The following is a 143,794-nucleotide window of genomic DNA, read 5'->3' on the forward strand; positions in this document are numbered from 1 at the left end:
ACTAAACAACAACAAATCTTGGGTCAGTCCTACTCTTTCAGTGTAACCCGCCTCACAGGGTTGCAGTGAGGATAAAAGAGGAGCCATGTGTGCTGCCCCAGACCTACCTGAAGGAAGGACAGAGGTGAAATGGTAGAAATAAAGAGGACAGGTATGTGTGTGTATGTGTGTGTGTGTGGGGGGGGGTTATATCTAAGGTCTTTTTTCAAGTGGCGTCACTTGAAAGTGACTGTGAAGATTCCACAGGGGTGGAAAAGAGCATTTCAAGGAGGGCATTTGGGAATTCACTGAAGCAGCTGAAAACTTTGGCTCATGAGCTGGGAAGAGATGAGGAGGCCTTGTGTGAGCCATATATCCAAGGCACTGTGTCTGACACAAGGGAAGCATTTGAACATATATTATTTATATCCAGTACACTTCTGACGCCCTCGCCCCCACTGTTTCCTTGCACAGAGTCGTGTGGAGGCTTCTGCCTGGTTCCCAGGGGATCTTCTGTGGAAGCGGCTTTTACGAGACCTTCATAACATCAGCTGCAGCTGCTGCTGCTGCAAAACGGCATCTCTGTATCTCTCGCTGGGCCTTTCACGTCTTTCCTTCCCAGGAGATGCAAAAGTGCAAAAAGGGCAGAAAAGGGCAAGCGACGTGATCAGGTTTAGAAAAATGGGGAGTAAAGGAGGAGGGGGAACATCACCAGTGGTGCCAGTAGGGGCTGGGTTGCCCAACCAGTAGGGAGAGCCAAAGCCCATGATAGGCAGAGCCAACACATTCTAGTTTTGCCCCCACCCTCAACCTCCTCCTCCTCCTTCCTGCTGAGTTGTACAAGGGGCAACGCTGAGACTAAGGAGGAGGGGCAGCAGCAGCAGCACCCAGGAAGGTTGTAAGAGAGAAGGCAAGCGGATGGGGGCTGGTTGAGGATAGGTTGTGGTCTTGCCAGAAGCATCCTTGCTGGGCTGAGCAACAGCTTCTCTCTGCCTGATATACTGCATGCTGCATTTGTTTAATCTGCAATAGCCCTGTCCTAAGCTGTTTTAAAAAGCAACCAATTGTTTGCTCTTTGGCTAGCAGGGGTCCAGAATATACCTCAGCAGATGCCTTGTGTGAAATGGTAGGCTGCATACCACTTAGTGTTCATGCATACAAATTTACAAGTCCATGCACTGATGCATCAGAATGCATCTGCCACACCCTGCATTGAGGACCAGAGACCTGGAGGAGATGGCCGAGCCCTGAACAGCAAAATCCCCAGCAACTTATACTCTAATTTTCAGAAGATGACCCTCAGGGGCAAAAGAAAAACATGGTGCAAAATAGGACTGTTAGTTGACCAGGTTCAGGGACCAGGAAATAGGAAATGGAGTGTAGGGTCTGCTAGTCTGAAATTCAACTGGTATTGCTCTCCCCAGCTGCTGCCTGCTCACAGTTTCAGAAGTGCCACCTGTCTGCTGCACTGCTTTTGGAAGCACAGGAGCAATTGCCAGAGAGGTGGCATTCCCATGGGGCAGACAAGGGTTCCTGCAGGCCATTTGTGGCTTTGACTAGCAGGGCCAGAGCAGCCACAGCCTATTAACCTGAATGTCAGCCCAAAGAGTGAATGAATAATCCATGGTTCCAAAGTGTCAGAGGGGGTGCATTTCCCTCCCCTTCTCGCTGGGAGATTGCTTTCAAGATGCTCTCCCCAGCACTGCTACCTGAGGGAGCTGGCCCAGCCCCACACTGTGTGAGGAGCCCCCCGGGGAAGGAAAGGCAGCAGGTGCTCAGGCCTTTGGCTTGGCATTAAAGCAGACAGCCCACGCTGGCATCGGGGCCAAGCAGCAGTAAAAGCTAATGGGTGATGCAATATTTAGCACTTGCCCCGATTACCCAGTGAGAGAACAGAGCACACTGAAAATAAAATAAAAGCGAAGGCTGCTTTGTGAGAATGGTGCTTTCCCCAGCTTGGGAAGATAGAAGAACGTCTATAACAGCTGGCTTCATCCTGACAACCCTTAGCAGGTTTTATGACCCCCCAAGGGTTGTTGAAATGGGGCACGCGTAGTGCTCTGTGCATGTCTGGCGAGTAGGGATGCCAGGGAATGCCATGGAAATCAGAAACAGAAGCAGAAATTGCCGACGTTCGCTTATTTGTCTCAGGTCTGTGAAGGGAACCAATCCTGCAGTATTTGCTGTTGTCGTTGCCTTCAAATGATATGAAATTGATTATGGCCTCATTCCCATTTAAATTATGTTTCCTTTGCATTGCTTTTCAACATCTTTATGCGCCCCCTCGCCCAGCTTGTCTGGAGTTTTGGGCTGGGTTGCCATCAATATGCTGATGACACCCAACTCTATCTGCTGATGGATGGCCATCCTGACTCGGCCCCAGACACCCTGACCAGATGTTTGGAAGCTGTGGCTGGATGGTTACGTGGGAGCCGGTTGAAGCTAAATCCTTCGAAGACAGAGGTCCTGTAGCTGGGACGGGACGATATGGGATTGGGGGGGGGCAACTCCCATCTCTTGCGGGGGCGCAATTAGTGCCAGCACCGAGTTTGGGTGTAATCTTCGACACCTCTCTTTCCATGGAGGCGCAGATTGCAGCTATAACAAAGGCAGCATTTTTTCATCTCCGCCAAGCTAAGCAGTTGGCTCCTTACCTCTCTCGCCCTGACCTAGCCACTGTGATCCACGCGACGGTCACCTCCAGACTGGATTATTGTAACTCGCTCTACGTGGGGCTGCCCTTGAGACTGACCCAGAAACTCCAGCGGGTGCAGAATGCTGCAGCGAGACTCCTTACGGGGTCCTTGCTGAGAGATCACATTCACCCGGTGCTATACCAGCTGCACTGGCTCCCGGTGGAGTACAGGATCAGGTTTAAGGTGCTGGTTTTAACCTTTAAAGCCCTATACGGCCTAGGACCCTCGTACCTACGGGGACCGCCTCTCCTGGTATGTCCCACAGAGAAACTTGCGGTCTTCAAATAAAAACATCTTGAAGGCCACAGAGAGGTTAGGCTGGCCTCAACTAGAGCCAGGGCTTTTTCGGCTGTGGCTCCGATCTGGTGGAACACTCTGTCACAAGAGACTAGGGCCCTGCGGGACTTGACATCTTTCCGCAGGGCCTGCAAGACAGAGCTGTTCCACCAGGCCTTTGGCCAGGGCACAGCCTGACTCCTTTCTTTGGCAATCTTCGCGGAGCTCTGGCCCAATGGTTGCCAGTGGTTTGCTTTGAATTAATTTTATAATGAATGATTTTAGAGTGTTGTGTTGTGTTCTACTGTTCTACTGTTGTACTGTTTTATTGTTGTTAGCCGCCCTGAGCCTTCGGCTGGGGAGGGCGGGATATAAATAAAATTTATGATGATGATGATGATGATGATGATGATGATGATGATGAAACGAATGGTGCGGAAATAATTGTGTCATTTGTTTACATGTAAGTAACGTAACTTGTGGAAATAAGTATCTAAATTAGGTAATATGGTGGACAGCTTCCGAATTTGGCGGATGTGGAACTGCAGCAGAACGGAAGCAGCACCGCTTGTGATGAAGACAGGTCGGAATGGAAATCGCTGCCTTCTTGCATCCTTACTAGCAAGCAGCAATTAGGGGTTACTAACTGTGGTGTGTGCATTAGCCAAACAGAAAGCAGAATTTTGCTACTCCCCTGCCTTTGCACCGCAGCATAAATCCAGGCCAGTGGAATGAAACTGGGACAACCCATGTAGTGCACAGACACCCCCCCCCGCCCTATTTCCCTCCCATTTGCAATTGACTGCTGCCAATTGTTCGCTTCCACCTTGCTTCTCGGATGAGTAAGTGGGCCCAGTGGCTCCTGCCAAGTTTGGTTTTAACTAGATGGGGTGGCGGTGGCGGAATACACTGTAGGCGGCTTCTGGAGTTCCTTCCAAATGTCCTGGGTTATTGCAGTCGTAAAGTTCTCCTCTCAGATTGCCTGTCCTTAGTCAAGGCTGCTGAGATGGCACGTGCCTGCTTTCTGGGAAGAAGGGAGGCAGGGAGGAAGTCTGGTTCAACTCAGAGCCTTCTCTTTTAAAGACCTGATTGATTAGATCAAGGAATGGTCCTCCAAAAGATGCTGGACTCCAGCAGGGCCAATGGTCAGGGATGATAGGAGTTGTAGTCCAGCAAGATCTGAACATCTATGTTCAAAAGCTTCAAGGTTGAAGACCTGGCATCTCCAGATAGGGCTGTGAAAGACTCTTGCCGAAACCCTGGAAGAGATCTCAGTAGTGACTCAATCCTGAGCTAGAGATGAACTAATGATCAGTGCAAGGTGGCTGCTTCATATACACATGTGGGAAACTTGTAGCATTTGGATGACAATGTATGTTGTTCCAAGTGATAAGAATTCACACTTCCCCTCGGATTTCTTTCAAACCAGTTACACTTCGAGGGCAGATCCATACTGTGCTCTCAGAGCACACCCAATGCACGTTTTAAACATTTGACTTCCTCCAAAGAATCCTGGCAACAGACATTTGTTAAGGTTACTGGGAATTGTAGGTCTGTTGGGAGGAAACTACAGTTCTCAAGGGTCTTTGTGGGATGCTTGTGCCTTAAATGTGTGTTGGATGTGCTTTAAATGTAGGGTGTGGATCTGTCCTAAAAGTGTAACTTTAAATGTGGTGTGGATAGCATCAAGCTGTTTATAGGCTGCTGAATATTATTCCATCTTTCTGGCAAAAAAACCCAAAACCCCTTTGAAAATAATCATGGTCCCATGAGCACAACAACCCCCCCCCCGCTCACCTCATAGATCCATGGAGTTGTGGGTTTAGGCAGAGCATGGAGAAGCTTGGTTCCCTCCAGATGTTGATGGTTTACAACTTCCACCTTCCCTGACCACTGGCCAACAACATCTGGGGAGCCACAGGTTTCCCATCCCTGAGTGAGGATAAAGGAGACATCACATGGCTTCTTACCTTTCAGGCAGGAGAGACTAAGTCCCATGATTTCATCCTTTTAGCATGTGGGATGGATTAAATACACAAATTTCCACATCTGGTCCTTTGCCTCATTAGTGCTAGAGAGTTGAGAAAGAAAAAAAATATTTTTTTAAAGAAAGATGGGAAAGAAATCTAGCTGCATTCAGAACACAGTTTGATCACACCATCAATGGATGCCATGACATTGTATTAACCTAGCTAGATTCATTCCAATTTATATAGGAACTTTTATCCTGGATGGAACTTTAGCACATGATATACCGTATATATATTTAAAAGCACACACTTGTGACCAATCGCTGCAGGTTTTGTATAAGCAGCTAGTTTATTTCTAGGGATGAGCAGATTTTCCTGTGCTCTATTACTGCCCCGTGAGTTTGCTCTCACCTGCATTCTGCCCCAGTTAGGAAGATTTCTAAATTTAAGTGGCAGGTGTGCAGTTTGCATCATTCCATCCCTTTCATTTATAGCAGGAGGTAGGAGACCTTCTGTAGCCCCTATGCCTAACTGTCTATGGTTATTGATGTACCCTGGCACTTTGAGTGTAAAAAAGTATAAAAAGAACCTTGGTATGATTGCATCCCGGTAGCATTTTTTGCTGTGATTTAATCAGACATGCCTACATTCTTGTGTCCAACCATAATGTGCAAAAAAGGAGATGCTAACTGAAAAACTGTTGCAATGCCTGGAAATGACAAAAGGCAGACTGCTAATGCATTGGTGCAATTCTGGAAACAAGATCAGGAAATCTGGAGCCTACAGAGAAATCTTTGTGAGCTTCCCTCTTTATTTCTTTGATAGGGTTTGGCCTCCTCTTGTTACTTGATCCTAGTTTCTGGCACTACAGCTGTTCCCTGAGCAGCAAACATAAAGACCATAAGCAGAATAATAATACTGTTATTTACATATACACCTTGGTTTTTAGAGTTGCAGATAGTATAAAATTCAGGCCATCTTGGGGAGGCAATGTGGTCAAAGGATACATTTCAGCACATAGCCTGCCCCATCCTGAAGCCTTTGGGCAATTTAATTTTTAAGGCAACTAAAAATGTGTAATTAAAGCTTCTAACCTTTAGCCAGCTTAATTCTCCTCCTCCTAGCACATGGAGGGGTGTGTGGCAGTCATTTAGCATGCTCAGTGGTCAAGCTTGTTCAGGCATCTTAGTGGGGAAGGGCTGTAACAGAGTGGCAGAACATCTTCTTCACATGCAGAAGGTCCTGGTTTCAATCCCTGATATCTCCAGGTAGGACTAGGTAAGACTCCCTGTTTGAAACCCTGGAGTGCCGTGGGCCAGGGGGCAGCTTCACCTGCTGAACAGCAGCCTGAACTGGGAAGCCTTAGATCACAGAGCAGAAGGCACCAATGAGAACCAGCTGCCTCCCAACTTCTTAAGCCAAGCTCTCAACAACAGTAAAATGCTGGAAACAATGCTTGTAGTTCCTGCCCCTTACCTTGCTGCTGCCTGCTCTCCCTCTGGATTCCCTGACCTGTGAACTGGACCCTTGGCTCTGTGATCATGTGAATTTCCTGACCTTGGACTGTCTTGACTTTGTATGCGGATTCTGCTCTCAGGCAAGCGTTCCTCAGAGACCCCTAGCCCCTACTTGTTCGGCAATGGGACTCAAATGGGGCTACAGCATGGAGAGCCACCACCGGTCAGTGCAGAACTCCCCCCACTTTCCCTTTTAAGGGGATGGAGAAGCAGGAGAACCCCACAGTCCTTTGCAAGTCTTGCAAAAGCCCTTAGAAATCTCTTTCCCTCCATCTTTAAGATCACAGCAAGACTGAGCTTAAAAGGGAAGGGGGGACAACCAGGTTTAAAGGGGGGGGCAGGATGTGATGTCTTAATGCCATCATGTTACTGGCATGTGGGCAGTCCTACCCACCTGTCAAACTTGGCCAGTGAGCCAGATCCTGATAATGATCTGACCTGTGGAGCCAAAAAGGTTCCACACTCGCGGTATACTGTGCTGGATGGACCAATTAGCCTAACTTGGTGTAAGGCGTTTCCCAAGTGTTCTGGCAGGCACAGAAATTGCAGTTCATTTCATGCTTTGACAATCTGTTGCATGCCTCTACCGTCGGAGGCAATAAGCTTCTGAATACCAGTTGCTGGAAACTGCAGGAGGGGAGTGTGCTGTTGCGCTCAGGTTCTGCTTGTGAGCTTCCCCCAGACACCTGTGAGGACCCAGTTACAGACTCAATGGGCCACTGGCCAGATCCAGCAGGGCTCTCCTTAGGTACTTATAGGAGAAGAGGCTCCAATCCTTTCCTCTTTCAAGGTCAATGAGCGTGGGTAGCTTGGGCATCATCTGCAGGGGATGCATTGTGTAGCTGTATTGTACTGACACCACTCACAACACAGAATCTAAAAGCCTAGTGCCTCTGAAATGGAAGATTGCCTGCTAGCCATTGTGACTACTAACTCTTGATAGACTTACCCTCTTCCATGAATCTGTTTAATCATCTCAAAAAGCCATCTTATAGCACCAAGCTTTGAAGGGGGTCAGAGGGCTTGATCTTTGTAGAAGACACTTCTTAAAAAATAATAATGCTGGACTTTTCATGAAAAGGAGGAGAGCTTGAATGCATTTGAGAAACCTTCCTTTACATTATTAAGGATTTGATTGCAGAGTGCAAAAAAAAGTGGTGGGAAAACAGCCACTGGATAACTAGGGGCTCCTGACTCACTTCTGCCAACTTAGCATCCCTAACAATAGCTAACAGATCCACAGCATTCACTGATGTTTGAGTTGAGACAGTGCAATTCAACAAAAGGTAGACTAGTCTCTGATGAAATTCAGCCCCATTTGTTTTCATAGCCATTGTCTGATCTAACCCTCCCCGCTGTGACTCTATTGCCAGTTCAAGCCCAGCTGAATGTTGAGCAGGGCTTTGGCCCAGTGAAATCTCTGCAAGGTTCAATCTAGCAGAAGATTTTCCATGTCTGTTATCTTTATTGGATGGTATAGCAAGGAGAACTTGTGTCAATATCGGAAGGTTTAGCTCTATGACTAACAGATGCAGTTTTGCCTTTAATCATTAACTTCTGATTAGCTGCTATCATGCTGGCATTGGGCATCACCTCAACCAATTATAAAAAGTGGCTTTTATTTGATATGCAACTTGATGTTCTTTCCTCATGAAAAGGGGTGGAAACTGACATCATGCTCCTCATACTTTAGAGCCCCCAGGTAGAGCTGGCAAGGGGCACCGGATGTAATTGACCCAGGGTTCATATATCCTGGAATATGAACCCATCTCCACACAAAGGAAAGATTCCAGAGTTTTTCAGGGCAACCTGTTCTGGTAGTTTGATAGACTTACATTGTCGTGGTGGTCTCAAGTCAAATGACATGCTGAACATGTGAAATTGTTTTTGTTTTATTTATTCAAGCTAATCTTACACTCAGATATATTCCCAAGAATTAACATCACATTGTCAGTGAAAAGACCAATCTTCATTTGTTCTGAACCACACTTAGTATCTGTTATCTCTGGCTGCCCTAACCTCTTTTTTGGGAGGAAGGGCAGAATATAAATTTAGTAATAAGTAAATAAACCCTTATATCCCACCTTGACCACTGAGCTCAGGGGTGGGGGACTTCTGTGGGTCTGCAGGTCATTTCCCCCAAACCATGACCACCTGCCCATCAGCTGACATCACTGGTGATAGCAACTGATTGGCAGGAAGAGAGGATTTAATCCTGCATTGCCTGTGTGATCCTGTTCCCAGCAGGATGTAATCCCTTGAGGTCACAAAAGTTAAATCATTCTCTGGGTATGGATTCTTATGTAGCCAACTGGCACCATTCACACATAAAATGAGGTTTCACCAGGTTTGAGGGATGCTAAAAATTTGCAGAAGTAAAATGGTATGAAATGCTGACTGAGGAGGATGGACAGAGTAATTCAGGTAAAGGACGAGGCTGGCTAGTCAGAATCCTGGACAGGATCTCTCCACAGTGACACATTTTATTTCAGGTCCCACTTGTTTTGTCTTCTAATTTGTTTTAGTGGATGGTGAATGTGATTATATTGTGGTCCGAGTTGAGGGTGTTCCATCCCACTTTCAGCAAACAACATTAAATTTGTTGAGGTAAAAGCTCTGCACTCCCCTATCCCCTTTCCCTGAAAAATCAACCCTCAGTTCCAGGGAGAGAGAGCATATTTATGTAGGGACCATGTGACAATCAGTATTGTAATAGTGCGGGCTTCCTCAACCTTGGCCCTCCAGATGTTTTTGGCCTACAACTCCCATGATCCCTAGCTAGCAGGACCAGTGGTTAGGGATGATGGGAACTGTAGTCTCAAAACATCTGGAGGGCTGAGGTTGAGGAAGCCTGGAATAGTGCATCCAATCACCATTCATGTTCCGACATAAAGAGAAAGTTGGACCTTGTTTTGCCAGTTCTGAAGAGGACATACAGAACTGGGTGTGAATACATCTAAGGACATCATGGTCTTTGCACCAGTTTCCTTCTTAAAAACTTTCCCTGCACAATAATTTCCAGAAATCTTTGCCGCCACCCTCCAGCTCTTTATATCCTTTCTTAGGACAAGTGTCCCTCTTGTCCAATGACCAACTCAGTCTTGCCATCAATATCAACAGATTAATGGCTAGTGATGGGCCAACAACCACCCTTTTGGAGAGGAACTGAAAATCAGACAAATTACAAAGTGGTTGGCCCATGAGAAAGAGAGAAAGATTATTTCCAAAGACATCATGAAGATGGAACAAGACCATGCTCTCAATTGTATTCATGCTTTCTAAAATCCCATTCAGCCCTGGTCCACTCACTGCCTGTGTAAGAAAGCAAACAACTTTTTGACTTGGCAAGGCTACCCGAAATCAATGAGGCTACATAAAACAACTGTGAATATCAATAGTCTCGTTTTTAACCACTTAATTTTCTGAAAGGGCAGATCCACAAACATTCTTATCTCATAAAAGAGACCAGAAAATGAGGGGATGGAGGAGACTTTGAAAAGCTTCCGGAAATATTTGTCCATTGATAATATCCTAGAAGCAACTGCTGTTCACACAGGGAACCTCTCCTCTCTGCAAGCCCATTGAAACAAGCAAGACATAGGTAAGAGCAATACATCATGTCTGTTACACATCTCTGGCTTAAAAATGGTGCTTAAAAGGATAGGATTCTGGTATATAGTTCCTTTTCCACATATATGCCCCCCCCCCACAACCTTGAATTGATTTACAACCCTAAGTGAGCTTATATTCCAGCACAGTAACATGCAACGAGCAAAACTTTGGGTAGTATCCAACTAAGTTTTACTCAGACAACCCACTGGGATGTAAGTGACTATGTGAGTAATGTTAATTGGTTTACTGGATCTGTTCTGAGAAGAACTTAGTTGAATACAATCATTTGTACCTATTAGCGGGTGTGGCAACAGCAGTGAATCCCTGGTCCAAAGTGCACCCCTGCCATTAGCTCACAGCATACACACCAAACATTCAAAGCACCCTTACAGAGGGACAACCCCATGGGAACTGTAGTTTGTTATGGGTGCTGGGATTTGTAGTTTATCCCTTACAGAACCACAATTCCCATGATACTTTGTGGTGAGATGTGCTTTAAAGGCAGGTTATGCGGGCAGAGGTGGCCTTGGGCAAGGCCCTTTTTTATTTCTCTCCATCTCCTTCCTTCACATCTCCTCCCCTTCAAGCTGCATTATGGGAATAATAATAATTGCCCACCCTGCAGAGTTGTTGTAATTATGAAAACAGGTTCATTGTTTGTTTGTTTGTTTAAAAAGGGTTGTATCCAAGGAGTGTAGACCCAATGAAATCAATGGAACTAAATTACTTGTGATTTTGATGAGCTTACTCTGAGTAGAACTTATCTGGTGACAACCCCAAAGATTAAAAAGATCTACATCAATAGCTGCAGAAAATACCACATTTACACCAATCATGATCCCAGATCTGGACAAAGAAGGTGAGTTTTCAAATTGTGCCTGAACATACCTAGAATGTTCTGATTTCACCTGGGATGGAGTTTCATAAGTGGGGTACTATCACTGAGAATGGCTCCCTCAAAGCCACCAGGTTAGAGCCTTGGAATCATGTGTGGAAAGTACTTTGAGCCCCATAAAGTGCTGCATATAACCACAATCCTAACACTAATTAGCACCCCATGTATAGTAAACCAAACTCATTTGTTTGAGTGCCTCCACCAATCCACATGGAGCCAAAATGGTACCCTTCCACACACAAGAGGGAAGCATCAGAAGAGAACACAAAGGTTTGCAGAAGAATATCCCCCCCCCCAAAAAAAGAAAAACTTTAGGGGGAAACCATCCCCATATAACTCAGTGAGAATTGAGTATGCTCATTGGTCTTCCTGAATGTCTGTTAGGGTAAAAGATCGGGACTGAAAATGGAATGGAGTATTGTGTAAAAGGGCATGGCTGGCTGGCACCCAGAACAAGAGCAAACGTTCTGCTGCAGGTTCCACATGGGAAGTTGCCTTATAAAGGGTGAACACTGGTCTATAGTGCCCTGTATTGTCTTTGCTGACTGGCAGAGGATTTCCAGGGTTTCAGGCAGGAGAGATTCCCAACTCTACCTAGAGATGCCAGGGATTGAACCTCAGACCTTCTGCATGCCTAGCAGATGCTCTGCCACTGAGCTATGCCATTAAGAGAAAGTAAGATTCTAGTCCTCATTGATCTGAACAGGAACATAGGAAGCTGCGAGGGCAGCCCGTTAGACTTGCAGCCTCCCTGGTTTCCTGATCAGAACCCACAGCCTTAGCTCCCAGGCTGAATCCAAGACTCAAGCGGCTCCTAAACAGGGCAGGTGGTGGTGGTACTGAGCCAGGGAGAAACAGCAGCCGCAGCAGCAGGATTAACTCTCCCATCCAAGTTTTAGAAAAGGGCTTTTATCCTTTTCCACCCAGCCCTGAAACCAAACCAGCAAGCATGAAAATAACAGGAGGGAGAGCGCGCCAGGGAGGGGCAGGAGCTTCCTCCTCGAGATTCTTGGGGGGCAGCAACTCACCAGCTCTGCAGGCAGTCGCCGCCTTCCCCTCCAGTGGCCCCAGCCCAGCCGCGGTGGCCGCCGGCGGCATCCCAGCCCCGGCTCTGCTGCTGCTGCTGCTTCTCCCAGTTGCAGCGCCTGACATCGCTGCCAGCCCAGCGAGAGGGAGAGATTGCAGCTGGCAGGAGTCGGAGGCAGGACCAGGGCGATTTACATATTGCTGTCTCGGGGACCACCTCCAGCTCTTGGCCGGGCCAGCAGAGAGAGAGGGAGGGAGGGGCGGAGGCTACCAGGCACTGTGTGCCCCCTCCTCGCCTTTCCACCCCTCCCTCTCTCCAGCCTCATATGAGCAGCTGCCGCAATGCCTGGCCAAAGGGCTTCTCCCCTCGCTGGTCTCTGCCAAGAGCTGCGGGAGGATGGCTAACTTGCTGGTGCATCCCGAGATATATAATAACATACAGAGCTGGAGAGAGACGGCAAAGCAAGCTGAGGACGGGAGGGATGCGGAGGTGGGTGTGGAGAGACCCAGCTGGCACCACCAGGCAGGCGAATGCGCTCAAGAAACCTGGGCAGCCTGCGCACACACCATATACTGAAAGCACTTTCCTCCCCAAGAATCCTGGTAGTTACAGTTAACCTTTAGTGGAGCTACAATTCCCAGAACCCTTAACAGGCTACATGATTATTTGGGGAACTCAACATGGCCACTGACATGGATGGCTTTAAAAAAAGGATTGGACAAATTCACAGAGGATAAGGCTTTAGATCTCTGCTAGATGACTGTGCGCTGCTTCCAGTCTGCTTCTGAACACCAGTTGCTGAAAACCACAGGAGAGGAGAGGACTGTTACACTCAGGTCCTGTTTGTGGGACATCTGATTGGTCCCTGTGAGAACAGGATGCTGGGCTAGCTAGGCCATTTTCTTCTTGTGGGGAAGGGGAAATGTGCTTTGAATATGTGGTGTATACATGGCCCTTGACCACTGAAGCAACTTGGGCTGTCCTGGAAGATGAGTTCATTTGCTGGAGTGCCCATCTAAGCCCATGGGTGGGGGGATTTTTTTGGTCCAGTGGGTCAGATCCTTATCCCTTCCCCCATTTCAGCTGATAAGGAGAGAGAGCTTAGTATTGCTTTCTGCAGGGTTCCAGTGCACCATAGACTTCCTGCAGATAACTTTCTTGAGCACCCAACCTAAGCAGGGTTGAATGCCTCATCCATCAGCTGATGTGCTTGGGACTTCAATCCTGTTTACCCAGCTACATGATCCGGCCAAGTGCCTACCTGACGCACACCTGACATCACATATGGTGTTGGGGGTGGGGCAGGAAGGCGCCCGTAGTTTGTGGGACAGAGCTTGCTAGCCAAATGAGGGTCAAATTTGGCCCACAAGACAGAGTTGTGGTCCAAAGCATTGGTGGGCACCAGATTAGTTACCCCATTTGAATTTCCCCCACAGTAAAGTAGGAAATGTATAGCTGAAAGGTCACAGCTCAGTGGTAGAGCATCTGCTTTGCATGCAAAAGGTCTCTGGTTCAATTCCTGGAATCTCCAGCCAGGGTTGGGAAAGACCTCCCTGCCTGAAACCCTAGAGAACTGCTGCCAGTCAGTGTAGACAGTACTGGACTAGATGGAGTGACCAATGGTGCAGCTCAGTATAAGGCAGCTTCCTTTGTTCCTACTGAGCCTGCACAGGCTCGCTTTCTTTGCTAGTCATCGTAACTGAAAAGAGGCCATTGGTCAACCCAGCTTAGTACCGTTTACTGCAGGAGTAGGGAACCTGCAACCCTCCAGATGTTTCTGGGTTCCAACTCCCATCATCCCTGGCCATGCTATCCGGGTCTGATGGGCGTTGTAGTCCCAACAACATCTGGAGAGTCAGGAGTTCCCAATCCTCAATCTGCTATGACTGGCAGTGACTCTCCAGGCAGGAAAAAAAATTCTTTCCCATTCTCTATTACCAGATCCTTTTCACTAAAGATGCCAGGCACTGAACATGAGACCATCTGCATGTATAGCAGCTGCTCCATCACTGAGCTATGTCCTAAATAAAAATGTGGATATGTGGATATCTGGGTCATTTACGAGATGGAATTTTGGGCATTCGACTTTCTGCATATGCTCTGCCACTGAACTGCCCCGTGCACCACAATAGTGTTCACTATTACTCTGTGGCTGAGAATTCATGCACTAAATGGCAGCTCAGATCAATATTTCTTTTTTCTTTTCTTTTCTGGGTACAGAAGTTCTGCATGGCAGCTGTTTTAGAGAGGGTCTCACAATATACCAGGCCATTCTGTTACTGGCCTTCAGGTAGCCATCATGGAACAAGGAAACTGCGAAGGGAAACTCCAGTGTGATACTGCTGAATTGCAGCTTATCCAAAAGTTACATTCTGTTTGTTTGGGTCTGAAGAGAGACCGAGCTAAGCTTTACTGAGTAGAACTCATTGAAATTAATGGACCTAACTTAGTCATGCGCATTAATTTCAAGGGGTCTATTCTGAGAAAAGTAGCTGAATGGTTTCCTGTTCCATTCCGCTGGAATTTAACTCCAACTTTTACACCCCGTCCTTTACCTCTATGCATATCACTTGAAGCCCAGGAGAGGGTCTTCTCTGTGGTGGCCCCTACACTGTAGGACTCTCTCCTTGCAGAGGTGCATCTGACACATTCATTTGATAGTTTTCACTGCATTTTGGAAGACTTGCCTCTTTCCCCTGGCTTTTGACAGTTGTTTTGTGGGACACACCTCATTTGTTTAGTTGCACTGTTCTGGTTATTGTTTTACTCTTTTTTTGCAATTGTGATTGTTTAATGGTTTTTTTCAAATAACTTTCTGCCCTGGGACCTTATGGCAAATAACTGAGAATCACACTCCATGGATGTGATGGTTCATGGCAGGCACAAGAAGCAGGGCCTTTTTTGGTGGTGGCTCCCCTATGTGACATGCTCTTCCCCTTGAGACTCACACCAGTGGCTCCCTTCTAACCTTTAGGAAGTAAATTCTTCACTGGGCTTGTGAGGACTAAGTTTATTTTAGCCATGCCATCCAAAGAAGCTAAACTTTTATCAGGACAGATAAAAGTATGTACCTTATTCACAGTGTGAATAGTTAAACTACAGAATTCACTACCACAGGATGGATGCTTTTAAAAAGAGGATTAGAGAAATGCATTGAGGATAAGGCTATCAACAGCTACAAGCCATGATGGCTGTGTCCTACTTCCAGTGTCGGAGGGAGTATGCCTCTGAATAGCAGCAGGTGGGGAACATGAGCAGGACAGTGCTATTGCACTCACACTCTGCTCACTGGCTTCCCAGAGGCATCTAGTGTGCCCCTGTGAGAACAGGATGTTGAACTAGGTGGGTCTTTGACTTGGTCCAGCTGGGCTCTTACTATGTTCTAATCTGTACCTTATTTTAAAGTGGCATTTTATTATTTTGATGTGGGTTTTGCATGGAGTTTACTGGAGCCGACAATTGCTTTGGAGATCCAAAAGCAGAGGTGGAAAGGAAGCACAGGGTTCTGCGGGATAGTGGTAACATTTATTTAATAATTCCCCCAATGATCAGTAAAAAGAATCTGGTAACTTTTAATACGTTGAATAAACACACGCGTGCTAGGAAAGAGCTTTGTTTTACAAAGGCAAGGCTGGTTCTTTCCCCAAGTTTTTTGATATGGGGCAGCTTTAGGCCTGTGAATGAATAAGCAGAAGCCACTCCACCGTCACTCTGCAACGACAGCAAGCTGGAACGGTCCTGCTCAGATAATTAGGAACATTAGATGCTCCTAAAGCTCACAAAAATATGGTTGCTATGTAAGACCTACTCTGGTCCCTTGTGGCTCTGAACAGGTGCGTGACAGAAGAGAAATGTCAGCAGGCGAAACTTTCCACTGTTACTGCATCTTGGTGGCAAGGGAGCCTCAGCTGTTACACGCACCCTGCCTCACATGTAGCTGGGATCCCTGCCAGAAAGAAACGGCAGCAGCTCCTAAACAAAAAGACATCCTAGTGAGTGAGCTTCAGATCCCCAAGATATGACTAAATAAAGCAAAACACAAATACTTGAGTGTCTGGGGGGTATGGCCTCCTCCTCCTCCTCCTCCATCATCCTTATCAAGCCAAAGCATTTCCCAGGAAATCAACACATTCCTCGTCTCTGGGGTAATGCAGAGGCTGGAGTCTGAATGATTCATTGAGTTTGCAAAGGCTGCGTGCCTGGGCATATTCTGTTCAATTAATCAGTGGACGACCACAGCTTTTTACAAACTAGCATTATGGGGGAGAGTGGATCAATGATGCATTACGACGTTCCTAATGAGTTCCTGTGATTTTGCAAGTGCTGGGACTTCAGTTGGATTTGAAGGCCGCTCCTACGGATTTTGGGAAAGTGCCTTGATCTATTCACTCACTGCCACTGTGATTGTTCACCTGGAAGGGCCATAAATTAGTGGCTATAGCATTTTGTGTGCTGTCCCAGACAACTGCAGATAAGATAGGGAAAGACTCCTGTCTGAAAACTTAATCGAGAGACACTGCCAGTCTGATCGGACCAAAGCTGGGGAACCTTTTTTTCCAGCTCGAGGGCCATATTTCCTGCTGAGCAACCTTTGAGGGGCCATATAGCAGTGGTTGGCAGTGCCAGGGGCAAAAATGGGAAGAGCAATGAATGTAAATTTTACCTTAATAAATATTTAAGATCTCTTCCCACCTCCATCCCCCAGCTGGGAAAACCTTACACTGAAGACAGCATAACACCTTTTATATTGTTCAACTGTAGGCCTGCATTTTAATCATTGTTGTAAGCTGCTCTGAGCAATGCAAATGAAAGGGCAGGTTATAAATCTTTCAAATAAATAATAAGAATCCAGAAGTCAGATGATGCTTTCCTTTCAGAAGCCATTAGCAGAGCACACAATGCTGCTTTCATGTGCCCAGGTGATTATAAAGCCCACATATCTGGGAAGGAAGCAGAGTGTAGCAAACTTTGGAAGCCAGTATTTCAGTGCACTTAGTGGGAACCCCTGCGAGCAGAAAATAAAGGTAATGCTAACAGGGTTTGAAAAGCAGAGAGAAGAGGCAACCTGCATTATGCCTTTGACTCTATTGGCCCATCACGCCTTCTGCTCTTTTGTGAGCAATCAACCTAAACATGAATATCAGCAAAGCTGTTAGTTAAATGCAAGCCAAGCAATATCTCCATCTGTAGAATGTTTTCCAATTGACAATAAAATGCAAGTTGCCACTACATTAAAATCTCCTCTATGCACTGCACTCAACACACACTCATCATTTGGCATCATCAGAGGACTTCAGATCATTACACAAAGAGGGAGGGTGGGACCAGCCAACTGCATGCCAGGCCAAGGTTTAGGGCGAAATGAAAGCTGTTTCCTGAGAGCAGAAATTTTTAAAGCGGCCACCTCAGATAATGATGCATTCATATTGCGGGCTCTGTTCTGCCTTCTACCTTCCAAAGCAGTATAGTCTAGATTTCAGAACCAGGAGAATTCCTCCATGCTACAACAACTAGGTGTTAAATTTAGCTCTAGTAACAGTTGTCACATTGGGTGTGGGGAACCTGTAGCCCTTTGGCTGCAGTTAAGACTCCCATCAGCCCCAGTCAGAATAGACACATCTGGACTACATACTCAGAATCACAAATCATTACAAAAGCCATACTTATTTCATTGGTTTTATTTTCAAGGTGATGGGGGGGGGGGGAGGAGCAAGGAAATGCAGGTGGTCAGCTAAACATTTTTTTCTCCCAACATAAAACCTCAAACCATTTCTGCTTAAAATGTAGAATGTGTTATAAATAAAGGTTAAGCTAATACAGGGTCTGTAGGAATAGAAAAGACAAACAAAATACATGTAAAATAATGACAAGGAAGATGCCGCACCCCTTCTCCATCAAGAGGTAAATGTAGAGAGAAAAAGAAAAGAAAAAACCCTAAACTGACACATGTAAGCATTTTAAGACTCTTTTATGCTACAGTATTATATTACAAGCCTTTTCCGACTGGGCAAAAGTGGCTCAGTACTAAGTGTAACTGTTTGAAACTCACTTTATAAAGACTGTTTGCATGACATAAAGGACGTTAACAAACAGGAGTGCCTCCCATAAAAGACTTTCAGGCATGTTCATGAGCAATTCCTAATCATTTCAACGCAGCTTTGATTTGAGCTGCGTCCCATCATATTTGTGTGTCTATTATTATTTTTAACTTCTGCAGTTCTTAAATACAACTATACCATCACAAAATGGCTGCAGTCAGATGCAACGACAAATTTCAGACTCACACATTCCCTTCCTCCATCGGAGGGGAGATTAAAATTTCTCTTGCAAGCTTACAGTAAACCACAGTTCACTGTTTCATCTGATCCCTGGCAAACTATGATTTCTGCAAACCAGAATCCCTAGACAGGTCCAGACAAAATAGAAGCTATGGTTTTCTGCAAAACATGTAGGAGGAAGGGAGAAGGTGAAGAGGGAGTTCATGAGCCTGAGGCCAAAAGCTGTTGTGCTCATAACTATGTCTGAATGTAGTCAGTAAAATGAGAGGAACTGAAATTTATAGTTGTAACCTTGTTTATACCACATGGGTGTGCATTTGTACAGAAGTTACAAGGTTCTTCTAACCACAAGGTTAAGAGAAGCACTCCTGAAACAAACAACAAGAACAAAGAACAATCCTGCAACTCACTTTTTTTTTTAAACCACTTCAAGACACAACAAGCCCTTGGAATGGGCAAACCACTCATGGTGAAAAACGACCAGGCTCATTACATTTGAGTCTGATAGGCAGAAAAATTGCAGCATTCTCAGAACGACAGAGAAACTTGGCAGCATCTGGTGGGTATATTGCTTGTCAAGCTATTGTTTTCTTCCTGTGCAGCATGTCATAGCAACAAGTACGGTGGCACACAACACCCAGCAGTTAGCACTTAGAACAACAGCTCTCAAACTGGCCACGTATTTTCACTTATAGTTATAGATTTGATTCTTTAAAAAATAAAACTAGCAATTAACTCTCTGGAAGATATTTCATAAATCTTAAATCTTTTAAAAATTACTCTCTAAAGGTTATAAAAGGTTAGTCAAAACTTTTTAATATGAATAGCTTGGATAAGTGGATCTAGTTCCCGGCTGGAGAATTACAGCAACGTATTATGCAGAGGAGAAGAGTCCACAGAGGAATCTGCAAACTACGGTTGGAACCTCAAGGATTCTCATTAAAAAGATTTGACTGCATAGTGACACATCCTTTTTCTCTCTCTCTCTCCCAAATGATGTGTCTCACTCATTGGCTTTCCACATCACTTGAAGGAACCGTTTTAGTACTTTATTTACATTCAAAAAGTATTCATCTCCCCCTTTTGTTTCTTCTTCAGCACAGTGGAAATGCCAACAAATCAAGTCAATGGGAGACTCCCTAGCAGAGGTGCAGGACAGCTTTATTAATCTCTGGATTTGTCCAATCATTCCGGATGTCATCCAAATGATTATCAAAATCTACTAGTGTTTCATAGGACCGGCTGTCCAGAAGTGAGGCAGAGATCCTCTGGGCTTCTGACCAGTCTTCACAGTAATCACTAGGAAGCAAGAAAAAAGTAAAGAATTAATGGTCCTCAGGAAGAACCAACCAGCCTCCTAGTCCACTGGAGTGAAAGCAAAGGAAAAATCTATCAGCAATGCATAATGACAAGCAGAGGGTCAGCTACACTACGAACTAAAACAAAAACAAAAACCACTTCAGTCAAAATGACTCACCCTGAGGAAACCTGGGAGTTACAAGAGAGGTACACCTGTTTGAAGTATCTGCTAGACAGAGCTACAATTCACACAGAGACCTTATTCAGATGCAGTGCTACATCTATGACTTAAGTGTTGCATCGATGAACTCGCTCACTTCACTTCCCTCTCCCTTCTCTTCTTCCATCTCATTCACAAGGAGATACAAAGCTTATGCTTCTGTTTTTAACTAGGCATAGTACAGAATTATGTTCAAACCTTGACAAACGGTGGCCAGTCTTAGTAATGGTTTATTAAAAGAGGGCAACTTCAAACCGTGGTTTATGAATCTGGCTTGTTTCAGTGAAAGCTTCTGATCGCCTCCTCCTGCTCCTCTTGGTGGCACCTTCTCCAGCCTGATGCTCCCCTGACATTTTGGGCTATGACTCCCAACAGGCTACTGCCAGCATGGCTGTGTTGGCTGATGGGAGTTGGTAATTCTACTATCTGGAGAGCACCAGGCTGGGGAAGGCTAGGCTGAACAAGAGCTTAGTGTTGCATCCTAACAAGGCCAGTGCCAGGGGCGTAGAGAGGCATGGCCCTTAAACTGTTTCACATACCATGGACAGGCCCTGCACATTATTTCTTCATGTTAGAAAAGCTCTGGCGAGAGCAGAAAACCTTTCAAAAGCTGACTGTGATTAGTTCCCAATGGATGCTACTCTGGTTGTTTCACATCTGAACCCTCCTTCCTCTCTTCCCCCTGCCCCACCTCCATGCCTAACAATTTCCTTTGGTAATACGTTTCATACACTATGTTGCTGTTCTGAGTTTGTTGGCTTTAGTTTGAAATATTATTCAATTAGGCAGATCTGAAATTTTATTAGGTTAACACTGGATCTAGGTCATTAAAATTTTGTTCTTTATTTATCAAGTTGGTTTGGGGATAATAGCAAAAAACTACTTTATTCAGCTGCCCAAACTGACTCCTCCAGATGTTTCAGAATAGAAGTCCCATCAGTCCCAGACAACCAGCACAGGCTGAAGAAGGCTGAATTAATTCATTGTTTGGATTTGCTGTGTGCTTGTATTGATTGTACATTATATATTTTTGCATTGACTGTTTCATACTCATAGCCAGCTGCTTATTTTGGAGGCATTCCAAACTTAGGCTTCGTTTCAAGGTAAAATATACTAAATATAAAAATGTAAATGCTGCTTAGGAGCAAAGGTCTGTTCTATGAATACTCACAAGTGCGGGTCTTTGCATCTCCATTTGTTTTCGTGATGTTCGTACACGTGAACAGTCGGTTCTATGCACTCCATTGTAAATTTACTATTATCCACCTGATGCAGAACAGAGAGAGGGAACAGAAAGCTCAGTGGCAGAATGTCTGCTTTGCATGCAAAAGGTCCTAGGTTCAATCCCTGGCAGCTCCAAGTAGAACTGGGAAATGTTCCCCTGCCTGAATCCCTGAAGAACTACTGCCAGCCAGTGTAGGCCAGGTATGGGGAACACCTGTCCTCTCTACCTGGTTGTCAGGGCTCTCCCAAGTCCACAGACCCTGTTGAACCACACCTTCCACCAATCCTGCTCTGAACCCTCCTTGAGTGTTTTTGCCTTACTGGAATGCTTCCTTGAATGCAGATCATACTTCTTGCTTGTCTGGATGGAAGATAAAGAGGCCTACTGTACAAGGTAAAATTCACAGCTGCAGTTCCATCAACTTTTGCCTCTGGCTCTTGGAAGGTTACTTAGGAGGAAATGCAGCTTTTGAGCCGAAAAAGATTCCCCGCCCTGGTGTAGACAGCAGTGAGGTAGATTAACCAATGCTCTGAATCTGTAGAAGGGAGCTTCCTATTCAGAAAAGCATTCTCACCTAGACACATACACTGGAACAACCTTACAATTTATGCACTGGAAATGGACCCTTGAAATTAAGTTGGAAATGTGGAGAATGAACTAGAAACGAACTCCTGTTAAAGTAGTGGTTTTCAAACTTTCCACCTTCAGGGAACTCTTTCCAGCTTGTTTTGTCTGCTGAGCAATCCATGATGGCCAGCCACAGACACCTAGCAGGTTGCAAAGGATACCTGGGCATGTTTTAAGGGCACACACTTGTTTAATGCAAGGCATAATTTAGGCCTGTTAACCATTGGCTCCATGGTGACATTGTGCAATCTAGAACACATCCAACAGTTTCCCTGCAGCTATACACTGCAGGTATAAATCCCATAGTGATGGGGAAACAAACTTTCAAGGAAATAAGCATCATCATTATTAATTCAGTTTATTAGTCAATTAATATGATCAGGATGACAGCCAATAAAACAGTATTAAAACAATCCACACTAAAACAATAGCTGGTTGCTAGTTCTCAAATAGCCAGGGCCTCAAAAAGCATTGCTGACAGTGATCTCAATACAAAGGCACATAGTTGTAGAGCAGGGGTGGGGAACCTTTTTCAGTCCAGGGGCCACATTCTCTTCCAAGCAATCTTCTGAGGGCCACCTGCCACTAGTAGGTGGGGCCAGAGGCCAAAGTGGGGCAATTAATATGAATTTTACCTGTGCAGAATAGGCTACTTACTTCACTCTCAAGACACCTCTCTCTAGTCTCCATCCAGGCAAGCAAAGTTCAAGGACATTTTCCAGCTAGGCAAAAACACTTGAGGGGGGTGCAGAGCAGGGCTGGTGAGGGGCATGTCTTGGAAGAGTCCCAAAGGCCAGAGAGAAAGACCATATCCCCTACGTAGTGGTTCCCAATCTCTTAGAGAGAAGGGAGTGATCAGAGTACCCAGGTCAGAAACAGTATAGGGCTTTGTTCACCATTACGTCTTCTTGTTTTACTTTAAATAAATGGAAGAAACTTGAGCAACTGAAGGATTTTCTGGAAAACAGTTCTGAAGCACACTGCTTTAGGGTGATGGTGCGACTTCATGGTAGCTAGGGAGGGTTGTATTACAAGACTTGCAAATAACTGAAGCACTTACATTTCAGAAAATGTAATCTAAGCAATTGATGTCATTAGCTATGGCCATGAAGTGTACACTAAAAGAAAAAAGGCAGCGGGGGGTGGAGGGGCCAGGGGAAGGATATTACGTACCATTATGAGGGCTGTGTCGTTGAAGCCTTCTGCAATCCTGGAGGCAACCTTTTCAGCAACCTGGTTTGGACTACAAAAAGCACACAAATTACTTACAATTCTGCTATTCTTCAAATCAATCATAATGAAATTGGAACACTTGAATGAAGAGATGATGATAAGATGTCCGATGATGTGCTCAAGAGGAAACGTTTTATACGGCCTAAAGCAAGAATCGGGAACCTCTGGCCCTACAGACGTTGTTGAACAACATCTCCCTTCATCCCGAAAAACACTCACCACACTGGCTGGGACTTACTGGACTAGGAGTCCAATGACATCTGGAGGGCAACAGTTTCCTTAACCCTGGTCTAAAGCTAAACCAGATTTGAAATAAACTGATGGTGGCTGGGCAGTGCCAGTCCTCTATTTTGCTCACTCCTCCTGGCCAACCTCCTGTTCTTGTAACAGAGACATGGGATATGGGCCTCATTGCATCAGGCATTAAGCAAAGCCTATAAATTAAAATAAGGCTTCTGCAACCAATCTGGTGCCTTCTGGATAATCTGGACTACAATTCCCATAGCATCAGGTCAGGGATAGCTGGCCTACACATTTAACTAAACCAATGGTAATAGCTTCCCCTTAAGGAGCCCTGGGAATTATTGTTTTGCAAGGCCACAAGCACAGAGCTACAGGAAGAATTTGCTACTAGGTGTTTTGCTACGGTTAGCCTTTGATTCGGTTCTTTCTTTCTTTCTCTCTCCAAGTCCCTCTCCCTTTATGTGGCTCATGTCCATTTTTGAATGGGTCGCAGTGGCAAGGTGGTTGCAGCAACATACCTGGCATCTTTCAGACGTTCATTAGCCTGATAGTACCCGGCTATTACATAGCTATTCTCTTTGCACCATGAATCAATCTGAAAGAGGACATAAATAAAAAATCCGTAAGCATTCAAAACTCAAAGCACTGGCTAACGTCACACAGACCGGAGGGCAGGGGGTGCTAGCTAGTGAATTAGTGGATTGAAATATCGCCACTTTATACCTATTAGCATGGGAAAACATGCCTCTCTTTTGAGAGCTGGTGCAAGGACAAAATGAAAACTTTTGGGCTGCCAGGGTACTAGGTAAAAAATCTATTTCTCAAATGAAACATTATTGCTGTTAATCATTTCATTAAAAACTTTAAATTTATGTTCTATACAACATATAACTTGCTCTCCTACCCCGGTGAAACTGGCCATGGCCACTGGTCCCATCACCTCCTGGCAAATAGAAGGGGAAGAAATGGAGGCAGTGAGAGATTTTACTTTCTTGGGCTCCATGATCACTGCAGATGGTGACAGCAGTCACGAAATTAAAAGACGCCTGCTCCTTGGGAGAAAGGTGATGGCAAACCTAGACAGCATCTTAAAAAGCAGAGACATCACCTTACCAACAAAGGTCCGTATAGTTAAAGCCATGGTTTTCCCAGGAGTGATGTATGGAAGTGAGAGCTGGACCATAAAGAAGGCTGATCGCCGAAGAATTGATGCTTTTGAATTCTGGTGCTGGAGGAGACTCGAGAGTCCCATGGACTGCAAGAAGATCAAATGTATCCATTCTTAAGGAAATCAGCCCTGGGTGCTCACTGGAAGGACAGATCATGAAGCTGAGGCTCCAATACTTTGGCCCCCTCATGAGAAGAGAAGACTCCCTGGAAAAGACCCTGATGTTGGGAAAGATGGAGGGCACAAGAAGAAGGGGACGACAGAGGACGAGATGGTTGGACAGTGCTCTCGAAGCTACAAACATGAGTCTGATCAAACTGCGGGAGGTAGTGGAAGACAGGAGTGCCTGGCGTGCTCTGGTCCATGGGGTCACGAAGAGTCGGACACGACTAAACGACTAAACGACTAAACAACAACAACATGTTATTTATATTGATAGAATTTCTATAATGCCAAATCATAGAATACAGTGGTGGCATTAAAACATGAAACATATTTTTTTAAAAAATGAAGGGGTTAAGGTGACTGGCTAATAAAATAAAATAAACAACTGCCAAGGCCTGTTGGCATAAGTCTTCAAGAGAAGCTTGAAACTCAAATGTGACGATGCCTGAGGAATCTTTGCTGGAGTGTTCCACCGCACAGAATCTGCAACACTAAATGCCCGACTTCTAGTTAACACGAGTCGGGCTTCTGTAATACAGGGAACATTTTATTTCCATTGTACAAAATATGAACTGGGTGGCCATGGACAATCTGCAGGGTAGGTGGGACAAATTCGGGACTCCTGGATATCAGCCCAACTCTCTCATAAAGCTGTGGAAAGCCACCTCAATGAGCTGTCTCCAAGTTCTACTCAGAGGAGAAACACTGAAATTAAATATCCTAATTTACTCATGCCCACTAATTTCAAAGGATCTATTGAGTAGAACTTAGAAAGATATAAAGGGTTTTATCAAACTATCAGTGCAGTGGATGCAGGAGATCTGGGTTCAAAGTTATCGCTTTGGTCCTGGATTTAACTGTGTGTTTTTCTGTAAGACATTCGCACGGTCTCAGCCTGCCATGGAGACAGTGGTCTACTAGGGGCTGCTGAAAGTGGTCAAAACAAACACCATGAAATGCTTTTTCTAACTGTAAGTGCTATATGCCTGCCATAGCAATTCCTTTCCTTTACAGATAAGTTGGGATTCCTGAAGCCTGACCTGGTTGACAGACACGTGGAAAAGACAAGCCAGAGAAGGACTTTTATGGAGAAGTAAAATATGACAGCATAGGTATGCATAAGGAAGGGGAGAGACCATCTTGCCCTTCCTCTGGTCACTTCATTAAGCATGGAAGTGAAGGGGCAGAATGAGCGGAGAGGGGTCTTAGGATGTGTGTAGAAACATGGAGTGGGGTGGGGTGGGAAGAGGACAGACGGCACAAGTCAGAGTGGAGGGAAATCCTTGTTCTTTTGTCCCCTACTCGCTGTGCAGAATGAAGGGCTGGTGGACTCTGGACTTGCTAGTACTCTCATGGGAGAAGGGGCGAGAAAACTGGTCACCAGCCCCACTCTAAAAGACCCACATTTAAACTGCCCAGCAACCAGGGCTGTGGGCTTTAGCAGGAAGAGCAACATGATACTCGATTGGTGATAAGGTGCAGATTCTATTGTGTCTACTCTGAACCCCTGCTGCAACAGTCACTTTAATTAGTGAAGATATTTGCATAATATCATTTTATCCTAATGTATCATCTGATCTGCCACAAAGCTTTGTTAAAATACCCAGTGAGAATTAAAGGGGCAAATTCATCTTGGGTGTTATGAGGCAGGATTTAAAGTGCTGCATTTATCCATATCAGATTTTGGCCCAGTTTCAGTGGCTTTTGAATATATCCCCATATTTGCTACTCACAATAAATGTAACTGCTTAAGATAATCCAGTGATTTTGGGAGGTGGAAAAACGAGCTAGCAATTGTGCTTTTTGCTGTCAACTACTATCTTAAAAAAATGGGGGGAGGGGGAATTAAGTGGATTGCAGAACATTTTGGATGCTGAATTCCAGCTTCCTGCAAAACACATCAATCTCATGGTTAGCAGAATAATTACAGCCCTGAATTAAACTGTCTAAAAGCCGAACGAAGCTACACAAATAATCTCTTCTAAAAGAATGACATGGATTTATGTGTTTCATTAAATTGTCATTTGCTGGCATTGTTATACTTAAAGAGCCAACTGCTGAAGTAATCATAACCCCCATTTCAAGGGTTTATAGATGCCATTTTAATTGCCAGCAAGTTGAGATCTTTTAACTAAAAACTAAACAGCCGGATAAAACATTCTTGCTCACAGCAAACATTAAGAAGCTGATCTGAAATTTTCCTTTTGCTATTCTATAGGAAGCTCAGTTTCTATTCAATTTTAGGGGAGCAACAGAGAGAGACAGCTCTGCTCTGGCTTGTTAGCAACAGGTTTTTTTTAAGTAACAGTTTATTGGGTTTTATAAACAAGGATCATATGAATAACAAATTATACAAATAAATGGACCAAGTCTTCTCATGTCATTTGTACATCACAAAAATAGCACAATAAATTTGCAGGAATATCTACAACATATGCTTCATTATTAGTGGTCAAAGGGGAAATAGGATAGAACAGAGTAACAGATAACATTCAACATCGCATAGCTAAACCCCTAATCAGGAGCCCTTGTGGTTGTGCTTAGATTAAGTATGAGTAATAGTCATTTTTCCTCTTATGTTACCAATGAAACAATCTAAAGTGTTGAACATTAATGAGTGTGGGAGCACAGTTCAAAATGAAAATAAAAATTTATGTTTACATTTTAATTTCGGTCAACCAGACTGAGCCAAATGCTGATGGGAGGTGGGGTCATTTTCAGGAATACTGGCATAAATTAAACCATACCAGGGTAAAGTCATCTTTCTTGATCTGTCCATGTGCCAGCTGTAATTTATTTCATAATCTTGCAAGGACGGCTGTTTCCCAAACTGAACCTCAAAGTTCAGTTCTTTGTCCTACAGCTATTTTTCCATATTTGAATGTAATGACATTTACTTAAGTGTAAGGAAAGCTATTTTATATTGGCAATGTGTACACATCACCAAGCACGTGTACCTGCCTTAAAACAAGCTTTGCCCTACCAGGTGATAAAGTTTCCTCATGACAGCTCAATAGATGTGCTTTGCAGATGGCCAGGCACAGTTGGGAAGTAGTTCTCAAATTGCTCCTTGCAATTCCCAAGAGTTAACTGTCTCATTTGCCACAAGTACATTTAGTTATTTGTGGCCTTAATACAAATGCACAGACAGCTTTCGCTGGGGTTCTGTGCATGGCAGCCAGAGGCAATTTTTATTCCCAACAAATGGCCAACTATCAACAAGCTTGGCCTAGTGACCCTTGGCTTGGCAGAGGAATCAATTTTAGCCTATTCCCGTGGCATATCTGCTTGGCTCATATGGTTAATTCATCCTTTGTTGATTGGTTCATTGTGGCCTTAACTTTGTAAGTCTATCATTATGCATGGGGCGGTGGGAGGACTGGTATGTGGATCACCTTCCCTTAAAATAAGGCCTTGTGTGGTTTTTTGAGTTCTCTATTACTACTCTGCAACTCCTTAAGTATTCTTGTACCTTGACAATAATCTTAAAAGGACAGGATGTGAGCAAAGACTCTTCCTTGGACAGAATAAATATTTCACTGGGAACTTCTGCTTTCTACACTTTCTCTCAATACTGTATCTCCTTCATGCACCTGCTTGGTTGCTCCTATCCTTTAGACTTCAATCTTTCTAGTGATGGTCTCAGCACTGCACTTTGTGGCTTTTGGCCGGACAAATAACCAGGACTGCTGGACCCAAGTTGATATACACATTTCATCTTCTGGCGTTTCTACTATCAATCAGCAAATAGGCTGTTAAATCTGAATGCCACTTACAAAACCACAAGGCAGCACAATAAAAAGTTACGCAAATATGGATAAGCACCTTGGCTTTCTAAGACATCTCGCACTATCCTTGATTACGTTTGTCAAAGCTGCCACAAACAATATTTGCATGCCACATTGATTTGCTAATTGATTAAAGTTTGACAAATCCCATCTCAGCTTAAAATGCACAAATACAATTTCTTCATAATTAGATTGTTTGAAGACTTGCAGCATTTCATGAATTCTGCAATTATTTCAATTTCCCATTAAAGCTACAAGCTGATTTTGCAAAGATTTCCATTTGGTAAAAGTCAGCGCTGCCACAATGCTCTGTATACCAAAGTGATTCACTGCCCTTAAAATTCAATGTCCATGGTGCTCTTCATTCACCTTTGTACTCAGGAACACAACTTATTCCATTGCTGCCCAGCCTCCTCTAGATGCTTTTGGTTTAATTACTCTGATATCAGAGGGGCTGTGAACACACTGGTTATTATCTGAAGAGATATCACAGGCTATGCACTGTCCAGGTGGCCAAAATGTTTATTGTTTTCAATGCTTGATTTATAGTGCACCCATCAACAGATTCCCAGGGTGAATTACAAAAAAAGTTTTTTAAAACCACAACAAAAAATTAGAACAGGAACATTAAAACATCATGTTAAAAAGCAGTTAAAAAAAATATCAGCCAGCAAAACTAAAATGAACAGCAAGCACTGCAAAAACAGTATGAAGATCGCCCTTCCCAGACATGGCACCCTTCAGATGTTTCAACTACAACTTTCATGAGCCCCAGTCAGCACAGCCATGCTGCCAGGGGTTGATGTAAGCTACAGTAAAAAAATATCTGGAGGCCACCAAGTTGATAAAGACTAAAGATGAAAAAGCTGGGGGAAATGAAAAGCTATTTGGTGCCAAAATGTCATCAAGGTGGATGCCATGTTAGCATTCCAAAGTTGGGTTCCCATCACTGTGTAGGTCCTTTCTCCTATAGTCACCCACTGCCCTTAGATGGTGGGAGCTCAAAAACAAAAGCCTCCTTTGAATATCTTAGTACACTGTATAGGCAGACACATGTTGAGACAAAAGGTCTTTCAAGGTATTGTGGTGTGATGCTGTGAAATATTTAACACAAGGACCTTTGTACATTTAGCAGTTGCATTGCCAAGGACCGTTGGGCAGGTGCAGCTTTTCAACCCCCCTTCTGTCCTGTAACTGCTGAAAGTTCAACTTCTACAAACCAATGAAAAAAGTATAGAGGTGCTAACTTTGGAAGCATAATATCCTCTGTGCTAGACAATGGGAAGGGTTATTAACAGGTAACATGCTGAAGGGATGTGGCCAGATGCCCCTGGGAAGGCCACATATCAGCTCCCCTCTGTTGTTTGTCCTCTGCATGCATGTGATATCCAAAGGTATGCTGCCTGATCATCTGTGAATTTGTGTAGAAGGCAGCCTTCCCCAGCCTGGTGTCCTCCAGATGTTTAGAAATACAGCTCCCACAACCCCCAAATTCTGACCAACTAGAGTTCGAGGGAGTTATACAAAAGTCTGGAGGACAGTTAGGGGATGTTATTATAACAGTTCATCTAGCACCGCACCCTCAATTTCTCATAGTGGGTGGGTGGATGTTTAAGGAAAGCCCAAAAGAAGCTCCCCAGCAGCTGTCTTTCTAAGGCCTCTTCACGGGGAGGTTATATATAGGCCAGCATCCTGTTTCCAACATTGGCCAGCCATAGGTTTTTTGAGGTACAGAGGTAGCAGTTGCCTTTCTCATCTGTCCCATTATGTGGCACGTTGAGCTATATTGCCTACAGACAGGGAGGCCCCATTTAGTTCTTATAGTCAACAGCATTCAACGGACATATCTGCCATGAATTAAGGCAACAGACCCCCTGCTTTGCTGTTTGCTCCCTCCCCTCAATCTGACATTTAGAAGTATATTACCTCAGCAGTTAAGAAAGGCCGTAAATCAACTGCATCACATATAGAAGCAAGGCCCCAGGCTTAATTCCTGGTGTTCCCAGCCAGACAATGTCAACAGTACTGAGGTAGAGAAACCAATGGAGTGACACAGTACAACTGACAACTTCCTATGTTAACCCTTCATTCAGACCCATGAGAACTAGAACCTTACTTTTAGGGGAAGGGCTGTGGAAGACCCCATGATTTACATGCAGAAAGTCCCAGGTTCAATCCCTGGAGTCTCTAGGTAAGGCTAGGAATGTCCCCTGCCAGAGAGATAATACTGAGCTAGATGAAGTGAGGATTTGATGTTCATTATAAGGCATAGAAGCTCTATTCATCCACAGGTAAGCCTTCCCAAAAAGCAGCAAACAAGTTAAGGACCAGTTTCCCATTGAGGAGTAAAGAAACACAAGAAGCTGCTTTATACTGAGTCTTAGTACTGTCTACACTGATTGGCAGCAGGCTCCCCAGGGTTTCAGACTGGCAGGAGTGTATGCTTTCCCAGCCCCTACCTGGAGATGCTGCTGCGGACTGGACCAGAAACCTCCTGCATGTAAAGCAGATGCGCTACCATGGAGTTAAGACACTTCCCCTAAAAGTAATATAAGACGCTAGTCCTCATGGTTGTGAATAAAGGGTTTAAATGAGAATATGGGAAGCGGCCTTACATTGAGTCAGGCCACTGCCCCATTTAGCTCGGCGCTCACTGACTGGCAGTGACTCTCTAAGGTTTTAGACGGGGAGGAGTCTTTCCCAGCCCCTACCTGGGAAACTGAACCAAGAACTTTCTCCATGGAGAGCAGGTGCTCGACCACGGGGTTAGGGTCCTTCCCCTAAAATCAAAGCAAGATACTAGTCCTCGTGGTTCTGAATGATGACAATGTGAGGCCTTTATACCGCGTTAGACCCATTGGTTCATCTGCCTAGCTCAATTTACTGTCGATGCCTCCCACCCCACCCGCTTGGCAGCCCCCCCGGCCCACCCACCAGCGTGAGCGCCACCTCCAGCATGGGCGCCAGGGCGAGGCTGCCATGGAAGAGCGGGATGCAGTCCACGAAGAGCGCGTGCGCCGGCAGGTGAGGCCCCGTCGGCTCCCTCTCCCGGCCTCGCTGCTGCTGCTGGTGCTGCGGCTGCTTCTCGGCCACCAGGAGCCCGTTGACGGCGCAGTGCGGGTACTTGGCGCCGTGGAGCACCATCTTGCAGTAGGCCTGCGTGCTCAGCTTCATCTTGGCCGGGCCCCCGCCTCAGTCAGCACAGCCGTCGCCGCTGCTGTTTCCTCCTCCTCATGTGGCCCCGCTCGGCAGGGGCAGCTCCGGCCTCCCTCACGACCACCGCCGCTGCCCGCTTCCGGCTCCAGGGGCCCGTCGCCAAGCACCAACCGTAAAGCTGGGAACGGGGAGGAGGGGGAGCGGCGCAAAAGTGTCGCGAAAGGAGCCTCTCCAAGTCCCATAGCTGAAGTACATAGGAAGGGTGGCGAAGGCCCTTCTAGCATCATATCTATGGTCTTCTCTAGTTCCGCCTTCTTTACCTCCCGTCATACCCCGCGGCGAAAAAGCCAACCTAAACTTGTTCCTTTTTTTTTTTTGGAACGCATAGAGTTACGGATCCATTGTCTACAAACAAGGTTGCTCGGTTATTTTAGACGGCCCTCTCCCGTTTTTCCCCTGTCTTATGTGGGATAAAACAGGCAAGAGATTCCGAGGAAACAAAGGAGGAAAACTCTGTCTTTTTTTGGGTGGCATCTAAAAAGCTAGCAAATTTTATTATGGCATAAGCGTGCATCTGATACGGTGGGCTCTAGTCCACGAAAGTTTATGGCACAATTTCTACTAATCTGAAGATGCTACAACACTTTTTGCACTCTCTCTTTTGTTTTGCTGCAATAGACTTGAGCTGCAATCCTAACGCCACTTACCTGGGAGTAAGACCCACAGAATTCAAGGAGACTTGCTTCTGAGTAGACATTGTTAAGGATTGCTCTGTTACTCCTCTGTAAAGTGGAGAAAATAAAGTACTTTAGCGTAGCTACGTTACTATTAGGCGGGATATCTCTCCCTCCCCGTAAAGCAAAGAGAGCAGTTAACAATGCATCTAATTGAGGTCTTATTTATTGTGAACGGCACTTTGGAAACTTACTCTCCCTGCCCCTCCTAAATAGGAAAAATGAAGAGTGACACACACAATTGTCTGAAAAACCACCTTCTAAGTTCTAAGTTCCTTTTGAATTTCTTTTTTGCCTTTCCTTCTTCCAATAAATTTTTTTTTGAAGTTTTTGGTAGAAAGTATTGCTACCCAATCACAGGTAAACAACAGTTCTATATTTCTCTGTCCTTTTTCTATAGCAGACTTCACCTACTACTAGTAGTTTTGGACTACTAGTAGTTTAGGGTAGAAAAGACAAGGAGCGACTTTTAGAGGTGTCTAAGGTTATTCACGGTGCGAAGTAAGTGGATAGAGAGAAGATTCTCTCTTTTCATTCTGGAAGGTCAATTCAATGAAGCTGGATGTTCTTGATGTTAACGCGGAAATCACCCCATGGGGTAAACGATACCTGGTTACTTTACATTTTCCTATATCTATGTCTTTCGTCGTATCCCGTCATGCTTCGCGGCAGAAGGCTTTAGGCACCGCCTGGGAGGAGGGACTTCTGCCCTCTTGGCGGCTTGCTCCGTCGCTATCCCATGCTGCCTTGCGTTTCCGCTTCCCTCTCCTTCCCTCTTTCCGTCCTCATTCTCCGGGGTTTAGAGGACACGAGCTGCCTCGGGTTTGTGGTGGCAGGTGAGGGAGGGGCTCCGCCTCCACGGAGAAGAGTGAGGGGGAGGGCCTGTGGCGGGAGTGGGGAGTTGCGGGGAGGAGGGGGAGAAGGAAGGCATTCTGCTTAATTGGGGTTTCCCGGTTGAATGGGGTATCCTGATTGGGGTTGGTGATGGAGAATGGAAAAGATGCTGGTAGTTGCCCTGGGAGAGACGAAGGGGCAGGCAGACATGTCTCCCTTTGCACGCTTACCTGGGAGTAAGCCCCATTTCACCCATTGGGGTTTAATGGACCAACCCTTATTCAGGGATAAGCCCCGCCGATCTGAATGGGGCTTGCTCCCAGGTAAACATTCAGAAACATTTTAGCCCCGCCTCATGCACAGGATGCAGGAAAGTAAAAGTGCCATTGTTTACACCTATACCCTGAATGTAAGCCCTGCTGAACTTAGTAAGACTTAATAGCCCAGCCTTATGCATGTGTCTAAATCCTGCATTATGGAGCCTTATTTGTGGAAGTAATCAGTGCTGAAAGCTTCTCTGTCCACTAGCCTGTTGAGTACAGTGGGGCTTACATCTGAGTATATATGTTCAGGGTTGAACAGGAGTGGGGTGCTTGTGGCCAGCTAGATGGGACTCAAGGCAGCTCACAACATATTAAAAACATCCTTACAAAATACAAAGAAACAAAAACAAACTAATTAAAAACAATAGTTAACAAACTTAAATACAACAAATTTAAAACAGCATTGAAATAACAATTGCTCTTATAGCAGCCAAGTGGTCATCATTGTCTGCACCTAGTTTTCAATGACCTGTCTGAATAGGAAGGTCTTAGCCTGCTAGAAGAATGATACCAAGGAAGGAGCCAATCTATCTTCTGTTGGGGGAGAATTCCACAATACGGGAGCAACCACAGAAAATGCTCTCTCTTGTATCACCACCTCCATGCTTCTGATATTGATGATACCAAGATCATTATGATTTATTTGTTAGATGAATTGGAACAGAGTTGCATTTCCCCTTCAGGCTACTTGACAACCTGTTGGGAAGACACACGGGGCTGCAGTCCTATGCTTGTTTATCCATTAAATGTGTGGGATGCCTATTGCCCTTCTTGCAATGTATATATGCAATTGCTGCAAACATATTGAAAGCAGAGCATGGAAAATCCCAGGTATCTGTTGTCCCAGATTGTATTAAAAAGGAGGATGCGGTGCAGAAGCTTACATTCAGTTTTAACTCTGTAGCTGTAACCACCCTTCCCCCGATTTTTTGGTGTCACCTGTGGGTAGAAGATTTTCCCTTCCAGCTCTTTGTTTGTGAGAGGTTGATTAGTAGAATGCAGAAACTGTTGGTAGTCCTTTCTTGTGAGAGGAGATGGGCGTCTGTTGCTTGTTGCTGCCTTCTATTCTTATGCCCTTAAAACCTAAGTCTGCATCTTCTCCAAATGTTACTCAGTAGGCTACATTTTGGTTTGCTGCATGGTCATTAGAGTTGTGAGATTCCAGCACTGTATTTTGTAAGAAAGACAATGCTGCAAGAAATGACATGTGGACAGTGTTTTGCAAGAAACTGCCAATGGTACTTGTAACACAGAAGGAAAAATGCATTTTCTGGATTCAGTCTGATATATAACGTTGTACCTTTTTCTCTTTCAGGATGTTGACTTCTCGGGCATTTAGTCTTCTTGGCAAGCGGGCCATTTCCACTTCAGTCTGTGTGAGAGCCCATGGGCATGGTAAAATGATGGCTTATTATTACATTTTTACCCTACCTCTCTTTGAAGGAGCTTAAGGTGGCATACAACGGTCTTCCCCTTCCCTGTTTTATCTTTACAATAATCCTGTGACATTGACTGGCCCAAGACTATCCAGTGGGCTGTCATGGCTGTGTGGGAATGTAAGCCTGGGTCTCCCTGATCCTAATCCAACACTCTTAACCACTACCCCATCCTGGCTGTCATCTTAGCTTAATTATCCTAAAACTGTTCACATACGTTTAGTACATTTCAGCGTATATTATCACAACAGCTCCTTTAAAATAGATTAGAGTGACAAATAGTGACTTTCCCATACAAGTGAGAAAAGCTGAATGGCTTTAAATCTGCCACATGCCCTATTACAGCCTATCGTCTGATCCATGAATGAGGAACCTGTGACCTTGATATGAAATAGAACCCAACAACCGCATCATGGGCAATGGTCAGGGATTATGAGAGTTGTAGTCCAGTAACACCTGGAGGGCCACAGGTTCCCTGCCCCCCATCTATTCCATCATAATGACATAATGCTTCCAGAACTAACTTATTTTTCTTGTGGGTCCTCTTGTGTGAAGGAGGAGGAGGAGTTTGGATTTGATATCCCGCTTTATCACTACCCGAAGGAGTCTCAAAGCGGCTAACATTCTCTTTTCCCTTCCTCCCCCACAACAAACACTCTGTGTGGTGAGTGGGGCTGAGAGACTTCAGAGAAAGGTGACTAGCCCAAGGTCACCCAGCAGCTGCATGTGGAGGAGCGGAGACGCGAATCCAGTTCCCCAGATTACGAATCTACCACTCTTAACCACTATACCACACTGGCTCTCTAAAAATCCATTGTATTTAAAGTCTCTGCCTTTCTTAAGAGAAATTAAAAGATGAAACTGCCCAGTGCAAATTTTAGTGTGTGCCCTTCTGCTCTGATACCTTTGTTTGGTTTATGCCATTCCAAGCTTCCTGGGATTGTATCTGTGCGAGACTTCTCTTATTTTCCCTGCCAAACAGGTATTGCAAAAACGGAAGATTTCAGCCTGCCAGCTTACACTGATCGTCGGGATGTTCCATTGCCTGAAGTTCAGTTTACAAAAAGTCTATCTTCGGAGCAGAAGGCCCTGAAGGAGAAAGAGAAGGCATCATGGACTGCCCTTTCTTCTGCTGAGAAGGTTGCATGTAAGTATTTATGGTTACGGTGGGCTGTGTTGGAACAGGGGAAAGCAGGGTGGCAGGCAAAGGTGACTTGGCTAACTTTAAGCTTCAGCATCTCAATTGCACCCTCTCTTCTCCCCACCTTTCAGTGTACCGCATCAAGTTCAATGAGACCTTTGCTGAAATGAACAAGGGGTCATCTGAATGGAAGACTATTCTCGGTGGGACACTCTTCTTTATAGGCCTCACTGCTTTTGTTGTCATTTGGCAAAGGATGTATGGTAAGTAGTTGGCATTTAAGGAGCATCTTAACCATTAAAGGTGTCTCAAGTGAGAAGTGTATGTCTTATGATCCCAAGAGTAAGGAAAGAGGTGTGTGTGCATGTGCACTGGGTAATATAGAAGAACTAAGCAGTTACACTTGCAGGTGTATTTGCGCCAACATATGGCTCTTTTAAGTCATTGAAGAGCATCATTGCTATGCTCTGGCAATTTACCTAAATCCATGTTTTCTCTTGGGAAGCTGCTTTGGCAATTCAGAGTTGTCTTTTTTTATAATATGATGGCTGTACTTGAGGCAGCTTAATGGCCAACACAACAGCGTATGGGGCTATTCACTCTTTTTCATGCCACAGGTTCTTGGCTTTGGATCTATAGCAGGATATGGGAGGCCCTGGGCAGAAAAACACATTGTGTTCATCTTTGTCATAATAGGGACAGGCAAATCTCGGGTGTCTGTCTATCTTCAGGTAGATCTGTAGCTGATCCCCATCTCCAATAAGCTTATAGGGGCAAGAGGGCCTCAGATGGCTTATTTTCCAGACTTCCTTTTAAAAGATGGGGTGTGTATAACTTCACAAAAGTTGTTAGCTTAGCTGCTTGCATTTCAGCTACATAAATTATTGCCGTCTCAAGCAACAATAGAGCCAAACATTTGTTAAGCTTTCTTGCCTTAATTACCTGGAGACTATCTGGTTTGCCATTAAGAGTTAGGCACCTGACTGTGCAGAAAAAAAGATTTGATCAAATAATAGTTGGGTATTATATAGCACAAATTTTTAGAACAGCAAAATATTTAAACATCAAGCCTAATGATGATATAATTACAAGGTGTTTTTTGGGTAGTATCTTAAACAGTGAAACTGACTCTAAAACAAATACAGTGGTATCTTGGTTTAAGAACAGCTTAGTTTATGAACAACTTGGATTAAGAATGCTACAAACCCGGAAGTAGGTGTTTTGGTTTGTGAACTTTGCCTTGGAAGCAGAACATGCTCCGCTTCTTGTTGAGTGTGTTCCATTTGTAAATTGAGTCACCTGCTGCTATGGGAAAGCACGCCTTGGTTTAAGAACGCTTTGGTTTGAGAACGGACTTCTGGAATGGATTAAGTTCGTAAATCAAGGTACCACTGTAAATGAATTAGAGTAACTACTTGGTACTGTGCACAATTCATTAACATTTCTATAGGTTTTCATCCTTTTTGCACCCAGGGCTAGCCTACAGTTTCCTTCCTTTGGGAGGAAGGATGGAATATAAGTTCAGTATATAAAATAACATTAAATTAGTGATTAAGTAGAAGTCAGTTTTTAGAAGACAGGCATGGTACTGCATCAGACTAATTCTCCAAGTAGGATTACCTTCAACTGTTTTTTGTCTCAATCTGTGTTGTCAAAATAATCAGTACGTTCCTGGCTAAGGCAGGGCAAAGGAGCAAGCTGCATTTGCTCCTGCTATTCTGACAAAGTTTGCCCTAATCAGATTTTAAGAACTTAATACTGCCATCCACATAATCATATTATTGGTTTCATGGGATATTTGTCCACAGTCATTTGACAGGTGTGTCAGTGATTGAATTTACAGAAAGTAATTCCCTTCTGTTTGTTGTGTGCAGTCCTCACTGGCTGCTACTGGGGCCAGCCCTATCAATGGCCAAAGAGGTAACTTCCTCAGGCAGCAGATACTGAGGGGGGCAGTAATGGTATCTCTCTCACACACAACCTGTCCTGTGCCCTTTAAGCTAGGCTGCTTCCCTGAGGTGTGGAGGACACTGCTCCATTGCCAGTGTTGGAAGTAAGATTCAGTGGCTAGTCTAGTTAGCTTTGGTACTTGGAATGGGGGTGAGTGAGCGAGTGCCATATGGTCAGTGGAAGCAGGACCCTTAGGGTGAATGGGGCACAGCCCAACCAACCTTAGTTTGCCTTCTTTCTTAGAACCAGTCGAGGGGTGGCCTACCTGTCATTAGCTCTGGCTCCACCTAGGCAGCAGCCTCCACTACATCTTGCCCTTTGCGTTGGGCAGCAAAAGGCCTTGGGTGGACCTCAGCTGCCATGCAGTAAATTCTGGGAACAAATATCTGTTAACATAAAACTAGATTTGACTGTCCTCCACCAGGGCCAGGGCTTTTTCAGTGATGACTCCGACCTGGTGGAATGCTCTGTCCCATGAGACTAGGGCCCTGCAGGACTTGATCTCCTTCCGCAGGGTCTGTAAGACAGAGCTATTCCACCTGGCCTTCAGTTTGAATTAGCCTGATCCCTTATTCCCTTTTCCCTTTCCTTTTCTATGAAGAAACCCTTCTGGGACCCCACAATTAAGCTCTTCCTTGGTCTCCTTGCTGGCCCTAGTAGGACCAACTTAGTCAGTTAGCCCTGGTGATCATTTGATGTCTACTGACTGGGGTTTCCACCCCCCCCCCCCATGACCCCTGAATTTTAGAATTTTATTGACATTGATGCTGCATTTATGTTGTATTTTATGCTGTTTTAATACATTTTAATCAGTGTTTTATATTTGCTGTTAGCCGCCCTGAGCCCGGTTTTTAAACCAGGAAGGGTGATATATAAATTTATTATTTATTTATTTATTTATTTATTTATTTATTTATTTATTTATTATCTAGCCGAACGATGTTTGTGAGATGTTTTCATGTTTTAGTTCTGAAGGCAGAGCAGAGGTGGCTTTCAAATGTACCTGGGCCAGATAATGCTGAGAGAGCATCAAGCTTTTGACTCACACAGAGCATTGTGTCTCTGTTCAGATGTCTTAAGCCAGATAGCGGTAGTTGGATGCTAAAATATAAAGTCTCTAAATGACTTGCAGTCATCAGATGTGCATATACTTTTTATTTATGATTATGAATCTCCTTTCACATAAGCCACAAAACAATAAAACAAACTTACAATAAAAACAACTAAAGTAGTTTTCAAAACAGTACAAAAAAACACACCGAAGAGAGACTTAAAACATATCCTGCAGGAAAAAGCTTGTTGAAACAAAAAAATATTCAGTTGTTTGCAGAAAATACAAATGGAGGGTGCCTGTCATATCTCTACTAGGATACTGTTCCACAAAGCAGTGACAGACGCACTTGAAACCCCTGCTCTGAGTTAACTGTGGAGTGGGCTTTCATCTCTGCATCCTTTCGGGAAGCAAATAAGTTCTATTGTTTCTAGGCTTGGGGAAAGCTTGGATGGAATGTACTTCTTACTGTTGGCAAATTGGAGATGTCATGAGCTTATTGTAATTTGCTTTTCAATTTACAGTTTTTGGGCCAATCCCTCGCACTTTCACAGATGAGTGGAAGGCCATGCAGACCAAAAGAATGTTAGATATGAGAGTGAACCCAGTTGACGGCTTCTCGAACAAGTGGGACTACGAAAAGAATGAATGGAAAAAATAAATGCACTCCAGGGATCGCCACTCCTGTTCTGGCTTGAAATGTTGAAACCATTCCTTCATCTCCATGTGACCTCGCTGCTTCTGTGTATGGGGAAGAAAATACCCCTCTATTGAAAGAGAAACCTTTAATAAATGTTTGGTTTGCTTGACAAGTTTATTCTGCTTTGTTCTAGGGTCCAAGGAAGTACAAATTGTCCCTCTTGGTATATTTTTAGATGTAAAATCTACACAGCAAGATTAAAAGTTGAAATTAAAAAAAAGGACTTTGTGACCATCTCTTGATGATAATCTTTAAAAAAAATATCTCTGGGGGATTCTGGCTGCTGAAATACCAAATGCATCTTATGTCATCCAGCAACTCTGGAAGCATCTAGTGTGCTGATGCATATTTAATAAGCACTTAGTGCTTGGAGTTGTCAAACCACGGCAGCAGAAATGGCCTGGCAAAAAAACCGATTCTGTGTTTTTTTGTTTTTTTTTAAAATATTTTTATTGGGTTTTCACATTTTATGTAAACACAAACAACACACCAAAACAGACATAAAAAACAACGAACATGAATAAATCCCGAAAATCTTATTTTCTAACCCTAGTCCTTGACTTCCCCCCACCCCCTCCCCTGCATCCCTATTCCCAAACTTATGTCAGCAAGTTAGCATTTCTTCCATCTTAATGTTAGGCCTTTTATAAAAAACAAAAATAAATTTTCCCTAAGTTGGACCCCAATTCTCTTCCCTCGATTTCTCAATTTTTCTTACATAATTTTCTTAATACTAAACCCCCTGGTCTTGAGTGTTGTTTAAATTTAACTCTTCCCTCCCTCCCCTCCCCGCTTTGCGTCCTTTCCCGAGACATGTCCAAATTAACAGTTTTTAGCCTGGATTCCGGATATCCGAGGCTCTCAATTCTCTTTTAGTCCCTCTCCGCCGGTTTTGTTGGTAGTCCTTTTTGTCTATCATCGAGTCTCGAAAGATTTCCTTAACAATCAATCCGATCAGCCCATAGTCTTTTCCCATATTTAAAGGCAACTGCTGAGGAATTTCCACAAGGCCTAAGTCTTGTTGATAGTCAAAATCAAAGTCAAAATCAAAGTCAATGTGGAGGCCCCAATTGTACTTCTTTATTTCGAGCTCCTGAATTCCATAAAGTCCCAGGGCCTCCACTTTCATCTTCTGTATCTTTCGTAGGCTTTGAGTGGATTTAATCCAATAATCTCCTTGCTTGTGTTCTCCAGATGTCAGCTCCTGGTTAGTACTTTCCCAGATAACTTGTTCTCTTTCTTGTTTTGTCTTCTCCTCTTCTTTGCTTATTGTTTCAAATTCAGCTGTGGGTTCTTTCTCACTCAGGCCCTCATTACTTTCAGCAGAACTACTTGTTTCCAAATCCAAGGTCGTCAATTGTTTACTCATAGCTGTAGTCTGCTCCTGTAGAGTTCCCACCAGTGAGAACATTCTTTCGATTTCTCTCAGTATCTTTCCACCCACAGCCATTGTAATTCCACAGAATTCCCCCTAGAGGGAATCTGGTTACTGAGTAACCTTTTCTCCAACAATCCTCTGTCCTATTGTTGTTTCTTTGTTTCTCAAAATTTTAGTTCAATTGTAACTCCTTTTAATCCGGAGAGGTCTTAGACAGCAATTTTTTTTTTCACTATTAATAGTCCATTTGACAGCTTTTGACAGCTGTCAAATTCTGCTCCTCTATACAGGCTCCAAAGCAGGTCGCTCCCGGGCCCGGGAGGGAGGGTTGTTTACCACAAAACAAAAACTCTTCCAACACTCCACTCTCCTGCTCAAATTTACCTTTCTAAATCTTGGAAGTTACTGTCTTTTTAAAACTCACCCTTTACAGGGTAGGCACTCCAGCTTAGTTCTTATTTCGTTGCTCTGGATCGTCTGCAAGGGGGGGTGTGGGGACTTCCTTTTAGCACACCCCCCGGTCGTCTCAAATTCAAAAGGTAAAAGTTTTAAAGTTCAGTTCCAAATTACTCACGGGTTCTTTTTTTCAGTCCGAATTTCAAGGAAGGAAGTCAGCGCTCTCCAGTTATGGCTCGCGGCTTCGCTCAGCGGCGGTAGCGGTCGACTCTCAGTGCCACGCCGTCCCCTGTATCCCCTCCGTAGCCTTTAAAAAGGCTCATTGCGAATCAGGGGGGGCGCTTAAGGCACCCGCCGAGTCTTCAGTCCGCAGGCTTCCGCGCCTGCGGTTTTTAAGGGTCCCCGTGTCGCCGGCACGGCAAAGACCCATCCACCGCTGAGCCGATTCCCTCCGGAGCTCGGAGGGAATCCGCCATTTCCCGATCGCGCCAACCCGGAAGTCCCGATTCTGTGTTTTTTTGAGTGCATGCTGAAAGGCAGGACCGCTGCATGACACGTCAACATGCAGTGTGCAACAGATTGCAATCAGCAGGGAAACCACACCTCTCACTCTGCATAAAACTTGAGAGTGTGCAGAACACAATGTAGGCAATAAATCTGTCTCCAACGATGCCTATGGGTTCGGATGCTGCTGCCCTGAATTAGCTCAAGTTCTGCACCAAGTGCTCAGCAGCTTCTGCTACTGCAATGCAGCAAAGGTGTTGCCTGAGGGCTGACCTTCTGGAAGCCTTCCCAAAGCTTGGCAACACCTTGCCTTTGGCTTCCCACAGGGTATGTGTGTGGCTGAGCTGGCAAAGGGAGCTGCTTGATGGCAGTGATAAGTCACTTTGGTGGCAAAAGGAAATATGACTGCAGAATATCATTAACTTGAAATCTACATTGCACTAGATCTGATCTATGTTGCAATCTGCCTCTACAGGCAGCTTTAGATGTCGTGACACTACTTTGAGAAATCCATCTGTGAATGCTAATTCCTACTACCTTGGTGCTCTTTAGTGTAACTCGGAAACAATCCAAGATAGGAGCAGGCCTAATGACAGATAATCTCTAGTGCTTCTGATGGAACTCTCATACCAGATTTTTGTGTGTGGAGGTAGTACATGCAGTCAGTTGGGAGGTTCCCCCCCCCCTGAAATTCCACAGAGAATCAATGCACAGAGAAGAGGAGGGAGTGGGAGGGGTCACTCCTGCTGTTCTTCCTTTGACCTGCATATTGACGTGAAAGTGAACACGACTGATGCTTGTTCATGCACAGCAACAAAAGCCATAAGCTACTATAGATCGCACAGGCTGTTTGCATAGCTGTAAAGGTTCACATCTGCAGAATACAGCTGCGGGACCATGAATGATCCTGTCACTATTACTGCATGGGAAAGATTTAAATTTTGTAGCATTCCAGGGATGGATTGACATATGTGTGAATCAGCCCTATCGGCTCTTGTCAACCCCCTTTATACTATTTTATTACATCTATATCCCACCTTTCGTCCAAGGAGCTCCAGGTTGTGTACAGGGTTCCCCTCCTACTTTCTCCTCACAACAGTCCTGTGAGGTAGGTTAGGCTAAGAGACCATGGCTGGCCCAAGGATAGCCAGTGAGCATGGCTGAGAAGGGACAGGATTTCAGCCCTTGGCACTTAGCTCTTAAGTCTGATGCTTTTAACCACTACACCACACCGCCTCTCTTGTGAATAGCATTTTGCAGTTCATTCCCTGGTGCTAGGGATTTGCAGGTCAGCTAATAAGACAGCTGCGTCCTTCATCCCTTGCAGCCTAGCAATATAAGGATCGCTTGGGTGGGGGAGGTTACCCTCTGAGCTGAAGTGCTTTGCCCGGTGGCTTGTGCCTGAAAATAGCACTAGCTGCCTTCACTGACTCTACAGTCGCTGACCTGCTTTCTAAATCCCAGTGAGGGAGGCGGCCTGGCCTCTGCAACAGCACCCTCTTCAGGTGAATCCTGATAATGTACCAAAACAGAGGTCCCTTTCCCACTTCCTTTCTTTGGAGGCTGGCTTTGGAAAGATGCAAGCAAGGAATGAATGAAGGTATCGTGGCCAAAGAAAGCATGACTGCAGCAGAAAGGAGCTGATGCCTCTGCTGGCGGATGACGCTTTGCTGCTGTCTCCGAGGAAGCTCTTAGCACGACTCCAGAGCAGCCGAACTGGAGCCTTTACCTGAGAGGTAGGAATGGGCAAATGACAATTTTACTTTCTCATTTTTCCAAACCTAAGTTCAGTTTTCCACATTTTTGTATCAGTTTGCAATTATCTTTTTTTAAAAACATATTTTTTAAAAACATGAAATTCCAGCCTATTCCCCCCTAACACCTTTTTATATGCAAAGTATACACATTTTTGCAAAAAACAAAACCAAACCACAATGCAATGCATTTTTTTGTACATGACTTTTCTTCCTTTATACATAAAAATGTAAGGGAGGTTAAATGGAAGCAGGAGGTGCTTCACACAGTGGTTTAGCAAGTCACTCTGTGAAGTGCCTCTTTCCTCTAAAAGAGAACGGGGCTGGGAGCAAACTGGTGGTGGTGGGGAGGCAAGGGGATAGGTGAGGGGTAAAGGGTGGTCAGGGGTGGGGGAAGGGTGGCTGGCAAATGGGTGGGCAGAGTTGGACAGAGCAAGCGGGGGGGGGGGGTGAGCCCCTAATATCAATATATACATTGACTCAAGCCTGCACACAGTGCAATGTCTGTGCACATTACTGGGCTGGGTAGCTGCGTTGCAAAATCCAGAGAAGTGCAGATGTCGAAGGGTTTCTGTGATAAGCAAAGTCTGGGGGATAACTGTTTCCATTACCCCCCCCCCATTCCCCAAGTTTGTTTAGATTGATGTTGATTTCCCCTGTTTTTGTCTATTTCAGTAAGGCAGAACCTCTGCATTGCAACAGTATGTTAGACATTTCGCTTGGCAGCAACAGCTGTAGCACAGTGACTCATGAAGCAGAGATGGGAGGGGAGTGTGTGTGTTTGTGTGGCAAGCATCGATGCCCCACACAGGAGTCCGCCAGCAACTGACCAAGGATCCCATGTCACAGCTGGTGACGTAAGATCTGCAGATCTCGATGAGAATCCCAAGTCCCTATTCCTCTGTGTCCTGTTGTGACCCTTAATATTAACGCCGCTGCTTCTCTCTCTGTGTGTGTCAGTTCCTGCCTGGTACTCTGTCCTCCCACTTCAGATGCAGCAGAGCTGGTAAGTGTACGGAGATTTCCTGCAAGTCCCCACCCCATAATAACCAGCGCATGCTCTTCCTGGCCCATAACACTCCTCGGCAGATAAACGCACCTTTCGGAATGAGTCAGAGGAGGAAAGCGAGTCTCAGTTATAAGGGTGTTTCCCTCCCTTTTCTCTCCTTATGTTTTGCAGTGCCCTGGTGACAAACAGGGGAACTGGAATGAGCAACTGTGGGTTTTGTGTGTGAGCCTGCCTGCTGAGGAACTCAAAAGTGGCATGGGGACCGGTATGAGTAAGGTACAATCCTTAGGGTTCATTGCAACTTAGCAAAAAGTGGGATTGGGGGTGGTAAGGTGGTAAATTTATTTATTTATTTTATTTGTTGCATTTATATCCCACTGTTTCCTCATTAAATCCCCACCACAACCCTGTGGTGCAGGTTAGGCTGAAAGGCACAGGGACTGGCCTTCAAGGTCACCCAATGAGTTTCATGGCTGAGTGGGATCTGAACCCCGGTCTCCTGGGTCCTGGCTGGACACTTGGCCAACGAGACTGCACTAGCACGACTGGGGCTGATGGGACTTGGTAGTCCCCCAAAATCGAGAAGGGACCAGGTTGGGGAAGTCTGCAGTGAAGCAATTTATGTCAAAGAAATAAGGCTCGGTTTGAGCGGTTGTGGAGCAGCTGGTGGTGCAGCAGGGCCGCACCCCAGGGCCAAAGTCCAGTCTCCTGCCCTCCCCCTCCCATGACGAGGATAGAAGCAGCAGCAAACAGGCACTGTATGCTGGGGCTGAACAGGCTTGATGCTGGCCATCCCAGTGTCCTCCCTTCCTTTCCTTTTTAAAAACACTTTATAATCTTGTGGCAGCCAGGTAGGCATGTAAATGTTTTTTATTATTTTTACCTTAAAAATTGGCTCATTATTGTCAGGTATGTGTTAGTACCGCAGCAGCAGCAAATTCTAATTATCCATTAATGTGGCTGTGATTTAAGTGAGTCTGAGCATAGGCAAACTTGGCCCTCCAGATGTTTTGGGACTACAACTCCCATCAACCCTAGCTAACAGGACCAGTGGTCAGGGATGATGGGAGTTGTAGTCCCATAACATCTGGAGGGCCGAGTTTGCCTATGCCTGATGCACACTTTCATATTTTTAATCGGGGTGGCAAAACCAACTTTTTGGGTGGCTTTTTGCTTAAACACAGGGGTTTTCAAACTGTGGACCACCAGTGGTCCAGAAACTTCACTCAGGTAGTCTTTCAAAGCATGTCTGCATTCAGTAGTCATATTGATTTTCAATTGTATGTTTATTGCTTCTTTCATTAGAAATTCAGTTTGATTGATTGCAAATTGTAAAACAATAGTATATAATGTAAAAAAGTAAACACTGAGCCAGTGTGCTCAGAATGTCCAACTAGGACCTGAAAGACCAGGGTTCAAGGACCTGAAGCTCGCTGGGTGACCTTGGGCCTAACCTACCTCACAGGGTTGTTGTAAGAATAAAAAAATGGAGAGGGGAGGACCATGTTAGCCACTTTGAGCTCTCCGAAGAAAAAGAAAGTGGGATATAAATGCAATAATAAATAAATGAATGAAGCAAGCAATAAAAATACAATTAAAAACCATACAGTATCTAGCACAATGCATCACAACTGCTACAACAGACAGAAAAAACATTCAGCAGTAAACTATCAGCAATTTTCACGTGGTCCTTGGTGAGCATGGCTCTAACATATCAGGGATGCAGAGGTAGTTGTAAGCCATGGAACAGCAGGGTAGAGGGAAAAGAAGCATTGATCATCAGCTCCACGATTGAAGCAGCACACCTGATCATCGCTGTAAGACTATTAAGTCCATCGTGTAAATTTATCCAGCTGCTCCATCGAAGAGTGCTGGATGGAAGGATGAGCTGAGAAGCTGCTAGTTCAATTTTTCGCGACACAAGAAGACCCCTGTTAGATCAGGCCAGGGGCCCACCAAGTCCAACTCTGTCTTCACAGTGGCCAACCAGATACCCCAGTTGGGAAGCGAGCAGGCAGGACCTGAACACAACAGCACTCTCCCCGTTTGAGATTCCCAGCAACTGGTACAGTAGTACCTCGGGTTACATACGCTTCAGGTTACATACGCTTCAGGTTACAGACTCCGCTAACCCAGAAATAGTACCTTGGGTTAAGAACTTTGCTTCAGGCTGAGAACAAAAATCGTGCTCCGGCGGCATGGCGGCAGCAGGAGGCCCCATTAGCTAAAGTGGTGCTTCAGGTTAAGAACAGTTTCAGGTTAAGAACGGACCTCTGGAACGAATTAAGTACTTAACCCGAGGTACCACTGTAATTCAGAGGAATACTTGCCTATTGCGAAGAATTTACAGTGGCCCCAAGCAAACTATATTCCCTCAGCCTTCCCTGTCTGCACGCAATATGAGCGATAACAACAATGGCCTACCTTGCAGGGATGTTAGAAGGATTACTAAACTATTGGTCTGTGTCTCCAGAGAGCTCCCAACTCCCTACAGTTTATTTTTCCCATTTGGTGAGCCTTCCACCCCCCTTACACTTGCTGCAGCCTCCTGTTTTTATCAGAAGACATTCAGCAATATTGGTTGGTATTCTTTTTAACAACAACAACTCACTGAAGAACTATTTGTTTAACATGCAGCTGGGTGCCTGGCAGTGGGATCAGTTTACTGCCTGTACAGGGAAAGTCACAGCTTTACTGAATTAAAATTAGATCCTCTGACCCAGATAAAAATGCCTGCTCAAATCAGAGACTGCCGACCTCCCTGTTTCTGGATTGAAATAATTGCAGACAAGAGGTTTTCTCAGCTGGCTGGCTCACTTTCCTGCAAAGGTAGGCAAGATATTCAGCAGAGGCAGGTCTATTAGGGCAAATGGGACACTGTCCCACCAAACTCAGCCTGCTCCTACTTGCCTGCATTCCTACTTCCAACCAGACTAAGGAGGGTGGCCCTGCCTGTCAACTTCCTCCTCCTTAGTCTCAATGTTGCCCTTATAGAACACAGCAGGGAGGAGGATGAGGGCAAAACTAGAATGAGTTGGCTCAGTACAGTAATTGTCTGCATCTGCCACTGGCTTTGGCTCCACCTACCGTTGTGCTCCCAGTCTTACACCCTACCAGCTCCTATAGGCACCACCCACCATGGAGGATAGCTCATTGTCATAATGCTTTCTACAAAATCTGACTCGTTCAGGTCCTAGTCTGACACTCTAACCACTATACCACACTGCCCAAGTTTGTTTTGTTAGGAGGCAGGCGGAGAACACAGCACGTTGTAATTGTTCTTTGCTCTTCAGAGCAGGAGGAAGGAACGAGAGAGAGGGGGCCTGTTTTGTTCAGATGTCTCGAGCTAAGCATTTAAAAATAGCACCTTCGTGTGTGCCTGCCCTGGATGCCGTCTCTCGTAGTGGAGTTGTTTGGAAGATCTGTGCTGGCTGCTATAGAAACGCAAAACAGAGCCATGGCGTCTCTGGGCCACAGCAGACCCTTGCTGCTGGTGTGAAGCCAAGCCGTGTCTGTTTGAAAGGTCACACCGGGAAGGCCTGATGTTTAGGTTGCCTGGCGCTTGGTGTGTTTCCTGTGAGGCTGGCAGTGGGCGAAGGATTAAGAATGCTGCTTTTTAAAAGGCACCAAATCTATGCCCCTGTCCTAGAACTGAGCTCACAGTCCTCTCATAGGAAGCTGGCATAGATAGATAGATAGATAGATAGATAGATAGATAGATAGATAGATAGATAGATGATAGATAGATATGCAGAGTTGGATCATGTGTTCATCTAGCTCTGACTGATCTACACTGACTGTAGACATGGGCGTATCCAAGGGGGAGGCAGCTGCCCCCCAATCAGATAAAGCAAAACAATAGAAATACTTAACCAACTAACCAATCACGTTAGTTCTGCCCCCACTAACAAAAGTCCTGCCCCCCCCAAAAGTCCACCCCCCCAAAAAAATCCTGGCTACGCCCATGCCTGGAGATTCTGAGGGTTGTATCTGGGACCTTCTGCATGCAAAGCAGATGTTCTGCCTCTGAGCTACAGCCCTGCCCCCAAAATCTGTTCAGAATTCTCTCCTCTCATGCTTTCTTCATTTCAGAAGCCGAGTTTGGGGACTGGGAAGTTACTGCAATGGTTAAAGAATTGGGTGGGGAGGGGAGGAGAAATCCATGTTGGTCTACTGCAAATCATTCAGTGATCTACCAGTAGATACTGGTCCTCATTCTGTGTGCTCTGGGAGAAGGGATTGGGGAGGAATTTATTTCCATTCACATTTAAAGCTGAACTTATCAAATTTGCACTTCCTGAAACAATATGAGAACAATATAGAAATGAATACATTAATGGACATATACCAAAATGCATTATGAGCAATTCTATGCAAAAACATGTATGTGACTCAAAACTGGGTGCAAAAATGTGCCAGGAGAAATTCTTCCCCAAATGTGGAAGAATTTCCATGAGATTTTTTTTTTTTAAAAATGAGACCATTCTTGTAGAAATGTGGAGAATTGAATTTAAGATTGGAAAAATGAGAAATGAAGAGAACAAAAATAGGCAGATACTTTCATCTCTTTTCCTCTAAAGAACATTACTGTTAAGCCTACCCAGATGCATAGAAAGTGTGAATTTTAATTATTATTTTTAGTAATTTAACTTTATGTTTTAAAATATTGTAATATTTTCTTATGTTTTCTTGTTTTATCTTTTTGTAAACCACTTTGAGGTTTGCTTGTTTTTTTGTTTTTACAATCAAGTTTATGAAATACTATAAGACGCACCAGACCACAAGACGCACCTAGTTTTTGGAGGAGAAAAACAAGAAAAAAAATATATTCTGAATCTCAGAAGCCAGAACAGCAAGAGGGATCGCTGCACAGTGAAAGCAGAAATCCCTCTTGCTGTTCTGGCTTCTGGGATATCTGCGCAGCCCGCATTCGCTCCATAAGACGCACACACATTTCCCCTTACTTTTTAGGAGGGAAAAAGTGAGTCTAATAGAGCAAAAAATATGGTAAATAAAATAAGCCCAGGAGGATCTCGTTCACAAGGGACAGTGCCTGCAGCACTAATTATTTTTATTGGTTTATTTTCAGGTTGTGGGGGGGCTGTACCTTGGAAACATCAGGGGTAAGTTGTTTTTCAAACTCTGCCTGTCTCCTAGCAGATGTTGATTATGAGCAGTGTATGTGGTCTCTGCTTCCTCCTCCTCCTAGAATCTAGTACAACTGTGGAATGATGAGCTGGTTTCATCTTTGCATGGTGTATGTATTGTTATAGATTTAGGAGTATTATTACTTATTCCCACCAAGGCCAGGAAGTGTCCTACTAACATAGATTGATATAATGCAAGGGAACCATGTGTTTCACAAGGCATATGTGCCATTTTAACATACAGGTAAGTTCTGTGCCATTTTGAAAAACAAAATTTCATTTTATGGTTTAGCATTGCTTTATTTTGAGTTACATATGGGGCGGGGAGGGCACAACAATATTTTCAGTGCTTCTAAGTGTTATGTACTGAAGTTCTCACCCTGGGCCAGCAGAGGGATACTGTAGATAGTTTTCACTCAGGTCCACATATAATAATAATAATAATAATAATAATAATAATAATAACAACCCACTATTTCTACCCACTATTTAACACTAAGGGTCTTAATCTGGGGCTGCATCCATCCACATGATTTAATGTTATAAAGCAAGAGTGCATGTTCATAATTTCTTCATACTTAGTTTAATCTGTAGTTGTTTATTTGCATTATTTATACACCGCTTATCAAGTGCTTTCCCCAAAGGGTCTTATACAGTATTCGAAAAGAGAGAAAACAAGAACAAAAATGTAAAATAAAAATCACACAACAAATTAACAGTATTAAAAGCCAACCAGTCTCCTTGCAAACACATACACACTAGAAAAAATAATAATAAAATCAGCCCACATATTAGAATCAACAGATTAGAAGGTGGGGACAATCACAAGACAGAATGCCTCCTGTTGTGAATGGGAAAGACTGAAGTTGCTCCTAATATATGTGTGGGTGGACTGCTGTGGTTTAATGCAACAGGAGGTGGAGAAGTGGATGAACAGCTAACTAATGTCCACATGTGGGCAAATCCTTGCTTAATAACACAAGGACCAAAGTAGATGCTACACATAAGTACCAATATCTTTACTTGAGAGAGATTTTGGATTGGCTGGAAGGGAAAGGGTCAAGTCCTCCATAGCACTTTTCTGGTGATAAATCTGCAGCTTCCAGAGGCTGCTTTTCCCTTAAAAAAATGGGAGAAAGTTTACACACATCTTTCTATGTAACATCTTGTTTTGGTCTTTGCTGGAATAAAGCAAGGGTTATGAACTAATGCGCCTTTTTATTCATCTTGGATCTTAGAAGTCTCTCTTTCTTTCCAGATTCTGAGGACAAAGAGAACTTAGTGAAGAATGGGATCACACACATCTTGTCGGTGCATAACAATGCTAAGCCTGTTCTGGAAGTGAGTACGGAGAGGAAATCTGGAGCATCTTGGATCATAGCAATAAGGAGGAATCCAATTACTTAAAACATGACAGCTGGAAAATATATAAAATGCTTTAGGGACCCCAGCTGCAGGCCATTTCCCACCCCATTCATTCATATTTCTTTGGTTTCCCCAGCTAAAATGTGAATGCATGAAGGTAATTATTTCTGTGGTGAAGTTATGAAATGTCACAAGCCAGTAGAGGGCAGTGCAATTACAGAAATGATTATTCTAGGTTTCCCAAACCTACCTCCCTCCACATACTGTGTATTAACAAATCTTGCTTTCAGTCGTCTTGTAATGCCAGATTTGCCTAGTGTAGGGATGGGGAATCTGCATCCCTCCAGATGTTGCTGGACTACAGCTTCCATCATCCTCGACCACTGGTCATACTGGGGTGCTGTAGAAAGAATGCAGTTGGTCAAGGGAGCCGTGGACTCAAAAAGGTTGAGAACCTCTGGACTAGATGATCCTCAGGGTCCCTTCCAACCCTGTGATTCTATGACTGGCTAGCATTTCTCCAATTTAAATATAGGCAATACTGAGCTAGATGCGCCAATTATCTGACTTGATACAAGGCACCTTCTGATGTTCTGATGCAGCTGCTGCTAATAGCAGTTTACTCTGCTTCCCTGATGTTTCCTTACCTGATAATTTTCACACTTTATGTGATACTTCACACAGCCAAAGAACCACTTCTGGAAATCTAGCAGCTGTTCAATGCTCATTTCTGTGTTAGCTGTTTCCAGGGCCACACTAACACCTTGCATTTAAAGCACTTTAACAGTCAGAGTTCCATCAAAGAAATCTGGGGTGGTTTACTAATCAACTCCTCTTCACAGGGAACTCTGAGAATTGTAGCTCTGTGAGGGGAATCAGGGTTCCCCTAACAGCTCTCAGCACTTGAAGGGAAAGGGTCACCTCCCAGAATTCCTTAGGGCAAGGTGCACCTCCCAGAATTCCTTAGGGCAAGCCACGACTGTTTAAAGTGGCATGATAGCACTTTAAATTTATTGAGTGAATGTAGCCTAAAAGACATGTTAGAAATCAGGATAGAGGTGCTGGCATTGTAACCAGTAAAACTAATGCAATAAACCACATGACTGAATACAGCTGTAGAGAGTTGTGTGTGTGTACTGATGGTGTTGTTTTGGGTGGGTGAATTTGCCCAGGCGATACATGCTGCTTTGCTTCCCAAGAAAATACAGTATGTATTTATTTAGAAAATGAACTCCATGAAAGCCATTTTCTTGGTAAGAGATACTGACTAATGTCATCGAGGGGGGGAAAAAAATCAAATGCAGGGAGCAAAAACCGCTCACCAAAGCCGCAGCTGCTTGGACCGCATCTCTGCAGACATGCCAGACAGATGGCAAATGGGCGCAGAGGTCTTACAACATGATGGAGTGAATGAGGCCAGGGAGAAAAGGGGAACTGGAAACACACGGGTGCATTGAGCAATTTGTCACTCTGGCAAAAAGAATTGCAGAGTCAAGCTCCTTTCCCATGCCTAGCCCTCCAGCAAATGCTGAGAGAGTGTGCATGGGGGTGGGGTGGGGGGGTCCCATCTCTGGTAGTGAGCAGGGGTGGGAGGAAGCTTCAGTGGAGAATAGTAATTAATCCTGATGTGTATTGTTGTGTGATTGCCTGGGAAGGATGGGGTGGGGTGAGGACAGGAGAGGGAGAGGTTAGCAACTGCCTGGAAGATTTTACTGTTGCAAACGTGTTGCAACACTGTCCGCAAAAAGTATTTTTGATACTAGTGGTGTTGTGTCCCCCCCCCCCAAAAGCCACAACCTACGTATAGATGAACCTAGTTGGGAATGACTTGGTCCAATAGAAAACAATCTGAAAATTGTGCAGCAGTAGCAGGTAGACTCAAGTTGGATGAGGCCTCTGCTCTGTGGTGTGCTTAGCTTGATGCTTAATTTGGACTATATCAGTGCCCTCTCTCTTTTTCTGCATCTGAACATAGGAAGCTGTGATATGCCAGCTCAAACCATGGGCTTCTCCAGCCCTGTATTGTCTACTTAGGCTGGTGGCAACTATCCAGGGTCTTGGGAAGAGAGAGAGCTTTCTCCACTATCACCTGCCACCTGAGGTCCTTTCAGCTGGAGATACAGTGGTACCTCAGAAATCGAACGGAATCCATTCCGGAAGTCCATTCAACTTCCAAAATATTTGGAAACCAAGGCATGGCTTCCAATTGGCTGCAGGAAACTCCTGCAGTCGACCAGAAGCCGTGGTAGCCCCATTGGACGTTTTGGTTTCAAAGAATGTTCACAAAACCGGAACAATCACTTTCAGGTTTGCGGCATTCGGGGGCCAAAATGTTTGACTCGCAAGATGTTCAGGATGCAAGGTATGACGGTATTCAGGTTTCACATTTAAACTGATTTGGTGCTCTTGCACAGCAAACCTGTTCCACCATAGCATTAGGCTTATGGGGATGAGAAAAGTGATGGGAAGATGCAGTGGAATGCCTGGGATATTTAACTGTGGTTCCTGCATTGCAGGGGGTTTGGACTAGATGACCCCTGGGATTCCTTCCAAATGTACAATTCTATGATTCTAACCTTCCCGAAAGCAAATCGGAATGAATGCTTAGCAAGCAGTTGATGTCGCTTAGCGTCCTCGCAGACCTAGTGCAAACAGATCAGGGCCAATGCTCAACTAACAGGTCATCTGACAGCAACCATCTTCATTAGGGCTGATTAAAGCACCACAAAACAGTGAGCAAGGTTTTATGTTTCCTAGAACTCTTCCATCAGGCTGGCTGCATCAGATCAGAGCTCTTCCATCAATCTGGTGCAGAGGGTGTAATGCAGATTTGGGGCATAATTAGCTGTTATGCTGGGGCTCTGTAAAGGAAAGCATCATAGGGGCACAGTTTGAAGCAGGGAGCCCTGGAGCACCTTGATGACCCAGACATACAAATAGTGCTGTTTTCCATAGTGCCACAATTATTATTTTTCAAATGACAGCATTTTAGAGTTGTCCAACAGAAGTGCCCCGAACCTGGATGGGTTACTATGTCTGCAAATTTTACCCACTTCTGTGGGTAATAATAATAATAATAATAATAATAATAATAATAATAATAATAATAATAATAATATGCCTCTCATCTGAATGGGTGGCTTTCAAAAAGGGGGAAAAAGTTGTGGCCATGTTTTGATTCCCCAATTGTGCCTGGTGGTGGAGGGAATGAAGCAGAATCTGACCCCAGAGCTAGACCAGGTAGTCTCCACTTTAGTCTAAGCCAAATCAAGCTTATTTTACAATGCTGTGGTCTGAACTGGATCTCATGGTCAGTACACATTTCTAAAATGGAGCTCCAAGATAATGAGTTGTTTGGCTCTTAATCAGATGAGGTTGTGCTAAGTGCAAATAACAAATCTGAGGTTACACTGAGGACTATCACAGAACAATAGCAGATGTTCCACCATTTGTTTCCTGTGCTGTGCCTCCTGCATGAAGTGGAATGCACAAGTCCCTTGTAAAGTTTGTCTCTTTTTTCACAGGACATGACCTACCTCTGCATATCAGCCTCAGACTCTTCGAATCAAAACCTGTAAGTTCTCTCAGGGTTTTCAGCCTGTATACAATGCAAACATGCTAGCTTTCTTACAGAGCAATCCTGTTTTCCTCACTTGTTGTTCATCAGAGAAACTGGTTTTGTATACAACACACACTGATCCATATTATGTTAGTGCATGGAGCAGAGATGGGAAACCTCAGGCTGGGCCCTGAATGTGGTCCTCCAAGCCTCTCCCTGGCCATGCCCTCATTTCCTTAGACCACATCATTCACTCATTGACTCTGCTTGAGTGCTTAAGCTCGAATTTGTCCTTGAACTCTGACACCGCCCTTCGTTTCACTGAATGAAAGACAGTGTGAAAGTGTGTAGAAACTAGCTGTCTGTAAAAAAGGAAAATTCACATTTGTTGCTCCACCCACTTTTGCCTCCAGCCCTGCCCATCACTGGCATGTGGCCCCCAGAAGGCTTCTTAGAAGGGAATGTGGCCCTCAGGCTGAAAATGGTTCTTTATCCCCAACACAAAGCATGACTTGATGTCTTTTCTTTTATGGGCACATGATTCAGTGTCTCAATGTCAACTGAAAAGCTACCCCCTCATATGAAAGGGCCCCTTCCCTGAACTAAAGGTTCCCTCTGAGGGGACTGAGAAGCTTGAAAAGAAGTCCTGCTCCAGCAAGTTTTTTTTCTGGGGGGGGGAGAGGGTGTTTTGTTTATTCCCCTCCCTTCTTATTTCTTTTAATCATAACATGCCTCTAAGCAATGGGCCACAGGAAGGAAGTTTTGCTCTTAAGGGGTTATTTTCTGCACATTGCATGAGACTCTGAATTTCACAATCCTGGTGAACTTAGAAAGGTTCCCCCCGCCAAGAGTCCAAATGAGACTGGGTGACTTGGAATGACCCGTAGTTAGTGGGCTAAAGGTGGGGGTTGTGACCCATCACCACCCACTCTTGCTTTCCAATAGGTTTTAATGCCACACCTGCAAGATCACAGCCTTGGTGATCTTAACCACAGCCTTAACCACAGCCAGTGTGGTGTTGTGGTTAAGAGCGGTGGACTCGTAATGTGGGAACCGGGTTAGATTCCCCGCTCCTCCACATGCAGCTGCTGGGTGACCTTGGGCTAGTCACACTTCTCTGAAGTCTCTCAGCCCCACACACCTCACAGAGTGTTTGTTGTGGGGGAGGAAGGGAAATGAGATTGTTAGCCACTTTGAGACTCCTTAAGGGGAGTGAAAGGCGAGATATCAAGTCCAAACTCCTCCTCCTTGTAAATTGGTCCAGAATGATGACTGTACCATTTTTTACATTCACAAACTTGCAGTGAAAGAGTGGAGGAAAAACCATGTGGAGGTGCTTTAACCATTCTGGTCATGAGTGGAGTAGGGCAGATAAAGGGTGCTATGTCTGATCATGATGGAAAAGACCCACAAGTAGCCTCTGGCTCTCACACTTCCTCCTCTTCTCCTTCAGCCCTACCACCAGGAGACTGGAAGCTTCTCCCCCGCCATGTTTGTTGTGTCTTCCAAACTGTGGTTAATCTTAACTATAGCTTGTTTGATACTAGCCAACTTCCAACCAGGGGTTATGAAACATTTTATAATTCATGGCACAACAGGTGCTACTCCTGTAAGAAGAAAAACAGAGAAAACTACACACTGCTGTAGGGTCATTTATTTATTTTAATAATGCATGTACCACTTAATATGTGTTTGGGTAAAATAGGAATGCAGCATGAACTGCATATTGTGGAAAGTTGCTTGTTTGCTATACATCTGGACATCTCCTAAGATACCATAACCTAATTTTACATGATAGTTCCTGAGATCGAAGAGTGGGTTTTTGTCTATGCTGAGATACAATTGGGTGCCATTTGGAATCAAGATGGTGGACTTGAACCTTTCAAAACTGCACTGATTGTAACCACTGATTTCAAAACTGCACTGATTTTAACCAAGGATTTCAAAACTGCACTGGTTTTTTAGAATTCCTGAGCAACAATGGGTATGAGGTTGCTAGTATATCTTAAGATCAGTTAAAACTAGCCATCTCATCAGAAAAACTCACTTAAAATGCCTGAAATAAAAAGTGTGTGCATCCTGCAGAGAAGAAAATTAATTATTATTACAACAACAAGAACAGCAGCAACGAGTGGTGTAGCGTGGGTAGCCAGCTCCCGAGGCTGTGGGTAGTGGGTGGGTAGGAGAGAGGGAAATGGACAGAGTACGCATGTGCGTTCAACTGCCTAATGGTGTCAACATCACCCAGGATATTGCAGCCTCAGAGATAAGAAAAGAAGAGTCACTCTGTTGTATGGAAAGGTCACTTTCTGGTTCTCATGGAGAAGCCGTTTTCAATGGAGCCCAGGGACGAAAGTGGGCAGCTGTACTGAGGCAGCAATGGGTATTGAAATTTTGCACCCCTGACAATGTTGTGTGCAGGACAACTGCCCCATGGCTCCCCCAAACTACACCACTGGCAGCAGCAACAACAATTCCATTTTGACTTTTAAATAAACAACAATTCTGCACTCAGGATCTAAAAATAGATTACCAAATTGAGAGGATTCATTACCTCGTCATCCACTTCTCATCAGGCCAGAGTGAAGAAATCGAGAAGGGGATTTTACAGTACCTGAGTGTTATTTCTGTGAATGGAAACACCTTTTGTTGAGGTGTCAAGGACCTGGGATGAGTCTCCTTTTTCTCAGCATGCCTCAAGTTTACCAGGCTTATCATCAAGCAGGAAATCTGACTGCCACGTACAGTGTTAAGTGCCTCTTTACTGGCATTGCTTCTGGCACTGCCCACACCTTTGTTTGGTTTCATTTTTCTTTCATTTCCTTTTCATAAGTGAAGGTCAAAGGAGGTGCTGTCAGTTCCTTTGCCAGCATCAAAGGAGTGGCACCAAAGGGTGAAAGGGAAGGGGGAGGGGCAGGAACGTGCACAGATCTGACTGCAGGTGTGGATAACTCTCAGTGATGTGATGCAGTGATCTTGTGCCCCTTGTGTGCAGACTTAGGAGGGTGCAGGCTTGCACAGATGCCTTACACTTTTTGGCATTGTCTCGGTAGACAATGGAGGAGTGCACCGCCTGCTGTGGCTGTAGAGACTGATACAGGACAGACATGGTTTGTTGCAGCTGGGGCAGACGAAGGCATTTAGTTGTGCTGCTGCAGATGTACCATGGCATTTCTTCTCCCTGAGCACTTCACAGTCATTCCTCATCTGGTCACTGCTATGGATACACAACCTGTCTGTCTGTCTCTCCAGGCACTGCAAGGGATTCCCACAGGGCAGGGTTGATGTTGCCAGCCTTCATGTCACATTTGCAGACATCTTTGTAACACAGAGTTGGTCTGTCAATGTGCCTGGAGCCTGAAGTCAGTTCCCCATAGAGCACGTCCTTGGGGACTGAGTCTTATACTGCCTAATTCTGTCTTATACTGAGTCAGACTGGTGGTGGCTCTCCAAGGTTTTAGACAGGGGTCTAAAACCTGGAAATGCTGGGATTAAACCTGGGATCTTCTGCAGGCTACTCATGTGCTCTGCTATTGAGCTACAGCACTTCCTTTCTTCATCCGACCATCAATCCATCTATTCCAGCAGCCACCTTTTCACCAACCAGATGCCTCTGGGAAGTCTACAAGCCTCTCCTGCAATTGCGTTTGGCATTCACAGCTATGCTGCCCTTGGACAGTATAGTTCTATAGGTTCTATTTAGCTACCAGCACACCTATGAGCCACTGATAAAGCTCATCTCCTCCATGAAATTGTCTATTTCCATTTGAAAGCCATCTAAGTTCTCCAGATGACCAATTTATTCAGCATTCTTCCTGATTGGCTTGCACAAAGCTAATGCAGAGGTTAGACTTGGTCTGGTCTTTATTGAACATTCATTCTGATATGTTTGCAGGGCGGTTATACGGCAATGAATGTTCATCTTGATTTGTTTGAGGGGTGTTGTTACACCTTCCCATTAGTCATTCATTCATTCCATACTTTCCAGTGCATTTCCTTGTCACTTTTCTAACTTTCAATCTATCCTGCAACATACTGACAATATGAAGTCAGTTGCCACCATCACATCAAGTGGTAGTGAGTTTGTGAATTAATAATAATGCATTGTGTGATGAAGGACTTCATTTAGTTTGTTTAAGATCTACTCAGTTGGATGACTGAGTTGGATGACTGATATATCCTTTCAAATATATAAAAGGATGTCACATAGAGGAGGGAGAAAGGTTGTTTTCTGCTGCTCCAGAGAAGCGGACACGGAGCAATGGAGCCAAACTACAAGAAAGAAGATTCCACCTAAACATTAGGAAGAACTTCCTGACAGTAAGAGCTGTTCGACAGTGGAATTTGCTGCCAAGGAGTGTGGTGGAGTCTCCTACTTTGGAGGTCTTTAAGCAGAGGCTTGACAACCATATGTCAGGAGTGCTCTGATGGTGTTTCCTGCTTGGCAGGGGGTTGGACTCGATGGCCCTTGTGGTCTCTTCCAACTCTATGATTCTATGACCCTGAGTCCTAGACCAAATCTACACCATACATTTAAAGAAGTATCATATCATTTTAAACACTCCCATTTTCCTCCAAAGTATCCCGGGAACTGTTGTTTGTTAGGGTGCTGACAGTTCATTTATTTATATTTTATTTATTAAATTTCTATGCTGCCCTTCATCTGAAGATCACAGGGCAGTTTACAATATAAAACACACAATATAAAGCACGTCAAAGCAAATTTCTGCTAATAAACACATTTTTACATGCAGTTTTTACTCACGCCCACATTTTTGTGAGCAATTTCCCCTAATTTCCCCTAATCTTTGTATTGTATTTTCATTAATACCTTCATTTATTTGCACCCTTTCCCCTAATATATGCATTTTTGTAAACATTGTTCCATTGGAGAACTGCATCACAAAATTTTGGGTGAGTAACAATTTTTGAAGGATAGCTGTGATTTGGATCACATGCTGAATCAAATTTCACCTTCATCTCTAGTTCAGGGCAAACAATTCCTAATTTTTCTTCTTTGCTCTCAGGATACAACACTTCAAGGAGTGCATCAAGTTTATTCATGAATGTCGGCTACATGGAGGAGGATGTCTCATTCATTGGTGAGCTGCTTTTCTCTGCCTTTCCTTTTCAGGATGGGGAGCACACTATAATATATGTATATGGACATTTATATATCTCTGGAAACCTGCTGGCAGTCATTCCTAAACTATACATACATACTCAACTGATCTGGCTCCCTTAACCTTGCAGGATGATTTTCATTTGAAACAATCGTCGTCTGAAAAGTGGCAGCGTTATGGGTTTTTCCATGAGTTATCTTATCTTTTTGGGAAATGAAATGGCTTGAACAATACTAAGGCAACACATTGCAGATGCTGAATGCCAAAATGATCTAGGTTTAACCTCAAATAACATTTTAATTGACAGAGCACTTCAATCCTACAAACCAGTCAGCCATCTTTATCTGCTCTCTGTTCCAAAACACCACAGAGTCTTCACTCTGGTACATTTAAATACTGTTACACCAGCTGTTCTGGAGGGGAGGTTTCAAAGAATTCCCTAATGTCAACGTAAATGTCCCTGTGAATTGGGAGAGGAAGATTCAACAACTCATGCTCTTATGTATTGCTCTTCTCCTCACGATATACCTAACATTCTTACTGGAAATTCCCAGGGCATTTGGATGTGTTTTATGCTTCTAGATCACAAGGCACTCACCTCTTCCAGGATGGCTAAATACCTACCAGGGATGAATTTTAGCAAACTCACAATTCTGTTCTTTGTGACTGGTGTTCTACAGTACAGTACATTTACTAGTAATTTTATTGTTATGGTTCTCTATTTTGTATGCTTTTATTTTATTTTATAAATTTGTACAAAGTTTCTTTTTTGAATACTGGTCATTGATCATTATAAAGAGATTGATTGATATACATACATTTAGGTCACACAAATTTGCTAGAGTTTAATATAGACTGAGATAGGAGAAAAATAAAGGCTGCAATCCTATCTATGTATACTCAGGAGGAAGCCGTATTGAATGTAGCGGGACTTCAACCACTTCCAGGTGACAAATTTATTGAGCTTTCAGCTTGATTTGTTTGCAGGGAGGTTAGATGACACCCGGTAGTCACTGATAGTTCATTCTGATTACAGTGGTGCCCCACAAGATGAATGCCTCGCAAGACGGAAAACCCGCTAGACGAAAGGGTTTTCCGTTTTTGAGCTGCTTCGCAAGACGATTTTCCCTATGGGCTTGCTTTGCAAGACAAAAACGTCTTGCAAGTGTTCCGATTTTTTTTCGCCCCCCCCCTTTTCTAAGCTGCTAATAGCCTTTTAGCCGCTAATCCGCTAATCCTTTAATAGCCACTAAGCCTTTAATAGCCGCTAAACCGCTAATAGCGCTAATCCACTAAGCTGCTAATAGGGTTGCTTCGCAAGACGAAAAAACCGCTAGACGAAGAGGCTCGCGGAACGGATTAATTTCGTCTTGCGAGGCACCACTGTAGTTTGTGGGGAGGTCAGATGTTGTTTCATCAAGGAAACATTATCCCACACTTTTCTGTGCATCTTCCCATTACTTTCCTTATTTCAAAGAGTCTAATTTTTTTGTGTGCAGAAGCTCCAAATAAACTTCCCTTGCACAACTTGAATTTGCTGATATGTGATTCAATCCCACCAGAAAATAGCAACAGCCTGGAAGCATCCCTGGGCTGTGTTCATACTCCTGTTTGCTGTGCACTTACATGATTCCAGTGCTGGGTTTTTCACCCATGCTCACACAACATTATCCAAAATGCATATGTATCTCTTGTTCTGTGGTACTACTGTTTGGCACTGTAGTTTCTCAAACGAGCAACTCGCTGACTGCAGTCCTTAAGCTGTTCCTAGTTCATTTCTTGCCATGGGGTAAAGACATCTTTGCTCTGTCAGTGCTCCCTGGTGTGCACACAAACAGAGATGAATTGAAGCTGGTGCTGATGTGAACAGTTGTAAGGAGGGAGGGAAGAGGTGTGAAATGCCTGGGACACAGGGAACAACTTTGTTGAGCTCTAAGATGGTAAAGTGAGCATACTTTTACATTAAGTGGACATGGATAGGATTGCACTGTCAACAACCTTTTGCTTTCCCCTAAAGCTGGATGTTATCGTTGGAATTCTGAAAGCACCAATGGCTTGAGCTAAAGAAGCAGGTCTTGCTTTTGTTCCGTTCAGCTAGCACTGAAGGATTAGTTTGGCATGCTGTTGCAGCTTTTAGCTACTCCCCCCAAAAAAGATTCCTTATGCAAGCTGCAGCAAATTTATTTAGATTTTACAAACCAGTCAATGTATCATGTGGATTGTGCAGAAACCATTTGCAGAGGGTGGGGCTGGAGCATGAAGATACCCGCTGCCGACTAGACACACTCCTCTATTCTGCCTCCTTCATTTTGCCCCATTCTTTGGATCCTAGCCAATGGCTTCATTAGCCAAGTAGAGGCTTCAAAAGGGCGATGAGCCACTCCACTCTCACTGTCAAATCCACTCCCAGCATCTGTCATCAACCATGTCCATCATTTCAAAGCCTTTTCTCCCTGCTTGTCTCTCATTTTGATAGCCAAGAGTCACACCAAGATCATGTCAAGTTTTTATACATGTAATTTTTTTCATATATATATATATATATATATATATATATGGGTTTTGGTGTCTTCGGGTGTCTTCCCGTGTAAGAGTTGGGGTGTCTAGGCGACGTTTCGACGAAACGTCGCCTAGACACCCCAACTCTTACACGGGAAGACACCCGAAGACACCAAAACCTGCATATATATATATATATATATATATATATATATATATATATATATATAAAATGCCCTTGTTTTAACAATATGCGTAATTGCTTTATATGCTTTTCTTGTAGCCTGCCTGCTTTTATTGCATCTCTTTACCCTGGCCTTTGACACCTGAGACATGTGTTTTCAGGACCCACCCTGTGACTGCCATTTGTTTTAACTGTTTTTAATGCTGATTTTTAAATTGTTGCAACCTGCCCTGGCACCTGAAAGTGAAGGGTGAGTCGGGAAATTAATACCACTACTACTAATAATTCTGAAATTGCTTTGATATGCTCCATGGGAAGTGAGTCATAAAATTAATCAAATAAAAAAATAATCATGTTTAATCTGTGACCTCTGCCTTTATGGCATTGTAAATCTATGTTGTTGATGCTGTGGGTTCTGCCACATGGCAGTTCATGGTGGAGTCCGTTTTTTGCAGCATCTACACAACAGCGCCCCCATCATAAGGCCATCCCATATCCTTCCCCTCCATTTCATCTGGATTTACTCCTTCAGGAGTATTCTTTTTCTAACTTACCAAATTTCCGGCAGAAAAGGTAAATGAAGAAATAATATTGCTTGGCATTTTGATGAGGATGATGTCATATGGACACTGTAAAAAGCTTGCAGCCCTGAGCAGAACAGAGTCCACAATAAACTGCCATTAGAAGTACCCTGTGAGAACAGGCCTTTTAAGTGGTGGCCCCTTGTCTGAGCAATGGTCTCTTGAGGGAGATGTACCTGGCACCATTTTTGTCAGTCTTTAGGCACCAGGCTAAGCCCTAACTGTTTACCCAGTCCTTAGATTACGGCAATTAATTTTGCCTGTTACGGGGGTGCTCATCTTTTAGTGGGGTGGATAGGACTTGTCCTTAGTAATACATTGCTGGATGAGCATTTTATATATTTTATATTGTTGGTGGTTTTAATTTTTCCTAGTTTTACATTGCTATTATCTGTTACAGTGGTTACATACGCTTCAGGTTACATATGCTTCAGGTTAAAGACTCCGCTAACCCAGAAATAGTGATTCAGGTTAAGAACTTTGCTTCAGGATGAAAACAGAAAATGTGCTCCAGCGGTGGAGCGGCAGCAGGAGGCCCCATTAGCTAAAGTGGTGCTTCAGGTTAAGAACAGTTTCAGGTTAAGTACAGACCTCCAGAATGAATTAAGTACTTAACCTGAGGTACCACTGTATATTTTAGCTAGTCAAGTCACTTTGAAACTTTTAATGGTATAAAGTTACTGGTAAATGCAATAAGCAGCAACAACAAAACACAATAACTTTAAACTGTTGTAAGTGACTCTGCATATTACACAGGCAGGCACTGGATGCATGGGCTAGAAATCTCTAAATAAATAAATGAAGACTCAAGGATTTTGAAAGCTAATAATAAAGTCAAGAAAATATGAGCTGCCCTGCTGGATTAGGCCAGAAGCCCATTGAGTCCAGCATCTTGTCTATCAGATGCCTATGGGAAGGCCACATGCCACACCTGAATACATGCAGAATCTCTCCACTTGTGATCCTCAGCAACTGGTATTCAGCAGCATACTGTCTCTGAAAAAGGAGGTAGAATAGAGCCGTGGTATTTAGCAGCTGTTGATAGCCTAACATTTAGGTGACAAAATGCAAAACAGTACTTGATAAGGGGGCATCGATCTTGAATTCCATGATGCATGAATGCTGTAGTGCAGGGGTCTGCAACCTTTAAGACAAAAAGAGCCACTTGGACCCGTTTCCGAAGAAAAAAAAACTGGGAGCCGCAAAACCATTGCGACATTTAAAACAAATATAACACTGCATATATTGTTTCTTACCTTCATGTCCGATCTGACAGCGGGTGGGAAGGTGACGTCAGGACAGTGCGTGACTAACGCACGCATCGCCCCCATGCGACGTCACAGCCAGTACAGCGCCCGCCACAGTGGGGAGTGTCGGGGCGCACAATGCGCCTCCTCCCCTCGCTAGTATCCACCCCGGAGCCGCGGCAAAGGTGTAAAAGAGCCACATGCGGCTCCGGAGCCGCGGGTTGCAGACCCCTGCTGTAGTGCATGTACAAACTTGGGAATATGTCCAAGAGTGGAGGAAGCAAGACTTGGGGGTCTTGCACAATCCTAACATGAGTTTTCTTCACTCCTGTTCCCAATTGAAAACATTGCTCCTTTATTTCTGCTCAACAGCTTAGCTGGAGTGTCTCGCAGCACCACCATCCTGGTGGCCTATCTCATGACGGTCACTAACTTTGGCTGGGAAGAGTGCCTGACAGCCACCAAAGCTGTCCGTTCTTACGTGAGCCCCAACTTTGGCTTCCAGGAACAGCTTCAGGAGTATGAAGTCACTCTGCTCAAGGAGGTAAGGCTTCATGCTGCTGGTCTACTAACCCAGTTGGCACTTCAGAGCAACATTTACAGGCTCATGTCTTCAGAGATAGCTGAAAGTTAGCTCTTTCCTTGCTCCTCTCTCACACAGTGATGAGAGAGGAATCAGATTCACTTTGCACTGATAGGCAAATCTTCCTAATTCACACTTTCTGAACAATACTTGTACCAAAATACAGCCATCCTTCGAAGGTGTCCTGGACCTAAGTTGATTGTTGAAGAACAGTGAGACAGCAAGTGAAAGTACTTTTTCTTTGCAACAAATGTTTTTTTCCCCCAGTGCCCCAAGGAAACCCAGTGTGAGCATGTCCCACAGCTGAGACTGTCCGCAGGTTCCTCCTGACTCCCAACATTTATGGGTCTAGTGCCCTGTGCTTTAACTTCCCTTCTCAGAAAGTTGTTGCTTTCTTTTAAAATAAAGAACCTCCAGGATATTCTGAGAATATCCCATGCTGAGGAGTGGGCTGAAGGAGGGTGGAAAGATGAGGTGGTGCTGCACAAGAAGGCTTTCGGAGAAAAACGTACCACAGTTTGCAAAAACTATTTGAGCCAGGCATTCCCCCAAAGGACACAAATTCAGCTGATTTGGGCATCCCCCATGAATTCAGCTGACTTGGGCATCAGGCATGACGCCTCGCAGAACCGAACATTTCCCCAAGGAAGGATGTTTGGTTGCTGAAGATATGAACTGGCCCTTTTCACTCTACTACTGTTTGTTTGGGGGCATAATGCAGATCTGTTCTATGTGAAAGGGCAGGGCTGGGAAACCTCAGGCGAGGGGGCCTAATGTGGCCTCTCTATCTGGACCTTGGAACTCTCCCCAGACCATATCCCTGTCACACGAATGGGTGTAGTGGTAAATTGTGCAGGGTCCCTTCATGATAGTCATAAACATTATACAACCTTCTAAGTTTATGCAACAATCTTATAATTATACAATAATACTAATATGGGATGCACTGAAACAATCAATGCAGATCCCTGTGTTGTATTTCAGCTAGATCTACTATTTTCTGTGCACGTGTGTGGGCAAATGATTTGGACCTCATGGTTTCTGTGCTCCTAAATGCTTAAGCTTTGGAACATACAGAAGAACTCTTGTTCTTCCTGAGCGCCATTTCCAGAGTGACCCTAGGAGCCAATCCTCAGTTGCTGACTCACCTCCTTTCACTGTGGCTCCAATCAGCACAAAGGACGAGAATACTTCTTCTCAGTAGCTAAAAAGCTCCCCTTTTATGCTGATTTGCTATAAGATACTGGAGACAGGGACCCTGCCTGCTGCAGAAATAGTAACGGGTCCGTCCCTGATTGCCTTTGTAGTCAGCTTGCGGGCTTCCAGGAGGCAGAGGGTGGATTGCAGAGAGCAAGAGAGGGGGTCTGCAGTGCATAGGTCTGCTACAGTGCAGTTTCAGGTTTTGGGTGGGCAGGGGAGCAGTGGTGGGTTGGAGAGCAAGAGAAGCAGTTTGCAGGGGCCTAGTCCAGTGGAGGAGAGAGAGGTAGGCCCATATGCCCATATCAAATCAATTGTAATGGATTGATTTGAAGTCACTTCTGCACCAGGTAAAGTAATTTTTAGCCCCCCAATTCTTCCCCCCGACCAGTCCCTTATTTGGCCTGACCAAAGGTGGCAACCCTGACCTTTGATATGATTGAACAGGGCTCCTCTTGTCTCTAGAAAGTGGCAAGAACCACTTTCACTTTCAGTTCTAAATGAAAGTCACTCTGTGCTGCAGCTAATCTGTGGGCGGAGACTGCGAGACTCGGGTGTGGAGGACTGATGTTCTGCTCCACAGGGCAAAGCCAACCAGCTTATCTCTGGTTTCTCGGGCAGTTTATGTATTTAAATTTTTTTTGAGGCTGGCTTCCAACTGACAAGCATGTCCAAAGCAGCAGATAAGAGAAATAAAAATAGCAATATCATTGTGCTTACCCTCACTGTGAAGATTTCCAGGGACAGGTGCTTCCCTTTGTTTGGTTTTCTTGGGAAGGAGGCTACTGGTCCTGGTGACTCCCCCCTCCCCCCCCTTTGCAATGTTTGCGTTATATTTACAGGTACACAGATTGTGTGTAGGTGGAGACACAGCTTAACCATTCCAGCAGACAGCTACTGTTTCCACCACTCCCTTATCAGATATCCAGGAAGAGAGACAGAAGCCTAAGCTACTTGCAGTGCCCTCTTGTCTATATGGCTTTCTTAGGGTTGTCTCCGTTGAAATTAATAGCCTTGGCTTTCAGTGGGTAACTGAGTATGGGTATGCTGCCCACAACCTATTTTGCAGAGAAAGCAGAGAGTTTAATATGCAGAGGTCCTCGAACATTTTTGGGCTCAGGGGCACATTTGGAAATCTAAAGAATTGTTGTGGTTGCACCACAAAATACCAATTTCATAGAAGAAAAACTAGCAAAGATCGGAACCTACCAAAAAGCAGGCAAAACATCACCCATTAAACAAACAAACAAACAAATAAATAATACACATTAAAAATATCTCTAGAAAACAGGCAACTTTCCTGAAAGCCAAAGACTTAGTAAAACAAAAAACCAAGTCTCACGCAGGATGCAAGCCAAGCAGAGTCCCCCACCCACCCAAGCAGAATGACACTTGACTTTTGCCGTGAATGCAGGATCGGTTACTTTGTGGCAGTTTGGGGTTATGGATCACATTGTTTACTTGCAAGTCCTTGATAGGAAATAAACCAAGTTTCCTTTTTACTGTGTGACTAGCTAGCAGCATTGCACCTCCGCCTTGAAACAAAACATTGCATGCTTTCCTGATTAAAAGAATAAAAGTTGTGCATTAGATTTCCATGGCCCAGAGGGAAGATATGTTATTACATGCAATCTTTAAAAAAAATCCCACTGGAAGTCCCCCAATGGGCTGGGGGTAGCCCACTTAAGGACATGAATGATCAGGGGACCATTAGCACGGCTGTGCGTGGGAGGTGGCGCTCACAAGGGATCCTCTCTGCGTGGGGAATCAGCTGTAAGGGTTATGTATTCATTATTTCCTAATTCTTTACTCACATGGCTTTAGGTAAGTTCCTGCAACTTTTATTCTGAGTTGAATTGAACACACAGGGTTACACACAGTGTGATTTCCCTGCCCCCCTGTTTAACTAGCTCAAATGTCTTGCTCAAAACCAAACAGCAATGACTCTGCATTTAAAACACAGCTGCTGCTTTTTCCAATTTTTTTTAATTGTCATATTTTTGCACAGCAAGTAGACAAGAGAGGAGGGGAGAAAGAGGAGATATTGAGTAGGATACTAATAATAACATAAGGCAGGGGATACAAACCAGAGAAACTGCTGTGGGCAATGACATCCTCCCCACTTAGGTGGCTATTTGAACAATGTAGTGAGAATCCATTTGCAAAATAGATTACAGCATTCACTTGTCATTTCATCATAATTGTATAAGGCCACGTGCTTCTGACATACACCTGTTAGGCCAGTCTTCCTCATCCTGGTGCCTGCTGGACGCTTAAGACTACAACTCCCACTGGCCCCCAGCCAGTAGAAGCTGATGGGAGTTGTAGTCCAAATTATCTGGAGAGCACCAACTTGGGAAAGGCTTCACTGTGCCAACTGGTTTTACCTGCATTACCTGCATTGTCCTTGCTCATCCTTCATATCTTATGCAGCTTCTCCGTGATTTTGTCTTGACAGTACAGGGCCTGGATTCAGCAGGAGTATGGCAAGAACCCACTCAGTGACCAAGAGGACTTGCAGTGCTTACTTTCCCAGCAAGAAGAGAAAGTAAACCAGCAGCAAGGTGGACTCAGAGAAACTAACTGGATCAATGCCCCGAGCCAAACCAGCTCTCAGCCACATACCACCTATGACAGCAGCTGCAGCCACAGCCGGTGGATGAATAGATAGCAAGAGCTCATTAAAGACTTGGAAGAACTCTGCCTGTTATCTCTTTAAGGAGAACACAGCTTAGTTATTCTGACCCACGGTGAGGAGTGAATAGATCAGCTGCATCTTGGACATGTTGTGGGTGCAGTCGGCATTGCTCAGTGGTTCAGAGTCAAACTCACTCTATTTCCCACCCCCGCCTCTGCCACAGGCTTGTTGTATGGCCTTGTTAGGTAGCATCTGTTGTTTCTCTTTGGGTTGCGCCCCTGGTAGTTGGGATTAGCACAGACATTGTGGGCTTTCTGAAGTCAATGAGAGAAAGTGAGATGATGGTTTACTGCCAAAGATGAGGTTTCCAGGAAGAGAAATTTGAGACACAACAACATTGAATCTAGCATGATGAGCAGATGGAAGTTGACTGGCTCATTGGTATTGGGGGTGCTTTCCCAAGTGACGTGGAGGGCTTTTGGCTTGAGTCCAGGCATTTTCATTTCTGAGGTCCTCCAGACAATCTGTTTATTGAGCATTCATTCTGATTACACAGAGTTTAGGTTATATCCAATCTTTATTGAGTATTCATTCTGAGTTCTTTGTAGGGAGCTTATACCACAATAAACATTCTTCCTTATTTGCTTGCAGGGCGTTTACAAATCTCCTTGTTAATCATTCATTAACCACACACTTTTCAAAGCATTTCCCATCACTTTCCTAACAGCAAAAAAATCAGTTTCGTTTTCTTTTTTTAAGTGGATTTGTTGCACTAGGGCGGCAAGAGGGCTTTAATCCAACAGGGCTTTAATTGCACAGAACTAAATTTCCAGGACATGCTTGAATCTTGCAGGAGCTGTTAGCTGTTGTATATTTTGTTGCTGAAAGCCATATTCCTAAATACCAATAAATATAAAATGCACTAGAAACAATTCTTTCTTTCTTTCTTTCTTTCTTTCTTTCTTTCTTTCTTTCTTTCTTTCTCTCTCTCTCTCTCTCTCTCTCTCTCTCTTTCTTTCTTTCTTTCTTTCTTTGCGATTTCCATACTGCTTAATATATTTAAAATATCTCTAAGTGGTATACAGCAAGTTATAGAATCAGAATTGTAGAGTTGGAAGGGGTCACAAGGATCATTTAGTCCAACCCCTTGCAATGTAGGAATCTTTCATCAAATGTGGGGCTCAAACCCACGACACTGAGATTAAGAGTTCCATATTACAAAAATATACAGTTATCCTATGAAAAGTTATATTAATACAAAATTACTGATAAATATGAACTGATATCAGTTCTTTCACATTTGGACATATCCTCTCTCTCAGCCTCCTGGCTGTCACCTGGAATGCCACCCACTCACCTTGACTCTCACCCAGTGCCCAGGCAAAATCTCAGCTCTCCTAGAGAAGTCTCATGCAGAGAAGGGTTGCTGATGACATCACCCTAGGCTTGTTTTCTTATGGGATGTGGATGGAGATTCCTCAGGCTGGCCACTGCTGTGTCCCATTAAATAGCCAGCTACACTCTTCACATGCAATTCCATGTACAGTAGGTTTGTTGAGTTTCCCAGGTGGTCCCAAGAATGGGGAAATCATATTATTTATGATTCAAGTTTATTTCAGATTCAAAGGTTGGGGAAATAATATTGGCGTTTTCCCCTTGTCCCTAAAATGGTTTTTATATCACTTAAATGAAAACCTCAGTTTATTTGTTATTTATTCCAACAATTTCCATACTGCTTAACACTGTAAAGTGGTACCTCGAGTTAAGTACTTAATTCATTCCAGAGGTCTGTACTTAACCTGAAACTGTTCTTAACCTGAAGCACCACTTTAGCTAATGGGGCCACCTGCTGCTGCCGCGCCGCCGGAGCACGATTTCTGTTCTCAACCTGAAGTGAAGTTGTTAACCTGAAGCACTATTTCTGGGTTAGCGGAGTATGTAACCTGAAGCATATGTAACCTGAAGCGTATGTAACCTGAGGTACCACTGTAGTTTTTAAGTGGCATGCAATGAAATATGAGTGATCGACTCATGTAAAATATTACCCAGGTCAACCTTACTTTCTATGCATTTGTGCCAGGCACAAAGCTTGATTCTGTTTCGTTAGATAATTAAAAGTCTATTCCTGGTAAACGTTTCTACCAGCAGAAGTCAAGTCACATAGGAAATCCCATCTTCTATCTTATGCTTTGTGTGCTGAAAGCTACAAATTATCAGTTGAACAAATGTTTCATAACTTATTACTTTTATTATTCCCTGGTGTAATTTTTACAACTGACCTTTGGTTCAGTACTGACTAACTTTTAATGCTAAGACAGGAGGAGATCCTTACCAGTTTCACTTGGGAGCACCAATTATTAAAATGGCAAAGTCTGAAGAGGTTGAGATTAATCCAGGGTTTCCCCCCAAATTAGCATTAAGGTTATTCAGTCTCAGCTCCTGTGAAAGCTCCCACTTTCCAAGGTTATAAAGGTAAAGGTAAAGGTACCCCTGCCCGAACGGGCCAGTCTTGACAGACTCTGGGGTTTGTGCGCCCATCTCACTCTATAGGCCGTGGGCCAGCGCTGTCCGCAGACACTTCCGGGTCACGTGGCCAGCGTGACAAAGCTGCATCTGGCGAGCCAGCGCAGCACACGGAACGCCGTTTACCTTCCCGCTGGTAAGTGGTACCTATTTATCTACTTGCACCCAGGGGTGCTTTCGAACTGCTAGGTTGGCAGGCGCTGGGACCGAGCAGCGGGAGCGCACCCCGCCGCGGGGATTCGAACCGCCGACCTTTCGATCGGCAAGCCCTAGACGCTGAGGCTTTTACCCACAGCGCCACCTGCGTCCTTCCAAGGTTATAGCATAATGCATATATGCTGGGAGGAATACTGTTAAATCCAGCTTTACATTCACTTATTTAGTGGTGGAGGAGTAGAACTACATGCTCTTTGCATTATTCCTTGGCCTGCATCTCCTTGGCCTTTAAAAATGGCAGCAAAATGAAGCAAAATAAATAAATAAACAACAGCTGCTGGAAGACACTGCCAGTAACCTTCACTCCCCGAGAGAGTGACCGGCCGGAGCCAATTTGCGAAGCAATTGCAAATTCTGCTGTTAATCAAAGTGGCTTGGGGAGGAAGTTAGGCAAAAGCCCAGACAGTGTGTCTGGTTGCTCTGTAAATGGCGCAGGAAGCCACCAGTGAAACATGTGCATTAGAAAGAGAAGAGAGGCTGATTTTGGTAGGAATAGGAAGTTATAATAGATATGTGATAAGCAGAGATTACATTTACAATAGGTGATACCGAGTGATAGAGGCTGTATAAGGATGCCCTGGTCAAACAGGAACATTTTAAATTAAGATTTAAAATCCACCTCAGATTTTGCCAACATGATGCCCACTAGATGGTCTGAACTACTGCTCCCATCAACCTACAACCTGATGCTATTCTGGCTAGGGCTGATGGGAGTTGTAGTTCAAAACATCTGCAAGGTTGCTCAGTCTGCGTTAGGTGTACTTTTCACACAGTTCATATTTGGTCTTTTGATGGTAAATCCCCAAACTGGAAAGTCAGAGGTGAAAACTAAACAGATGCAATATAAGTTTCTTTTGTTATAAGAAAAAATACTGCTCCCTTTCCCTTATGGGGTATCTAAGAGCCCGTGTTCTCGAAGCTACCAACATGAGTTTGACCAAATTGCAGGAGGCAGTAGAAGACAGGAGTGCCTGGAGTGCTCTGGTCCATGGTGTCATGAAGAGTGGGCACGACTAAATGACTAAACAACAACAACAACAACAAGAGCCCATATAGAGTCCTTATGTGGGTTCTCTATCGGTAGGAAAAAATAACAGAGGCCAACCAGAGAATATTGAGAAGCAAAGCAGCTAGTAAGCATGATCTTTATTAAACTGTTGCAACAGGGTCTCCCACTCCCCCCATGCAGGGAGGGAAGAGAGGAACCCAGAACATTGCTGTGCAAGCTCTTATATAGATTTTTGAAATTGCCTACCCTGTAGCTCAAGACCACCACCCAAAACATCATACATACATCGCAGAAAGAGGTGGTCCCCAGCAGAAATTTGAGTGTGTTGCTTCTCTTCTGTCTGCCAGAATACCTGATAATGCCTTATCTGATTGCCTTTTCTGGGAGGCCTGGCCATTCTTTTGAGGCAGTAAATACAGTGGTACCTTGGGTTACAGACGCTTCAGGTTACAGACGCTTCAGGTTACAGATGCCGCTAACCCAGAAAAAGTACCTTGGGTTAAGAACTTTGCTTCAGGATAAGAACAGAAATCGCGTGGCAGTAGCGCCGGAGGCCCCATTAGGTAAAGTGGTACCTCAGGTTAAGAAGGGTTTCCAGTTAAGAATGGACCTCCAGAATGAATTAAGTTCTTAACCCGAGGTACCACTGTACTTAGTTCCTGAATCTCTTACTCATGTAGATAGTGTGCTCAGCTTAACAGATACTTGCCAAACTGTATATTCAGGGAGGTGTGAGCCCCTACAGTCCAAAGACTTCCTATTTCCTTCCTCCTTGCAGAGAAATATTTGAGGTCAATTTGGGAGGGTCAAAATGGCTTCAGGATTGTTCTCCTGTGCTATTTCAGACACGTGGTTTATATACTTATGTATGTGTTTGCCTTGTACTACACACACACACACACACACACACACACACACACACACACACAATACCTTAGAATTCCTATAACATTTGAATAAATCAAAAATAAAATCTGAGTGTGTTCCTCTTTTCCATGGAAAGTCAAAGAACATGGGCATGGTGTAACAACAGCTTTCCTGTTACAAAACAATGCAAAATGCTGTCTGCTCCAAGGTTGTAATAACAATCTTTCTAAGGTCATGATCCTAAAAACATTTATTTGGACAGTCTCTACGGAAATCAGCAAGACAAGAATGTGGAACTGTTGGATCTCAAAATGTTGTTAGACTCCAGCTCCCATGATCTCTGGCCACTGACCATGTTGGCTTGGTCTGATGGGAGATACAGTCCAATAACAGCTACAGGGGACCACATTACTTACCCCTGCCATTAGGACTTTATAATCATTGCCGTGTCAGTAATCACAGTAACCCAGCCTTTTGGTTTCCAGGAAGTGGGAGGAAAACATGTTGTGATGAATCAACTTCCAGGAAATAAGGAGAGAGTTTTGCTGAAGCCACGATGACTTGGACTAACTTCCACTTCCTTGTGAAGATTTGTTTTCCCCAGCAACATAGTTTGGAATAACCCTCTTATCTGGTTGCAGACAGTAGGTGTCACCATACACATGAAAAGAGCGAGCCTGACAATGGATTAAGTAATGATGATTAAAGAGTCAAGACACTGCACATGGATGAGCTTTCTCAGATCCTTATGAAGATACTCCTGTGCCTCTGAATATAAAGGTGGCCCTATTATTAGATATCCTGTTACTCAACAGATGGTGAGGCATTTCATTAGTGTTACAAATGTCAACTCCTGCACTAAGCACATAGAAAGCAGCCTTATACTGAGGCAGACCATTGGTTTGTTGAGCTCAGTTTTGTCCACACTGACTGGCAGTGGATGTCTAGAGCTTCAGGCCGGAGACATTCCCAGTCCAGCCTAGAGACGCTGGGGATTGAACCTGGAACCTTCTGCATGGAAAGCCTGTGTTCTACCACTGAACTACTGTCCTTCCCTTGGCATTGTCAAGTTTATTTTCTCCTATATGCCTTCAGAAGTCATATTACCGTATTTTTTGCACCATAACACTCACTTTTTTCCTCCTAGAAAGTAAGGGGAAATGTCTGTGCGTGTTATGGAGCGAATGCCTGCGGGTGATGGGGGGGATCTGCTGCAGTCGTGAGCAGAGGATTCATGGTTCCCCTTCCTTCCCTCCTCCGTGGTTACAAAGCATGGATCCTCAGGATTTTTGCATTGGGCTACTCCAAACTCACTGTCAGATCACATGTCTGTGGCCACAGCATGAACCACAAAAATCATATATCCACTATTTCGTTTAGAATATTTTTTTTCTTGTTTTCCTCCTCTAAAAACTACGTGCGTGTTATGGTCTGGTGCGTGTTATAGAGCGAAAAATACGGTATATAAATTCACATAGTAAGAGGTCCATCAGTGACTATTAGTCAAGATGGTCATACAAAAACTCCAGAGTCAGAGGCTTCAGAGCACCAGTTGCTGGAGAGCAACAACCTTCATGCCACCTGGTGATGGACGGGTTGGCAACTGTTGGAAGTGGGATGCTGGGTGGACTTTGATCAGATCCAGCCAGGTAAGGGCATTAATAGGAATGTAGAGGACCCGGAGCATGGGCCCAGGCCACAAATTTGCATAAATGTAAAGAGATCTTTTGGGAAAATTTAAGATGGCTGATGTCTCACCAGTACTGCATTTTACAGCAGGCTGAACTCAGCTTGTAAAGTTCTGCTATTGGGCTGCTTTCCATAGGCATTTGGTTGTCCACTGTGAGAACAGGATGCTGGTCTAGATGGTTCTTTGGCCTGATCCAGAAACCAGACTTAGCCTTTGTTCTTAAATGGCAGGGACTTTCTCATTCCAACTATGGGTTGCAGAGCAATAACTGGAATCCTGACATGCTGGAAGGGGCCCATAGGATATATAGTGCCTAGTAGTTAGTCCACCTCTCATTCTTTTTTTTTTTTTTTTAATAATTTTTTTTACTTTATTATTTTATTAGAAAAAAGCTTCACGTTACATATCAACTTCAGATACATATGTACGTATCAATAAAAGGTGAAAAAACAATAAGCAAAAGATAAATTACAAAGAAGAAGACACTCCGAAGAAGAATAAAAAAGAAAAGAAAAACGAAGAAAACAGATAAAATAGAACAGTAAAAAGACAGACTTCCGTTCAACTTGGTCCAGGATTACACAGTCAACACATAACATTTGCAGTAGAACTTACACTAGTATTTAACATCGACGGTATTAATTAACTTCTGCTGTTGTATTACTGATACCCATATTATTCTCAACATAAATTAAAAATTTCTTCCATTCATCTTTAAGTTTCGTAGTGTTATTTTGCCTTAATTTCTGTGTTAATCTCGCTAATTCTATGTATTGATATAATTTCACTTGCCACTCTCCGATCGTAGGCATATCAGGGGATTTCCATTTTTGTGCAATTAGGATTCTCGCCGCAGCTGTCGCATATTGGAAAAAGGTTTGATCTGGTTTTTTTATTTCCTCACCAATCATACCTAAAAGAAACAACTCAGGTATCTTGGGGAAATTATATTTTAAAATTTTTTTCAGTTCATCAAAGATCTTTCCCCAGAATTCCTTCACTATCTCACAGGTCCACCAAATGTGGAAAAAGGTCCCAGTCTTCTCTTTGCATCTCCAACAACTATTATCAACAGTCTTATACATCTTTCCTAGCTTAGCTGGGGTCAGATACCAGCGGTACATCATTTTCTCTAGGTTCTCTCGGAGAGTTGCACACGCTGTAAATTTTATACCCTTCCTCCATAGTATCTGCCATTTATTATAATCGATATTATATCCAAGGTCTCTATCCCATTTCACCATCACGCCCTTCACCAAATCCTCTCTTGTATCCCATTCCAATAGTTGTTTATATAATTTAGAGAGGTGTTTCTCATTACTCTCTAAGATTTCTATCTGAAATCTTGATTTTTTATCACTCATCCCCTGTTTCTTGTGCTCACTCCACAGTGCATTGATCTGATGGAATTGAAACCATTCTTTTATCTTATCTTTCAACTCGTCATAAGGCTTCACCTTCCAACCTTCTTCTGTCTTAATTAGGAGATCCTCGTAGGTCCATCTTTCTCCCATCATATTTGGTTTTTTTATTTTGACAATATCCACTGGAGAGAGCCACCAGGGGGTCCCTTTTTCAATCAATTTTTTATATCTATTCCACACCTCCAATAGTGAACCTCTAATTATGTGACTAGAAAACCCTCTGTGAATCTCACCTTTCCCCTGCCACAGGTAGGCATGCCACCCGAACCTAATATCAAAGCCCTCCAGGTCCAATAGATCAGTGTTTCTAAGGGTGGCCCATTCCTTTAACCAGCTTAAACAAGCTGCCTCATAATATAACCTTATATTCGGTACCGCAAATCCGCCCCTCTCTCTTGCATCTGTCAGGTATTTAAGCTTTATCCTGGCTCTCTTCCCCTGCCAAATGAACTTAGTCAAAGTTCTTTGCCAATTCCTGAAACGGGTGGTGCCTTTAATTATCGGGATATTCTGGAACAGGAATAATAACCTTGGGAGGATGCACATTTTAATCGCCGCCATCCTCCCCGTCCATGAGAGCTTCAGCCTCTGCCAGATGTCCAGATCTTTTTTTATTTCCTGCCATATCTTATCATAATTTTCTTCTACCAAATTTATATTTTTTGGAGATAGCCAGATTCCCAAATATTTTACCTTATTCACAATTTTTATACCGGTCCTTTGTTCCAATTGAATTTTATCCTCAATAGCCACATTTTTTGTTAAAATTTTTGTTTTCTTCCTATTTAATCTAAATCCTGACAGTCTGCCGAATTCCTCTAATAATTCTATCACTTTACATGCACTGTCCACTGGTTCTTCCAGGGAAAGGACTAGGTCGTCAGCATATGCCTTTAACTTAAATTCTTTCTTACCAATTCTTATCCCCTTCACACCCACTGCGTCTCTTATTCTATTTGCAATCACTTCCAAGACCATTATAAAGAGCAGGGGGGATAAGGGGCAGCCCTGCCTTGTACCTTTCCCAATCTTAAATGATTTAGTTAGGCTGTTGTTTATAATCAACATAGCTTGTTGTTCCGAGTAAATTGCTCTAATTCCTCTCAGGTAGGGGCCTTCTATACCTGCCTTTTCCAAACATAGTGATAAGAATTCCCAGGAGACATTATCAAACGCCTTCTCGGCGTCTATAAAGATTAGTGCGGCTGGGATGTCTATCCTTGTATCTAAATATTCAATGATGTTTAATATATGGCGCACATTATCTTTCAGATGTCGGTTAGGGAAGAATCCCGCTTGGTCTTTATGGATGTATTTCATTAATAGCTTCTTGAGTCTACTTGCCATTATATCGGCAAAGATCTTATAGTCGTTATTAAGCAAAGAGATTGGCCTGTAATTTTTTATATCAGTTTTCTCAGTTTCTGATTTTGGAACTAAGGTTATGAATGCCTCCTTCCAGGAGCCGGGAATTTTCCCTCCCTGGAGGATGTTATTAATAACATCTCTAAGCACTGGAGCAAGGAGTTCCTCTAGTGTTTTATAGTATTTTGAGGGCAAACCATCTGGCCCAGGGGCCTTTCCATTTTTCATCCTATTGATAGCTTCCTTCACTTCATTTACAGTGATTTCCTTATTTAATCGTGTTCTGTCCTCTTCCGATATATATTTTCCTCTTTCCTGCTCCAAATATCTTTCAATTTCTAATCTATCTTCAGTTCCTCTTTCATACAACTTTTCAAAAAACTGAACGAACCTTTTTTCTATTTCATCTGGGGCTTCTATGATGTTATCTTCCATTATTATTTTATATTCCCCTTCCTTCCCTCCTCCGTGGTTACAAAGCATGGATCCTCAGGATTTTTGCATTGGGCTACTCCAAACTCACTGTCAGATCACATGTCTGTGGCCACAGCATGAACCACAAAAATCATATATCCACTATTTCGTTTAGAATATTTTTTTTCTTGTTTTCCTCCTCTAAAAACTACGTGCGTGTTATGGTCTGGTGCGTGTTATAGAGCGAAAAATACGGTATATAAATTCACATAGTAAGAGGTCCATCAGTGACTATTAGTCAAGATGGTCATACAAAAACTCCAGAGTCAGAGGCTTCAGAGCACCAGTTGCTGGAGAGCAACAACCTTCATGCCACCTGGTGATGGACGGGTTGGCAACTGTTGGAAGTGGGATGCTGGGTGGACTTTGATCAGATCCAGCCAGGTAAGGGCATTAATAGGAATGTAGAGGACCCGGAGCATGGGCCCAGGCCACAAATTTGCATAAATGTAAAGAGATCTTTTGGGAAAATTTAAGATGGCTGATGTCTCACCAGTACTGCATTTTACAGCAGGCTGAACTCAGCTTGTAAAGTTCTGCTATTGGGCTGCTTTCCATAGGCATTTGGTTGTCCACTGTGAGAACAGGATGCTGGTCTAGATGGTTCTTTGGCCTGATCCAGAAACCAGACTTAGCCTTTGTTCTTAAATGGCAGGGACTTTCTCATTCCAACTATGGGTTGCAGAGCAATAACTGGAATCCTGACATGCTGGAAGGGGCCCATAGGATATATAGTGCCTAGTAGTTAGTCCACCTCTCATTCTAACAGACTCAAGCTTTGGCCCAGGAACCCAAAAAGTAATGAATCTCACATCTGTGTAACACAGAGTGTTGTGTGGGTGGTTGGGGAGGCCATGCTGCAGACGTCTGATACAGGTTATGGCATCTCCAGGGATCAAGTAGTTGGTGATGGAAAAGCTCTCCGCCTCAGACCTCCAAGGGCTGCAGGCACATGTGTTTTAAGTAGCACCTCAGGCCCTGGGTCTTTTGGGGGTGTCTGTGTGCCTCACACAGTTTGATAAAAACTCCCGCTTATCAGGCAGGTTTGCCTACCCATCCCTGGGAGCCAGTGCAGTGTAGTAGTTAAGAGCGGTAGTCTCGTAATCTGGGGAACCAGGTTCGCGTCTCCGCTTCTCCACATGCAGCTGCTGGGTGACCTTGGGCCAGTCACACTTCTTTGAAGTCTCTCAGCCCCATTCACCTCACAGAGTGTTTGTTGTGGAGGAAGAAGGGAAAGGAGAATGTTAGCCGCTTTGAGACTCCCTAGGGTAGTGATAAAGTGGGATATCAAATCCAAACTCTTCTTCTTCTATCAGATGTTCGGGATTTCCCAGACTCCAGCTTCCAAAGAAAACTTGGCCTTCCTATGGGAATTCCCCCTCTCCACCTCCTGAAGGCTCAGCCAAAACCTCCCCTTGCCTCTCTTGGCAAGTTAGTCCTTCATCAAGGCTCAGCAGCTGCTAGAATCTAACTAGATTATGCATCGAATCAGTCCAACAGCTTTCTTATAAATACTATCATTTTAAATCAACGAGAAGGCTACAAAAACAAAGGTGAGCGCGGGGGCGGGGGCTAGGGATGCCACTATCAAAATCTTTAAAAACAAACAGCAAACGAACAATCAAACAAACAAACCCGGGACTAGGAAAACTAAAGAGTGCGCACAGGCTGTCAGGAAATCCAGCCTGCCCCCAAACTTTCGACACGTGGGCGCAGGGGGATTTTTAGAGGAGTCAGAATTAAGAGGCGCGCGGGCGGAGCAAAGAAAGTGAAAGGACAGGGGGACAATGGAACGTTGACTTGGGAGTCGAATGTTGACGCGGGGATGGAACTTTGGACTGGTACTCTCGAACGGACTCCCGAGAGAGCGAGAGCGAGAGAGACTGCCGATTTCTCGGAAAAGAATGTAGTGAGAAGAAGGAACGCTGCACTGGCCCCTCCTGATTGGCCAGTTCGCCTCCTTCTTTCTTCCCATTGGCTCAGAGACACCCCCCCTCCGGAGGGAGGAAACTGCATATCCTCCAGGCTCTAATAGAAATAGATATACATATATATTGGCAGGGCGAGCTTCTGTTTCATCTTCCATGACCTGGTATCTAGCGTAGATAAAGATCAGCAACCGGCACAGATGTGGAGGTTAGTGCTCTGTGTGTCCAGGCGTACTTTTCTTTTGCTGGAGTTGCCGGCTAACTTTTTTTTCTTGCAAAGCGAGAATAGCAATTTAGCCTGGGGGCTTCCAGACTACTAACAAGGGGCACAAAATTTTGCTTAGCTATTAGACCTTGCCAGACCTGAAGATTTTTGTTCTTAAACTGTGGATCCGTTTGCCGCCCTGAGCTCTTTCGGGAGGAAGGGCGGGATATAAATGAAATGATCACAATAAATATTTGCCTCCTTGTGAAACGGGTTTATTTTTGCATGCTTCCTTATTTTTTCATATTTCCTATTCTTACCAACTTAGAATTGAATTATCCTTATTATTAGTTTTGCTATTAATATTATTAATATTAATAATCTAGCTCTGAATAATATGTATTCTTTAATTCAATGCACGTTTATTTGGTAGCAAGTCAAAGAACAGCCTATTGGAATGTGAGTACATATTTCTGCATGTGCCTTTGATCTTCAATAAATCTATGTATGAGAACTTTGTGGAGTTTTGTTGACTGCCATCTAGATTAAGAGAGAAGTCTCAGGACAGAATAAAGTCAGTTGGCTGAAGCCACTCTCCCGGCAGTAAATGTCATTGAACTTACTCCTGAGTAAATTTACTTAGCATTGTGCTGTTGCTTCTGAGAAAGGATGGATAGGATTGTAAGTCTCTCACCTCTCTGTGTTGTGTGTTTATATTGTACCACTGTGTTTTGAGTGGAATTTAAGAGAAATTGTGTCATGGGTTTTAAAAAAACCACGTTCTGTACTGGAAATTCAGAACAGATTCACACCTTTCTAACCCTATGCAAAACACATCACAAATAACTTGATTCCTATCAATATTAGGAAGTCGCCTTTGCTGTACTTTTTCTGATGCCTGCTAGAAAACCTTGTTTGTAAGCCTACTCAGACATGTAATTTTATCATGTATGTTTTTAAAACTGTTGGTTTTATCTATATTTTGATTATTATGTCTATTTTTTTAAGGTCTATTGATTTTATCAGTATATTCTTATGAATATTTTATATTATTTTATGTAAATTACTTAGAGGTTTCCCAGATGAAGCAGTATATAAATCTTGTTAAATAAAACAAGTAAATAAACTTGGGACACCCCTTTTCTGTATTAAGCCTATTGTTGAACCCACTGTATGGGCTTCTGATTTCCATGCAAGTGTGCAAAGGAGTGCACAAGTAGCCTTGGATTGTATAAAATGGGGGGAAAAATAAACAAATAAGAATTCTAAAAAGTGTAACATGTTTCATCTACCAAAATGTGCCTATATAAAAGATTGTCCAGTAACATGTACAATGAGTAATACAATGATTATAGTAGTTCTTCTTAGTTGGTTTAAAAGCAAAATGATCATACAGAGTAATTCCTCCTTGTTTGACTTAGTATATGTACTACTTTTCTGGAAGGAACATTCAAAATTTCAGATTCTAAAATGAATTTTCAGTGTGGTGTCTTGGTTTACAATTAAGTGTGGCTATGTGAAGTAGGCAGTAATTGCAGAAGACGAGCCCTTCAAGTTCAGACAAGTGGTGTAGTAGGTACTAGTATGCATGCAAAAGGTTCCATCTTCAACCCCTTCCATCTCCAGGTAGGGCTAGGAAAGACTCCCTGCTTGAAACCCTAGAGCCTGTATAGCTGTGGCCAGTTAGTGTAGACAGTAGAGAGCTAGAAGGCTAGAAAATTAATAATAATTAGAATGATACATTCATGATTTATTAGACATATTAGTCAATTGTTACCTAAAGGGTTTCTGAGTGGCTTGCATTTAAAAAATGCACATAATGACTTGAAATGGAATCCTTGTTTACAGACACTAGCCTTCGGCCTTTGTGTTTCCCATCTGTTGCAAATAACTCAAGATTACAGCTGCAATGCTGTGTATTTACAGGAAGAGTAGCTCAACTGGTGGAGCGTAAGACTTAATATCAGGGCCATTGGCAAAAGATCCTGCATTGCAGAGGCTTGGACTAGATGATCCTTGCGGCCCCTTCCAACTCTGCAATGCTATGCATACTTACTTGGGAGTAAATCCCATTGAACTGAATAGGTAAGCATAGGATTACATTGCACAATTAAGTGAGTTCCCTTCTGACAAGACGGTCATCTGGGGGCGTCTCCGTGACACAACTTTGCTAACTGGAACTTGCATTGCTTGACTTTTTCACCTCTCTTTTTAGTGCTCAGATTCTACTGGTCTGCCTTTCTATGTATCCAGTGGCATAGCGTGGGGGGTGCAGGGGGGGCCGGCCGCACCAGGCGCAACATCTGGGGGTTAGGGGGCGCAAATCCACGGGTTAGGGGGCGCAAATTACTTGCCTTGCCCCGGGTGCTGACAACCCACGCTACGCCACTGTATGTATTTAGCTCTGTATGCGGCCTGTTTCCAATGATAATAAATTAGCTGGAGATTTGGTCTCAAATCATTTTTGTGTAAATTATTTATCAAGGAAAAGGTTTAATTTCTTGTTGATTACAAAACAACTGCACACTACTTGGAACAGTTCCTAAGGTCTAGCCGTGTCAAATGCTAGAGCAGGGACAGCCAATGAGCTGCCTTCCAGATACTGAGGACTACAACTCCCATCAGACCCAAACAGCATGGGCAGTAGTTAGGGATTATGGGAGTTGCAGTTCCCAATATAGTTTCCCCCCGGGCTAGAGCACGTCCAGAGGAAGGCAACTAGGATGGTGATGGGGTTTGGACCACAAACCCTGTGAGGGATGGTTGAAAGAGTTGGCCATGTTACCTGGAGGAGGTAAGCTAAGGGGAGAGCTGACAGTTGACTACAGAAGATGGAACAAACCTGTTCTAGATCCCATGGGTGGAAATGGTAGGCAAGCAGGTTTCAGCTAGGAGAAATTTTCTAATGGTAAGATTTTTCCAATAGTGGAAAATGCTGCCTCTTTTGCTGCAGGTATTTAAGCAGAGGCTGGATGGGCATCTTTCAGGAATGCTGTAGATTATTACACTGAGCTGTGGATTGGACTTGATGACCTTCAGGGGCCTTCTAGCTCTAAAATCCCCTGATTTTATGATTTCCTTGGATGAAGAGTTTTATCAAATTGCAGCTGGCTTTTTTGTCCCTGGTTCTCTCTGTTTGTGTGTACTGTACTGTATGTTTCCCACCATGGGGCATCAGGTGGCTTCTTTGGGTGGACGAGCAATCTAGGTCAGGAACTTGACATGAGGAAAGAATTGAATGTCTTCATGCAGCACAATGGCCTTGATTTTGCTCCCCTGCCCCTTTTAAGCTATTTTTGAAATCATAGGAGATCTTCTGAAGGCTTAGCTCCTTTGGTCCTTAAAGGGCAACATCATGTTTCTGACTTTTGGCCCAAAGCAGTTTATTACATATATTATTCTGTCTCCTTTAATGTCCTGCATGTTGAGTTTACGGACTGACTAGTTTTGGAAACATATTGCCGGATTAAAGGGGACATTCTTCTGATCCAGGTTGGCCCATAAAATGTTAGTTGAAGAATAGCCAATGTGGTGCCTTCAGATGTTGTTGGACTCCAACTCCCATAATTTCTGACCATTGGGACTCCAATGGGAGTTGGAGCCTAACAATATCAGGAGAGTGCCATGTTGACTATCCTTGCCTTAGTTTGTTTTGCTGCAAATTAACACTGTTTCCTCTTTGGGAATCTGTGTGCCAAGGGGTGGGGAAATAGCTCAGTGGCAGAGCATCTTCTTTGCATGCAGAAGGTCTCAGGTTCAGTCCCCAGCATCTCCAGGTAGGATTGGGAATGGCGAAGACTCCTGTTGCTGCTGCCAGTCAGCGCTGAACAAGCAATACTGAGCTACACAGCATAAGGCAGCTTCCCATGCTCCTATCCACATACCACATGTAAGGATGGGTGTCGATATCAGTTGTTTGATATCTGTAGATGAACATTGTTCTATTGAAGACCTATTCAGAGCTTGAATTTGGTGCCTTCTGATAAACTAGTGGGGATTTAGATCTCATGTTTACTAAGTATGGCCAAACTCAACTTGGGCTGAACAATTTTTTTTGGGGGGGGGGAGTGTAATGTCTTTGTCTTAAATTTTACAATTGTTTGCTTTACACTGTTTTCCTGTTTAAAATATTGTCACTCTGCTCAGAGTTTCTAGGAAGGGCAGAATCAACATTTAAATGAGCAAATCCAGCATTATTTTAATTACTTGTGCTTTACATTAAGCTAGCATTGTGTTACAGCCCCCAGACTCTCCCTTTCATTCTCCGGTTTGCAACCTGATTACTTCCTCAGCCTCGTACCTTCTTAGTTCTCAGACTTGCAACTGTATCACTGTTTTAGGACGTGATCCTATGCACTGTTATCTGAAGAAAAGCTCTACTGAAATCATTCAGGCTTACTTCTGAGTAAATGTGCATAGGATGGGATGGGGTGTGTGTGCTGAACATCTGGCCATGTTGGATGCAGATGGTTAGTCATGGTTAGATTGACTAATTGACTGGAGAGGTTCCTAATAAAAGCTATTCAAATGCTTCCATTCAGGATGTGCGATCGAAACGGTGGAAGACGGCTCAGGCAATGGCTGATTGAACAAATTGATAGCGGGATGTATTCTGGCCTGATCTGGGAGAATGATGAGAAAACCATGTTCCGTATCCCATGGAAACACGCAGGGAAGCAGGATTACAACCAGGAGGTGGATGCATCCATATTCAAGGTATGAAGAATATGCCTTACATCAATGTTGCAAATGTCAAATCTGTTTATTTTCCTGAGTTCCTTAGTAGTTGAAACTTTCTATACCTTTATAAAAGCGAACAACAACTTTTCAAGTCATAACTCTTGAGGTTTCTGTAAGTCTTTTTGAGGGTGCATTTTCACAATCTGAAGTCCGCATGGGCTTGTCCTCTATATTATGAACATAAGAAGAGCTCAGTTGGATCAGACCATAGGCCCATTCTGTCTAGCATCCTGTTCTCCCAGGGCAAACCGTATGCCTCTGGGAAGCCCACAAGTACAACAGCACTCTCCCCACTTGTGATTCCCAGCAACTGTTACTCAGTAACATGGTACTTCTGACAGGAACTCATAGGATTGTAGAGTTGGAAGGAATCCTGAGGGTATGATAGCCATTTTCAAATATCTAAAGGGCTTTCACATAGAAGATGGAGCAATCTTGTTTTCTCCTGCTCCAGAGTGTAGGACCCAGACCAAACAGGAGATTCCAACTAAACTGCAGAGAGAACTTTCTGATGGTAAAATCTATTTGACAGTGGAAAGGGCTTCCTCAGAAGGTGGTGGTGGGCTCTCCTTCATTGGAGGCTTTTAAGCAGAGGTTAGATGGCCACCTGTCATAGATGCATTAGTTGAGATTCCTGCATTTCAGGGTTTGGACTAGATAGCCATCATGGCCAGTAGCCATGGATAACTTTATCCTTCGTGAGTTGGTCAAATCCCCCTTTAAAGCCGTCCATGGTGGTGGTCCATCACTACCTTTAGTAGGAGCAAATTGTGTCATATGTGAAGAAGTCCTTCCTGTTGTCTTCCTGTATTCAGCTTAATGGATGACTCTGGGTTCTAATATTATGAGAGAGGGAAACACTTTCTCCAAAACATGCATAATTCTATGCACTTAATATCACGTCCCGCCCCTACTATGAACTAAAAACTATCATTTTGAAGTTGTCCAAGCCTCTTGGTCACTTTGGTTGCCCTTCCATGGCTTATTCCCTGTAGTTTTTGTAGTCTTAAGTTTCTTTTACAAACCACCTAATAAAAACAGCTTCTTACTACACTTTACTGAAGCTTCATTTATTTCAGGTAATTATTTTTACGCTTCCCTTCAAACTATAGCTTTCCCAAGGCATTTTACATTACTATGAAAATACTCTGTTTTATTTAAAACAAATATTAAAATGTACAGTTTGAATTGTAATGAAATAGCCAGTTTAAAAAATGCTCAAAATAATAAAAATCAGTAAGAACAAACTGGAATGCCCATTGAATGCCACTTGAATGGCAGGGATGGTCTTGCTTAGAGATTGTTCTCAGTGAAAGTCTGATTTTTCCCCCTCTCCATTTGGAACCTCAGAAAGCAGTGGTACCTCTTTGTGAGAAACTTTCCTGCTTATCCTCTAGGCTTGGGCAGTCTTCAAAGGGAAATTCAAGGAAGGTGATAAAGCTGAACCAGCCACATGGAAGACAAGGTTACGCTGTGCCTTGAATAAGAGCCCCGACTTTGAGGAAGTGACGGACAGGTCACAACTGGACATCTCAGAGCCATATAAGGTCTACCGCATTGTTCCAGAGGAAGAACAGAAATGTAAGTGTAATGGAACCAAGCAGGATCTCATGGTGTAGCTCACAGTAGATTCTGCTTCAGACCACAGGCAAGAGATGATTTGTTTAAAGACACATACAAAGTTTCTTCGTATCTATTGTACAGCAAGCCCCAAATATCTATATGTTTTAAACAAACTGAGGGGCTGTTCTTCAGGAGAAAATGAATTTTGGGAGGAAATACAGTGTGAAAACATTTTTTGTGTTTTAAAACTATATTTATTTTACAAAGAAAACGGAGATGTAAATTTCCTAATAAATCAATTTCTTCTCCTGATTCTATAGTTACTTAATCATCTTCATCGTAGAGATTTGCAAACGGAAATATTATCTACCTGAATTCAAAAGTTGCAAACCACTTTGAAACTGAAGTAAAAGACTGATTGTGAGTTGAATGCGCCATAGGATTGTGTCCGCTGCTGCCCCCCTTTGCATGTATGCCATAACCTGCAGTAGAAGCTGCATGTGCATGAACTGTTTGCATGTAGGGATGCAGACTGTGTCTATTTACTGGTTCCCAGTTGAATGCAGAGTCTGTTCACATGTAGGCTCTCTTGGAAGTTATGAATGCATGCATGTGGTGCAGCTAGTGTGCATGATCTTGCTCCCCCTTGAACACACATTAACCACCAGTCCTTATGTGTAATGTCCTGCAGTTGCCATGACAGCTGGTCATTCATCAGTTATTCTGTCTAGGTAATATCCAAGAACCATGCATAGGAACATGGGAGAAGCTGCCTTATGCTGAGTCCATCTAGCTCAGTGTTGTCTACACTGATTGGCAGAGGCTCTCCAGGGTTTCAGAAATTACATTCCCAGTCCTACTTGGAGATGTCAGAGATTGAACCTGTGACCTTCTGTATGCAAAGCAGGTTCTGTACCCCCAAAGTACAAGGGAGCTTCTCTTTGAGAGAATGGGAGATGGAGCTTGCTGCACATTAGGATTTGATTTACACACAAGTAAAAGAAATTCATCAAGGTGCTTTTTTCCTCTGATGGCGTCCCCCACTCCCTTGACTGATGCAGCTTTCTTTGAAAACCACACCACATTACTATGTGTCTTGCATTCCGCGAAGTCTCCATTCGTATCAAATCCCAGTGTCAAAGGCACTGTGAGAAAGCGTTTACGGCACCTTTTATTGTCAGCCTCAGCACCCACACCCCAGTGCTCGGTTTGCAAAGCCCCAGATGTCAAGGATACAAAGCAACAACTCTCTGCATTTGCCCTTTGCCGGAGTAAAGCAGAGCTGTGCATTTGTGGTTACAGTAACAGAACACAGAACGTCTGTCTTTGAAATGTCCGGTATTACACGAGCCTCGCTCTGTTTTATTTTTATCTGTGGTTTTTGGTGTGTGGTGACTTTTCAAGCATACAGAATTGAGCTGTCAAGAAATCACCCCCCATAAGGCTGCAAGGCTTAATGCTCATGCAAACGGTTTGCAGTTTTTCTGGAAAACTGTCCACTGTTTACTAAGTCCACTCACCTTTTTCAGTGGGCAGTATTGTGGCCAGGCATCCGGGCCCCTGCAGTGATCTGGCATGAGGACGGGGAGTCGATGCCCCCTTGTGCCGATCTGGCTGTGTCGCCCATTGTGGCCCCGCTGGCCAATCAGTGCTGGTAGAGGGACGTGGTCGTGGGAAATTAAAACGTGATGCCTGGACGTGGGCTAGGGCCATGCCATGACCCCAGTGGGGACCCCTAGGGTTGCCCCTATTTGACGTAAGTCAGGCATAGGCAAACTTGCCCCTCCAGATGTTTTGGAACTACAACTCTCATCACCCCTAGCTAACAGGACCAGTGGTCAGGGATGATGGGAGTTGTAGTCCCAAAACATCTGGAGGGCTGAGTTTGCCTATGCCTGACGTAAGTCATAGGGCTCTCCCTATTGGTGGTTTACCCTTAGTTGGACTCCCTGCAGATGGGTGGGAGTTGAGATATAGCCTGGCTTCACCCAATGCCTAAGCCAAACTGCTCACATCTGTAACCAATAAAGTTGTGGCTTTTTGGAACCCATAAACCTAAATACTTGTGTCTGTGTGTTTATTAGCCACTAGGGGACTATGAGTCATGGGGGCCTTGGCATGCAAACAACCTGGATCGCAGGGTATCGTCAAACAGTTTTCAGATTATTTGGGGTGGAAAGTTGGATGGCCCTTACGGAAGTACCTAAAACCCTCTTGCAGAGGGCTAAACCACATGCCAAAGTTGCCACTCTTTTAGAATAGTTTGTAATGGTATTCAAACTGTGTTTCTTCCCAGGCAAAATGGGGATGGGGAATGGGTGCAGCTTGAGTGAAGTAACGGAAATGGAGTGCAGTGCTTCTGCAATAGATGACTTGATGAAAGAGGTAATTAACACCCCCTTTGCACATGCTAATATATCACTTTATTTCTTCAGACTTTCTTTTTTTTTGAAGGGTCACATGTACAGTATATGTAGTTTTGTATGCATTAGTTGGCATTACAAAAAGTGTGAATTTCAAAGGATGGCGGTGCTGCAGTTAATGTATTGCTTTGGAAAGTGCAGATTTTGTGAGTTCACATTTAAATGTGAAATGAATCGAATTTCTCCTCTATCCTTCTCCACACATGCTCATTCCATGCACACCTTTGCCCTTGAGTGTCCAGGCTCTATGGCTGAGGAGGGCTTATGTGTAGTGCCATAGCGGGACTGGGATGATGGTGTTAAATTCCCTTCATTCCATCCCCTTTCACTCCACCCAGAACAAAATTTACTGTACTATTTCAAATTTTCATTTCTTTTATTTCTTTAGAAAGCTTCATATATTGTTTAATTAAAAACAAACAAACCTGTAAGCTGTTTACATAAATAAGTTAATAAAATATTCATTTTTTAAAAAATAGCAAATAAATACATTAAAAACATGGTGGATGAAGTAATAAGAATATAGACAAAAGGAAGTTTTCAAAACAAATACACATAATAAAATAAAATGTCTTTGTAGGCTTGCCTAAACAAAAAAGCCTTAGCAGGCAAAGAAAGTAGGACAATAAAGGGCCTTTCCTAATATCAAGAGGCTGGGAGTTCCTAGGAATAGCTGCCGCCACATTACAATATTGATTTCTTGCCAGTGCAGATCAAACATTATGTGGCACTTATAAAAGTGCAAGCTCTGCAGATTGAAATGTGCACATATTGGGTAGCTATAACATCCTATTAAGCATGAAATTGGAACTATGGTTAATGGATTCCAAACAAGGCCAGAATTTGGAAGCCACCTTTAAAACACAGTTTGGCCCTTCTTCTTCTTTGCTTATGTAGTGATGCAGAAGTAAGGAAGGGCTTTAACTCAGCGGCAGAGCATCTGTAATGCACGTAAAGAAGCTTTCAGGTTCAGCTCTCAGGACCCCCCAGATAGGGCTGGAAACTTTGGGGAGTCGCTGCCAGTCAGTGTAGGCAATGTTGAGCTAGGTGGACAGATGCTCTGATTCAGTATAAGGCTGCTTCCTATGTTCTCACAGTAAAGAACTGCCAGAAAAGCAGTTATTCAGCTGTAATGGGGAAATTGGGCCCTGGAGATAATCCACTTATTGCACAGGGAAACATGCAGCTTTGTGGGATAAGAAATCCTTCCCCCATCTGGCATTTGGATTGTGTACAAACCACAGTTTCACAACTGTCAAGCTGCAATTTGATTTGTGTGTGTGTGTGTCTACCTTAGGGATGGTTTAAAAATTACTGAAACAATGTTAAGTGCTTTGAAACACACAGTGCTTTTGGGGGACAGTAGTCAGTGGTCTGGGGGTACCATCCCTTTTTTTTTTTACTGCTGGTTTTGCTGCCATTTTGTGCTGGCATCCATGACACTTTTATCAAGATGTGAGTACTTGATAAGAAGCAGCAGCACTGGACACACTGACCATTTCTCTTCATACGTGTAGCCAAGCCGGGGGGGGGGGGCAGGGAGGCAGTTGCTCCCCTAAATCAAGTAAATAAATGAAACTAACAGCTTGGTTCTGCACCTCTAACATAAAGTCTGTCCCCCCAACATAAATCCTGGCTACGTCCATGCTCTTCTCTCTCTCTCTCTCTCTCTCTCTCTCTCTCTCTCTCTCTCTCTCTCTCTCACACACACACACACACACACACACTTTTCCTCTCTCTGTCCCCCCCACCTCTCTCTCAAAGTCAAATTCTCTCTGACACACATAGAATTTGTGTGTGTGTATTTGTATCTCCTATGTTTTTATAAATATTGCTCTTTATTTTTGGAGGGGCTCTTGGGAGACATCTTGTCATACGAAGCAGCAGAATAACTCTCAGGAGCATCACTGCTTTCGGGTTACATACACAGTACTTCTAATGTTAACATTGCCATCTCAATGGTCATCTTCTATCTCTCCCCGCCCCCCATAAACTTTCCAGCCCCCCTCTGCAGTGGATGAATACCTTGGCACAATTAAACGAAGCCCTTCACCGCTTCAGGAGAGTGGAAGAAATCCACCAATACCCGACTGGTGGACTCAGCAGTCAAGTCCTGGTAAGGCACTGTTATGTTCTCAGAAAGTCAAGGTGCTCACATCATGGATACAGTAAACACCAGCATGTGTATCTTAAGTTAGACGCAGAAGCTAAATATATAAGCCCTTCAGGTGTCCACATGAAATTCATGTCTATATGAAATATGTTCCAATGTAGCCAGGACAGTGAGGTTCTCAGATCATTCAGTAATAGGCAGTGGGTATTTACCCTTCCAGGCTGAAAGCATAAATCTCTTAGCCATAAGGGCTCACAAGGTCCACTTTTGTCCTGCCTTTTGTACTACAGAAATACTTTTATAAATATAAATACATAAGCCATCTTGTTTAGGCAGGCACTGGTTTTAGTGGGCAAATAAGTATTTATCCGATGCCTCTGTTTTAGCTGCTGTTTCTGTTTTGCTTATAATGTAATTTAGAAAATAATAATGTATTTTTTGGTTGGCTTGTATAGATGTTAGCTGCCCTAAGTGGTGTGCAGACACCAGAAGGGCAGGATGTCACTTGTTATAGAAGTAAATAAACACATGTACCTTTTCTTTTCTTTTTTTAAACCCACAGCTTTGCCGCTGATGAGTGGGTGCACTGGCTATGAAGCAGTTCATTCAGGTATGGCGACTCTTCAGCTTCCTCCCTCAGTTAACATCTGGTACAGTTAACCCTTGTTTCATTTCATTTTCAACCCAAGTCTAATTTTTTTAGGGGGGGGGAGTTAAAGATACCAAGAACTCCTGCTTCCCTGCCCCCAGTAAAAGCAGCCCATGGTGACAGGTCCCTGTCAGAGCCACTATCACTTTGTAGCTGAAATTAGGTGCTTGAGTTTGCCGTTTTCATTCTCCCTCCAGACCTCTTTTCCTTTCATGATGTATCTTTTAAACTGGGGGACAGGTACTGTGTTACCACAGATATTTCTGAGCCACTTTAGGAGCTATTTTCTCTTGCTGAAGAGCAGTATTAACAACGCTTCATATAAATAAGTAAGTAAATAAATTGGCCACATACAACCCCTTGATGGGTAATTGCCACATATCTCTTCACAGGCTATTCCCAGATGGTGATCAGCTTCTACTATGGCGGGAAGCTGGTGGGAAACACGACAACCTCTCGCCCCGAAGGTTGCCGGATCTCCCTTGGAGAGCTGCCTTATGCCTTGGAAAGCTTTGATCACGTGCGGTTCCCGTCGGCGGACGTGATCCCAAATGAACGGCAGAGACAGATCACCAAGAAGCTCTTTGGGCACCTGGAGAGGGGTGTCCTTCTGCAATCCAACAGGCAGGGCATTTTCATCAAGAGGCTGAGCCAGGGCCGGGTCTTCTGGAGCGGGAACACCATGATCTACAAGGACCGCCCTAACAAGCTTGACCGAGACGAGGTGGTCAAGATATTTGACACCAACCACTTTCTCAGAGGTACGGATGGGGGGTGAATCCGATTCATTTCGTGTGTAAAGACGAACCTACCTAATTTGCAGTTTCTGAACCAACACACAAACTGAAATGCAGCCACTCTTCAAAATTCACACCTCTCCGAATTTTTGCAGTTCGGTTCTCCAGCCAACTCATATGTACCGAAACGATTATTCTGGGTCAAAATGGGCATAGAAATGCATATGTTCGTAAAAATATAACCTACAAAAACTGCATTGTAGTAAAGGAGAATTGCTTTGCAAAAACATATATGTTTAGGAAAATAAACTAATGAATTTCCACGGGGACTTTTTGTTTTTTAAAAAATTGTGAACTGATGTAGAAATTTGGGAAGCTGAACCAAAGACTGGAAAAATTAGAAACTGAAAGAAACTTAAATCAACAGATTCACCCACTCCCTCCTCAGAGGTCTGTGGGAGGTCTTGGTGCATTTCTCACTTGCCCCCATGTGCTTGAGAATTTTATGCCCAGGGACATTGTGCACCCTCAAATTTGAAACTAAGATCAATGTGCTTTGCCAAGGTCACCCAATGCAGGTGTGATTCTGCACCCTACATAAGTTATGTGTAGGTACAAAATTTGCACGGAATTGCAATTTGTTTTGTCTCTTCTCTCCATGAGGAAGAGGGGAAAAAGATCTCGTCTAAGTCCTGGGTATTCTGTTCTTCACCCCCATCTTTTGAGGTTTCAGCAGGCATTGCCACACACAAACTTAAAATATTTTTTTGCACTCTTAAGGGCTAGAAACTTGTTTCATTTTTAAACAATAATAATGAAAAGCTGAGATTCCTAGAATTCTCCTCCCCATGCACCTCTCAATATGTTCTGGGAGTTCCCCAACCATATGGAGCAAATTTAGGGGGCACGTGGGGAGAGAAAAGAGAGGGGAAGTTCCATTGCAGAACTGTTTAGTTGGATGCTGTCCAAGATTATTATTTTTTTGAAAAAAGTAAGGATAGCCTTCACTGAATTGTATTCTTGAGTGTCATAGAAGCATTATGCACACATAATATTCCCTTGTTCAGCATTCCAAGTACCTCTGTCTCCATTTTGTTACAGACCCACCTGCAGTTGGGCTCCCAGACACAGAGACAAATGACTTCTGCCTCTAATTAAAACATTTGCCATTTTCTTCTTCTAGAATTTCACCAGTATTACAACAATCAAGGCCGCTTCCCAAACAGCAAAGTTCTTCTATGTTTCGGGGAGGAGTTTCCAGATGCTACCCCTTTACGCTATAAGCTGATCCTAGTTGAGGCAAGTATTATAGTCTGTCTTGGTGTCAGTTGTTTATATTATCTCTGTGCCCCTGAGTTCTTCTCTGACTTGAGTTCTCTCATTTATAGTGCAAGACGATCTTGTGACTTCCCAGTGTTAAATTCAGGGAAGTTCCTCCTTTCCCACCCACAATGTAGCATCAACAATCAAGTGCAGCACTTTCTTTTCTGTTTGTTTTTAAAGCAGGCAACCAAGATACTAGTCCTCATGTTTTGGAGAAAATGTTTTAAAATGTGCTTTATGCTCAGGCTTGCCTGATTTTGGTGTCAGTAAGGCATTCTGTTCCCCTAAGTTTGGCAAGTGAACCTGAGGTGGCCCTCCCCTTCCCTTTATGGAGGTAGGCCCCTTCACAGAGAGAGCTGTCTGCTCTCTAGATGGCTTGGTGTACCAAAACATTTATTTGATAGCATTGGCACGCTAAGCTGCTGTCTACAGAGAACACAGAAGTGTCATGTTCCCTGCCATTAAGGCTTAAAAGTCTACATGAGACGAGCAAGGCCAGGAAAAGGGGAGAGAGGACTTTTATGGAAGAAGCATTTCCAGGCATGGTCTATGCTTCATAGCTCTATGTCCAAGCATCCTTTTTTCTTTGCACTCCAGACCCACCAAAACCTGCTGGGGAAAAAACCACAATCAGACACAAAACTTTTAAGTGCAGCCTGGAAAGGGTGTGGATAAGGATGGATAAGCCTTGTATTCACAAGGAGGGTTCTCTCAACATAATCATCATCATATAGACAAGGGAGATAGATACAACATCACATTTGACTGCCTCTTTCAAGTATTTCCTCTATCAAGTATTGCAACAAAAAAAGAAAGAGACTACAGTAAGCCTGCAACTTACGCACATTTAACTTGTGCATGGTCAGCTTTTTGTACTTGGCATTTTTTTAAAAAAACAACAACTAAAAAGGGAGTGGGCATCCAGAAAAAAAGACTTTGGCAATCCCACCTGCCATTGCATCCAATGTGTTTTGACTATACATGATTTTGGCTTTAGGTGCAATCCCTGGAACATAACCCCAGCACAAATTGAGGGCTTAGTGTACAGAATTGTTTATCCTGTAAGAAGGAGAATATTTATAAGAAAGAGAGTAGAGTAGGATTAGCACTGAATATTAACCCAGAGTAGTATTCCACTGGTTGCCGGTTTTTCCCCCTGGCCAAATTCAGGATGCTCTCGTTAGTGTTCAGAGCCCTAAATGACTCCAGCCCCAAATACCTGAAAGACCACCTCCTTCCCTTCAGACCACCTTGAGCACCAAGATCGGCAGAGGGGTTCCTCTTGGTAGTTCTCTGCCCTCAGAGGATTGGGGTGGTGGCAGCAGTCCAGGAGGACCCATTCTCTGTGGCAGCCTGTACGTTGTGGAACCCCCCACAGACGTACACCTCACACCTTCCTTATACACTTTCTGGCGATTGCTGAAGGCACACTTCTTTGCATGGGTTTTTGACACTTGAGGTGTATATTTTTAGGACCTGCCTTATTTATGTAATTGTGAGTTGTTTTAAACTGCTTTTAATATTTTGTTGTCATGTTGTGTTTTAATGTTGTAAGCTGCCTTGGGCCTTATGGTGAAGGGCAGGATAGTAATAGTAATAGTAACAACAACAATAACAACAACAATAGTAGCCACAATTGAGTAGGACCATTCTGCTGCACATTCAATCCTTCAAAGGTGCCACTGCTCAAAATAAGGATTTCTGATCTTCTCCCAACTTTAGATTGAGCAGCTGAATATTCGTCAGTTGGTGGAGGAAGCTGGGAAGAACGACAGCAACTCTTTGATCCACCCGATAGGCGAGGAGCTGCATTATGACCAGATATATAGGAATTTCCAGGATTCTTGTGGACCACACCAAAGACCCATTTTCCGAGAAAACCAGCAAATCACTGTTTGAGAGAATCCTGGGCAAAACATTTGTTTTTTAAGGATTCAATTTAGATCTATTTTTGTATCACCATCATCCATTTAATTTTTCCTTTTGGGAACATTGTTCTGGGTTTATACATGTGTGTGTGTGTGTGTGTGTGTGTGTGTGTGTGTGTGAGAGAGAGAGAGAGAGAGAGAGAGAGAGAGAGAGAGAGAGTTTGTGACATCTTGTTTCCCCATATGGAATTTGACATAAAAAAGGAAACAATTAAACATTCCTTTGGGCTTCTCAGCACTATAACATACATCCAAAGTAGCTTTAAAACCAGTACTGGGGTATTGCTGGATGGCTTGGTTTTTGAAAGGAAAAAAGTGAGGTTGTGATTCAGCAGCTTTGATCCCAAAAAGACACACACCATGTTGATTCATTGGCCTCAGAACAGAGAGGGACATCTGTAGGGCTGTTTTGGTGTCTGGGTAATGTGTTTCCTGAAGAGGAGGGGTGACGCAAGCTCCAACCACTGTATCTCCCCCCCCCTTTTGGTATAAATGTCTGCATTTAGGGGAATATGGAAGTGTCCCCAAGAAACATATCTCCTTGTGTTGTTCAGTACTGGGCATCTAGATGGAGCTGCTGTGTGTGTGTTCAATGTACCTGGAATGTGAACAATATAGATAGATAGATGATAGATAAAGATGATTGATAAATGATAGATAGATAGATGATAGATGATAGATAGATAGATAGATAGATTGATTGATAGATGATAGATGATAGATGATAGATGATAGATGATAGATGATAGATGATAGATGATAGATGATAGATGATAGATGATAGATAATTGATACACACACACACACACACACACACACACACACACACACACACACTGCAAGCCCCAGTGAATGAGAGACGCTTCAGCTGCAGAGATGGGCTTATATGAGCTTTGCAGAAAGGGACTCAAAGGGGCTGATTCACATGTGCATGTCAAGTCATCTGATTTCTGTGCACTCAATCACTGGCAGCTAAGCATGTGAGCAGAGTCCACCAAAAAGTCTAGGGGTGATGTGAAAATGTTATTGGTGGTGATCTCCAATAGCTTATTCCCATGCACTGGCGGAAGAAGGGGTGTGTGGTGGGTGCGGTCCACCCCAGGTGTCATCCCTGAGGGGTGTGTGACATCACTGCCCCGCCCCCCTGGGATGCTCACCGCTTGCTGCGGGCACTGCCGCCCTGGGACGCTCACCCCACCCCTGCGGGCGGCTAGCCCTGCCCCTGAGTGCACAACGTGTGCGCTGCTCCAGGTGCTGGAGAAGCTAGCTCCGCCTCTGTTCCCATGTGCAAGTAATTCCTTGATGTCGCAGTCATCAAGTGATGAATATGCATGTGTGAACCTAGGTCTGCTCCCTGCTCCCAAGACGCCCATCTTTAGCTGTCTTGTGGCTGCTTTGCTCTCTTTATATTTTCAATATATCCCGGTAAGAATTCTGTGATGACTTTGTTGACCAAGTGGCTTCTTACCTTTGCTATTAAGAAACCACACCTAGCTATACATTTTTGCATCTATGTAATATATTCCTGTAAAGTTTTATTTTAGCTCGTATTGCGTAGCTGTTTTTTGTGGTGGAGGGGGAGGGTAGATTAAAATGCTAAGTCATTTAAGAACTAAACAGAATGCTGAACATATGAAACTTGTCTTATATGGAGTCAGAGTCAGACCACAGGTCCATCTAACTCAGTATTGTCTACACTGACTGGCAGCAGATCTCCTGACAGGAGGTCTTCTTCCAGCCCTGCCTGGAGATGATGGGGGATTGAATCTGGAACCTTTTGCATACAAAGCAGATGCTCTAAAACTGAGCTGTGGTTCTTCCTGATTTTTTTTAATTCTTAAATAGTAACATGTACCCCACCCCCTTAAGCTATGTTAACTATGAAGTGTTTCTCAGTAAACAAAATATCCCAAGAGCGAAATGTGAACAGCTCTACTTGGTGAGACCAGTAAGGTAAAGGTAAAGGGACCCTTGACCATTAGGCCCAGTCGTGACCGACTCTGGGGTTGTGGCGCTCATCTCGCTTTATTGGCCGAGGGAGCCGGCATACAGCTTCCGGGTCATGTGGCTAGCATGAGACCAGTACCCTAGCTCAAAAGGGCAAGTGATAGATGCTTCAGAGCAGAGTTGGGGAAGTTTATTCAGTCTGAGCGCCACATTCCCTCCTGGGGGTGTCACATGACAGCGGTAGCTGAGGCAGTGAATGTGACTCTGTACAGTTTCTATGAGCCATTCCTCCAGCCAAGCAAGTAGGAGAGAGGCATTGCTACCATTCTAGGACAAACTCCAGCAAGGCTTAACAGCTGGAAGGCATGGAGAGGAGTGTGTGGCCTAGAGAGAGTCCCAAGGGCAAGACAGAGAGGTCCAGAGGGTCCCTGGGCCTGAGGTTCTCCACCTTTAAGAAGAAGAGCAGCAATATGTTCTTGGCTCTTTTCCATCCGGGCAAAGTTTTGGAGGATGCTGCTGTATATATCTATGTTAATAAGAAAAACATAGACGAGTGGGTCCATAGGAGGGTGGTGCTGGTGGGGATCCAGTAGGATATGCATCAATGAGGACCAGCCGAAGGGTCCCAGAATCAGAAGCTGTGTAAATATCTTATTATAGAGCTACACCAGCCTGGGCTCTTAAGGAGCTATTAGCACACATGCGCTTCAGAGATCCCTTGTGATTGCATGCACACAGCTCTCCCATCCAGTGGAGGGAGCAGTTTCGTGTGTGCCAAGAGGTTAATGGGTGAGCACTGCAACTCATTTGTGCACATGGCTGTGTGGATTGAGCAATCTCTGTGTTTATGCCATGGCTGCAGCAGGAGGAAGGGGGTAAATCTCTGTGTTACTTCTTGGTACATCAGGGGTGTGACACAATCACTGGGAGGGGGAGAGGAGCAGGAGTTAATTGCTGCTTTTCTAGAGAGTTGCATGCCTCGCTCTGAGCAAGCTCCTGAGAGAGCTGATTCGGAGGTGGTAGTTGTGACCTCCCCCCGCCCCTGCATTGTAAATGGGGAAGAGGAATGCACAGTAACCCCAGGGGGAAAACACTTTAGAGTATTGCAAAAACTACAATGGTTAAAATCCAAAGATCATTGAGGGACAACATTCATGTGTGCTAAAGCATGTGTTCAGTGTATGTACAGGTTAGGAGTGTGTACAAGCTATCATTAATACAGACCCAGCCTGCTTGTGTGTGTGTGTGAGAGAGAGAGAGAGAGAGAAAGCAGTCATGCAGATGCATTCATTGTTTGAAAAGGGCATTATGCGCATTTTGCTGTCAGCTTAAAACCAAAGTGATTGCTTTGATCCTGTGCTACCACGTGCATGATGGAACACCCACATGGAGCTCCTACCTTGTGCAAAGTCTTGTCCACTAAGGGCAGAAGTGAGCAGGGAAACTTGCACTCAAAAATGTGTGACTATGCACCCCTGAGAACAGACACAGTGCTTTGGATCAGTCTGAATGTCTCCATCTATAGTAGGCAAAGTATTTATTGTAATTGCTTGTTTTAAAATGTTTTGTGATTGTGTACCAAAGGTACCTGCCAATAAATATCTATCTTTCGTAACCTCTTGTGTCTGCTTTCAAATGGGTAAATAAATTTAGTCTCACCTGATTATGCTTGCATTTGTCTTGTTGGGTGGTAGTGGTGCTTTTCTCTGTGTGTGTTCCGGGGGGAGTGGGGTTGGCGGGGGTGTAGGGAGGTGGTGGTTGAAATCTGCATTTTAGTGCACAGAATATGTGGAGACATGCTAAAGGAATACCGTAACTCCCTTTCTTTTCTTCCGCTGCTATAGAATTTTGGGGACAGGTTTTTAAAATTTGGGTATTATTATTTATAAAAATATTTCTGTACTACTAATTTGTTGTTGTTGTTTTAAAAAACCAGAACTGTTTGCAACAATTGTTCATAAAAAACAATGCGATTAAAAATATATATATTAAAAAGTTAAAATCTGAAATCAGGTAACTATTGTGGAACAACATCTTCTTAACAGCCTGCATAAGCCAGGTGTTTAAAAGTTGAAACAGAAGGCATCTCTATGGGTAGAGTATTCTACAATACTGGGCCAATGACACTAAAGGCTCAGTTCCTTCTTGTCAAATGAGCCTCACCAACTCTGGAAAGGACCAACAATATTCCTGCAGGGGTGTGACACTTTAAACAGACTAGTCTACATTAATCTCAGGGTCATGGGTTCAAGGGCAAAAGATTGGGCAAAAGATTCCTGTATTGCAAGGGGTTGGACTCATGTTTCCTTCCAACTCTACAACTCTATGATTCTATGAAAAGCATCAGAATAGTGAATGATTTGCATTCTAGCTGAGGACTAGGTAGGTTCCATGACACCCCCCCCCCAACAAGAACATCATTCTCAAGTAAATGCATGGGAATTCATTCTTTTTGTTGGAGAAAAAGAGTGGGCATGCCTTCTGTGCAGTCTGTTGAACCATGAAGATTTGTTCTGGTTCAACATGGCGTTGGTCATATAACAGGGCTTATGAAACAGGGCTATATACAGCTCTCTGGTAGGGCTCTTAACAGTGGCCTGCAACAGTTTCCCCTAGTTGATGAGTATCGTATGCTAAGTTGTATATAAAGGGATGATGCTTAGGGGACAGAATGCAACACAGCCATCACTGTGGCATCAGTTTTCAAGGGAGGTGGAAAGCAAGGCAAGGATTACATTGTAGTTCAGAGGTGGGGGACTTTGGGCCCAAATGCAGCCCTCTGTGCCTCTTTGTCTGGTCATTGAACTCTCCCCAGGTGACAGCCCTCACTAAACCCTATTTTGCACCCTCCTTGAATGTTTTTGCCCAGCTGGATGGTGTCCTTGAATTCTGATTATGACCTTTGCTTGCCTGGATGGAAAGGAGAGTGTGAATGTGTGTAAAAAGTTGCCTTTTGTATGTAGGCAACATTTCTATTTGTTGCTCCTCCCACATTTGCCTCTGGAATGTGGTCCTCAGACTGAAAATGCTTCCTCACCCTTGCTGTAGATGGAAGGCAAAAATGCACCATAACTACCAGCCATTCTGTGCATGAGAGCAGAAGACTTGCCAAAGTTTAGGCTAGCAGCAGTTTTGTGCTGGGCTTCAGGTCCAATGAATCTGTAACCTGGAAAGATCCAGCAGGATGCTCCAGCTTCCTTTGGTACTGACCTGATGGGAATGTGGAGAGGCTAAAACCCACCAGAGGTTGCTTTCAGTTAAAAGAAGCTCTCAGGACCCTGAACACTGGGCTGCATCTGCTTCCTCCAAATCTCTTGTGTCTATGCAAAAATGTGTTGGAAAATCAGCAGCTGCTTTTTTTTTATTATTATCTTTTACAGTGAAAGCTATTGCTCAATGTGAAATTTCAGACCATTTCCAAAAAGTATGCCTCTGATTTCTTCTTGACATTGACATTTTGTAATCTGGGACATTCTCTGCAAGATGCTTCTATTCAACTGCTCTAAAACAAACATTTGCAGAAGAATTTAAGAATCAGGAGGCTGCTGGATCCGGCCAAAGGCTCATCTAGTCCTGTTTTCACAGTGGCCCAATGGATGCTGATGGGAAGCCAACAAGCAGGACCTGAATAAAATTCCCACTTGCATTCCCACTAGTGATACCCAGCATTTGGTGTTCAGAGACAATAGCTTACAATCATTGAAGAGCTTACAATCTTTACTAAATATAAGGGGACAGGTCTCTGCCTTGGAGAGCTTACAGTCTAAGATCTGACACAGGAAAAAGATCTAAGGAAGGGGAGGTAGCAACAGGCAATGAAAGAACCTGAGCTATTTCAATCGCCTTTGTTTTGGCTTATTAGTTACAGAATGCCAAGGGGGGGTCAGGAGTGGTGCCAAAACTATTATGGAAAAGGTGCTCAGTAATCCCGTTTACCACACAAATGGCCACAGAGTACTAAAAGTAAAAAGGGGGATGTGGTTCAATCTGAGTGGCACTTTTGTATGAAAAAGCCACTTCACTGCTTGGGTGCCCTAGACCACATCTATGCCTTACACTTAAAGGAGTATTATGCCATTTTAAACTGTCATGGCTTCCTCCAAAGCATCCCAGGTACTGTAGTCTGTTAAGAGCCTTATTCCCCACACAGAACTACAATTCCCAGGGTTCCTTGGGAAGAGGCACTGATTGTTGTTCTAATGTAGTTCTGTGAGGGAATAGAGGTCTGCTAGCAACTCTCAATACCCTCAACAAACTACAGTTCTCAGGCTTATTTGTGCAGGAGCAATGTTGTTTAAATGTATGGTGTGTAGGCAGCCTGAGGAAATAGATTGATTCATGTGCTTACTGTCCAAACCAATAACATCTGGAGGGCACCAGGTCTCCCCCCACGCCTCATTTACAGGAAGACACACAGGTAGAGTTAAATTCTGGAGCTTGGTTTCCAAGAAGAGAATTATTCTACCATCTGCCAGACAGATGCTGCTGATGTCCTTTTGTTCGAAAAGTGAGAGAGGAAGACAGCAACATTTCAGTTTTCCAGCTGGAAGGCAGAACTCCCTTGATGAGGTCTGATGCTGCATTGCAGAATAACCAATGATTAAATAAGGGATTCCCTGCCAAGGCTCATGGTTGTAATTTGCTAATGATTTGGCACTGGTGCTTTAAAGCTACAAGAAACCCATCGGTTTAAAAGGCCATTTGCTTCCATGTGGAGATGGAAATGCAGGTTTCAAGCAGCAAATTGCTCCTTAGCCTGAGTTCATACCCTCCAACATTTCTCCAATGAAAACAGGGACATCCTATTCTACATCAGGAAACTTCTCCTGCATTGGATCTCACCACACACATAGACGTCATATGCACATCTACATTGATGACTTTGAGCCAATGGCAACCTCCCTGCCAAACATGGCTCACAGGATTGTTGTAAAGAAAATATGTGTAAGGGAAGGCATTGTGTACAACACATTCAACAGCTAAAGGGAATGAAATAAAATTTCAGCTGTAAGCTGTTTTGAGTGAGGGGGAAAAGTAGGAAATGATGATGATGATGATGATGATGATGGAAACCGTGAGAATGATCAGGAACATACCAGAGAGTAAATCCTATTGAATGCAGTGGGACTTACTTCTGAGTAGAAATGTTTCAGATTGCAGTGTAAGGCCATCCAGCCTTTGCCCTGTTACCTGGGAGTAAGCTCCATCAAATATAGTGGGACTTACTTCTGAGCAGACTATGTAAGGTTCCATTTTCAATAAAGGAATAAACACTCCATGCATTTCCCTAGAAATAACTGGCTGCTGAAGCATTGCAATGAAATATTTTGAAGTGGATTGGTGACCTTTCCCTTCAAAATTATAGGAAGGGTTTTGTATGCTAGCTTCACCATTTCCTTTCAGTACAAACAGGACTTTTGCACTTACACATACACCACTTTTAATTGTTCTCCGAGATGTGGAGGGGAGGAAAAAGGAAAAGTGGGACATTCTGGGATCAAATCAGAAACCGGGATGGCTTCTGTAATTCTGGGACTGCCCCTGGAAAATCAGGACACTTGGTATGTGAGTTTTGCTTTTTAAAATTGCTCACTCATGCCTTGCCACTTAGCTTTCAGGCCAAGTGCACATCAACTTCTGCAACCTCACCTTCTCAACTGTGGGTGGGGAAAATCTCTAAGTCAGAGCCCAGAGTGTCTCAGTTTCTCACAAGACTGATGCAAATCATTTCTCTCTTTCAAATGACTTTCATTACAAATATTTTCTCGGTGAAACTTGGCACACCATGATTCAGGCTCAAGTGTATTTTCTGTCCTTTTTGTATAATAGAACATGTGATTTGTCCTATATCAGGGTAAGATTTGCTAGTGGTACATTTTGAAGCACAGGTGCTCATCATGAAAGCTGCCCGTAGCTGCACCTGCAATGAGAGCGTGGTTGTGCTCCTGGCCAGCTTGCAGGCTTCCCATTAGGGCATCGAGTTATCAACTGTAAGAACATGATGCCAGATTAGATGGGCCTTTGATCTGATCCAGCAAGCTCTTTTCATGTTCTTAGCCATGAAAACAAACATGCAGGCCTATGTGTTGTTTCTAATTATGCAGGCAGCTATGTTGATTCATTACGATACACACACACACACACCACCCTATGCATCACTACTTGGGAGTAAGTGCCATTGAACTCAGAGGTGCTCAATTCTGACTGCACGGGTTCAACTTAATAAAGCTTTAGCCAAAGATACTCATCCAGCAGAAATGCAGCCTTTAGCTTTCAATCAGAAATGTGAACCATCTTGCAAAGAACTATAGCCGTTTAAACAAAAAGCCCCGAATTAAATTCAAAATACTAACTGACTCAAAAGAAAGAGGGGGGTTTGCCCTGCCGGATTTAAGGTTGTACTATGAGGCTGCAGCCTTCTGCTGGCTGAAGGATTGGTTTTTGTTGGAAAACACCGATGTCCTAGATCTGGAAGGGTTTGACAATGTTTATGGTTGGCATGCATACTTGTGGTATGACAAGGCGAAGGTTCATAAATTGTTTAAAAACCATATTGTCAGAAAATCAATTTTTGCCGTCTGGATGAAGTATAAGGACTTATTAGAAAGCAAGACCCCGAGGTGGTTATCACCAGTGGAAGCCAAGATCTCAAAAAAAAGGCCCAATATGGAGGCCTACTGGCCAAAATATTGGGAATTGATTGAAAGAGTTGGAGATAATTGGAAGCTCCAAAGCCAGGACAAACTAAAAAATAAGGTGCGAGATTGGTTACATTATGCTCAAATTCAAGAGGTATTTAAAATGGATAAAAAAGTGGGTTTCCAGTTGGAGAAATCGAAACTGGAGACGGAGTTACTAGAACCAAAGACTAAGGTACTTTCGAGGATGTATGACTTGCTGCTTAAATGGAACACACAGGATGAGACAGTTAAATCTGCTATGATAAAATGGGCACAGGATGTAGGACACAACATTATGTCTGAGGACTGGGAAAGGTTATGGAACACCGGCATGAAATTCACGGCATGTAGTGCCTTGAAAGAGAACATTATGAAAATGGTATACCGGTGGTACATGACCCCAGTCAAGCTGGCTAAAATATATCATCTTTCTGATAATAAGTGTTGGAAATGCAAGGAGGCAGAAGGGACATTCTTTCACCTCTGGTGGACCTGCCCGAAAGTAAAGGCCTTTTGGGAAATGATACATAATGAGCTGAAAAAGGTATTTAGATATACCTTTTCTAAGAAACCAGAGGCCTTTCTTCTGGGCATGGTGGACCGGAAGGTGCCAAAGAAGGACAGAACCTTATTTATGTATGCAACCACAGCAGCTAGGATTCTTATTGCAAAGTTCTGGAAGACACCAGATTTACCCACACTGGAGGACTGGCAGACGCAGCTGATGGATTACATGGAGTTGGCAGAAATGACTGGCAGAATCCGAGATCTGAGCGAAGAAACAATGGAGGAGGACTGGAAAAAATTTAAGGACTACTTGCAAAAACACTATAAGTTGTTTGAATGTTAAGATTGTGCACGATTAAGAAACGTTATGCTTCTGCAATTTATTTAAGTAAATGATAAAGTAAGTATTGATGGAAAAAAAACGAGACAAATTAGAAACAAAATATTATGTTTAATAAGAGTGTTAAAACTAAATTACAAATTTTCAAAGTTGGTAACATAATAAATTTAAAGGTATAATAAGATGGGAAACAAGATAACAAATTGCTGAACTGGCTAGAATAATGAATGCAATGCCGAGAGGATGCGAGGAGGTCCAAAAGCGAATTGTCGAAAGATGTTATGAAAGTTTCTTAACTTTTTCTTCTTTTTCTTTACTTTTCTTTATATATAAAAAAATGTTTCTTGCATGTTGTTATGTAAACAAATCTGTTAACCTATGGAAAGAAACGCAATAAAATTTTTTTATAAAAAATAAAAAAAAAATAAACAACTTTCTTGAGGTAGGAGCTGCACCAGAGAAAAGTATCTGCTCTCTCTGTGTTATTCTGTCAGAAACAAACAGGAAAGGCTCATTATATCACCTCATTCACTTGCCAGAACAAGGAAAGTCCGTCAAATGCCCTGGTATTCCGGCAGATGACATCTTCATTATTGCTTTGAAAAAAGCCCCAGAGCTCTCCTGTGTGCCCTGCCCACCAGTCCCTGAGCTTTTGAGCCAACCCTTGGAATTGCCACCTTGACAGGTTTGACCTGCATGATCAGCAGGCAATGATTTTGATTTCTGTGCCATAAAAACCTGCACCTCCTCATCTCTCCATATGAAACCTCTGTCCCCAGTTGGCAAATGGACACAGAGATCAATGACAGCTAACATGAATGCAGATTCGGCAATTTGGGAAGGGGGGGCGATAGGCAAGATGCACTTAGTGGGTCCCCATTAAAACAAGGGCCCATCTAGTCCAGACTCCTGTTCTCACTGTGGCCAACCATATGCCTCAATGCGAAGCCTGCAAGCAGAAACAGAAGGCAAAAGCACCCTCCCCACTGCAATTATCAGCGACTGGCACTCAGGGGCACTAATGCAGAGGCAGAACACAGCCATCGTGAAAAGTAGCCAGGGTTAGGAGGATCTGTCAAATTTGGTTTTCTCGGTTTCTCATTTTTCCAATCTTAAGCTCAGTTTGCCACATTTTGCAGTGATTTTTTTTTTTAATTCTCTTGAAAATCCACCAGCATTTTAGTGCTAATTTCTTCTGATAATCACTTTTTATATACAGTTTTGACTAATGTGCACATTTTCTCATCTCTTCATTTTAATGCACACTTTCCTCTAATATATCCAGTGCTATTTTTCTAGAAAAAGAGGTGTGGAACTCAGCATGAACACCTCTCTTGTTGTCTTATAATGGCATTGGCACCCACCTGAATGGTGCCGGAATTGAGTTCTGGCAAGTTCCACATGCAAAAAGCCCCAAATATATCCTATATACTTTTAAATGTGTTGTGGGAGGGAGGGTCATTCTTTTGTTCTTCTTCTTGTTATGTAGTTTGTGCTTTTATTTTGTATTTTTATGCTGTGGACTGCCCTGAGATCTTTAATAAATAAATAAAGTAAAATAATATATGCATTTTTGTAAACGTTGTTTGGTTAGTTGGAGAACTGCATTGCTCTTTCTGTTGCTAATAAGTTTGCTGAACTGCTTCATTTTTTTGTTTTGCTTTAATGCATTGCATTTTTTTTTAAAAAAGGATTCTGAACTACTTTGCAAATTACCTGCTGGTGTGAAACCCTGGTAAATCTACCAGTCTTTAAATTTTTGTACAAAAACATAATCTTCATCATTATCTACTACTACCACCTCCCACTGCAGGAACTTTTATGACCAGCAATGCTGCCTTTACAGGTGGTTAAAAGCAATTGCTAAGTCACATGATTAGAAGGAAGCAGCTGTGTGTTTCCAGCTGAGGAAGTCTAATATAGGCCTTTGTGAATAACCTTGTAGCTTGGCGTGGGTGTCACTGATCAAGCAACATGGGATTTTCTATTGCTTATTGCACCATATTATTAATAGTGATTCTCTTGGGGCTGGCCCTTCTGTAATCCAGAAGGTACCATCCTTCTCACACAAATGGGGGAAGTCCCAGAATGTACAGGAGAATTTTATTTTTATTTTTTAAAATAGTCTTACGGGGACCATCAAAGGACTGTGGAAATCTAGAGGGTATGGGATGCTGACAGTTGGGAGGCTGGAACAACGTGCTCCTGCAAAAAATGACAACAACAAACAAAACAACAAACAAACAAACAAACAAACAAACAAACAAACAAACAAACAAACAAACCCAAAGGGGAATGGAATGGAGTATCCTGAAGAATGATTCTAACACACCAAGAGCAGGAACACTTCATGCTGCCAAATTTAGTTGCAGCCAGTTCCACTACTGTTTATACAAAGTATTGCGATTGTGGTGAATGCAGTAAAGCCTATGTGCTGAACTGCCAGAGATGGAAGGAGTGTGTGTGAAGGAAACTTAAGAAGAGGACAGAGGTTGTGGAGAACTGAGGGAAGGAAGGAATGAGGAATCTGCATTAACATAGGGAGTTGCCTTAGACTGCGGGTCTATCTAGCTCAGTATTATCTAGATTGACTGGCAGCAGCTCTCTGGGGTTTCAGAAAAGGGTCTCCAAGCCCTACCTGGAGTTGCCAGGGATTCAGCCTAGGATCTTCTATATGTAAAGCAGATGCTCTACCATGGAGCTACCAGCCCAGCCCTTTCCTTATTTCAGTGACCCAGAAACAGCCTTTTAGTTGATACTCTGGGAAGCTGCTTTATACCAAGTCAGCTTATGTCCAGGATTGACTCTAATGACCAGCAGTGACCCTCTAGGCCAGGGGTCTGCAACGCTTAAGACAAAAAGAGCCACTTGGACCCGTTTCCGAAGGAAAAAAAACCTGGGAGCCGCAAAACCATTGCGACATTTAAAACAAATATATCTCCGGAGCCGCGATCTGACAGCAGGCGGGAAGGTGACGTCGGGACGGTGCATGACTAACGCACGCACCGCCCCCATGCGACGTCACAGCCAGTACAACGCCCGCCACAGTGGGGAGTGTCGGGGCGCACAATGCGCCTCCTCCCCTCGCTAGTATCCGCCCCGGAGCCACGGCAAAGGTATAAAAGAGCCACATGCGGCTCCGGAGCCGCGGGTTGCAGACCCCTGCTCTAGGCTCTCAGGCCAGAGGGGTGTTTATCAGTCCTGCTAAGATCCTGTCAACTAGAGATGCCTAGGACTGAACCTATGATTTTCTGACTGTGAAGCCTGTGCTCTGGCCTCTTTTCAACTCAGCCCTGTTTCCCCCCAATGCTGCTTCTCAGACTTCACACTGGATATCACCAGAGCCAAATGCACTTGCCAATTAAAGGCGAAAAAAGAGCACCTGATGTGTTGCTTGTATTTACCTCCACATCTTTGTCTTTATACAGAGAAAAGGAGAGAAAGTGATTGGCCACTCTCATTGCAAGGAGCTCATTGAAGAAAGCTGCAGGAAAGAATATGCCAAAAGGGCTTTGCTTCTAGATAAAAAAGCAGTAGGTGACGTAGGTTAATTTCTGCATTGTGTTGCATGGTGTCTTCACTAGTGTTGAGGAAATAGCAGTTCTAGAACTTATGATAGATGACTAAGGTTGATGAATGATGAGTGAGTAATGTTCAGATATGTGTTACCCAATCAATCAATCAATCAATCAATCAATCAATCATTTATTTATTTATTGTGTTTGACTAAAAGCCATCACACATTAAATTACAGATCCAGCAAGTCAATTAAAACTTGTTAAAAGAAATCCAGAGATATACTGTATTTTTCCGTGTATAAGACTAGGTCCCCCCCCAAAAAAAACAATGTCAAAAATTAGGGGGTGTCTTATACACGGGGCCATCTCCCCCCATTTTCTTACATCTGAGTCCCCCAAAATAGGGGGCGTCTTATACATGGGAGTATCTTATAGACGGAAAAACACAGTATATCAATTTACAATAAGTCAAATTAATGACTCACCTGCACAGTCTACAGCATTGTCTTTTATACAGCTAACATGAATACTTTTAGCAGCTTTAGCAAATAGGGTTGTTTTGTATGTGACAAGTGGATCACAGCCAGATAATAGCCAGCATATTTTCACTTCAGGTTCTGTCCCTGTAGGGGAGCCAGCATCTGTTCCAAAAATCTCTTTCTGGGGTTTGGATAGAGCTGACAATGGAGTATATAAAGGGGAGATTTTCTACCTCACCTACTCCACAAATACAAAGCCTTAAATGCCTTAGAAAATTTCTGTATTTTCCATCTAAGACTGATGTTGGCATTGTTTGAAAATGGAGAGTTGTAAATGCAGTTCTCAGGGAGTCAAAGGTAAGTGACTGCAAGCTCTGGTGTGGTTAAAGGTAAAGGTAAAGGGACCCCTGACCATTAGGTCCAGTCATAACCGACACTGAGGTTGCGGCGCTCATCTTGCTTTATTGGCCGAGGGAGCCGGCTTACAGCTTCCGGGTCATGTGGCCAGCATGACTAAGCCGCTTCTGGCGAAACCAGAGCAGCACACAGAAACGCCGTATACCTTCCCACCGGAGCGGTACCTATTTATCTACTTGCACTTTGACGTGCTTCTGAACTCCTAGGTTGGCAAGAGCAGGGACTGAGCAATGGGAGCTCACCCTGTCATGAGGATGCGGTTAGATTTCAGCAAATCGTACCAATGGGAGAATTTTGAGAGAGGGGTTAAAGATAAAACTTGCTCATTATCCTGCTTATAAATCCAATCCCTGAGGAATCTTTTAACTCCAGAGAATACAAAAATATCTGTTGTCATTTTTTTCTGAACCTAGCAGGTCTTGAAGTATCATGGCCCAACCACCCTTCTTCCATTGTTCCTCCAGGCAGAGTCTAGGCAAGAGATCCTCTAGCATATCCAGGACCCTTTTATAGTAGGAAAAAGCAGCCATCTCCACCATGGCTTTTACAGACACCATGCCTGTTTCTGTCCTAAGGAAGACAGCTGGGATACCCGGAGGTACTGCCAGCAGATATCTTAGGAACTTATTCTGGCACACTTCCAGGTCTTTCAGGCTATTATGATTCATCCCCCAAATCTCAATACCATACTGCATTTGAGCTACTGCTTTCCCAACATAAACTTTTAGGGCTGGGATGACCAGCCCGCCACCTTTAGAATAGAAAAACTTCAGTATAGCATAGGCTTAGGTGTTACCTTCCAAACATTTGCTATTGACATTAATGGGTGGTGGGTAATTACCTTCATTTTTGCACTGATAGCCTGTGCATCGCCAAATAGTGGGACGGTGAGTGACAAAAATATAACCATTAAAATAAGTCCTCCTCCACCACCACCACCACCAAGTATTGGAATAGCAAAACAATTCATTTTTTGTCAAGCACATTGCTTGACAGCAACCTAGGAAGTTCAGGGAATGTCTTGCTATGGGGAAAAACCACAAAGTTTTATGGGTCCTTAAAGACTTAATACTGGGTCGACCCTCTCATGAAGGAGAGTGAGACAGTTGCCTCAGGTGGCAGATACTGGCAGGGGGAGGAAGCATAAGAACATAAGACGAGCCCTGCTGGATCAAGCTAGTGGCCTATCTAGTCCATCCTGCCCCTCTCACAGAAGCCCATACAAAGGACCTGAGTGCAAGAGCACTCTCCTCTCTTTCTTTCTTTCTTTCTTTCTTTCTTTCTTTCTTTCTTTCTTTCTTTCTTTCTTTCTTTGGTTGCCAGTGGCTGTTATTCAGAAACATACTACTTCCAACAGTGGAGGAAGAGCCTAGCCATCAGGGTTAGTATCTACTGACATCCTGGTCCCCCATAAATGCATCTAATCCTCTTTTAAAGTCATCCAAGGAAGTGTCCATCACTGCCCTTTGTGGGAGCAAATTCCATAAGAGTCTCAGCTGTTGCTCCTGAGCCCCTGGCCTTTTCTCTCTGCTAGACATCAAAGGTGTTCATGTGACACCCAACCTGTCTTGCATTCCCCAAACTTGCCTACTGCCTCAGGGGCAGTAGAGAGTATTATGCTTTTGCCATTGTTGGAGTACAATTCAACTGCCAGGACATAGTTTCTGGATATGGAATGGGGAGGCACCATTATGTCATTTGCTTCAGGCAGCAAAATGTCTTGGGTTGGCTCTGTTTGGACAATACTAAGCCATGCAGTATTCCATTGCAGGAAGAGGGCCTTTCCTGTTCACAATGCTAAATGCATCTTGTACACAGACAGCATGTAGTAACTTATGCTAATTAGTAGTGAGTCCCATTTCTTCCCCTCTTCTCACTCATCATACTCTAGAAAGGGGATATTGGAAGCACACACTTCCTGGTTTAAACTAGCCATGGTGTGTGGCTACATATGAGCTGGAAACTGTGGTCAGATTAAGCTATGATTCATTGACACAAGCCAGGATCAGAAAGCATGATTCGATTTTATCTGTTTCAATAAACCATAGTTTAAAACTCAGGTCAAGGGGTACAAAAGTGCCCCTCCAGGCCTCTTTACCTCACCCCCAGAACTCTCCCCAGCTGCAACCCTCATCTTCCCTGCATTTCCTCATCCTTGAGGGTTTTGCCTGACTGGAGTAAGTCTTTCATCTGTCATAATGATCTACGTTTGCCTGGATGGAGAACAGAGAAGGATGGTTGAGTGTGAAGACACTAGCCCACTGTACAAAGGTTAACTTCATATTCATTGCTCTGCTCAATTTAGTCTCTGCCCCGCCTCCCCGCATATATGGAATGTTGCTCAGAAGGCATTGTAGTCCTCAGGCTGAAAAAGTCTCTCTACCCTCAGTTTAAATTAACTGTAGCTTGACCTGATCATACCCAAGTTATGTGCAATCACCACTTGACATAACGGGGGGCTGTGTGATTTGAGACCACCTCGCCTAGTTGTAGAACTTAAGATCTTTTTTAATAAAAAAATATATTTGTGTTTCTGATACAATTCCATATCAAAGAAATGAATGAAAATAATGCAAAGGACACACACAGAAAACAACAACATAATTTTAGGATATCAAAAAATAAACAGATCCGCTGTGGTTAAATGCATCTTGTACACAGAGAGCATTATACAATTCATGCGCAGCTGCACACTCAATTTTGGTTCTTAACCCTTTCTGCTTGAGGTATTGTTCAAAGGAAACTTTGAAACTCAGAGACAAATGAACAGGAAACAGTTCTTTTTGCTCCGAGTCCTCTGTTGTGTGCTAAAATTGTACTATGTTCCATTCTGGGCTTTAAACATTTGGCATCAAGAGCTTGCATGTCTGCCATGCTGCCTGGTTTATGCACTAAGTGAGGCATGAAACCCCAGTGGCCTGAAGACCTTGCTGCTCTTTCTGCCTGTAGCTTCAAGCTATTTTGGTAAACTTGGTAATCATCTTACCTAAGATGATTGTTATTCACCTGCTAACCTGAATGGCACAATGCAATTTCATCCATCTCTTGTCCTCTATGTGCACCTGTCGCTGCAGCTGCCTCCTCCATGCCTGGCTGCCCCCTTTGCTGCTGCCTCCTCTTCTGCCTGCCCTCTGTGACCACTGCCTCTTCCCTGCCCAGGCACCTCTTTGGTGGCCAGCCAGAGAGGTGGCTGCACATAATTATTCACATAAACTGCTGAATAATGGATATTGACAGGAGCCAGCTTTTATAGCAAAGGTAGAAATCATAGGGCCACAATCATGGCCTGTGTTAAGGGTGGGTTTGGTGAATCTGGCCTTATAGTGAGAAATTTGGGAAGGTTGGGTTAGGTTTTGTAGCTTGCAGTTAGAAAACCATTCACTGTATTGATTTGAAACTTGGCAGTGTAGGAGAGGAAGGTTTGAGAATTTCCTCCATGGGATAATTTCGAGATAATTGTGAGGCAGGTTGAGCTGGACTCAATCAATATGAGAAACCTGTAACCCTTCAGGTGTTTACAATTCCCATAATCCCTGGCCATTGGCCATGCTGGTTGGAGCTGCTGGGTGGTGGAGCCCAACAACTTCTGGACCATATGATTTATCAGTTTCATTCCACTACCTGCTAGATTCGTCTTCCTGTTCCTGAACTTCAGCTTCCCCCCATGTATGGTATTAGGCTGACTTGCAAGCAAATTTCCATTCTTTGGACAGCAACCAATTTAATGCAGCCAGCTCCCTAATGAGAGTTTGATCTTCAGGGTGGGTCTTATGATAGTTCCCATCATAATAACTCAAAGAGACATTTCAGTCTCAAAAGATATTATTAATAGTGGGTATTTCCAATGGTGAAACCAGGTGATTGGGGTTGGTGGGTGGTGGCGGTTTCTAAACATGAGTCATTTGATGATTGTTTATAAAGTGAAAACATGAAGTTGAAAGCTCCAGACCTGGTGGCCACTTCCCAAATCCCATCCTCATCTAATAAGAGACACCTAAAAAAGCATCAAAAATTAAAAGTGGTGGGATGTTCTCTGTACACTTTTCAGCGAAAGGGGAAGTGTGCAGGAGAGAAAGTTTCGGATAGCTTGCTCCAAGTGGTCACCCCACCTTACCTCCTAGACTTGACATGGAGCAAAGAGCTTGGGGTCAACGGGACAGTGTGTGTTGAGGGATGACACTTAGTCCACCTCCATGTTGCAGCCCCTGGAGTTAATACATGGAGGGGTCATGTGGAAACCCAATACCTCCTCCTATGGCTTCTGGCAGGTGCCATCTGCTGTCTGGACCATGTGTTAGAAACCAAATCATTGCAACACCAATACTGTGGTTCCTGTGGTTAGGAGGGTGGTCAGAACCCAGTGCAGGTGCCATGGGAGGAAAAACCCGAGTTAGAGAACTCAAAGTTCTAATGGAGAAACCAACCACCCCAACATACGGCACAGATGCACCAGCAGAAGGGAACTCTTGAGCAAGCATGCCAGGTGTTTGACACCATGGGCTTCCTTTGACTGGAGGGCACCCTGCTTACAAAAACTGGGCCTGAAGGATGCTTGCAATGGTCTCTCCATTCTTTATATAGGCCGTTCCAACAAATCTAATTATTTAATAGCCACTTCCACATTTTCACTGGTTGGTGGTATCAACACCTTCGACACTTCCCTAGATATGTTTCAACCACACATAAGCCGTCCACCTTTCCCCTTTTTGGGCAGATGGACTAGTGTTTAAAAACAACTTATTTCTCTCTCCCCCCACCCTTGTAACTATCATTCTCTCCCCCCCACTTTCCATTTGGGGTGTGTTTTGTGCTGAAATAACTAGGAACAGGGAAAGGGGTTAAATTTCATTTAAAAGATTTTGAAAAAAGCCCAAGTGGAAACTGAGAGCTCAGTTGGCACAGTATTTATATAGCTGGCAGTTGCTTGGGTAGATGGGGAGCACAGCTGGACCAGAGCAAAGGCCCAGCTAGTCCAGCATCCTGTTTCTGACTGGGACCAACCACCTGAAGCTTCCAGAAAGTGTGCAAGGAGGGCACGATGTCAATAGCCAGCTGCTGCTGTTTCCCCCTCAGAACTGCAGTCTAGATCAGGCTCCCCCAACATGGTACCCTCCAGATGTTCCTGGGACTCCAGCTCCCATCCGTCCCAGAAAGCGTGACCAGCCCCCTCAAATATTTTATTGGGCAGGGGTCGAAGGGACCACGCCCTCTCAGAGTTGGCTCCTATGGTTCTCCACAACATATTATTGTGAACAGGACTTTCAACTCTGACAAATGTGAAAGATAAGAAAAGAGAAAGGCTTCTTTGTGTTGATGAGAAGAGTATGTTTGTCTCAAATTAGACATAATATGAAATAGATTACCCAGCAAAAGCAAACTCACACCCAGTGCTTTTTTTTCTAGAAAACTAGGTGCTGGTACTCACCATGCAATTGTTACAGTAAGTGCCACACTTTTTAACAACAAATAAAAGAGGTGCTGGTACTGTGTACTCTTGAGTACCCCCTGGGGAAAAAGCACTGTTCACACCCCTCAATGAATTTGTATACATACTTAAGGTGCATGTATAAGAGGCTCATTTATAATGTTGGGAATGATTCATATATAGGCTCATTTATAATGTTGGGTGCATGGGGGGGCTTTGGGGAGCCCCACTGCATTAGGGAGACTGCTTTTGTTGCCTTCCACTAGCAGAATGAGGTAGTTGAAGCTGGCCCTATATGTTTTGTTAAGGATTTTATTTTTACTTCAATCTTCTTCCAGTCAGTTTTATTGGACTGGATGACCTTGATTGTTAGAAGAGATGGGGGAAAGTTTGTTGATTAGGAATAGGGGAGAAATTAGGTTCAGTTTGTATTTTAAGGTGATCTAGCCAATTCACACTTACTGAACCAATGTGTGAACTGAAACACAGCTACCCTTCAAAACTCACACATCTGCAGATCTCTTGATGCAGCTTTTCACCCAAATAATGTGCATCTCATAAAAATGCACCCATACATGAAAATAACACATGGAAATGCACCATATTAAGGAAAAATAGCTTTCACAAATGCATGTATACTAAAATGCTGATGATATTGTGGATTTTTTTTAACAAAATGAAAATGCAACCCAGTGTGGGACTATGGACAACTGGGCATGAGACTGGAAAAATGAGAAACCAAAATGGACATATTTGCCTATCCCTGCTCTTAATCCAATTTCTCTACATCAGACATCATGCTATACTTTTTGTTTCTAGCTAAAAAGTCCCAAATGCTGATTCAAAACTTTAGCACAAGTACTTGAATGCCCAAGGTTTTAAAATGAATGCGATGAACATGCTGTCGCTCAAAATTTGTGCAGTGTAGAAATATCTCCTGTTTATAAAACTGAGAAGGGGGGGAACCCCACCCAGATCAACCCCTTGGGAAATAGCTGGTTATCATTTAATTAAGGTGACAGCAGGAAGCAGCAGACAGAAGTGTGACAAGGTGGGGGCAACCCAGGCGTGGTTCTGCTTGAAAGGGCAGAGTACCTAAATTTCCTTTGTGGTTCTTTTGATTATTGTTTCTGAGCATCGTTCCCAACAAAGGCTGACGGCAAAGATCTACATCCAATTGTTGTTCTCACAGCAGACTCATTGAAGCAATGGCTTGTAGTCCACTAAGTCCTACCCTGGTGTAGACTCATTGAAATGAATGAACTTAAGTCAGTCATGCCTATTAACTTCAGTGTGTATAGGATTGGCTTGAATACCACCCAGCACATTTAAAAGCACTGGGCAGAATTCAACTATGCTGTTGCATGTGCAGAATGAGGTCTGCTCAGACAATGGGACTTTCCTCCCCTTTCCTCCCACTGGAGCCCCTAAATATGCTCTGGTGCTTTGGGGGGAAACCCAGAAAAGTCTTAGGGGGTGCAGGGGTGGAAAGAGAGGGGGAAGTTTCACCGGTGCGAGCGGACCTCATTTCCCCCCCATGCGCATCTCCTACTTAGCACTGTGTTGAATTCCACCCCTTTATTTATTTTATTGTACAAGAATTAGACACTGCTTGATTGTAATAAAACAAAACAACAACAATGTTAAAACCATAGATTAAATAAAGTATTTGAAAACATTTGAATGGTAAGTAAAATCAGCAATATGTAGAAAGAGATTAAAATGCATGCCATATCTGAGTAGGGTTGGCTACACAAAAATGTTTTCAGCAGGTGTTGAAGGGAGAACAAAAGATGGGTCTGGCTGGTTCAGGCCAAAGGCGGCTTATCTAGTCCAGCACTCTGTTCTCACAGTGGCTGACCAGATGGCCATGGGAAGTTGCTTAAGTATATTGATGTCAGTGGCTTTACTCGGCGTATGATTTAGCTGCATAGAAACCGAATATCTCTGTACTGCTCAGTAATGATCCCTGTGGCGAACACTGCAATCCTGCGGCATGTTTGAACTCTGAAAGTGATTGATGGATGTTATTAGCGTGAGTGTCATAGAGAATCACACTTTGCAAAAAAGGAAGGATGGGTGTTTTGTTTTTTGTTTTTTTTTAAGTTATGCAGTCCTTGAAATAAAGAGCTTAAAATACTTTATGACCGTTTGTGGGGATATTATGAAAGAAGACACCTTGGTAGAAAAGGATGTGCACCAGAAAAGGAATTAAAATAACTCATTTAATGCAATCCACAGACAATTAAGGGCAAATAATAATATTTAGCCTTGTATGCAAAGAAACATAGAAATGTGTCTTAGACCGTGCCAGGCACTGGTTCATCTAGCTCAGTATTGCCCACACTGGTCAGAAGCAACTCTTCAGGTTTTCAGGCAGGAGACATTCCCAGCTGTATCTGGATATGCTAGGATTGAACCTGCAACCTTCTGCATGCAAAGCAGATTTTCTACCACTGAGCTGTAGCCTTTGTTCAAGGTATGGTTGTGTCTTGAAATAAGGAGTGTGTTCCAGTACTTCTTCATGCAGTTCATAGTTAAACTATGGAACTCACTCCCACAGGAAGCAGTGGTGAGCACCAACTTAGATGGCTTTAAAAGAGGTTTAGGCAGTTTCATGGAAGAGGGAGCTATCAACGGCTACAGGCCATGGTGGCTATGGTCTGCCTCCATAGTCAGAGGCAGCAATACTTCTGAATACCTGTTGCTGGAAGCCGCAGGAGGGGAGTATTCTCTTATGCATGGGTCAGCAAACTTTTTCAGCAGGGGGCCGGTCCACTGTCCCTCAGACCTTGGGGGGGGGCAGACTATATTTTGAATTTTTTAAAAATGAATTCCTATGCTCCACAAATAACCCAGAGGTACATTTTAAATAAAAGCACACATTCTACTCATGTAAAAACACCAGGCAGGCTCCACAAATAACCTAGAGATGCATTTTAAATAAAAGGACACATTCTGTTCCTGTAAAAACATGCTGATTCCCGGTCCGTCCGCGGGCTGGATTTAGAAGGCAATTGAGCCGGATCCGACCCCCAGGCCTTATTTTGCCTACCCATGCTCTTATGCTTGGATCCGAGAGCTCCCACGCTGTGCCTTGAACCTGGTCCAGGTGGTTTTTGGTTAAAGGCTGAAGTTCAGATCCCTTCCTCTTTTTCTCACAAGATGGACAGAGCATGGGGTGAGCTGAATTCAGGTCACACACTTGTGGAAGAATCACGAGACGCAGGCCATGGCCATGAGAACAACAGGAACAATCTGTGGGAGAGGAACTTGGGATGAGCCCAACTTCTCTAAAAATTATAAAAGGGCCCCAGCCCACAACACACACATGCCTCCTCCCTGTTTGAGCATGGAGCTTCTCCCCCTGGCCTGGATCTTTTACCGTTGAGAGAAAGTATGGGCAGGGGGGAGGGGAGAGAAGGAAGGAAGGAGGGAGAAAAAGTGCGAGAGAAACAGATGAAGGGTGTGTGTGTGTGTGTGTGTGTGTGTGTATTATTCTGACATTGTGCAATTAGCCCCCCTCTCTCAGGCCTTCCCTCCCAGAAAAGGAAATGTAATGTAACCACACATCAATGTAAGAGAATCAGAGTAACCTTTACAAGAAAATGAATGGTAGCAGTTGGTATTCTGGTGTCTTAAGCCAAACTGGCCCCACATCTGCCGTTTCTCTCTCTCTTTTTCACAGTGTGGCCTTCTTAGTTTTTCTGGATCCTGCACAAGGTGTAGACCTTTGGGTCCATACAGCAGTCCATAAACACATACACAGTTACGGATGCAGAGAAACACACACACACACACCAGTTCCAGAAGCCGTAAAATCCTACAGATAGGTTTCAGGGAGAAAGGTGGTCTATAATTAATTAATTTCAAGGGATCTACTCTGAATATAGATTAATTGGGTGCAACTAATTGAATACAGGATCGTATCCATAACACAGAACACGTTTAAAGTACAGGATTTCCCCCAAAAGAATCCCGAGAACTGTAGTTTCCCCCTCACAGAGCTGCAATCCCCAGCAACCTTGACAAACTACAATTCCCAGGATTCTTAAGGGAATCTGTGTGATTTAAATGTAAGTTAAAAGTCATTTAAATATATGGTGCGGATGTGACCTGCCTCAAGACTAACATTATTAGGGATAGGCACGTCCTTTTGAATGGAGAAAACCCTCATGCTCGATCATCTTTTACCACAGGTTCATACCATTTAAAACTCCCTCATTTGCTTTTTGAAATGTAAACTTACTGAATACTGAGGACGAGAAATGAGGACTGAAGTCACTTAATAATACACATGCAAACTGAACCCTGACACCTGTGTGTGGTGATGGTGGGTACAAACTACTTGTTGGCCCAGAACTGGGCCAAAGGCAGAGTTGTTCAGAAATGGTTCGCTTTCTCAGTACACAAACTTTTCTAAGTTTCTCGGACTGATTATTGTAATCAATTGGCACATGGAAATTTCCACCAGAACTTTTTAGTTCTTAGTTAAAAACCACATTGTCTGAATAGTTAATTAAGAGACAGCCTAATGATGCCAAATAAATATTTTTGAATTTGACACATTCCTCTTGTAGAAAAGACACTTTTAGTCAAAATGGGTTACATTCATTGGAATATTTACCTTAGTGAAATCAATGGTTGACATCTTGTTGAACTCTTAATAAGTTTCTTAAAATGAGTTGGGTTACATAACACTTCTCTCTCCCCCCTCATAGATTTTGTTTAAATTATATTTATTTAAAATCATGCATATGCATATATATGTATTGTATATTTATAGTTATATTTTCCCCAAAATATTGCATTGTTTTCACTTATTTATTTAAAAAACACTTCTAAGAACTAGGTCTAGAACTGCTTTACAGGAAAGGTGAACTGCATCTTTCAACTTACTCCATTCATTCTCTGAAACATGATTTTTAAAAAATTAAATATTTGTTGCTTTTTTTAAATATGAAAAGTAATAAACTTCCCCATTTCAATATGAAAATTAATACATTCCCTCCCATGAATACTTATTTAGAATCAGAAGATCCCAGTTTCTCTGTGATTAGTTAAAGGCAGTGGAAAGTCTTCTGCCAACTGACATCTTCAATGTGTGAATTAAAATAAATGTGGTTTTGCCCATTGCCACTCAAATACTTTTTGACCTCACATTCTTGTTTCCAGCTGCATCAAAGCTGCACTTGATTCAGGAACTCTGTTCTATACCCTCACCTCAAATAAGATGATTTGTTGGAAGCCCAGATTTATACCTCTGTAATTTATACCTTAAACTACCATTGAAAAATTGCAATAAAGGTGCTTATAACATGAAGGCTTGTCATAAACTGGTTGCCTTAGAGATAAATGATGCTCAAAGAATAAGTATTATTAGCCACCTGTCTGGTTAATTTAAAATAGCGCAATGGGTTACTTTACTATTTCAAACCCTTTTAATTCAATTCTTGTTATGAGTTTAATAGCATATTTTGTCCATACTGTGTTGATGTATTTGCTGCATGCTGCACTGTTTTTGTTCAGCTGCAGTTTGCCTTCTGTCAAAATCAACATTATTCATCTCACTGTTGGCTGTGGCAAGATTATGTAATTTACATAACAGGTTATGTAATCAACTGCATTATGTAGCAACATTGTCATTATGTTATTGTTTGCAGACTGAAAGCAACAACAACAACACTGAATATCAATTGTATCTGCTGGAAGTATTTCCTTTCTGGATATGGGACGAATAAGTGAGCACCAGTGATTTCCACTCCTGCTTTCATCCTTGTTGGAATTTTCCTACCTGGAGATGCTGGGGATTGAATCAGGGACTTTCTACATGTGCAGCACATGCTCTACCCGTGACAGACCTTCCTTTCAAATTGTTATGGAGCCAAAGTTGCATCCTTCATGCCCAAGAGAGAGGTATCAGTTTGCTTAGGTGAAACCAGAAGGTTGCCAAAGGGTCATCCAAGAATGAGGACCAAGTATGAATGCTGACTGATGTATGGGGTCGGAACAGAAAACAGCAGTGGGGAGGGGAAATGGACTGGAGTATCCAGGAATAGAGCACTTTGTGGAACCTGGGACAGGGGCATGACAGGCTGCAACCTTGTGTTGCAGGTCCCATTTCTAGTAACAAGATTACATTTTCTTTTCTTGGTAAAAAGGGCTTCCCATCCCTTACCTGCCTAATCAACAATCCAATAATACTGAACAGTTCGATAGTACGGAAGATAACTTCTGATGTTATTGCTTTAACTGTTTTTCTTTTTAACTGTCATGCATATTTTAATTACACATTATTAGTGCCCAATGGTAGTGTTATTGTGTGTTTTAATTATGTGTTGCTTTTATAGTTGTAAGCAGAGACATCACCTTGCCAACAAAGGTCCGTATAGTTAAAGCCATGGTTTTCCCAGTAGTGATGTATGGAGGTGAGAGCTGGACCATAAAGAAGGCTGATCGCTGAAGAATTGATGCTTTTGAATTATGGTGCTGGAGGAGACTCTTGAGAGTCCCATGGACTGCAAGAAGATTCAACCTATCCATTCTTAAAGAAATCAGCCCTGAGTGCTCACTGGAAGGACAGATCGTGAAGCTGAGGCTCCAATACTTTGGCCACCTCATGAGAAGAGGCGACTCCCTGGAAAAGACCCTGATGTTGGGAAAGATGGAGGGCACAAGGAGAAGGGGACGACAGAGGACGAGATGGCTGGATAGTGTTCTCGATGCTATGAACATGAGTTTGACCAAACTGGGGGAGGCAGTGGAAGACAGGAGTGCCTGGCGTGCTCTGGTCCATGGGGTCACGAAGAGTCAGACACGACTAAACGACTAAACAACAACATAGTTGTAAGCCACTTGGAAGCCATTTGGGCATGCAAGCAGCATTTTAATTAAACTACTACTACTACAACAAACATAATTAGAAGCACATCAAAGGAGCAAGAAGAGGGCAGGGCGCATCATGCACCCATGCAAATGCTGAGCTAAAAGGAGTGGAGTTTTTTTTCACAGGTCATTGTGGCGGCGGCCTCATTTCTCTCGTTTAGGAAAAATTGTGTTTGTGTTTACAAGGGGTCTTTTTGCCGGATGCACTTGCTCTCCCTTCATTTGCATGAACAGACTAGAAAGAGCTGGGCTGTGAAAACGATTTTCGCTGCTGATGCTTTTTGCTCGACAGGCTGATGGTCGCTTCCCCTATTGGCCAGTTTTGGCTGTCTGGGAAAGTAGATGCTGTTCATAAGAAAAGCCTTTCTGATCTAGCCTGCCTCCAGACTCTCAGTATTTTGCGGGAGGGAATCAAGAGCATACTGGAAATTGAGCTATGTGAAATTAGAGGAGGTAAATGCGCCCTATTGTTCTAGTGTAACAAATCCACTTTTGTCTGTTTCAAGAAATGGACTTTCTGTAGTCATGAAAAGTAGGAGATGAATGAATGATTGTATATATAGATGCAAACAAATCAGGATGAAGGCAAAGAAATCAGAGCAAATGCTAAAAAAAGACCAGATATAATGTAACTTCTGCATAAGGTTTGTGCAAATAAATCAGGATGAATGCTCAATGAGCAGATTTTCTAGAGCAGCACCCAGACGACCTGCTCAGACTGCTGCCCAGTGGGAAGCCCCTTCAAACTTTCAATAGAGGACAGCTTCAAGCAAAGGACTATCATCTGTGAAGAACATCCTAGGTGGTTGACTCAACTGGCAGAAAGCTCTTTCATACAAAAAATAAAATTCAAATCCTTTCATGAAGAAACTTAGATGCCAGAGGAAATGGTATAGTAGAGCATTTCTGACATACAGGATGCTTCCAAACTGTCTCTGTCTTCAGGTGGGACTCAGTTACATACTGGCTAGATTCACGTGGCATCATTCAAGTCTTGCACAAGAAACACACTTCCCAAAGCACCTGGGCTTCTTATTTTTCTTTTTTTGTGATAAGGAAAGTGATGTGAAAATGCACTGGAAAGCATGGGACGGACACTTGCTTGACAACGTAACATTGTCTAACCTCCCTCAATCCAATTAGAATGGACGCACAATTAAGAGCCAACATTGTCTCAGCTCCTTGCAAATAGCTGTGCAAAAAACCCAGGATTAATGGTAATTAAATGGGCCATCTGAAAGTGAACACAGTTCTCTGTGTGATGGGATATTTATTTATTTGTTTATTTCTGGCACGGAGGTGTTATCAGCTCTAGGTGCTGCCCACCTATAGGGTAAAATAATGCAAATCAGTTTCTGGCTGACCACCTTGCTGAGAACTTGACCCCTGTCTGCTTTAATTTATTTTGAGATACTTTATAAATTGTCTCCAAACCATTTCCTCTTTCTGAGAGATGCTGTGCTTCAAAACCAGAAGACTGCAAGAACCTCTAACCACACTGAGGAGGAGACTCTCTCCTGCTTTTTGTTATGTAACAATCATCTTTCTCAATTTATGTGGAAATGTGATGCATGTAATCCCTGTTACGGTTAATATGGTGTTAGCCCACTGACTCTAACTAAATACACTAATTTGAGTTGCATTAAAAGTTCTGTGTTGAAACATAAGAGCATATGAAGCTGTCTTATAGTGAGGCAGACCATTGGTACATCTAATTCTGTATTGTCCGCACTGACTGGCAGTGGCTCCTTCCAAGATTTTAGGCAGGTGACATTTCTTCCAGTGTTATCTGGAGATGCTGAGGATTGAACCTAAGACCTTCTGCATGCGAAGCAGGTGCTCTGCCACTGAGTTACAACCCTTCCCCAAATGATATATTGACTTTGAATTCAGTTGAGCACTGCCAGGTCCATAGGCTCTAGGGCCAGAGGCTATGTTTCCATACTACACTACAGAGTGAGAGGCAGCCGAACAAGCAGGTTGCAGTGGTGAAATGGGAGAAGCAGGTCTGGGACGGGCTCTTGGCAGCTGGCCCCTTGCCTGAGTGTGGGCTCCTGACAAGCAACCAAACCATTGCAGGGCAATCCGGGATTGAGCCCATGCAAACCACTAGGCTGCAATCCTATAATCATTCACTTGGAAGTCTGTCCATTTCATTTTCTCTCATTGTCTCATTTTTCCCCAACCTTAAATTCCATTCTCCACATTTCCATATTGCTTTGCTGCTTTTTAAAAAAGCCCTTGTGAAAATTCACCAGCATTTGGGTGCAGATTTCTCCTTATTTAATGTTTTGCATGCAATTTTAACTAATACACATTTCCGCCCCCCCCCCCCCCAGGATAATCTTAATTCAAGGCATTTTGCTATGTTATTTTCACTAACATATGCATTTTCGTGCAGATGTTGCCTTAGCATTTGCAATTTGGTTCACATTCCTTAGCAGGAGAAGTGCGCTGCAAAATTCAGAAGAGTGCCACTTCCAAAAGATGGCTGTGTTTCTGAAAGTGTGAATTAGGTCAGTTCACCTTTAAATGCAAACTAAATAGAATTTCTCCCCTATCCCTGCCTGGGAACAAGCTTCATGGAACTTCAGGGGAAATACTTTTGAGTAGAGATATATGGGACATACTATTAACATCTTGCTTCTGCTGATTTATTTGAAATAAGGTTCTAGGGATCTCGATTGGCATTTACTTTCATGTGTATATTTAGGATTGGGGCATTAGCAAATGGTAAGTCGAAAACAGAAACACAGCCTTTTCCTGTAAATCAGGGCATTATACTGACAGTGCGATTTCCAGGCTTCAGGGTTTTCTGACTTCCTTAAATATTCAGCTTAATTCTTTAATTAACACATGCTAATCCCCCCACCCCACATTTTCCTGGTGGGGAAATCTAATATTTGAGCCACTTAAGACATTAAAATACAACATAGAAAATCCGAAATACAGGGCTTGTGTGTTGGTTCATTGCGCTTAAGGAATATATATCTAGGAATGTATAAGAGGCTTCCTTATACTGAGTCAGACCATTGGTCCCACCTAGCATTGCATTGTCCATGCTGATGGGCAGCACCTTTCCAGGGTTTCATGGCTCCTCTGGACGATGTGTTTATTAAGCATTCCTCCTGCTTGGCTTGCAGAAAACGTATGCAGAGGTTAGACTGTAGCCAGACTTTACTGAGCATTCATTCTGATTTGTTTGTGGGGAGGTTATACAACATTGAGCGTTCATCCAGATTTGCTTGTGGGATGTCTATATGTCTTCCTGTTAACAATTTGTTCACTCACATGAATTTCTGTGAGGACTTTATAAACACACACACATGCAGAAATGTGGAGAACCAGACTTAACATTGGAAAAATGAGAAACAGGCAGAACTTAAAATTGACAGATTTGCCCATCACTAATTCTGTATTACTATCTATGAAAAGGGAATTTGTTAAAGAACTGCCTTCCCCCATATAAGTTTGCCCAATGGTAGGGCTGGCCCTCAGTCCAAATTAATATAATCTAACATCTCTTTTAGTGAAATAAGTCATGACTTCACTTTACGTTGCCTTCAGTGGGAGCTAAGTTCAACTAGGTGTATGTATACACTAGCACTTACTCTAATCATTTGTGCTCCCACTTTTTGAAGCTGCAAATTCACAGTATCAGCCACAACTCCTATTGATCCTGTGGTTGAAAATGAGAGTTTCTTGACAAATACAGATGTTTGAGGTGTTTTTTCTCCAGCTGTTTAAGAATTGTAGCCTGAGTTTGATTTCCTCTGTCTTCCCTCCCTGCCCCTTTTTTCTTGTGGGCTGTATTAGGTTTTTTTAAGATGAAAAGTCTGTGGACAGGAATCAAATCGACTCTGGGAGTCGATTTGATTCAAAAATGGCGTACAAATGCTATAAACAAACAAAAAAGCCAGCTTCAATCTGATCAGAAAACTGAATGTGGAGTAAGTGTTAATCTTAAGATACTCTAACATTTGTCATGGAGGCGCAGATGACAAAAATGAATAGGAGTTCCAGGGGTGGGGAAACCAAAAAGTTAATGTACATCAGGTGAATACGCACTCCACTCCTATGATAGGACCATGTTGTGTTTCAAACTACTAATACGAATATACCCCAACTTAGGCAGGATCCAACACTCAATGTGTTCAAAACAAGCTCTGAAAAAATCACTCTAAAGTCTATATCATTCAGAGCAGATTCTTTGGGAAATTTGTCTGAAATTTTGCAATGAACACCCACATAATGGGGGAAATTATTAATTGTCATTTTTATGGTGTTGCTCATGTTTATGTTCTTGTTTATTTGAAGTTTGTGCTATTATTTATTTAGGTTTTTCAGAGTTCATTCAGGTTTTGAATAAATTCATTTTGCTTTTTTTATTGTGACTTCTATCAAAATAAGGAAAAGATTTCTAAAAGGGGAATGTTGTAATCTTCCAGTAAAATTCAGAATTTTAGGTTTATGTTGTATATAGTTTTATCTGGGCCTGAAGTAATTTCTACAGAAGTTACCTCATGTTACTTTATGCAGATACTGTATGTCGTTCCCTTTGCTAAACTCTTGCTTGTGGTAGTCTGATGACTAAATACAAAAATCTTGTTTATTAAGAAAATGATGATTAAAGTGTTGTTTAATTGTATTTGAAAAGAAAAATAGAAAAAATATAAGAAGCTATATAATTTAAAAGAAAAAGCTATATAGGTGCTGCATAACTTCACTGTACTCTTTTCAGTGTCTGCTAAAGACATTTTTGTTTAGGCAAACCTATCCAGACATGTAGAATGTTGACTTGTGTTTTAATCTGGTTTTTAGTTTATCCTTGATTTTAATTATTTTTGAATAGTTCAAATTGTTTTTAATCTAGTTTATACTGAACTTTAGAATAACAGAGAGAAGAAAAAACTTACAGAGGAGAAAAAAGGAAAGAAAAGCAAATCTATTTATAACCACATCATTGAGTTATAGCAGAATCTTCAATATATGAGCAGGTATTTAGATGTATTTGGAAGTAAGTACATAAACAGTGCACTGTTTTGTTAAATAAATGGTGTTTCAAATAATTACATTGTCTCCTGTGCTTTGGCATTCTGTTCACTTTAAAATAAAGATGAAGTAAGAATAAAAATAAAATAAAATAAGAAGCCTTGCTTACTATGGTTTATGCAGTCCATATTTTAGTATAAGCTGCAGGGAACTTGTGTCTGTGTGTCTCTTTGTTTGTAAATGAGATGAAATCAAACCATGTTGCAGAGAACTGGTCTTTTTTATTTAAAAAAAACACCTAGAAAAGTTAAATTTATGAGAAATTTTCTCAACCAATGCTATCTGCCAGACCAATAATCTAAATTAGCCAAACTAAAGGTTTTCCAAAATCTTGCTACAGCTGCCCTGGCTGCCGTTAAGAAGTGAAAAAGGAGTTCCTTTTTTTAATAATTTCATTGTTTTATTCTTTTTGTAACCACTTTCAGGGTTATTTCTGGGGTGGTTTTTTTTTTTTTACACAATCAAGTTGTATATAAATTTTATGAAAGAAAAATAAATAAGTTATTATTGCACAACGCTTCTTGGAAATGTGTGCAGTTGCTCAGCCTAGAAGCCGCTGCATCAGCAAAAAAAGTTCACAGAGCTGTATGACCATGAACTCAAAACCAGAGTTGGTGGTTAAAAAAAATTAAAATGCTGTTGCCATCATCTTGTACAGACTATCATATAATTCTACAACCGTTTTTCGCTGGTGCAGCAGCTTCTAGATTTGTAACACTAACACAGGATCTAATAATTTGGTTCATTTATCTAGTTATATTCCAATACACCAACAGGGGAAAAATTCAATTCAGTTTGCATTTAAAGGCAAACTTGCCCAATTCATGTTTTCTGAAACAATATGTGAACCAAAACACAGCCATCCTTCAAAGTTCACACTTTTCTGAATTTTGCAATGCAGTTCTACAGCAGAGCAATGTGTACAAAAATTGATATTTTAGGGTAAAGTTTGCATATAAATGCATGTATTAGTGAAAGCAGTCAATAAAATTGTGTTGATTAGGGGAAAATGCACTAAAATTCTGACACATGTCAGTCTTTTACAAGCTGGCTTCTTACAGTGAGGGTAAAAAAATTGCTTTGCTTGCATGCAACAAGAAAACACATTCGTGGTTTTAAACACCACCGACATGCTCATCAATTTCCTAGAGACTGCCTCCCTCTGATGGACATAACACAAAACTGCAGCCATTAGGCCACTACTTTGGTGTTTCCCAAACTTCTGGATTAAACTGTGGAGGCCCTCAGAATGTGATGTGTCAGGCTCCTGTGAAAGGTTTTATCATCAGTTCAAATTTCTACAGGAGGTTTCTCTCTGGAGGCACAATATGAATACTGCTCCCCTTCCACCCACCTTTCCAAATTTGGATCCATGTCTTCAGCATTTGTAGGGCTCATGTGGTTATTAGGCTCATGTTGGTTCTATAGTACTTCCATGTTCAGAGGAAGTATACCCCCAAATATCAGCTACTGGGGAGCAACAAGAGGACAGGTGTGTTGGTTCAATGCATTGCCGGTCCCTTTCTGAAGGCATCTGGCTGGCCATTGAGGGGAGAGGAGAACGCTATGTTAGATCAGAGTTTCCTCTCTGGAAGATAGAATAATAAACTTATTAGTCATTTCTAACCTAAACAAGTGACTTACATTTAAAAATACCAACCACAAATGAACCATAGAAAAAAGAAAATGGAACATTAATGGAACATTATATGGAACATTAAGATTTTCATACAACATATGAGAAACACCCCCCCAACAGCCATAGGAAACTTTGGCAGTAAACTAACAATAGAACAGAATCAGCTCAGTCTTGGGGGAAAAGGCCATGTTTTTATCTGGTGCTGAAAAAGAGGTCAATGAAGCACCCGGTAGATCTCACCAGGAAGAGAGTTACGCAGATGGGAGCCACAACTAAAAACAGCAATAATACACTGCTTCAAACTGACGTATCTAACTGGTGTCTAGTGAAAACAACGCCTAAAGTATAAAATAGTCTGAAATACAGACCACAAGTACAGATTAAGGGAGGAGGGGGAGGGTTAAGCCTTCCCTTGGGTAGTTTTTCTTGGGTGCAAGGTAAAAGGTAAAGGGACCCCTGACCATTAGGTCCAGTTGTGACCGACTCTGGGGTTGCGGTGCTAATCTCGCTTTATTGGCCGAGGGAGCCAGCGTACAGCTTCTGGGTCATGTGGCCAGCATGACTAAGCTGCTTCTGGCGAACCAGAGCAGCACACGGAAACACCGTTTACCTTCCCGCCAGAGCGGTATCTATTTATCTACTTGCACTTTGACGTGCTTTCGAACTGCTAGGTTGGCAGGAGCAGGGACTGAGCAACGGGAGCTTACCCCCTCGCGGGGATTCAAACCGCCGACCTTCTGATTGGCAAGTCCTAGGCTCTGTGGTTTAACCCACAGCACCACCCGCGTTTCTTGGGTGTACCTCTTGCTAAATGCCCAGATAGGGCAAAAACATATTGGGAAAGAAAAGGTTGCTGAGAAAGCAGCAGAAGGGGAAATTAAGGCCACATCCACACGTACTTTTGCTCCACATTTCTAGGCACAGGTCTCTGCTTTCCAGGTCTGTATCTGAGCAGGTTTTGTTTTTGTTTTTTGCCTTGCACTCCCTGCCTCCAGTGAAAACCCACTCTTTACCACTAAATTGGATCAAATAATCCATGGGAAATCCGAATTGCCATTTGGTCCAATTCAGCACTAAAGATCAGGTTTTCCTGGGGAAAGCAGTGGGGGGGGGCAACCCCAAAAGTAATGCTCAGACACAGTCCGGAAGAGTGCAGGCCTGTGCCTAGAAAGCATGGGGCAAAAGTAAGGAGGTGGGGCATCTGAATTTGCAAGACATTGAGGGGTGGCCAGGTTGTATGGCACCATGGTTAGTGTTTGTGTGTACACACACACAAACACACACAATTACCTCCAATCTTGGAAATAGAGCATAGAAATCATGGCTAGCAGTGATTGATAGCCCTTACTTCAACGAATCTGTTTAAATCCTCTTTTAAGGCCATCAGAGTTCATAGACTTCACTGCCTCCAGTGGGAGTGAGTTCCATAGTTTAACTGTGCACTACGTGAAGAAGTCCTTTCTTTTACCTGTCTTGACTCTTCCAACGTTCAGTTTCACTGGATTTCCACAAGTTCTAGAAGGAGGAAGAAAAGCTTTTTTTTCTCCACTTTTTCTCCACTTGATGCCTAATTTAATAAACTTCTATAATGTCATCACTTACTTGCCATTTCTCTGAAGTAAAAAGTCCCAAATGCAAATTCTCTATTTTGGTCACAGGTTTCCCATCCCTGCTCAAGAACCAGCCCCCAACAGTATGTGACAAACCAATTTTGCAGGAATGTCTCTTGGAAAACCAGGAGCAAATCCATTTGTTCCAGCATTTCCAGCTGCGTAAAATACACAGAAACAGGCAAAGAAACCACAGTCTTGGTGCAAAGGTATATTCCAAAGCCTCTCTGTCTCCTTACCCACCAGACAAGCAGCTCTTGGGAGGGGGAAAACCCTGTTCCATTTTTTGACATCTTTAGTAACCCTTGCAAAATAATGGTAGGTTTATGTTTGCAACAGGGAGGGTTCTCCCCCACCGCTTATAAAGAAAACAACATCATGTCCCCAACAAGTCAAGCTGTAGTCTAAAGAACCACAGAAGGCCCCAGAGGAATGCAATGAGGTGGAAACTGTTTGCAGAGCTAGGGAATTAACTGTCCTCACGGCATACACGCCATAAATACAAGATAGCTGCTAAAAATGTCTCTTTGTGTGGAGGAAGTGATGTCATTGATTTGGTTTTCTAGAGAATTCTGTTTTCTTTGGCTTTATTGCAGGGGTGGCTTCCCTTGGATCTTACCGGACTTACAAGTCCCATCAGCATGGCCAGTGGTCAGGAATGATGGGAGATGCCAGGGTCAGACTTTGGTAATCTTTCATAATACGGCGCCCTGTGCAAGGACAAAATTTGGCACCCCCAAACGGATCTTCTGAATTATGGATCTTCTCAGTTTTGTGCCCCGTTAGCTCAGCGTCTTGTGGGGGGTGGGTGGGAACAACCCACACTGCCCTATATCCAGCACTGGAGAAGCAGTCTCAGATGTACTGCCTCACCAACTTCAGCCTGCTCTCAGCCAGCCCCCACCTGCCTGCCTTCTTACTGGAGAAAGAATTGGCTTCAGGTTCTACCTCACACCTATTATGTTAGTCTCGGAATACCGTGGCACTGACGCCTTTCTCCAAAAAGCCATAGTGTGGAACCCAGGCTATATTTTCAGGCTGCATGAGTATTATATAACAGTAAGGGGATGGTTTGATCCAAGACTCCCTGACACGCAGCAGAGCTAATAGAGAAACATAGACACTTCGATTCCAACAAGAGATCTGCCCTCGTGTGCTTTTCCGCTGATGGAGATGAAAAGGTTTTATGGCCATCATCTTCCTGCAGAATGTGCCTCCTTGACACCAGAGGAATGGGTAGTGACATTACAGGCCAGCACAAAAAGATGACCGTAGATCAATCCAATCAATAAAGAAGGGTGTCAGTGTTTTCCAAGTAAAAGAGCCAGGGACCCCATGAGATGGGTGATGGGAACTGCCCTGAGACCTCCAGGAATAAGGCAGTATATAAATTTAATAAATAATAATAATAATAAACAATGAGAAAATGTGGATTGCAGCTAGAAGGATGGAAGGCTCTGTCAATTTCACTTCTCTCTGTTTCTCAGTTTTCTGGGTTGAAATCCAATTATCCACATTTCTCCTGAAAATTATCCAGCATTTTAGTGCAATTTTCTTACATGTTTGTTTACAGTTTTGACTAACGTACACATTTTTGCAAGCAATTTCTCCTAATATAATGATGCACACTTTCTCTTAAAATACACATTTTTTTCAAAAAACAAACAAACAAACAAACAAACAAAAAACACCACTGGTTGGATAACTGCCACATTGGGGGAAGGTTGAAAATCTGTAAAAATGGCCTTTGCTTCAAGGACTGGAGTTGAGGCAACCCGTCCCCTCGAGTCCACATCTTTTTCCAACTTGGTGCTGGCTGCTTCTCAAAGGCACCTTTAATTAATCCTGACAGACGGGTCCCTTTCGGGTGATCTGTTTCTCCCAGCCAGCTCTTAGGACTGACATCCTGCCTCTTTCCCACCAAAGGCCACACTTGTTGCATCAAGGCCAACACACAAATTAGTAAGAGGTGGAGAGATGCAGAATGCCACTCTGTCTGTTTTTATTTCACCTCCCCCTAACACTGAGGCTGGCCTGTTGGAGAGAACTTCTTCTGTGTTCTTTGATACCTTGAATTTGGGCCACATCCAAGAATATGCCTTCTCTCTCTCTAGGAGACTACGCAGGTTGCGTGAACAAACAGGCTTCCTGGAAGCAACAAGTGGCAGCAGAAGTGATGCAGGATTTGGGGCCCTTACTTTTCCAGTAGGTGTCAGTGTAACGCAATAACAAGAGATGGCTAGAAGGTCAGGAGGAGGAGGAGGAGGTGGTAGGACGCTTGTTTACTGAATACTCACAGCATTTCCAGTGCTGTTTTTTAAATCCACCTTTGTCCAGCGTTTTCTAAAATGCATGCATACCCTGTATTTTGTTATAAAATGCAACTGTTTTGATGCAGTAGTATTTCTCAAACCAGCTTCACACCAGTTGGAGTCCTTAAACCATTCCTAATTCCTCTCTAGCCAAAGTGTGAAAACATTTGTATAGGGTAAAGGTAACCCACATCCAGTCATAGGCTCATAGAAGGGATCCCAAGGGAAAATTAGTACAACCCCTTGCAATGCAGAAATCACAGCTAAAGAATCCCCGACAGATGGCCATCCAAACACTGTTTACAAACCTCCAATGAAGGAGTGCTCACCATCTTCTGAAGTGGTCGGTGCTGCTGTTAAACGGCACCAGAAAGTTCCAAATAATCTCTTTTCTTGTAAATTGAATCCATTGGTTCTTGTCCTACCCCCTGGAGCAGCAGAAAAGTCTTGAGCTCCTGGGGGCAAGGATGAGATATAATACTGGGCTAGAAGGACAAATGCTCTGACATGGTCATGTCAAACTAACCTGATCTCGTTTTTTGACAGAATTACAAGCTTGGTAGATGAAGGGAACGCAGTGGATGTAGCCTACCTTGATTTCAGCAAGGCATTTGACAAGGTGCCCCATGATATTCTTGTAAAGAAGCTGGTAAAATGCGGTCTTGACTATGCTACCACTCAGTGGATTTGTAACTGGCTGACTGACCGAACCCAAAGGGTGCTCATCAATGGTTCCTCTTCATCCTGGAGAAGAGTGACTAGTGGGGTGCCACAGGGTTCTGTCTTGGGCCCGGTCTTATTCAACATCTTTATCAACGACTTGGATGATGGACTCAAGGGCATCCTGATCAAATTTGCAGATGACACCAAACTGGGAGGGGTGGCTAACACCCCAGAGGACAGGATCACACTTCAAAACGACCTTGACAGATTAGAGAACTGGGCCAAAACAAACAAGATGAACTTCAACAGGGAGAAATGTAAAGTATTGCACTTGGGCAAAAAAAATGAGAGGCACAAATACAAGATGGGTGACACCTGGCTTGAGAGCAGTACATGTGAAAAGGATCTAGGAGTCTTGGTTGACCACAAACTTGACATGAGCCAACAGTGTGACGCGGCAGCTAAAAAAGCCAATGCAATTCTGGGCTGCATCAATAGGAGTATAGCATCTAGATCAAGGGAAGTAATAGTGCCACTGTATTCTGCTCTGGTCAGACCTCACCTGGAGTACTGTGTCCAGTTCTGGGCACCACAGTTCAAGAAGGACACTGACAAACTGGAACGTGTCCAGAGGAGGGCAACCAAAATGGTCAAAGGCCTGGAAACGATGCCTTATGAGGAACGGCTAAGGGAGCTGGGCATGTTTAGCCTGGAGAAGAGGAGGTTAAGGGGTGATATGATAGCCATGTTCAAATATATAAAAGGATGTCACATAGAGGAGGGAGAAAGGTTGTTTTCTGCTGCTCCAGAGAAGCGGACACGGAGCAATGGATCCAAACTACAAGAAAGAAGATTCCACCTAAACATTAGGAAGAACTTCCTGACAGTAAGAGCTGTTCGACAGTGGAATTTGCTGCCAAGGAGTGTGGTGGAGTCTCCTACTTTGGAGGTCTTTAAGCAGAGGCTTGACAACCATATGTCAGGAGTGCTCTGATGGTGTTTCCTGCTTGGCAGGGGGTTGGACTCGATGGCCCTTGTGGTCTCTTCCAACTCTAGGATTCTATGATTCTATGGTGTAAGGCAGCTTCTGATATTCCATTCTGAATGCTGTGTACATATATAAAAAGCCTGGTTAAGAGTGTGTGTGTGTGTGTGTGTGTGTGTGTGTGTGTGTGTGTAAAACTTACAAGGCTGTCTGTGTGACAGCAGCCCCCACCCCCACCTTGGAAGGAAACCTTGTTCCCCTCCACACTTGTAATTTTTTGGAATGAACAACTATCTCCGTAGCCCAAGAGCTGAAAAAGCCCATTCTTAGACCTTATTTCCAGAACGCCTGGGGTTTCCGAACCTTTGCCCAGCATGGAAGGGATGCATTTTGTGCTGGATTCCACTGAAGGGCTTTTTCCTTCCCGCCCTGCTGGGGTAATTGGAGAGGGCTTAGGGTTCCTACACTGGCCCAAACATCTGGAACGAGTCTCTCTTTCTCAGCTCATGGGGAGTCAGAATGCTGGGCCTGTTCAAGCGTTTGGCCTAAATGTCCTCTTCTAATAAGGAACTGGAGAGACTCCAGAATCAAGTTCTGAAAGGAGAAACTGTGAAGAGGCACATTCCATCGAGCATTACGCACTTTGCTTTAACTATACCTGTTTCATAGGCGCAATCGCTGAGGGCTCTGTCCCTAGTTTGCACTTTTTATGTTCCAGATGTATGAAATTCGCTCAGCAAAATGACATTTTTATTTGCATATTTATTTCTCCAAATCCAGTAACTGGTGATATGTGTTGTGGTTTTAAATCCTACACTGCAGTGTTAAATCACTTTCTGCGACACATGGCAAAACTGAAGGAGCAATGGCAGCTTTGGTAAAACATGTTTCCTGGGTGGTGAGAAAACACACATTGAGAAGTTTGGGCTTCAAAAACTTATTGGCATGCCATGCCATCTGTTATGTACTGAAGTTCTCACCCTGGGCCAGCAGGGGGATACTGTAGATAGTTCAGGTCCACATATGCAAATAAGGGATCGAAAGTGACGTTCAGTGATTGGATAGTTACAGAAAATGGTTACTGTTGCATTCTAGTGGAGCTCTATATAAGCAGGCTGACTGAACCCTTCAGTTCAGTTCTGTTCTGGCCTGTGAATAAACAAGAGCTGTTTGAAGAATCGCTGAGTTGTCTGATATGTTCACCCACAACTTAACACCATCAGATCTACAGAAAGTGCAGACCTTTGCTGTTGGGTCTGCTTCATTGTGTGCTTCTTGTTCCTTTGCCATCTTTGAAAAACTGTGTTATGCCTGTTCCAGATGGGTGAAGAGTGAGGTATCTTTATCAGATATTCACTGATCATCAATACTGGGATAAGGGGGGGGGGGCTTGTGCTCAATTTGGGAAGCAGGTATAGAGGAAATATCTGAAGGGGACTGGAAGACAGTGTGGTAGTCATTCTATTTTTAACTGATATCTGCACTCACTAAGGAGCAATCACTTAAATCAAACCACAGGTGGTATCTAACACCAGTGCACTTGCATCATATTTGTGGCTGCATTTCCTCTCTTTGTTGGAGGGTTGCTCTACTAGCTGGGCTTAGCATTCATTGCATTCATTCTAGCTTGCTGCAGAAACTGGTAAAGAAGAGACCTGCTGGATCATACAAAAAAATCTCTCCAAGTCTGACATTCCAGCAACTTGCAGGTATACTGCCTTTGAACATGGAGGTTCCATGTAGCCATCATGACCAATGTTATCCATACCCAAGCCTGCTCCCTGCACTGCTCTGGACAGCTGTTTTAGAATACGATTAATATAAAGTGGTTGCTACTGCCAGGAAAGCTTGCTCACTTACGAGCACAATGGCTGGCCAGTGGCTCTGGGACCACCCAGCACTGATGTTGCAGCCACTGGGTAAGGTGGCAAGCAGGGGAGGTTTGTTGCTGCAGCAGAACTCCTGCAAGAGGCCTCACCCATTGTGAGCATTGGGAGAAGATGCAGGGAAACGCACCACTATACCTGATGCAGATCTTGGGCCTGCTTCTGAGATCTTTCAAGGAGGGATTTTCCCTAACCTCCTTATCTATATGTGATGTCCACTCCTGGTTTTGCTTCTCCTCTGCTTTGGGCTTCATGCCACTGCTCCGCCCCCTCCCCGAGGAAACCATGTATTCTAAGGATATTTTGGGTTGTATCCTGATGCAATTGTTGCACAGATTTGATTGGGTGGAAATCAGAGAAGCTGTTGCAGTAGAACCCCTCTTTGGCTATTCCATCATGGATGAAAGCTCTTGGAGCCTGAGCCAATGGAAACAGTTTAAGGAGTGGAATTCCCAAAGAGATCAATAAGAGCAGACTTGTTAAAAGGCTCTGCTTTGTCTCTATTTATTTACTGTTTTGAGGGCACGGTTTTCATATAAACTCCTGCCGTTCTGTTCCCACAAAAAAAAAAAAAAAAAAAAGGTTCAGGGATGCCAGGGTATGATGTAACCCCTTTCCACTTCTTTGCACTTTTTGGCATAAGCTCCTTGAATGTTGACAAACCCCCTCCTGCTTCTCTGCCTCCAGGGTGACGCCAGCAGGCTCGGGTGCTGCCAAACCCTGAAGCATTAGATGCCTGTCCCAGAATGCCCTGGGAATGTAGAGCAGGATTTGCGCAGGCAGGGAGAAGCCCAGAGACCAGGCTCTGGACAGTTGTATGTGTATTTGTCCTGGCTGACGAGAACATCTTCCCAAATGTGCACCAGCAAAAGCTAAACACGGCATCCTGATAAAATCCCGAAGATTGGAGAAAAATATTCATTTGCCAGCATCATTACCTCAGCTTCCACTTGCTGGGCACTGAAGCCCACCCTGGCCACAATAAGGTGCTCCCGAATCTAAGTATTGGTCTACATAACTTATTTGTTTCCAGGCCCAGTTTGGCCTTTGAAGCTCTGGATAGTTTGAGAAATAGTATTTGGTATCTATTGGGATTGGTGGGGTGGAAGGCAGGGAGTTCAACAGACCCAATGCCAGGCAGAGCTAAATGATTTTAGTGTGGTCCCCATCCTCTTCTCTGCTGAGTTGTACATGGGCAACACTGACCCTGAGTGTCCTGGCCCTTACTGCCAGATGAAAAACTCAAACCCCTATTTCTGCCAAAATAAACCAGATTGATAGGCAAGCTAAAATTTACAAGGCACAGTAGTGTAATTGCATGGCTAAGATCAAGCTAAGACATCGGTCCAACAGTGACCTTTTGAGGAGTGGGCATAGCTCTTAATATGGTCAGCAGCTGCAGTTTCAGGACTGGGCAAGCAAATGGGCACTCATTCAAGTGGGTTGAGCCCCTGAGGTTTGTTAATTTGCCTCCCCAAAAGGGCAGGTCAATATTCAACCAAACACAGAGAGGAAAAACTCCCTTAGAACCTACACAGCCAATTAGTGAATGATTCTATGATTCTATGATTCCTCTTTCTGCCTTCACACGATATTTCTGCCTTGGCAAGATATTTGTGATAAACAAGCCTCATTTGCCACTCTCTGCCATGTTCATGCAGGTTTTAATAAGCGACTCTCCTTCAGTTGATATTTTGGGAGCCTGCTGGCATCTCAAGACCTCATTTGTACTGCAACGTCTCAAACGAGGTATCCCCCACCCCCAACTTAGCGTGCAAGATCTATAACCTACCCATTGCCAAAATAAATGCCCATGTTTCACTGGAAGACAAAGAAATCCTTCTCAGTGGCCAAGTACGGAGGAGACTTACCCCCCAGGCAGGTCTGACTTTCACACAAGAATTTTTGAGAAGAGTGTCGGGACAGAACAGGCTTTGTCAAACAGGGTTATTGCTTAAGGCTGCTATTCTATGGCATTTGCATCTGGATTGGGGTGGTGGTGGTGATGTGGTCCTTCCAAAGTTTGCCCCAAATCCATCTTTTCGTTCCTCTCCCCTTTAAAAAAAACAAATCCTAAGAATTAAAAATGAATTGAATGGATCCAGCCATTTTTCATACAGCCCTTGGAATCTGGAAAAAAGGCAGCTTATAAAATGGGAAGTGAATAAATTAGGAAGGAATCCACATTCTCAAAATTCCCCCTCCCCGTTCGGTCAGAGAAGCTTATGCTGGATTTCTCAAGTGCTATCCACCCTGGGAATTTACTGCTGGTTTATAGCTGGAAGTGGAACTGAATGTTCCTCTATTGCTATAGGGCTCACAGCTGACCAGTGGTATACGTAGTGGTAAATTCTAGAGTGCACACACTCCTCAGGACAAATCCCTCATAGCCATACCCCTTTAAAGAGCATGCAACAACTGTATCAGTGTATGTGAACAACAGATGGGGCAAAATAAAATTGTGGCCCAGAGGGAAGGCACAGATTAAGGAACAGCTATCAGGAAGTGAGTCAGCCAAAACAGTGCAAAGACAGAGCAGGAGGGACAAAGTTAGAAGCTGAATGCAAGCTTGATTTCTGATGATAACTAAACCATAATGTGGGCATTATGGCTTCTGTGTTCTCCATGCATTTCTGACTTCCGGATTGGGTTACTGCAATGCACCCTATGTGGGGCTGCCCTGGATGCTTGCCCCGAAGCTGTAGCTCGTGCAAAATGCGGCAGGGCAACTGCTCATTGTGGCAGACAATTGTCAACATTTTATGCCACTCCTGAAAGAATTGCACTGGCTGCCAATTAGCTACTGAGGCAAGTTCAAAGGCACTGGTGTACAAAGCGCTAAACAACTTGGGACCAAGATACTTGACAGATCATCTCACCCCTTATTTACCCATTTGGTCATTGTGCTCTGCAGGAGAGGGTCTCCTTCAGATACCATATTATCAGAAGGTCTGTTCTATGTAATAGAGGAATCAGGCCTTTAGTTTGGTGGCACCTAACCTTTGGAACTCCCTCCCACTACATATTAGGCAGGCACTGTGTCTGTTGTATTTTTGGCACCTACTGAAGACCTTCCGTTTTCAACAGGATTTAAAATTGACAGCTATCCCTGTCTGCTTCTGGCGCTGGAACTATTTTTAACTGCTTTTATCTATGGAATTGTTTTTCAATGTTTGTATTGTTTATATATTGGAATTAATTTAAATTGCTTTTTTAATATGGATTTTAATTGCTTTTACACTTTCCTTGTTTCATGGTTGGAATTGTTTTATTTACTCAAGGGAGATATTTTTCTGTCAAGATGGGATCACTTATTTGAACCAGAATGCTTAATAAGGGGTGTTATTCGTGACAGATATTCTGTAGATAATGTCTCTTGCTTGTTTGGATGGAGGATTGAGAGAGGTATGTGACTTTGTGTAGAAACCAGCCTGTCTCTGGCTCCACCCATTATTGGCATGTGGCCCTTAGGTGGTTGTCCAGAAAGGAATGTGGCCCTTCGGCTGAAGGAGGTTCTCCACTCATGGACTAACTGGTTACGCTGCATCTATGAGCAATGCTAGGAGTCATTAACAGGCTAGACCTTTAAAAAGGCACAGAATCATCTTAAAGAGCGGATTTTGCACGGCTCCCCCACAGACACAGACTCACAAGAACAATACTCTGCTATCTCTGCCAGGCTGTCTGTCAGCGTGTTAAATTAGCACAGCCTTAAAACGGCATAATCCACAGCATCACTTGGCAGGGCTCATGACACTGATAATAATTTATTGTTTCAATTACATGTGCTTTTGTGCTTGCATGTTGCCTCGGGGAGCCATTTCTCATCGAGCCCATAGCAGCTTTGGGAAACACCAAAAGTTTTTAAAATGGGAAATGCCAGGCTGCTTTTCCTTTGAATCCATGAAGCAGGAATGTGAGACTGTGGGCTTTATAAACAGAGGATGTTGTTATACCTTCTGGGGTCATTCCCCTGTTAGGGAGAGCAGCACAGAAAGGGGGACTGATTGGAGTAAATTGTTAGGAGATGGGCTCCTGATAGCAGGAGGTCTTTTGAGCCTTTGGGATAGCAAGGGGTGATTACCTTCCTGTTCCCTCAAAGAAGCTGAGGCTTCTGCAATGACAGAGGCCGTGTACGCACTAACTCATCTGTAGCACAAAAACATAGTTTTTCTCAATCTGGAATTGTTCATGCTCGGTCTCAACGTGCTACTTTCAATCTAGATTGATTCTAGTTCTTGATGTCCACAAGGATGCATGGGGTTACTTGATATGTGTTTAAAACCCTCACCTTGATTAGGTTATCCATGCCTTTTCCTACCTGCATATCCCTGAGTGAATGAAGAAAGAAATCTTTTTTTAAAAAAATGATATTTATTGAAAGTTTAAAATTACAGAAAAAAGTGTAAAAAAAGAGAAAAAGAGATTAAACAATACAAGTCAATACATATAAAAAAGAAAAAAAGAAAAAGAAAAAAAGAACAAAACACACAATACATCAAGACCAAAAACAAAAGCAAAAAAGTTAAAAATAGATCCAATATTTCCATATCTTTGTCTTTTATTAACTTGTTTCGTCGACCTCCTCACACCTCCCTTTTTTGTATTCTAGTTATTCATTATTTCAGCAAATCCTTTCCATCTTTCACTATTTTCTGTCATTTAATTGTCTTAATTTATTTTAACCTTATCTTACCATAAAAAACCTTAAAACTTAAAACTTATTTGTACATAACTCCTTATAACATTTCTACTAAAGCCATATAGTTTCATTCCAACATTTTTCTAACACTCATAAATTTTACAATATTTCTCTAAATAAAATTTTTAAACTTTCTTCCAATCTTCATCCACCGTCTCTTCACCCTGGTCTCGGGTTCTGCCAGTCTTTTCTATCCATTCCATCTAGTCCATCAACCTGGTGATCTCCTGTCCAAGGCTCTTAACTCTTTTCCATGTCCCTTCTGCAGATCTTCTTGGCATATACCCCACGTACAATGTCAATGGGCAGGTGTGGATACACCTCCCCATTGCGAGGACTGTCTACATCTGTTTTCAAATGGACACACTACAGGGTTATGCAGAAACAATATGAAATGAGCAGGGCTGGATTTAGGTTTGATGAGGCCCTAAGCTACTGAAGGTAATGGGGCCCTTTATATGTGATATTTTAGGGAGCAGGCTAGCAGGTGGGGCCCATTACTTACATCATAGGAGCATGCACAACACAAAACTCTGTTGCTGTATGTAGGTTTTATTTTATTTGTTTTTTATTTTATATTTTGGAAATGTACATCCAGTTTTTTTCTTTAAGGTTTTTTTGGGCCCCCAAGAGAGTGGGGCCCTAAGCTATAGCTTGTTTAGCTTATATGTAAATCCGGCACTTACCATGAGCTTTTATTGTTGCAATGAAACCAGTTTCTTAAAAAATGCTGTTTAGAATAGGTCTAGTTTGTGTGCAGACTGCATAAAAAATAGTAGTTGTCATTGATTCTAGAATAAAATGCTGAGTGTATGCAGCCAGAGTTTTGTGGAGACTTAAAGATTTCAGTTGCATACACACCATACATTTAAAGAGCACTTTTATTATGGCATACCCTTCTGAGAACTGTGAAAAAGGGGAATGTAGCTCACAAAAGGTTATCCCATAATAAATCTATGAGCTTGTAAGGTGCCATAGGACTCTCTGGATGCTTCCAAAAGATTGGATTACTGAGCATTCATCCTGATTTGTTTGCACAGATGATGTGGGTTGTTTAATGAGGTGGGTTGTTGTTATTGAGCAATGGGGATGCTCTTTGGGAACAAGTGATACATAAAATGCCCACTTTGTTCGGTCAGAAGCTCCTGGGAACTTACATCATCTTACACACACCTTGCATCCTAAAAATGCAATAAACAGTATGTTTCTGTCTAGCTCTAGCTGAAAAACACATTAATCTTAAAAGCCACAATCTACAGACGGGAGCCAAAAGTTTGGCGCTGGGGTGTGGTGAACGGGAGACATATTTACATGCAATTCCTCATCAGGTCACCAAAACGGGAAGTTCATAACATCCTGCAAACTTCCTCCTTGTGCTGGTATGGAACAGCAACAACAAAAAATTGCGGCTCTTGGGCATCTAATGACTATTCTCCAGCCACTCACAAATTCACCCTCTGGTATCTTTGTGTTGCCGGGTAGATTGGGAGATGCGTCACTTTCCTCTCATTATAACAGGAGCGCATGAAAGAAAGGAAGACAGTGGGGCTGTGACAATGAGCGAACAGCTCTGCTAACGCAGGAGCTTTCAACTTGCCTTTTTATGGCTCCAGATGGATTTCTGATCAAGGGGCACCCAAAGAACAGCTTTTTGGCGGCTACGTCTCTGGTGACTTCCGTGAGGGCTTTGGGTGGGGGCTTGTGGGCTACGTAAAGCGCCAGCTGCTGAAGCCATCAGGAATAGCAGGAGTCCTTTGAAAAGGAAAAATGCGTTTCCAGATACGACAACCGAGAAAAGTTTTTAAAAGAGCATTGCAGATTTCCAGAGGGCTGCTTCACAACATCTTTATAGCTCCCAGAAGGGAGACAGAGATCAGGTGATAAGCACGCTACTCTGTTGCCTTATCTTAAGTATCCTTTTAATAGTGAGCCACATGGTCAGCGTGCAGTTTTTTTAAAAATATTTTTTTTAAGGAATTTACTTCCCATAGGTGAATTAAAATTTTGTCCACATGCCCTCCCCTCTTGCACTTTGGTCTATGCAGAGTAGCAAAATTTTCCTCTTCAATGTCACTTCTCTGCTTTGTAAGTGTTTCGCTAATGGCGATGAGAAAGCTCAAGGTCAGGATGACGGGCAAACCAACCAACTGTTGAGCTGCTACAATTCATTGAAAAATACAGAAAGTTGTTCTCTCTTCAAGACATTTGCACAACTGAGGAGGACACACCCGTACAATTTTGGCTGACTTGTTTGTTGCCCAGTTTGCTTGCATGGTTGGCTAGCAGCCCTGAGTAGCCCAACACTAGCTTTGAGAATGCAGTGCCTGGACACCCTTTGGTTCAAGAACCCATTTGTAGCACCATCCCAGCACAGAAATCCTTTCACAGATCGAGAGACTTCCTGTCTGAAATCTTGGAGAGTCACTGCCAGTCAATGCAGACAGTACAGAGCTAGATGTGTTAGGATATAGTTCCATTCCACCTTTAGAACATGCATGTGGAGTTGTTGTATGTCACATGTCTGTTTACTTCCAGCACAGTCTGCTGGGAACTTCCGTTGTATATGGCTTTTGCCTGTGCTTTTTGCTTGGACACAAAGGGAAGCAGACATGTTTTTCCTTTGTTCTAATGCTGAATAAACGCTTGTAAATATGCTTACATATGCCTCTGTCCGCTACTTCTGTTGCAAAGAGTTCTTATCTCTGCTGGCTTGTGTGCTTAGTCTCTAAAGGTCTCTGAGGCTTGAGTTGCAGTTTTGCTGCTGTTCTGAGAACTGGAGTTCGCCCAGCTGCTGGCCGGTGGACTGGAGCCAGCTGGGGGCCTGCCAATTGCCCCTGTCTCCCAGGACGCATCCCAACAAGAT

The 143,794-nt window shown here is 43.4% G+C and overlaps 4 protein-coding genes and 2 long non-coding RNA genes across 8 annotated transcripts in view; 3 read left to right on the forward strand and 3 right to left on the reverse strand.

The window, feature by feature from the left end:
- LOC308591710 overlaps positions 1–12,377 on the reverse strand; it is a 20,390-nt gene extending 8,013 nt beyond the window's left edge. The window contains exons 1-2 of the long non-coding RNA XR_014010227.1: positions 11,974–12,377; positions 4,922–5,022 (exon numbers count right to left, since the gene is read on the reverse strand). This is a non-coding gene — a long non-coding RNA (uncharacterized lncRNA). The remainder of the gene's footprint in view (positions 1–4,921; positions 5,023–11,973) is intronic.
- A 5,796-nt stretch (positions 12,378–18,173) lies between these two features.
- EMC8 (ER membrane protein complex subunit 8) lies at positions 18,174–32,658 on the reverse strand. Of its 2 annotated transcripts, XM_081201306.1 has the most exons (6): positions 32,602–32,658; positions 32,082–32,156; positions 23,616–23,692; positions 22,795–22,864; positions 20,941–21,035; positions 18,174–19,549 (listed from the first exon to the last, which is right to left on the reverse strand). In XM_081201306.1, the coding sequence occupies exons 1-6, from the start codon at positions 32,641–32,643 to the stop codon at positions 19,390–19,392; spliced, it is 519 nt and encodes a 172-aa protein (XP_081057432.1). In that variant the 5' UTR covers positions 32,644–32,658; the 3' UTR covers positions 18,174–19,389. The 2 variants fall into 2 exon arrangements, with proteins under 2 accessions (XP_081057432.1, XP_081057431.1); XM_081201305.1 differs by lacking the exons at positions 32,082–32,156; positions 32,602–32,658 and adding an exon at positions 31,153–31,558.
- A 154-nt stretch (positions 32,659–32,812) lies between these two features.
- Positions 32,813–39,655, forward strand: COX4I1 (cytochrome c oxidase subunit 4I1). Its single transcript, XM_081201309.1, has 5 exons — positions 32,813–32,944; positions 34,581–34,660; positions 35,684–35,848; positions 35,974–36,105; positions 39,368–39,655. The coding sequence occupies exons 2-5, from the start codon at positions 34,582–34,584 to the stop codon at positions 39,502–39,504; spliced, it is 513 nt and encodes a 170-aa protein (XP_081057435.1). The 5' UTR covers positions 32,813–32,944; position 34,581; the 3' UTR covers positions 39,505–39,655.
- A 3,749-nt stretch (positions 39,656–43,404) lies between these two features.
- LOC308590915 (dual specificity protein phosphatase 22-A-like) lies at positions 43,405–69,370 on the forward strand. The gene is made up of 9 exons (XM_081201303.1): positions 43,405–43,557; positions 44,251–44,581; positions 44,756–44,860; positions 49,674–49,707; positions 50,990–51,072; positions 54,621–54,670; positions 59,683–59,757; positions 64,662–64,833; positions 68,528–69,370. Exons 3-9 carry the CDS (start codon positions 44,840–44,842, stop codon positions 68,738–68,740), a joined length of 648 nt encoding a protein of 215 aa, XP_081057429.1. The 5' UTR covers positions 43,405–43,557; positions 44,251–44,581; positions 44,756–44,839; the 3' UTR covers positions 68,741–69,370.
- Positions 69,371–80,309: 10,939 nt separating this feature from the next.
- On the forward strand, positions 80,310–96,519 carry IRF8 (interferon regulatory factor 8). 2 transcript variants are annotated; one of them, XM_081202470.1, is made up of 9 exons: positions 80,310–80,411; positions 84,950–85,124; positions 86,546–86,729; positions 89,008–89,096; positions 91,136–91,250; positions 91,810–91,857; positions 92,289–92,657; positions 93,817–93,932; positions 95,679–96,519. In XM_081202470.1, the coding sequence occupies exons 1-9, from the start codon at positions 80,404–80,406 to the stop codon at positions 95,853–95,855; spliced, it is 1,281 nt and encodes a 426-aa protein (XP_081058596.1). In that variant the 5' UTR covers positions 80,310–80,403; the 3' UTR covers positions 95,856–96,519. The 2 variants fall into 2 exon arrangements, with proteins under 2 accessions (XP_081058596.1, XP_081058597.1); XM_081202471.1 differs by lacking the exon at positions 80,310–80,411 and adding an exon at positions 80,753–80,867.
- Positions 96,520–128,329: 31,810 nt separating this feature from the next.
- Positions 128,330–130,455, reverse strand: LOC308590946. The gene is made up of 3 exons (XR_014009959.1): positions 130,064–130,455; positions 128,485–128,722; positions 128,330–128,432 (listed from the first exon to the last, which is right to left on the reverse strand). It is a non-coding gene; the product is annotated as an uncharacterized lncRNA (long non-coding RNA).
- Positions 130,456–143,794: the final 13,339 nt, after the last annotated feature.

Source organism: Podarcis bocagei (assembly GCF_964188305.1).
Source record: "Podarcis bocagei genome assembly, chromosome: 7".
In the NCBI taxonomy this organism is placed as follows: domain Eukaryota; kingdom Metazoa; phylum Chordata; class Lepidosauria; order Squamata; family Lacertidae; genus Podarcis; species Podarcis bocagei.

Coding starts and splice junctions, on each gene's coding strand:
- EMC8 (XM_081201305.1), bottom strand. CDS start 31,392: ATGAAGCTGAGCACGCAGGCCTACTGCAAGATGGTGCTCCACGGCGCC. Junction 23,693..31,152: donor TGGAGGTGGCGCTCACGCTG/GTGGGTGGGCCG, acceptor GTCCTCTTTCAG/ATTGATTCATGGTGCAAAGA. Junction 19,550..20,940: donor AGATGCAAAGACCCGCACTT/GTGAGTATTCAT, acceptor CTTGCTTCCTAG/TGATTACTGTGAAGACTGGT.
- COX4I1 (XM_081201309.1), top strand. CDS start 34,582: ATGTTGACTTCTCGGGCATTTAGTCTTCTTGGCAAGCGGGCCATTTCC. Junction 34,661..35,683: donor TGTGAGAGCCCATGGGCATG/GTAAAATGATGG, acceptor CCTGCCAAACAG/GTATTGCAAAAACGGAAGAT. Junction 36,106..39,367: donor CATTTGGCAAAGGATGTATG/GTAAGTAGTTGG, acceptor TTCAATTTACAG/TTTTTGGGCCAATCCCTCGC.
- LOC308590915 (XM_081201303.1), top strand. CDS start 44,840: ATGGGGACCGGTATGAGTAAG. Junction 51,073..54,620: donor ATGCTAAGCCTGTTCTGGAA/GTGAGTACGGAG, acceptor CTTTTTTCACAG/GACATGACCTACCTCTGCAT. Junction 54,671..59,682: donor GACTCTTCGAATCAAAACCT/GTAAGTTCTCTC, acceptor CTTTGCTCTCAG/GATACAACACTTCAAGGAGT.
- IRF8 (XM_081202470.1), top strand. Junction 91,858..92,288: donor CTATGAAGCAGTTCATTCAG/GTATGGCGACTC, acceptor ATCTCTTCACAG/GCTATTCCCAGATGGTGATC. Junction 92,658..93,816: donor CACCAACCACTTTCTCAGAG/GTACGGATGGGG, acceptor TTCTTCTTCTAG/AATTTCACCAGTATTACAAC.